Source organism: Pithys albifrons, chromosome 10 (genome assembly GCF_047495875.1).
Source record: "Pithys albifrons albifrons isolate INPA30051 chromosome 10, PitAlb_v1, whole genome shotgun sequence".
Taxonomy (NCBI): Eukaryota; Metazoa; Chordata; class Aves; order Passeriformes; family Thamnophilidae; genus Pithys; species Pithys albifrons.
The window spans coordinates 31968474-32109010 of NC_092467.1; the positions used below are offsets into that span (position 1 = coordinate 31968474).

Below are 140537 nucleotides of genomic sequence, written 5' to 3' on the forward strand. Positions count from 1 at the left end.
GTTGGTCTCTTCTCCCAGGCACTCAGCAATAGGACAAGGGGGCACGATGGGCTCAAGCTCTGCCAGGGGAGGTTTGGGTTGGATATCAGGAAGGAATTCTTTGCAGAGAGAGTGCTCAGGGATTGGAATGGGCTGCCCAGAGAGGGGGTGGATTCCCCATCCCTGGAGGTTTTTAACCTGAGCTTGGCCGTGGCACTGAGTGCCATGATCTGGTAAAGGGACTGGAGTTGGACCAAGGGTTGGACTTGATGATCTCGGAGGTCTTTTCCAACCCAATCCATTCTGTCATTCTGTGATCATGTCAAAAGCCACTTATCCTCAGAATGAAGGTAGAGCTGCAAGTTTTTCACATGCTGAGTGAAATGTTTGGTGGTGAATTTAATGAGGGGTCCAATCCTGTGCTCTCTGTCACCTGAGACATGTGATGTCAACAGCTGTTGGAGCCTCAGGAGGGTTCCTGTGGTTCCTCAGGGTCTCATTGACATCTGCTGCTGAGGGACAGTGTAGGACATGGAGGATGATACTGAACTTGAAAACAAAAAAAAAATAATAAGAAGCTGTTTGATGTTATTTTTGAAACATTTTTTTTCAGATTGTCCTAAAATCATAGAAAAAGTGCAAGAAGGACAAGCACTTGGACTTGAGCAATGATGTCCCTGGCAGTGTCCTCCTCACTGTGTTTGCTCTTCCCATTGGTTGTGTGTAGCTAAAATACAGCATGGAATGAGAAGAACCTTGGAAGAATGGAAAGATCAAGAAATGGGAGTTAGAAATGTCTATCCTTTGTCTCAGAGTGTGGGCATGTCCTTTCACCTTAATAATCCATATGGTCTTGATTCAGGAAAGAACCATGGGAAGTCCAAAGAATTCCTTCAACATGACTCAAGTGGAGTTGGCTTCTCATTCACACCTTGCTTGGCTTGCTCCCTGGTGGATCCTTTGGAACAATCTCCTTGGGGTGGTGGTGGATTCCCTGTGTTGGATGCTGGGCCATGTTGTCTACAAGGTTGGACCAGATGATGCTTGAGGTCCCTTCCAACCTGGTATCCTGTAATTCTGTGATAATGGAGCTCCCCCTGCACTGGCTGCTGTGCTGCTCAAAGAGGTTCTCCCAACCTTCATGTGGGCAAAGGAGACCTGCTGCAGGAAGGAGAGCTCAGCAGCAACCAGGATGAGGCTGTGAGCCTGTGGAACAATTGATGGAGGAGTCTCCATGTGGGAAAGCACAGCCAAACCCCTGGAGATGTTCAGGTGGGGGTATGGCAGGAACAGGATGAGCACTGAGATGTCTGCTCTGGCTGGTGGACCATCAACACCCAACAGGGTGTCCCTCTCACTGGTAATTATGAGATTATAGAAAGGCCAGGACTTATAAATTGCCATGAACTGGTTAAAGAACTGCCAAGACAACCACCATGGCACCTGCTTTGATGGTCATATTGACCTCCAGCTGGTGGGCTGCAGCTTTGCTGGATGTCTGGTCATCACTTCTCTACCCCTTGGAGAAGTTGTGTCTGTTGTACCAGCAGCTCCTGTTGTAGCACTGGGTTCCCAAAGTGGTTTTCCCAGGAGAAGTTGGATGTTCTGAGATGCTCCTGTGCCCCCAGACCCTGAGTAACCAACAGGTAAGAAAATGCTGTAATACCAGAAGGCTCTACAGGGGGAAAGTTCTGGATTTCTATCTTGGTTTCTTCCTCTGAGGATTTCAGGAGCAGCAAACCAAGATCCTCAGGCCCTTCCATGAGCTTCCAGCTCCCAACACAGCCCTTCCTCTGGCTCTACCTCTCCCCATGGTTAGAACTTTCTTTAAAATCTCAGCCCTGCAATGTTGGTAGTTTGAAGTTTAGTTTGTTTTCTTCCTGACATCATCAGTGGTGTATTTAGAGTAAAACTTGGTGTAAAATTAGGGAGCCCAGCAGGAAGTGTGTGCTCAGCTCTGCTGCTCCCACCAGGCCCTTCCTTCCAGCTGGGCTGTGCAGCTGGGCCCAAAGCTCACTCTGAAACCCCACACCACACACGTGATGGTTTTAATTAAAAATATTATCTGGTGCTGATGGGGCTGTGGAAAGAACTCCCTCAGAGGTGAGAACAGCCCTGGCTGGGCAGGGAGGGCCCCAGGAGTTTTTCCATTCTCATCCCTGCCTGTGATCTCTGGGGGAAGGATTGATTGAGTTGGCAGATGTTGCTCTGAGGATGAGGGAAAACCTGGATTTTAGAGGCTCACAGGTCTTAGCTCGTGATCCAGGTGAAAATGGGCACTTAGGAGGGGCACAGATCTAATCACAGGGTTCTACAAATGCTGTCCCAGCCAGGAGTTGAGGAAATCACAGAATCAGTTGGGTTGGAAAAGACCTGAGATCATCAAGTCCAACCATTGCAACCCCACTTTGATTACCAGATCACTGAGTGCCATGATCTGGTAATCACAGTGGGGTTGGATCAAGGGTTGGACTTGATGATCTCAGAGGTCTCTTCCAGCCCAGCTGATTCTGTGGCACTCAGTGCCACATCCAGTCTCCTCTTAAACACCTCCAGGGATGGAGAATCCACCCCCTCTCTGGGCAGCCCATTCCAATGCCTGGGCACTCTCTCTGCAAAGAATTTCTTCCTGATATCCAACCCAAACCTCCCCCTGGCAGAGCTTGAGCTGTGCCCTCTTGTCCTACTGTTGGTTGTCTGGGAGAAGAGACCAACCCCCACCTGGCCAGAACTTCCCTTCAGGGAGCTCCAGACAGTGCTGAGGTCCCCCCTGAACCTCCTCTTCTCCAGGCTGAACACCCCCAGCTCCCTCAGCCTCTCCCCACAGGGCTTGTGCTCCAGTCCCTTCTCCAGCCTCGTTGCTCTTCTCAGCTGAGTTGGAAGAGACCTCAGAGATCATCAAGTCCAACCCTTGATCCAACCCCACTGGGATCACTCTGTGCCCTGGGCTGGTGATTCTCACTCAGTGCCACATCCAGTCTCACCTTAAACACCTCCAGGGATGGGGAATCCACCCCCTCTCTGGGCAGCCCATTCCAATGCCTGAGCACTCTCTCTGCAAAGAATTTCTTCCTGATGTCCAACCCAAACCTCCCCTGGCAGAGCTTGAGCTGTGCCCTCTTGTCCTGAGAGAAGAGACCAATCCCCCCTGGGTCCAACATCCCTTCAGGGACTTCCAGACAGTGCTGAGGTCCCCCCTGAGCCTCCTCTTCTCCAGGCTGAACACCCCCAGCTCCCTTAGCCTCTCCCCACAGGGCTTGTGCTCCAGTCCCTTCTCCAGCCTCGTTGCTCTTCTCACTTGGGTTGGAAGAGACCTCTGAGATCATCAAGTCCAACCCTTGATCCAACCCCACTGTGATCACCAGCCCAGGGCACTGAGTGCCCTGGGCTGGTGATCACAGTGGGGTTGGATCAAGATGTGGTGGATTCTCACTCAGTGCCACATCCAGTGTCATCTTAAACACCTCCAGAGATGGAGAATCCACCCCCTCTCTGGGCAGCCCATTCCAATGCCTGAGCACTCTCTCTGCAAAGAATTTCTTCCTGATCTCCAACCCAAACCTCCCCTGGCAGAGCTTGAGCTGTGCCCTCTTGTCCTGAGAGAAGAGACCAACCCTCTCCCTGGGTCCAACATCCCTTCAGGGAGTTGTGGAGAGTGCTGAGGTCCTCCCTGAGCCTCCTCTTCTCCAGGCTGAACACCCCCAGCTCCCTCAGCCTCTCCTAAAAGAAAAAAAACAACTTGTTTTCCAGGGACTGTTATTCCTGCTGTCTGACACAGTTTACCATCTGCACACAAGAAAACAAGGTTTAGAGAAGCACTTTCCAGACACATCCATCAATTGCTGCTTGAACTATTGCCCATTAAATCATGGAATGGGAGGTTCTCCCCTTGGCTTGGTCCTCAAGTGTCAACGTGCAACTCCCAGGAGCGAGAGAAGATCAGACTTATTGTGAGAGCAGCAACTGGAGCCAAAACTAACACAGAGATGGAGCTTCCAGAGCAAACATTTGCAAGGCATAATGAGAGGATTGGGAAGCTCAACATGGGGAAATGAAGCCCTCAGACTTGGCCCGTGTGCTGATGACCACAATCTAATTAAGGCAGAGGGGTCAGATGAGAAAGCAAAACAAAGCACATGAACTGGGAGATACAGGAGGAGGGTTGGAGCAAAGCAGAACTTCCATTCTCATGCAAACTCTCATTTGCTCTATTTTTATTCTGGATTTATACCAAGGGATTAAATTTAGTCTTTGCTTTGAGGTTAGAGCTGAGAGCCACAACGAGTTTTTCACTTCCTTTCTTGCTGAGGGACTGGCTGTTGCTGGATATACAGTTTGCACAAGACCAGTTAGTGAAAGGCCACAAACTGGGGCAGAGGATCAGGCAGAAAGGATGAGGCTGCCAAACTACCTTACAATTTTTTTGGAGCATTTATTGTACTGCTGCAGGCTCAAGGCTTAGTGTTAGAGAAGTGCCACTTCCAAGGAGATTTTTTTCCAAGGGTCAGGGCATGGTTTTTTTCAGTGTTTGGTGCCCTGATTTGCTGGGAGAGCACAAGGATGTGCCACAGAATGAAGCGAGCACAGAAGAGACCTCTGTATTCACGTGGGTCTGTTTATACACTCAGATCAGTTTTCCAAATATAAATGAAATATTTATCTGCAAAGCAACTTTAGAAGAGCTCTCAATAATGTCCTGATCCCTGCAGAGGGAGATCCACCATTAATAAACCATGTTGAGTCACACCCTACAGAAACAGGGACTTCTCTGGGGCCATCACACGCACCAGCTATTCTGGAGACATCTCACTTGTTCTCTTCCCCAGCATTGCCATCTCCTGACCTGCCTGGCATCTCCATGTGCTGCTGTCAAAGCAACTTTACTCCCACCATGGTGCTGGGATTTATATCTGACATATGTTCCTCCTCTTCCCACCCTCCAGCACTTGAACTCCAGGTCCAGCCTTTCCATGCTCTGAAAAAAAATAATGGGATGTGTTTCCAGCCTGGCCATGTTTTAGCAAGTCTGAGAGGCTGCACTGTTGGTTTCTGAAGGGTGTTTGCAGAGCAGAACCTTCAGCTCTTCATCTGGCAGGTCCTTTCCTTCTCCAGCCTCCAACAGGTCCACACTCCACTTTTGGGGGTGCCACAACCCAAGCAAGGCTGACCCTCCTCTTCTCCAGGGCTTGTTCTACAGCAGAACAACAGGAGGAGGGGAAATGGCCTTGAGTTGTGCCAGGGGAGGTTTTGATTATTATTCATGGAAAGGGTGTCCAAGCCCTGGCACAGCTGCCCAGGGTGGAGTCACCATCCTTGAAAGAGTTCAAAAAGCTGTGGATTTGACACCTGAGAACATGGTTTAGTGGTGAACTGGGTTGATGGTTGGACTTGATGATCTTGAAGGTCTTTTCCAGCCTAAGCAATTCCCTGGTCCTCTGATAAGACAGACTCAATCCCCAGCTGTGTCAGCTCAGCATGGGAAAGACCAGAAGGTGATAAACATCATGTGTTGTTCAAAGTGGCAGCTTTGACTCATCTCCTGTGACTCTGAAGATCACAGAATCTGAACTTTGGGGTCTTTCTTTAAAAAAAAAAAACAAACCTCTCTTTTTTCATGGCATTTTGGAGGGAGATTTTTCCTCTCTTCTGCTTTGCCACGTGCAAGTGGAGCTTGTGCATGACTCGTTTAGAAACAGCCCCACTGGTGGTTATAGTAACTTTGCACCAGGTGTTCCCATGTCCCAGAGCAGCTCCTCCGGGGTGGAAGGAAGGAAGGGCTGCTCTGCTGCTCCTGCTGGAAGCTGCTTTCTCCTCTGGGAAGGCACAAAGCTGTGGGAACTCCACAAGGAGTCCGGGTTTGCCTGGAGGGCTGCAGAGTAAATGAGTTCAGGTTGTACATGACAATGTGAAACCTGCTCAGTGGGTTCCTGGAGCTTTGGAACCAGGAGGACAAGCATCTCATTCATTTCCTGAGGTTAGTTTGTTAAAAAAACAAACCAAAACAAGACTATTTGTAGTGTGAACTTTGGGATTTGGGGATGGGATGGCTGGGAAATCCTTGGAGCTGCTGATGCAATGGCTGTGACCTCGATGTGACAATCATGGAACAGTTTACAGGTAGGAATTTCTTTTTAATTTTTCAAACATGCAGCTACAATCAGAAATAAAAGACAATTTTTGAAAACTGTAGTTTAGCTAAGATATTGAAAAAAAAACATTCAACTTGTCACTATAATTTAAAACCTTTGTGTCCTACAATGATGAATGTAATAAAATACCATCAAATGTAATATGAAAATTACTGGTGCTAAGAGTGACTTTGGAACACTTTTGCTTCTCTCTCTCTCTCTCCCACTTAGACCCAAGGAAAATATTCCACCAGAAATCCAAAAGCTTCAGCATGATGGAAAGAACATTCCTTGTCTTTCAAGCAGCAAATGCTACTTTAGGTTTGGAAATAGAAGTTACCAATTAGGGCAGCTTTGAGAGGGATCATTTTGGTTTGGGTTGTTTTGGCTAAACCAGAAATCCTCCTCAGGAATAGTGCAGAAAAGTGAATTATATTAGACCCAGAAAATCACCTCAGTGAACAAAAGCCAAGGATAAACTGATACAGCTTTTGCATAGCTAGAAATGTACTTAATTTAATAAAATCAAATGAAAGAGAGTTTTGCTGATGTCCCTGGAAGATGCCAGGAGGACTTCAGGTCTCATCCTTGGCAACGTGGGATGGGCAATCACTGCTGGCACCAGTGCCTGGGAGAAGTCAACAAATCCCCCATTAAAGCAGAGAGAAACCACATTTCAAGCAAATTAGGATGTTATTATAGTAAACAATATGTTGTGCTCATGCTTGGGTAAGTTGTTAACTTAAGACTGCAGGACAAGAGTGACTCTGGCAGGACTCCTCAAATTTCAGTGAGAGAAGTGGGCATTGGATCCATCTTGTCTCTATGGGTCAGGTTTATTAAAAATTATATATATCTGACCTCAAATAGTGTTAATTAATGAAGAGTAAATTCAGAGGGTGTATATTTTGTATGGGCTGGTTGATTGCTGGGCAGGAACCCCTTCCAGGTGCCACATAGTGGGAATCCTGCTTTCATTTGGCAATTTTTATTCCTTCTGTGTGGTTTCCTAACAGCACCCAATGTGCAGGCAGGGCTTCTGTTCCCAACAGCGAGGAGGGAAGGCCTGAGGAAGACAAAGGACAGGCTGCCCAAAGTGATGGAATTACCACCCTGGAAGTGGGTAAAAGCATGTGGAGGTGGCACCTGGGACATGGGTTGGTGATGATTGTGGTGGTGCTGGGTTAGTGGTTGGACTCGATGATCTTGGAGGTCTTTTCCAACTTCATAATTCTGTGATTCTAAGCTCTGTGTGTCCCTGGTGCAGGGATTGCCATCTCCTTGCCCCCATGGAGCTCCTGGGGCCAACAGGGTTATGAGCAGAGGTCTGGGATGGGGTTTCTTTGAATCATCCGCAACGTGGCTTTGGACAAGGGATGGAGGGACAGGACACTGGGAATGTCAGAGGGCAAGGTTGGATGGGATATTGGGAAGGAATTCCTGACTATGAGGGTGGGCAGGCCCTGGTACAGCTGCCCAGAGAAGCTGTGGCTGCCCCATTCCTGGGAGTGTCCAAGGCCAGGTTGGACAGGGCTTGGAGCAACCTGGGACAGTGGGATGTGTCCCTGCCCATTGCAGGGGTGGCACTGGGTGGGCTTTGAGATCCCAAAGATGGCACTGGATGGGCTTTGAGATCCCTCCCAACCCAACCCAACCCATTCTGGGATTCTTTCATTGTCCTGCCCCAAGGGGGATGTTTCTTCAGGAGTCTTGGTTTGTTACCCCCTGAGTGCTGCCCTTCCCCGTGTGAACCTCTCTGTGGGTGCCGTTGGGTGGGCTGAGCTTTGCCTGCGTTCCTTTTAGTTATTTATTTACTGTCCCTGTCCGGAGATTGACAATCATTCCCTGGCTGCTCCTCCTGCCCGACACGAGGCTGTGCCGTGCGGGATCACCTGGGGATGGAACGAGCCCGAGAGATGGGGACATCCGACACCGACTTAAAACAAAAGCCAAAGAAACTAAATCTAAAACAAAACTCAAAGAAACTAAAACGTAAAAAAGGGGTAAAAAAAAGGTTTTAGAGAAAAAAATAAAATAAGAGAGAAAGAAAAAAAAGAAAAAAGGAAAAATAAAAAAGAAAGAAAAAATAAAGAAGAAAGAAGAAGAAAGAAAGAAAAAATAAAAAAGAAAGAAAAAAGAAAGCAAAAAGAGAGAAAAAATAAAAAAAGAAAAAAGAAAGCAAAAAGAAAAAATAAAAAAGAAAGAAAAATAAGAAAGAAAGCAAAAAGAAAGAAAAATAAAAAAGAAAGAAAAAAGAAAAAAGAAAGCAAAAAGAAAAAATAAAAAAGAAAAAAGAAAGCAAAAAGAAAAAATAAAAAAAGAAAAAAGAAAGCAAAAAGAAAAAATAAAAAAAAGAAAAAAGAAAGCAAAAAGAAAAAATAAAAAAAAGAAAAAAGAAAGCAAAAAGAAAAAATAAAAAAAAGAAAAAAGAAAGCAAAAAGAAAAAATAAAAAAAAAGAAAAAAGAAAGCAAAAAGAAAAAATAAAAAAAAGAAAAAAGAAAGCAAAAAGAAAAAATAAAAAAAGAAAAAAGAAAGCAAAAAGAAAAAATAAAAAAAAGAAAAAAGAAAGCAAAAAGAAAGAAAAAATAAAAAAAGAAAGCAAAAAGAAAAAAGAAAAAAGAAAGAAAAGATAAAAAAGAAAGAAAAAATAAAAAAGAAAGAAAAAGAATGAAAAAAGAAAAAAGAAAAAATAAAGAAAGAAAAAAGAAAGAAAAAAAGAAAAAAGAAAGAAAAAAAGAAAAAAGAAAGAAAAAAGAAAGAAAAAGAAAAAAGAAAGAAAAAAGAATGAAAAAAAAGAAAAAAGAAAAAATAAAGAATGAAAAAAGAAAAAAGAAAAAGAAAAATTAAAAATAGAAAAGAAAGAAAAAAATAAATAAAGAAAAAACGGTTTAAAGAAAGAGCAGGAGCAGGCAGTGCGCTACAGGTCAGTGCGGTCCGACACCGACCGGTCTCCGCCGCATCCCCGCCCGGCTCGGGGGCACCGCGGGCTCCGGGGCAGGCCTGGCGAGGGGGGCCCCTCCTGCAGCCCCCGACACCTCCTCCCACACCTCCTCCGCCCCTCCTTCCATCCATCCATCCCTCCCTCCCTCCCTCCCTCCCTCCCTCCCTCCTCCCTCCGCCCGCGGCGCCTCCGCTCCGGCCGCGCCGCTCCCGCTCCTCCTTCCCCGCTCCGCACTTTGCGTCTCTCCCGGGCCGGGGCCGCGGAGCGCGGGGTCCGCCCTGCCCTCCTCTGCTTTGCTCTCCTGCATGGCGGCCCCGCAGCGCTGAGCGAGCCGGGCCCGGCGCTCCCGCGGATCCCGCGGCTGTGCGGGCGGCATGGCGAGGGGCGGCGGGCGGCGTTCCCGCAGCAATCCCGGCGGCGGGCGGCATTCCCGCAGCAATCCCGGCGCCAGGAGGCTGTGCCCCGGTCCCCCCGGTTCCCCGGGAGGGAGGCTGCGGTGCGGCCCCGGCGCTGCCTGCCCTGCCCGGCGGCCGCTCGGCCTGCTGTGCCTGGCGCTGCTGGGCGCTCTGGGCGCCGCCGAGGCGGAGTTCTCCATCCTGGATGAGGCGCAAGTCCTGGCCAGCCAGATGAGGAAACTCGCCACCGAGGAGCTGCGGGTCGTCACCATGCAGGTACGCCCGGCCCGCGCCTCGCCTGGTTTTCCCTCCTGCCTTCCCTCCCTTCCTCCCTCCCTCCCTCCCTCCTTCCCTGCTGCACACGCTCTTCCCGATTCCTGCCTTGCCCTTTCTCTCTCCGATCCTTTCTTTCTTTCCTCGCCTCCCCCCCCATCACTCCCCCTGTTCTTTTCTTCTTCGCAAACTTTCCCTCCCCCCTGCGCGGGCTGTTCAGCTCCCCGAGCTCGGCTTCCACAGCCTCGGCTTCCCCCGGGGCTCGGCTTCCCCCGGGGCTCGGCTTCCCCGAGCCTAGCTACTCCCAGCCCCGTCTTCTCCGGGCTCTGTTTCTCCAGCCCCGGTTTCCTCGGGCTCGGTTTCTCCAGCCCCGGTTTCCCCGGGCTCTGTTTCTCCAGCCCCGGTTTCCTCGGGCTCGGTTTCTCCGGCCCCGGTTTCCTCGGGCTCGGTTTCTCCGGCCCCGGTTTCCTCGGGCTCGGTTTCCCCGGCCCCGGTTTCTTCGGGCTCGGTTTCTCCGGCCCCGGTTTCCTCGGGCTCGGTTTCCCCAGCCCCGGTTTCCTCGGACTCGGTTTCTCCGGCCCCGGTTTGCCCGGGCTCGGTTTCCCCAGCCCCGGCTCCCACAGCCTCTCCTTTCCCCGAGCCTGCTTTCCTTTCCCCAGCCCGCAGAGCCGCTCTAAGCGGAGCGGGGCACAGACAAGCTCCTGTTTTACTTGCAATGTGCACAATAGAAACGGCAAAACTCGCCCCCGCAGCCCCGGAGGGTCCGAGCCGCGCTCGGGCTGAGCCTCCTCCCGGCCGAGCATCCCGGGGGGACGCGCCGGGAGCGGGGGAAGCGCCTCTGCCCGGCCCGGGGGTACGGCCGGATGGGCTGGTTCGGATGCTGAGTTCGTGCCTGAGGCTGTTTGTGAGCTCGTGGTGTTCTGCAGGGGCTGTTTGTGAGCTCGTGGTGTTCTGCAGAGGCTGTTCCTGCGCTCGGGGTGTTCTGCAGAGGCTGTTCCTGCGCTCGAGGTGTTGGGCAGGGCTGTTGGTGAGCTCGGGGTGTTCCGCAGGGGCAGTTCCTGCGCTCGGGGTGTTCTGCAGAGGCTGTTCCTGAGCTCGGGGTGTTCTGCAGGGGCTGTTGCTTGAGCTCGGGGTGTTGGGCAGGGCTGTTCCTTGAGCTCGGGGTGTTCTGCAGAGGCTGTTCCTGCGCTCGAGGTGTTGGGCAGGGGCTGTTGGTGAGCTCGGGGTGTTCTGCAGGGGCAGTTCCTGCGCTCGGGGTGTTGGGCAGGGGCAGTTCCTGCGCTCGTGGTGTTCTGCAGAGGCTGTTCCTGCGCTCGGGGTGTTCTGCAGGGGCAGTTTGTGAGCTCGGGGTGTTCTGCAGGGGCAGTTTGTGAGCTCGGGGTGTTCTGCAGGGGCAGTTCCTGCGCTCGGGGTGTTCTGCAGAGGCTGTTCCTGCGCTCGGGGTGTTCTGCAGGGGCAGTTTGTGAGCTCGGGGTGTTCTGCAGGGGCAGTTTGTGAGCTCGGGGTGTTCTGCAGGGGCAGTTTGTGAGCTCGGGCTGTTCGGCAGGGGCTGTTGGTGAGCTCGAGGTGTTCTGCAGGGGCTGTTCCTGAGCTCTCGGTGTTCGGTAGGGTCTGTTGGCGCTGGTGGCGCCGGTGGCACTGGCAGGAGCGCTGGTGGCACTGGTGGCACTGGCAGGAACGCTGGTGGCGTTGGTGGCACTGGCAGGAGCGTTGGTGGCACTGGTGGCACTGGCAGGAACGCTGGTGGCGCCGGTGGCACTGGCAGGAGCGCTGGTGGCGTTGGTGGCACTGGTGGCACTGGCAGGAACGCTGGTGGCGTTGGTGGCACTGGCAGGAGCGCTGGTGGCATTGGTGGCACTGGTGGCACTGGCAGGAGCGCTGGTGGCACTGGTGGCACTGGCAGGAGCGCCGGTTGGTACCCGCGGCCCAGCGCAGTTTGCCCACGCTCTCCGGGGTGGGGGGAAAAGTGAAATTGGATCCCAGGCGGCTTTCAGGGGAAGGTCCGGTCAGTAGCAAATGCAGTTTTAAAAGCCTGGCCGATTGTAAAGGAGACACTTTCATAGGATCAGCGGGGGTCTCTGCCCAAATGGCCTTTTATCCTCTCTAAACTGGCTGCATTCTCCCACCTCTGGCCCAGCATTGTGCTGGGCGCCCTCCTAGGGCTCGTTTTGTCCGGACAAACACTGAGCTGTCTCTTGTCCTTGATGCTGAGGAGACGCGGATTTAAATAACTTCACTTAACAAGGTGCATTATTGATGTCCTGAATTCAAGGAAGTCACTTTCTTCCCCTCTGCCGTGCATGTGTTTCCCCTCAAAAGATACAAGCAGAATCCTTTGCTTTGATGGAGTCTCTGTTAATGCAAATTAAATCAGTATAATTGCACTGCTAAATCTGTTTCTGATGTTAAAAAAAAAATCATCTCAGCGCGTACTTGTCTTTAAAAAAGCAACTCATAAAATAAATGTTACAGTGCTTTGATACACGAGCTGGACTAAGGATGAGCTGGGCTTTCTTTCCTAGAATTGGAGCATTAATCTGGATGCCAGTGCACAGGGAGGCAAATAATGCTCAAACTGGGTTTGTTCGTTGGATATTTAAGGCCCTGAAGTAATTTAATGTGGTGGAGCTGGTAATTAAACTGCAACCCCTCTTCATCCTGAGCTCTATTTTTATATGCTTCATATTTTGGCTGTCTGAACTCCCATCACAGCCTGTCCTCTACTTCCCCCTGGGACATTATTCCAGCTGGTTAAGATTAAAACCCGGTGGGAAAAAAAACCTCCCCTGATTTTAGAAGCTTCTCTGCTGACCTCCTAGAGTGGAACAAAAGATGTTGTGACATGTGTCGCTGCAGCCTGTGCCTCTGGCTGGATTTGTAGGCAGGGATTTCCTGTGCCCCGGGTGTAGCTGGCAGAGAATTCCCCTTTTTTTTCCACTTGCTCAGGGCTGTTGGTGAGCTGTGGTGGCTTGGTGGGCACCTGGTGCCAGGTGGTGAGCTGTGGTGGCTTGGCGGGCACCTGGTGCCAGGTGGTGAGTTGTGGTGGCTTGGCGGGCACCTGGTGCCAGGTGGTGGGTCACCTGTGCTTGTTGGCACAGTGGGGATGCTCAGGGTGTCGTGATGGGGCCATGCCTGGCAGAATTTGGGATTTTGGAAGGAAAGCAAGTGCACTTTGGGACTTGGAAGTGGATATAAATCCCAGGGTGTTGTCCTGGGACACGGAGGGTGACACGGAGGCCCCAAAGGAGGACTCGGGGAGAGGAAGTTGTGGTAGAGAGAGGGAGGGTTTGGGATCCAGCCATTAGTGAGCTGTGGTTTTATTCCATTTCATGCAGTGCAGAGGAGGAAGCAGCAGGATTTAAAGCTTCCCTTGCGTGCTCTCTTCGTGCTTTGGGCCGTGCCAGTTGTGGCTGTCACATCTGCACATCCCGCTGATGGGCAGGAGGGGGTGTCTCCAACCCAACAGTGGGAAAGGGCTTGGCAGGAAGGAGAGCTCTGAGCTGGAGGTGGGCAGGGAGCATCCAATGAGGGCAGGAGGAGCAGGTGGAAATGCTTAAATAGAGGGAAGGTGAGAGGTTGGGTGGGCTGTGTTTGGAGGCTGGAAGAAGAGGTGAATGCAGACAGAGCCTCCACAAGTGAAGGAAGGGAGGACGAGGTGGAGTCTCCAGACAGTAGAGGAGCAAGTGGAAGAGGTAAGAGGAGAACCATTGAATTTGTGAGCCTTAAATGCCTGTGAGAAGGGGCAGGGAGCATCCAATGAGGGCAGGAGGAGCAGGTAGAAGGGCTTAAATAGAGGGAAGGTGAGAGGCTGGGTGGGCTGTGTTTGGAGGCTGGAAGAAGAGGTGAAGGCAGACAGAGCCTCCACAAGTGCAGAAGGGAGGATGAGGTGGAGTCTCCACACAGTAGAGGAGCAAGTGGAAGAGGTAAGAGGAGAACCATTGAATTTGTGAGCCTTAAATGCCTGTGAGAAGGGGCAGGGAGTAATGAATGTGGAGGTTTGAGCTGGAAAATAAAGGAGATTTCTGGGGGAGCAGCTCAGTCCCCTCTGTGCTGTGTCTCTCCCTGCACTGCACTCTCCCCTGACCATTAATTCTGTAATTAGTGCAATAAGGAGTTGTGTTGCTGCTAAAATCCCATTGTTTGGTGGTGTTGGGAGGAACGAGGTGCACGTGGGGCTGTGCTGGGCTGAGGATGAGAGGGATTTCTGGTGGCAGCATCGCTGTGACAACTGATTTCAGCACTCACACCTCTGCTTTTTATTTGTGGGGACTTGGTGAATGCTCTGACTGTCACCTTTAAGTAGTGCTTTGTTTTCTTGCCCATGCAAGTGCTCTGATTTCATTTATAAATTCATTCCTTGCGTGATCCTGCCCAGAACAGCTGAGGAAAATGCACTGGAGGTGACAACTCGTGAGTTGCATCATTTGCTGCTCGTGTTCCACAACAGCTTAACAGTTTCTTATTTAAATTCCCAAAGAGAATTTGTGTGTTTGTACCACCCCAAGCCTTCACTCAGCGAGGGCATGTCTTGAGTGCTGCAGTGCCTGTGGGTTCCTGGCTGTCTGTTGGGTTCCTATCTTGGCTGTTATTTCTCCAGGAGTGGTTAAATATGGGACATTCATCAGTAAATGTGGAAAGTTCATCAGTTGTCTGACTTCTTCTGTTGCACTAATTATTGTTCCTCATCACAATGTCCCACTCTTCCTATGAGAGCACAAGCCCTGTGGGGAGAGCCTGAGGGAGCTGGGGGTGTTCAGCCTGGAGAAGAGGAGGCTCAGGGGGGACCTCAGCACTGTCTGGAACTCCCTGAAGGGATGTTGGACCCAGGGGGGGGTTGGTCTCTTCTCTCAGGAAAAGGGGGCACAGCTCAAGCTCTGCCAGGGGAGGTTTGGGTTGGATATCAGGAAGAAATTCTTTGCAGAGAGAGTGCTCAGGATTGGAATGGGCTGCCCAGAGAGGGGGTGGATTCCCCATCCCTGGAGGTGTTTAAGATGACACTGGATGTGGCACTGAGAATCCACCACATCTTGATCCAACCCTACTGTGATTGCACTGATTAATTATCGTTCCTCACCACAATGTCCCACTTTTCCTATGAGAGCACAAGCCCTGTGGGGAGAGGCTGAGGAAGCTGGGGGTGTTCAGCCTGGAGAAGAGGAGGCTCAGGGGGGACCTCAGCACTGTCTGGAACTGCCTGAAGGGATGTTGGACCCAGGGGGGGTTGGTCTCTTCTCCCAGACAACCAACAGTAGAACAAGAGGGCACAGGAGAGGTTTAAGTTGGCTATTAGAGAGAAATTCTTTGCAGAGAGAGTGCCCAGGCATTGGAATGGCTGCCCAGAGAGGGGGGGGGATTCTCCATCCCTGGAGGTGTTTAAGGTGACACTGGATGTGGCACTGAGTGAGAATCCACCACGTCTTGATCCAACCCTACTGTGAGAATCCACCACATCTTGATCCAACCCCACTGTGAGAATCCACCACATCTTGATCCAACCCCACTGTGAGAGTCCACCACATCTTGATCCAACCCCACTGTGATCACCAGCCCAGGGCACTCAGTGCGATCACAGTGGGGTTGGATCAAGGGTTGGGTTTGATGATCTCTGAGGTCTCTTCCAACCCAACTGATTCTATGATTCCCTCTCCTTCCCATGGCACAGAAGGTGCTGGAGAAGCTGCTGGCTCTTGGCTTGTGCTGCACCTACACCTGTAACCACTGCCTTCTTTTTTTTTTTTTTTTTGGTAGCTGAAGCATCCCTATAATTCCAGGGCACACCTTGGCATCACACCTGCCCTTGCCAGCCTAAGCCTTGGCATTCCCAGCTTGGAATCTTAAAGCCACATCTTCAATAGCCCATGGAATGGTTTGCCAAGAGCTACAGCTTGGTCAGTGAGTGGCACTTCTGGTGTATATTCTTTTTCAGAGCTGACAGAATTCAAAGTTAAACGCCCTTTTATACTAAAATTGCAGCTAAAATTCCAACTAAATTGGTGGTTGTGGCATGACCTGCCCTGGTGTGGTGGAGTTTCACCATCTCTGGCATCTCTGACCTGCCTGGGATGACAGAGCAGGTGGGTTGGCTGAAACAGCTGCAAGTCTCTAGTTGGTCAGGGAGAGAATAAATCAGAATTTTAGGGAGCATTTTGGTTGGTTTTGGCAAGGTTTGACCCTCTCAATCTGCACGAGGCACCCAAAGTGAGGGTTATTTTCCCCCTCCGAAACAGGGATGAAATTCTTGCAAGCAGGAGTTGAAAGGATTAAGAAATGCTTTGAAGATGAGAAGCATGAAGTGCTTCTGGAACTTTCAAAATGCATGTTGTGGGTTTTTTTCAGCCAGATAATAACAAAAATTGTGGGCCCAGAGAGCCTGGGGTGGTTTTTTATTTTATTTATTTATTTTTTTGAAGGCAGCTCTGCCATCCTAATCCTTTATGGGAAAGAAACTCAGCCCTTTCCCATTGGCTTCTGCTGATCTTGGAGGTTGGAATTGCCAAAAAAAAAAAAAAAAGGCATTTTGAATCTGAAAACCAGCACTTTGCTGGCATTTTTTCCTGTTTTTTTTTTTTAATTTTTATTTTTGTGTCTGGATTTTTTAATATTAATGCTTTATATACTCGATGAAGAAAACGGCATCTCCATCCGATATGGTAGCGATGGAAGCCCGTTCAGCCTGAGGTGACTGAAGGTCCACACCAAGCCCCTGAATCACCTTGTCCTGAGCTGCTTTTTGCTGACAGTGCCGCCCTCGTTGCTCACACAGAAGCAGCTCTGCAGCTTCACATCCTGCTTTGCAGAGGCTGCTGAGCTTTTGGGGCTGGAAGTCAGCCTGAAGAAGACACAAGTTCTCTACCAACCTGCACCTCAAGAAGTCTTCCATCATCCTCACATCACCAGAGGCAATTCAGAGCTTAAGTCAGTCCAGCAGTTCACCTGTCTGGGAAGTATCATTTCCTCAGACGGTAAGATTGACAAAGAGACAGACAACAGGCTGGCAAAGGCATACAGAGCCTTTGGAAAACTCCATAAAAGGGTCTGGTCCAATAAACACCTGAAGAAAAGTACAATGATCAGTGTCTACAGAGCCATTGTACTGTCTGCTCTTTTCTATGGGTCTGAATCCTGGGTCATCTGCCACCACCTGCGGCTCCTCGAACGCTTCCATCAGCGCTGCCTCCGTTCAATCCTAAACATCCACTGGTCTGATTACGTGACCAATGTGTCTGTTCTGAACAGGCAGGGTCAGCAGTATGGAGGCCATGCTGGTGAGAACGCAGCTGGGCTGGGCAGGGCACGTCTCCAGGATGGAGGATCACCCACCGCCCAGGGCACGTCTCCAGGATGGAGGATCACCCACCCACTGCCCAGGGCACGTCTCCAGGATGGAGGATCACCCACCGCCCAGGGCACGTCTCCAGGATGGAGGATCACCCACGGCCCAGGGCACGTCTCCAGGATGGAGGATCACCCACTGCCCAGGGCACGTCTCCAGGATGGAGGATCACCCACTGCCCAGGGCATATCTCCAGGATGGAGGATCACCCACTGCCCAGGGCACGTCTCCAGGATGGAGGATCACCCACTGCCCAGGGCACGTCTCCAGGATGGAGGATCACCCACTGCCCAGGGCACATCTCCAGGATGGAGGATCACCCACTGCCTCCCAAAGATTGTGCTCTATGGTGAACTCGCCACCGGCTGCTGCAAGAGAGGAGCCCCAAAGAAGAGATACAAGGACTGCCTGAAACAACACCTCAGCCTTGGCCATATTGACTGCCACCAATGGTCCACTCTGGCCTCCAATTGGGCTTCATGGAGACACACCGTTCACGACGCTGCTGCTTCCTTTGGGAATGCACCAGAGTCAGTCTGGAGGAGAAAGGACACCGCAGACAGAACCGTTCCTTGCCAGTGTCACCCAGGGAGACGTTCCACTGTGCCTTCTGTGACCGGACCTGCTGTCTTGGTTTGAGATGAGCAACTGCCAACCCCCCCCAAGCACAGAGAGAAAAGCCTCCCTCCTAACACCAGGGAAAGGGAGGAAAAGAGAGGGGAAAGAAAAAAAACACTTCAAATGGCATTTATACTAAATCTACATATATTTTTCACAGAAAGAAAGAGACAATAACAATTAGAAGAGAGTACAAATATTCACTCACACAAGTCTGCAACAACAAGTTCCCCACCTCAACTTCTTAACGAACACACAAATTCTACTGTCCTAACTACACATTACTTAAGAAGAAGCTTATTCCCCAGGGAGACAAACCCAAGCAGAAAGGAGAGACCCAGAACAACACAATTTACTTTCCTGAGGTACCCTGTGAGCCAGTGGTGGGCCTGGTCCTCTCCATCCCCCCTGGGACAGCATCGTGTGTCCTCCCAAGAGGAGGCTGAGAAGAGACTGCCTTAACCACTCCCACACTGGTTCCTGCTTCCCTGGAGATGATGCCATAGTGTGGTATGGAATACAAAATTCCTGGCTAGAAGAGGTCAGCTGTTGGCTCAGCCCAGCTCAACTCAGCTGACAGCTTCAGCCTGGTCCAAACTCCAGAGCCCAAATCTAGGCCCACCTGGGTGAGCCCATGACACCTGCCTATCCCACATCAGCCTTTTTGGCCACCAGCAGCTCGCAGAGAGCGTGGGCAGTGCCCTCCTCAGATCTTCGTTCGCCAAGCCTGGCCATGATGATGATGATGATGATGATATTAATACAATATACAAATAACAACCAGCTCAGTCCAAGCTTCTGGTTGATTGGCAAGGATATTATTTATTTATTTCACTTCCTAATAGCTTGTCTGGCCATATGGTTTTCCAAAAGAACAGGTTGGGTGTCATGGGGAGATGTCCAGAGGTTTCCATAGGCTGAAAAATCCACATTTTTTGAAGGTTTCACGGAGATGGCAAAGAATTCCAGCCACCAGAACTCTCCATTTATTTAATGACCACTGATAAAATCCAGAATTATTTATTTTTAATAATGGGATGCTTTTCTGACTAATGGCAGTGGATTTAATAATCCCATTTGGGATAAATCCCACTGAAATTCCAGGACTGTGGATCTCCCTCTCTGAAATGAGAGGTGTCCCAAATTCCTTATATGGAAAATTATAAATTTATATGGATAATTATAAATTCTTTATATGGAAAATTATAAATTCCTTATATGGATAATTATAAATTCCTTATATGGATAATTATAAATTCCTTATATGGATAATTATAAATTCCTTATATGGATAATTATAAATTCCTTATATGGATAATTATAAATTTATATGAATAATTACAAATTCTTTATGTGGAAAATTATAAATTTATATGGATAATTATAAATTCCTTATATGGAAAATTATAAATTTATATGGATAATTACAAATTCTTTTTATGGATAATTACAAATTCTTTATATGGATAACTACAAATTCTTTATATGGATAACTACAAATTCTTTATATGGATAACTACAAATTCTTTATATGGAAAATTATAAATTTATATGGATAATTATGAATTCCTTATATGGAAAATTATGAATTTATATGGATAATTACAAATTCCTTATATGGATAATTATAAATTTATATGGAAAATTATAAATTCTTTATATAGATAATTATAAATAAATCTCTTGCTGACTGTGGGATACTTTCCCAACAGTGATTTGAACACCTTGCCTTGAAATATCTGAATTTTTGGCCACTCTCAGCCAAAGGACAGCACAAAAAACCATAAAATTCCATTTTCTTTTTTTTTTTCCTCTGTTATTTTTAGCTCATTCCCAGCCTGTGAAGCTGAAATACGATAGAAAAATAGAATTAAGGAGTGCTGATAAGTGTTTGGCTTTACCTTTTTGGCTTTTTTTAGGCATTACTTGGCAGCAGTTTGTGCTTTAGGAATAATTAGAGAGCAGAAAACAGCAGAGTGGAACCTCCTCGTGATTAAATCTTAATTTGGATGCAGCTCCAGCAGCTTTTTCCCCCCCAAAGGCTCTTTGAAAAACCCAAAACTGCAGCAGCTTTTCATCCTTTTCCACGTGGATTTTCCTTTTTTTTTTTTTTTTTCCTGCCTGGAAACATTTCAAAGAGATTCCTGGTGGAAGGAAAGTGGGAATGGCAGAGCCAAGGTGGATTTTTAATTAGGCTTTTGAGCTGTTCCTTCCAGGTTTGGGGACATCCTTCATCTTGGAGCAGCGGCAGAGCCTGGCATGGCACTGCCAACAGGGCAGAGGCAGCTGAGCTGGGCAGAGAAAAGTTGGGAGTGTGGGACAGCAAGGGGGGGATGGTTGTCCTCTGCTCTGCTGCTCCCAAGGATCACAGAACCATAGAATGGATTGGGTTGGGAGAGAGCTCCGAGATCATCAAGTCCAATCCTTGATCCAACCCCACTGTGATCACCAGCCCAGGGCACTGAGTGCCCTGGGCTGGTGATCACAGTAGGGTTGGATCAAGATGTGGTGGATTCTCACTCTGTGCCCTGGGCTGGTGATCACAGTGGGGTTGGATCAAGACATGGTGGATTCTCACAGTGGGGTTGGATCAAGATGTGGTGGATTCTCACAGTGGGGTTGGATCAAGATGTGGTGGATTCTCACAGTGGGGTTGGATCAAGATGTGGTGGATTCTCACAGTGGGGTTGGATCAAGATGTGGTGGATTCTCACAGTGGGGTTGGATCAAGATGTGGTGGATTCTCACAGTAGGGTTGGATCAAGATGTGGTGGATTCTCACAGTGGGGTTGGATCAAGATGTGGATTCTCACAGTGGGGTTGGATCAAGATGTGGTGGATTCTCACAGTAGGGTTGGATCAAGATGTGGATTCTCACAGTGGGGTTGGATCAAGATGTGTTGGATTCTCTCAGTAGGGTTGGATCAAGATGTGGTGGATTCTCACAGTGGGGTTGGATCAAGACGTGGTGGATTCTCACAGTGGGGTTGGATCAAGACGTGGTGGATTCTCACAGTGGGGTTGGATCAAGACGTGGTGGATTCTCACAGTGAGGTTGGATCAAGATGTGGTGGATTCTCACAGTGAGGTTGGATCAAGATGTGGTGGATTCTCACAGTGGGGTTGGATCGAGATGTGGTGGATTCTCACAGTGGGGTTGGATCAAGATGTTGTGGATTCTCACAGTAGGGTTGGATCAAGATGTGGTGGATTCTCACAGTAGGGTTGGATCAAGATGTGGTGGATTCTCACAGTAGGGTTGGATCAAGATGTGGTGGATTCTCACAGTGGGGTTGGATCAAGATGTGGTGGATTCTCACAGTGGGGTTGGATCAAGATGTGGATTCTCTCAGTGGGGTTGGATCAAGATGTGGTGGATTCTCACAGTAGGGTTGGATCAAGATGTGGTGGATTCTCACAGTGGGGTTGGATCAAGACGTGGTGGATTCTCACAGTGGGGTTGGATCAAGATGTGGTGGATTCTCACAGTGGGGTTGGATCAAGATGTGGTGGATTCTCACAGTGGGGTTGGATCAAGATGTGGTGGATTCTCACAGTGGGGTTGGATCAAGATGTGGATTCTCACTCAGTGCCACATCCATAGAATCACAGAATCCACTGAGTTGGAAAAGCCCTCCGAGATCATCGAGTCCAACCCTTAGTCCAACTCCAGTCCCTTTACCAGATCATGGCACTGAGTGCCACGGCCAAGCTCAGCTTAAACACCTCCAGGGATGAGGAATCCACCCCCTCTCTGGGCAGCCCATTCCAATCCCTGAGCACTCTCTCTGCAAAGAATTTTATCTGATCTCCAACTTCAATTTCCCCTGGCAGACCTTGAGCCCATCGTGCCCCCTTGTCCTATTGCTGAGTGCCTGGGAGAAGAGACCAACCCCCACCTGGCCAGAACTTCCCTTCAGGGAGTTCCAGACAGTGCTGAGGTCACCTCTGAGCCTCCTCTTCTCCAGGCTGAACACCCCCAGCTCCCTCAGCCTCTCCCCACAGGGCTTGTGCTCCAGTCCCTTCTCCAGCCTCGTTGCTCTTCTCGGTTGGGTTGGAAGAGACCTCTGAGATCATCAAGCCCAACCCTTGATCCAACCCCACTGTGATCACCAGCCCAGGGCACACAGTGGGGCACAGAGTGCCCTGGGCTGGTGATCACAGTGGGGTTGGATCAAGACATGTTGGATTCTCTGTCCCTGGAGGTGTTTCAGAGGACACTCAGTGCCACATCCAGTCCCTTCTCCAGCCTCGTTGCTCTTCTCTGGCCCCGCTCCAGCCCCTCAATGTCCTTCCTGAGCTGAGGGGCCCAGAACTGAACACAACACTCAAGGTGTGGCCTCCCCAAGGCAGAGTCCAGGGGAAGGGTCACTGCCCTGGCCCTGCTGGCCACGCTGATTTGGATCCAGGCCAGGATCCCCTTGGCCTTCTTGGCCACCTGGGCACACTGGTGGCTCCTGTTGAGCTTCCTGTCCCTCAGTCCCCCCAGGTCCCTCTGCCTGGCTGCTCTCCAGCCACTCTGTGCTCAGCCTGGAGCGCTGCAGGGCTTGGGGTGGCCAAAGGGCAGGACCTGCACTTGGCCTTGTTGAACTTCATCCCATTGGAATCAGCCCATCCCTCAGGTCTATCCAGATCCTGCCAGTCCTGGCATGGGCTGGAGGGCTTAGAACAGCCAGGAGTCCAAGGATGCTGGGCAGGGATTGGGAATGTGCCAGGGCTGATCACACACGTGCTAAGAAGGCATAAAAATAAATACAGCATTTTTTTTCTGGGTTTAATGGTCAGAGGGGATCTGAGCCCAGCAGAGAAGCTGCCACTGCCTGACAAGGGGAGAAAAACCCAATTCTTGTTGTCAAAAACCATCCAGAGCCTCATCTTCGTTCAGACAGAAAGGAAGGAGGTGTTTGAAATGGGAAGGAAAGTGAAGTAAAAGATCCGTGTGTGTTCCCCAGTTATTCTTTTATAGCAAGGAAGGACTAAGAATAAACAGATTTTTTGTCGTTGTTTAACAGTGGTTGGGTTTTGTTTGTCAATAATTGGTGAAAAATTGACCAAGAAGTGCTTGGAGCTTCATCACGTGTGGGAGTGCCCAGATCCAGGGAAATAGCCCAGATTTTTGTTTTTCCATGGATTGAATTGGGATACAGAATTCCCTGAGCGTGGGCTTGGCTCTCTGGGAAGCCTGGAATGGGTCAGGCTTTGCCAGGTAAGAAATAGCCCAGGAATGATTTATTTCTGCTACAAAAATACCAACTTTTTTTTTTCCTTTTTCTTCTTCTGCCCATATAGCTTAATAATTGCAATTCAGGGAACTTATTTGATGTCCCAACCTTTGGTTTGTGTGTCAGAATTTTCCCTGAGGTTTTGATTAATGGCTGTTGTGACATGATGGAACTACAGAGGGCCTGGACTCATCATTTCATCATTTTCCTGGACTTTATTGTTGTTCATGGAAAGTGTTAATGGGAGCACTTCCATCAGCTGCCTCTGGAGAGTCTCCCAAGTGACTTTGCCAAAGTATATTTGCACAATTAGAGTAATTAGTCAAAGCAAACTCTCCCATCTCCCTCTCCCAGCCTGAAGCAGCTGCTAAAAATCAGCTTTTTGTGGTGCTCTTGCCCTTGGAGCTCACGGAGTTGAGTCTGTGATTGGAACCAGGGGAGCAGAAAACCCCCAACACCTTTTTGATAAAAAGGATATTTTTCTTTTCAGCCTCTCTGCAGGACTGTCTGGCCCAGTCCTGACCTTCCTTTGCACAAATTCCTGCCATGCAGGAGGAATTTCTGGATCATCACAGCAGGGAATGAGGCCAACCCTTGATCCTTTGCTCATATTCCTGCCATGCAGGAGGAATTTCTGGATCATCCCAGGTGGGAATGAGGCCAACCCTTGATCCTTTGCTCAAATTCCTGCCATGCAGAAGGAATTTCTGGATCATCCCAGGTGGGAATGAGGCCAACCCTTGATCCTTTGCACAAATTCCTGCCATGCAGAAGGAATTTCTGGATCATCCCAGGTGGGAATGAGGCCAGGGAGGAAAAAAAGCTTTAAAATAGACACATGTGGAAGTTGCAATGAAAGTTTGTAGAAGGTGGAAGGGCTGAAACAGAATTTCTTGTGGGGTTTTATCAGAGTATTTTTGTGCTGGTTTTTTATGGATTTAAGATCAAATTGTACATGAAGGGAAGTTCAGGCTGACAGGGATGATGGGATGGTGTCACCCCAAAGGGCTGAGGTGTCCCCATGACCTCCCTGTCTCAGAGAGCATCGAGTCCAACCCTTGGTCCAAGCCCACTGTGATCCTTTGCAGCAATTCCTGCCATGCAGAAGGAATTTCTGGATCATCCCAGGTGGGAATGAGGCCAACCCTTGATCCTTTGCACAAATTCCTGCCATGCAGGAGGAATTTCTGGATCATCCCAGGTGGGAATGAGGCCAGGGAATAAAAAAAAGCTTTAAAACAGACACATCTGGAAGTTGCCATGAAAGTTTCTAGAAGGTGGAAGGGCTGAAACAGAATTTCTTGTAGGATTTTGTGAGAGTATTTTTGTGCTGCTTTTATGGATTTCAGACCAAATTGTACAGGAAGGGAAGTTCAGGCTGACAGGGATGATGGGATGGTGTCACCCCAAAGGGCTGAGGTGCCCCCATGACCTCCCTGTCAGCAGAGGCAGAATTAGAAACATCTCTTGGGTTGTGCTTTCACCTCAGAAACGATATCAGACAAACCCTGGGGAGGTGTTGGTGGTGATGGAGAGAAGGGAGAGACTCCAGAAATCACCATGGTGGGAGCCAGTTTCCCTGGAGCAAGACCAGACTCTGTGCCAAGGTTCCCAAGGGTTTACCAACCCCTTGGGGAGAGCCAGGAGGGCTTGGACTTGTTGGAAAATAGAGGAACTCAAGTTGTGTGGAGCAGGAGGGCAAGGGGAGGATGTGATGGTGAAGTGACTCATGGAATGAACTGGGTTGGGAGAGACCTCTGAGATCATCAAGTCCAACCCTTGATCCAACCCCACTGTGATCACTTGATGATCTCAGAGGTCTCTTCCAACCCAGCTGAGAAGAGCAACGAGGCTGGAGAAGGGACTGGAGCACAAGCCCTGTGGGGAGAGGCTGAGGGAGCTGGGGGTGTTTTCTTTTAAACTTAATTTTTTTTCTTTTAAACTTAATTTTTTTTTCTTTTAAACTGAAATTTTTTTTCTTCTAAACTTAATTTTTTTTCTTTTAAACTTAATTTTTTTTTCTTTTAAACTTAATTTTTTTTCTTTCAAACTTAATTTTTTTCTTTCAAACTTAATTTTTTTTCTTTTAAACTTAATTTTTTTCTTTTAAACTTATTTTTTTTTCTTTTAAACTTTTTTTTTCTTTTAAACTTTTTTCTTTTAAACTTATTTTTTTTCTTTTAAACTTAATTTTTTTTCTTTCAAACTTAATTTTTTTCTTTTAAACTTAATTTTTTTCTTTTAAAGTTAATTTTTTTCTTTAACTTAATTTTTTTTAACTTAATTTTTTTTCTTTTAAACTGAAATTTTTTTCTTTTAAACTTAATTTTTTTTTCTTTTAAACTTAATTTTTTTTTCTTTTAAACTTAATTTTTTTCTTTCAAACTTAATTTTTTTTTTCTTTTAAACTTAATTTTTTTTCTTTTAAACTGAAATTTTTTTCTTTTAAACTTAAACTTTCTCTTAAACTTTCCTCTTGCCCCCCTCCCCTGAGAGCTCTTTGGTGCAGGAACTCGAACCCCCCCCGAGGGCAGAGCGGGCACAGCCTGAGGTGCCCCCTTGGCACCAAAGAAATTAAACCCTTGTGAAATCCCCCCCCAGTTGTCGCTGTGTCTCCCCAGCCCTATGGGAAGGAAACATTCCCAACTCCCCCAGTTTTCCAGGGATGGTCTCACCCCCCTCCTTGGTGTGGTGGGATCGGTGACTCCACAATCCCTGAACATCCCAGGACGCGTTTCATGGGCAGGGAATGAAAAGGGGCTTTGTGGGTTGAGCCCTTTGTGCCCCTGCAGAGCCAATTCCTGCCGAGATTCCCAGAGGGAAAGCCCTTCCCATTCAGCTTCACTGGAGTGGGATAATCGGGAAGGGGATGGGAGAGGGGGAGGGACCTCCTGCTCTGGGCACACCAACCGATGACTTGCCATCGGTTTATTAGTTATTGTTTCTGAGAGCCAGAGCTGAGCTTGTCCATCATCTTTTATTTAATATTTTGGTGGTTCTTTTTCCTCTCTTAGTGATAAAAAAATTTTGGTGTTTTTTGTTTCTCTCTTCGTGATAAAAAAGGGATTTTTTTGAGTTTTTTTTCCCTCTCTCAGTGATAAAAAAGGGATTTTGGTGGTTTTTTTTTCCTCTCTTAGTGATAAAAAAGGGATTTTTTTGAGGTTTTTTTTCCTCTCTCAGTGATAAAAAAATTTTGGTGTTTTTTGTTTCTCTCTTCGTGATAAAAAAGGGATTTTTTTGAGTTTTCTTTTCCTCTCTTAGTGACAAAAAAGGGGTTTTGGTGGTTCTTTTTCCTTTCTTAGTGATAAAGGCATTTTGTTGAGGTTTTTTTTTTTCTCTCTTAGTGATAAAAAGGGATTTTGGTGGGTTTTTTCCCCTCTCTTAGTGATAAAAAAGGGATTTTTTTTAGTTTTTTTTTCCTCTCTTAGTGATAAAAAAGGATTTTGGTGGTTTTTTCTTTTTCTCTCTTAGTGATAAAAAAGGGATTTTTTTGGGTTTTTTTTCCCTCTTAGTGATAAAAAAGGGATTTTGGTGGGTTTTTTTTCCTCTTAGTGATAAAAAGGGATTTTTTTGAGGTTTTTTTTCTCTCTTAGTGATAAAAAAGGATTTTGGTGGTTTTTTCTTTTTCTCTCTTAGTGATAAAAAAGGGATTTTTTTGGGTTTTTTTTCCCTCTTAGTGATAAAAAAGGGATTTTGGTGGTTTTTTTTTCTCTCTTAGTGTTAAAAAAGGGATTTTTTTTGAGTTTTTTTTTCCTCTCTCAGTGATAAAGGAATTTTGGTGATTTTTTTTTTCTCTCTTCGTGATAAAAAAGGGATTTTTTTGAGTTTTTTTCCTCTCTTAGTGATAAAAAGGGATTTTGGTGGGTTTTTTTTCCTCTCTTAGTGATAAAAAAGGGATTTTTTTTGAGTTTTTTTTCCTCTCTTAGTGATAAAAAGGGATTTTGGTGGGTTTTTTTTCCTCTCTTAGTGATAAAAAAGGGATTTTTTTGAGGTTTTTTTCCTCTCTTAGTGATAAAAAAGGGATTTTTTTGAGTTTTTTTTCCCTCTCTCAGTGATAAAAAAGGGATTTTGGTGGTTCTTTTTCCTCTGTTAGTGATAAAAAAATTTTGGTGTTTTTTTTTTTCTCTCTTCGTGATAAAAAAGGGATTTTTTTGAGCTTTTTTCCTCTCTTAGTGACAAAAAAGGGATTTTGGTGGTTCTTTTTCCTCTGTTAGTGATAAAGGAATTTTGGTGAGTTTTTTTTTTTCCTCTCTTAGTGGTAAAAAGGGATTTTTTTGAGTTTTTTTTCTCTCTTAGTGATAAAAAGGAATTTTGGTGAGTTTTTTTTCCTCTCTTAGGGATAAAAAGGGGATTTTTTTGAGGTTTTTTTTCCTCTCTCAGTGATAAAAGAATTTTGGTGATTTTTTTTTTCTCTCTTAGTGATAAAAAAGGGATTTTTTTGAGGTTTTTTTCCTCTCTCAGTGATAAAAAAGGGATTTTGGTGTTTTTTGTTTCTCTCTTCGTGATAAAAAAGGGATTTTTTTGAGGTTTTTTTCCCTCTCTCAGTGATAAAAAAGGGATTTTGGTGGTTCTTTTTCCTCTCTCAGTGATAAAAAAATTTTGGTGTTTTTTGTTTCTCTCTTCGTGATAAAAAAGGGATTTTTTTGAGTTTTTTTTCCTCTCTTAGTGATAAAAAGGGATTTTGGTGGTTTTTTTTTCCTCTCTTAGTGATAAAAAAGGGATTTTTTTGAGGTTTTTTTCCTCAGTGATAAAAAAGGGATTTTTTTGAGGTTTTTTTGCTCTCCTAGTGATAAAAAAGGGATTTTTTTGTTTCTTTTTTCTCTCTTAGTGATAAAAAAGGGATTTTTTTGAGGTTTTTTTCCCTCTCTCAGTGATAAAAAGGGATTTTGGTGGTTCTTTTTCCTCTCTTAGTGATAAAAAGGGATTTTGGTGGTTCTTTTTCCTCTCTCAGTGATAAAGGAATTTTGGTGAGGTTTTTTTTTCTCTCTTAGTGATAAAAAGGGATTTTGGTGATTTTTTTTCCCTCTCTTAGTGACAAAAAAGGGATTTTGGTGGTTTTTTTTTCCTCTCTTACTGATAAAAAAGGGATTTTTTTGCGTTTTTTTTCCTCTCTTAGTGATAAAAAGGGATTTTGGTGGTTTTTTTTTCCTCTCTTAGTGATAAAAAAGGGATTTTTTTGAGTTTTTTTTCCTCTCTCAGTGATAAAAAGGAATTTTGGTGGGTTTTTTTTCCTCTCTTAGTGATAAAAAAGGGATTTTTTTTTTTCTCTCTTAGTGATAAAAAGGGATTTTGGTGGGTTTTTTTTCCTCTGTTAGTGTTAAAAAAGGGATTTTTTTGAGTTTTTTTTCCTCTCTCAGTGATAAAAAGGGATTTTGGTGGGTTTTTTTTCCTCTCTTAGTGTTAAAAAAGGGATTTTTTTGAGGCTTTTTTTTTGGGAAGGGGAAGATCAAGAGCAGCCCCTGCCAGGAGCACCCAGTTTAAACCTGGCATAAAACCTCTTTAAACCTGACCTGGCAGGTGCCAAGTCCAGGCAGGACACAAATGGTAACTTTCTCCACTGTTTGAATAATTAATAAAAATTATTCATAAAGATTACAATAATCCCCTGTTTGAATAATTAAAAGCTATTTATAAAGATTACAATAAGCTTCAAAATGTTCATGATGGCAAAAAGGGAGGGACAAATGAAATAAAATAAGATGTTGTTGGAAGTGCTGGTGGGGATGGAGGTGACTTTGGGGTGTTGGAAGTTCCCTCAACTTCAGCTCTGGTTTTTTTTTTTTTTAATATCACTTTTTAAGTTGGTGAAGTTGCTTCAATATAACAGGGAAGGTGTTTGTGGCTTTGGGTGTAAATCTGTGTTGGGATCGTGGAGGTGGGAGCAGAAATCCAGAGTGGATTTCCCTCTACCCACCCAGGGCTGAGCTCAGACCCCACTGGTGGAGTTTCCCTGTGTGGATTCTCAGTCCTTATTTCATTTTTCCTCTTGGTTTCTTCATTCCCTCCTGCTCTTCCTCCTCTCTACCAAATTATTTTCCATATTTTGTTCTCCAGGAACTGGTTTAATTCCCAAACAAGCCAAAATAGGTTAAAACCCCCAAGCCAGTGGCCAAATAAATTCCTGCTGGCCCCGTGGCTCTTCCAGGATGTTCTCTGGTGGAGGAAGGGTCAGCTGTGAGGACAGAAAGGTCCTTTCTCAGTGCCCTGACAGTGTTTCCTCCTCACTCCTTTTGATGTCTGCAGACTAAACTCTGCTTGGAGAGAGAAAAAAAAAACCCAAAAATTCAATTAATTTCCAACATTTTGCATCCAAATGACAGGATTTAATGTACCAGGGAAGGTGTTTGTGGCTTTGGGTGTAAATCTGTGATGGGGATGGTGGAGGTGGGAGCAGAAATCCAGAGTGGATTTCCCTCTACCCACCCAGGGCTGAGCTCAGACCCCACTGGTGGAGTTTCCCTGTGTGGATTCTCAGTCCTTGTTTCATTTTCCCTCTTGGTTTCTTCATTCCCTCCTGCTCTTCCTCCTCTCTGCCATGCAGGGGTGCTTTTAATTCTAATTATTTTCCATATTTTGTTCTCCAGGAATTGGTTTCATTCCAAATGAAGCAAAAATAAGTAAAAACCCCCAAGCCAGTGGCCAAATAAATTCCTGCTGGCCCCGTGGCTCTTCCAGGATGTTCTCTGGTGGAGGAAGGGTCAGCTGTGAGGACAGAAAGGTCCTTTCTCAGTGCCCTGACAGTGTTTCCTCCTCACTCCTTTTGATGTCTGCAGACTAAACTCTGCTTGGAGAGAGAAAAAAAACCCCAAAAATTCAATTAATTTGCAACATTTTGCATCAAAATGACATCCTTTAATGTCGTTGCTTCTGATGTTCAAATTATCTTTTCATCTCCTGAGGAGGGAGAGGGAGGGAAAAAAAAAAAGCCAAGATGTTTGTAGTTAATGTGCCCAAGCAGAACTTTAAGCAAAGGTCTGGATGAAGAGGAAATTCGATGTACAAAGGGTAGATGGGTTTTTTTTCCCCCTTCTGGGCTCTCTGAGACTTGTAAACTGAGAGATTTATTGCTGCCCTTCCAGAGGCTTCTTTGGAATTAAGAGCTGAGATTTTTGGAATTCCTCGAGGCCTCGGGGAGGAGGGGGGGGGGAGAGGGAGAAAAGGGAAATGATCCCGGGAAGGGGGAGCAGAGCACACACCGAAGGATGTGGCTGTTCAATGGGATGGTGTTGAAGAACCAGGATTGGTTTGCAGCGTCCTCTTCTCCCAAACCTCTCTGAAATTACCCGACCACCACAGGGAGTGTCCTGATGGCAAAGGGATAATTTAGGGACACTTCATTTTCCAGTGGGAATGGTCCCCTTGTCCCCAAGGAATATTTTAGGGACACTCTACAGTGGGAATGGCCCCCTTGTCCCTAAGGAATATTTTAGGGACAAGCTACAGTGGGAATGGCCCCCTTGTCCCTAAGGAATATTTTAGGGACACTCCACATTTTCCAATGGGAATGGTCCCCTTGTCCCCAAGGAATATTTTAGGGACACTCTACATTTTCCAGTGGGAATGGTCCCTTTTTCCCAAGGAATATTTTAGGGACAAGCTACAGTGGGAATGGCCCCCTTGTCCCCAAGGAATATTTTAGGGACACTCTACATTTTCCAGTGGGAATGGTCCCTTTTTCCCAAGGAATATTTTAGGGACACTCTACATTTTCCAGTGGGAATGGCCCCCTTTTTCCCAAGGAATATTTTAGGGACAAGCTACAGTGGGAATGGCCCCCTTGTCCCCAAGGAATATTTTAGGGACACTCTACATTTTCCAGTGGGAATGGTCCCTTTTTCCCCAAGGAATATTTTAGGGACACTCTACATTTTCCAGTGGGAATGGTCCCTTTTTCCCAAGGAATATTTTAGGGACACTCTACATTTTCCAGTGGGAATGGCCCCCTTTTTCCCAAGGAATATTTTAGGGACAAGCTACAGTGGGAATGGCCCCCTTGTCCCCAAGGAATATTTTAGGGACACTCTACATTTTCCAGTGGGAATGGTCCCTTTTTCCCCAAGGAATATTTTAGGGACACTCTACATTTTCCAGTGGGAATGGCCCCCTTTTTCCCCAAGGAATATTTTAGGGACACTCTACATTTTCCAGTGGGAATGGCCCCCTTTTTCCCAAGGAATATTTTAGGGACACTCTACATTTTCCAGTGGGAATGGCCCCCTTTTTCCCCAAGGAATATTTTAGGGACACTCTACATTTTCCAATGGGAATGGCCCCCTTGTCCCCAAGGAATATCTTAGGGACACTCCACATTTTCCAATGGGAATGGTCCCCTTGTCCCCAAGGAATATTTTAGGGACACTCTACATTTTCCAGTGGGAATGGTCCCTTTTTCCCTAAGGGGAAAGCTGCCCTTGGAAATGACAAATCTTCCAAGAGAAACTTTAGTGTATCAGGCAAACTTTTCAGGGATTCTAATCCTATTTTCCAGTCTGGAAGCTGAATATTACCAAGGTGGTGATGAGGGTTTTTCCCTCCCCAAGAAGCCAAAAAGGAAGGCAGAGTGACTGTCACCTGTTGAGATACTCCTGCCCCTCTGGGGACTCTTGGGAACCTTCTGTCTTCTCACCCATCTTTATTTTTTTGCCATTAGTGAGGTCAGTCTGGGTGAGTTCCAAAATTGAGCCTCAGTTTCCTCTTTTCCAGTCACCAAATAGCCACAGGATAAAATTAAAATATTCTGAGTTAAAAGGGACCCCCAAGGATCATCAAGTCCAGCCCTTCAGTGAATGGCCCTGCAGGGCTCAAACCTGCAATCTTGGCTTTAGTAAAAGCTTTAACCAGTTGTGGTAGTTTTCTTGGAGGGCAGGAGGGACCTGCAGAGGGATCTGGAGAGACCTGAGGGATGGGCTGATTCCAATGGGATGAGGTTCAACAAGGCCAAGTGCAGGTCCTGCCCTTTGGCCACCCCAAGCCCTGCAGCGCTCCAGGCTGGGCACAGAGTGGCTGGAGAGCAGCCAGGCAGAGGGACCTGGGGGGACTGAGGGACAGGAAGCTCAACAGGAGCCACCAGTGTGCCCAGGTGGCCAAGAAGGCCAATGGGATCCTGGCCTGGATCCAAACCAGCGTGGCCAGCAGGCCCAGGGCAGTGACCCTTCCCCTGGACTCTGCCTTGGGGAGGCCACACCTTGAGTGTTGTGTTCAGTTCTGGGCCCCTCAGCTCAGGAAGGACATTGAGGGGCTGGAGCGGGGCCAGAGAAGAGCAACGAGGCTGGAGAAGGGACTGGATGTGGCACTGAGTGTCCTCTGAAACACCTCCAGGGACAGAAAATCCAACATGTCTTGATCCAACCCCACTGTGATCACCAGCCCAGGGCACTGAGTGATCACAGTGGGGTTGGATCAAGGGTTGGGCTTGATGATCTCAGAGGTCTCTTCCAACCCAAGTGAGAAGAGCAACGAGGCTGGAGAAGGGACTGGAGCACAAGCCCTGTGGGGAGAGGCTGAGGGAGCTGGGGGTGTTCAGCCTGGAGAAGAGGAGGCTCAGGGGGGACCTCAGCACTCTCCACAACTCCCTGAAGGGATGTTAGACCCAGGGGAGTTGGTCTCTTCTCCCAGACAACCAACCGTAGGACAAGGGGGGCACGATGGGCTCAAGCTCTGCCAGGGGAGGTTTGGGTTGGATATCAGGAAGAAATTCTTTGCAGAGAGAGTGCTCAGGGATTGGAATGGGCTGCCCAGAGAGGGGGTGGATTCCCCATCCCTGGAGATATTTAAGCTGAGCTTGGCCGTGGCACTGAGTGCCATGATCTGGTAAAGGGACTGGAGTTGGACCAAGGGTTGGACTTGATGATCTTGGAGGTCTTTTCCAACCCAATCCATTCTGTGATTCTATGGATGTGGCACTGAGGGAGAATCCACCATGTCTTGATCCAACCCCACTGTGATCACCAGCCCAGGGCACTGAGTGAGAATCCACAATGTCTTGATCCAACCCTACTGTGATCACCAGCCCAGGGCACTGAGTGCCCTGGGCTGGTGATCACAGTGGGGTTGGATCAAGGGCTGGACTTGATGATCTCAGAGGTCTTTTCCAACCCAATCCATTCTATGATTCTGTGGTTCTAAGTACTTCCAGAAATAGTGATGTTGGGCAGATGTTTGGCAGGGGCAGGGGCACAGCTGGCACGGCAGCAGCTTCGTGGTGGAAACACTTTTCAGCACCTCATGTCAGTCTGATAAATCAAGAGATCACAGGCAGAATCCCAGACTATTCTGAGCTGGAAGGACCCACAAGGATCATCAAGTCCAACTCTCAAGTCAATGGCCCACACAAGGGATTGAACCCATGACCTTGGCATTGTTACAACCAAGTTCTAACCAACTGAACTGATCAGATGTGTTGAAAAACCCCTGGCATGGCCTTGCCCTCAAAAGCAGAAGGAGCCTGTCCATGCAGACCCACAGACACAGAGATGCTCCCCTTGGCTCATCCTGGCACTGGAGGCTCCCCAGGTCCTTCTCTGCCCTGATCTCCTCACCCCTTGGCATTTTGGAGCTGGTTTAAGGTGACATTTATGACAGAAATCTCTGACATGTCCTTTCTGCTTCTTCTTGCAGAGAATCTTCAACTCCTTCGTGTACACGGAGAAAATCTCGAATGGAGAGAGTGAAGTGCAACAGGTGAGTCCCAAAGCCCCTTCCCACCTTGTGACCAATCCCCACCTTGTTCCCAATCCCACCTTGGCACCAGGGCAGAGCCAGCTGAGGGGTGGCACTTGTGCCATCTCCCAACACCCAGGACATCACCCAGGACAGTGGGATAAATATAAATGGCCATGGGCTGGGTGGGGAGTTCTGCACTGCCTGGTGGGACTGTCCTTTGGAAACAAAGTCCTCCTGTAGGATCTCCCATCCATTGAGAGGTTTTCATGTTGGAAGTGTCTCCTCAAATTGATGTAATTTGAAGTAAATGGAATGTGGAAATGGTTGAGTTGTTTTGTGGGAATGTGGGGCAGCTCCAGCCTTGGGCACACCAGTTGTGGTTGAGGAGTTTCTCTAATTTTGGAGGAGCTTTTTGGGGACCCATTTGAGCATTTAACTCTTGAGTCCAACGTTGAGGTGATGCATCTCAACAGGGGGCAGTTTGCATTTAACACTCTGGTTTGATTTTAAAATTCATTCTGGATCCATTTTAAAACAGATCAGGTTTTATTCTTTAGGTAATTAAGGTGCTAATTAGGATCACAATTGCACCCTCATGGTGAAGGCCATGGGGTTTGGTCAGACAAGCAGCTGCTGCCCTGGATGGGCTTTTCCTTCCAGTCTAAGCCTGGACTCACTTGTAGAACCTTCAGTGAGTAACCCAGCAGTCCTGGACCTCTGTCCCACCAGTGGGAGTGGTCAGGAAAAACAGCAGTTCCCCCAGGGAAAAGGGAATTCCTGTTGCTGGTTTGCAGGAGCATGGCATGTCCATGGGCACCAAAACATGGCATGTCCATGGGCACTGAAACATGGCATGTCCATGGGCACTGAAACATGGCATGTCCATGGGCACTGAAACATGGCATGTCCATGGGCACTGAAACATGGCATGTCCATGGGCACCAAAATGTGGCATGTCCATGGGCACCGAAACATGGCATGTCCATGGGCACCGAAACATGGCATGTCCGTGGGCACCAAAACATGGGATGTCCGTGGGCACCGAAGTGTGGCATGTCCATGGGCACTGAAACATGGCATGTCCATGGGCACTGAAATATGGCATGTCCATGGGCACTAAAGTATGGCATGTCCATGGGCACCGAAACATGGCATGTCCATGGGCACTAAAGTATGGCATGTCCATGGGCACCGAAACATGGCATGTCCATGGGCACTAAAGTATGGCATGTCCATGGGCACCGAAACATGGCATGTCCATGGGCATCAAAACTGGTCAAGTCCATGGGCACCAAAACATGGGATGTCCATGGGCACTGAAACATGGCATGTCCGTGGGCACTGAAACATGGCATGTCCATGGGCACCGAAATATGGCATGTCCATGGGCACCAAAACATGGCATGTCCATGGACACCGAAACATGGCATGTCCATGGGCACCAAAACATGGCATGTCCATGGGCACCGAAACGTGGCATGCCCATGGGCACCAAAACATGGGATGTCCATGGGCACCAAAACATGGGATGTCCATGGGCACCGAAACATGGCATGTCCATGGGCACCGAAACATGGCATGTCCGTGGGCACCGAAACATGGGATGTCCATGGGGACCGAAACATGGGATGTCCATGGGCACCGAAATATGGCATGTCCATGGGCACCGAAACATGGCATGTCCGTGGGCACCGAAACATGGGATGTCCATGGGCACCGAAATATGGCATGTCCATGGGCACCGAAACATGGGATGTCCATGGACACCGAAACATGGCATGTCCATGGGCATGAGCTGGTTTCAGGGAGTTGTGTGTTCAACATCCTGCCACACATCTGCTTTGTGGGGTGTGGACAGAGGGACAGTGAGGACAGAGGGTGGAGAAACCATCTTGGGCTTTCCCAGCTGTGGAGAGACAAGCTGGAGCACAGCAGAGAGAGATTTGTGCTATTCCTTGGATTTTTGTGGGTCCCAACCAGCTGGAGGGTGCTCAGACCTGGTTGGTGTGTCTTGGGTTGGGTGGAATTTTAATTGGGTTGATTTTGGACTTGGCAAAGAGCTCTGGAAGTCTGTGGAGAGGAAATATATCCAAAAATCCTCCTTTTGGCTGCTGAGCACAACTTCTTGACCCTGAGATCAGCTCAGTTGGTTCAAACTTGGCTGTAACAATGCCAAGGTCATGGGTTCAATCCCCTGTGTGGGACATTTACTGAAGAGTTGGAGTTGATGATCCTTGTGGGTCCTTCCAGCTCAGAACAGTCTGGGATTCTTCCCTGGCTGTGAAAAGGGGGATGTTCCCACCATGTTGAACTTGCAGGTAGGAATTGTGAGCCTTGTGATAATTACCCAGAGTTGAATGTGCTTCCAGAAGGATCCAGGAGTTTGGCTTTCCCAGCTGTGGAGAGACAAGCTGGAGCACAGCAGAGAGAGATTTGTGCTGTTCCTTGGATTTTTGTGGGTCCCAACAAGCTGGAGGGTGCTCAGACCTGGTTGGTGTGTCTTGGGTTGGGTGGAATTTTAATTGGGTTGATTTTGGACTTGGCAAAGAGCTCTGGAAGTCTGTGGAGAGGAAATATATCCAGAAACCCTCTGTTTGGCTGCTGAGCACAACTTCTTGACCATGAGATCAGCTCAGTTGGTTCAAACTTGGCTGTAACAATGCCAAGGTCATGGGTTCAATCCCCTCTGTGGGCCATTGACTTGAGAGTTGGACTCGATGGTCCTGGTGGGTCCTTCCAGCTCAGAAGAGTCTGGGATTCTTCCCTGGCTGTGAAAAGGGGGATGTTCCCACCATGCTGAACTTCCCATGGATGAATTGATTGCCTTGTGATAAAGGCAATCACCCAGAGTTGAATGTCCTCCCAGAAGGATGCAGGAGTTTGGCTTTCCCAGCTTTGGAGAGACAAGTTGGAGCACAGCAGAGAGAGATTTGTGCTATTCCTTGTCTGTCCCAACCAGCTGGAGGGTGCTCAGACCTGGTTGGTGTGTCTTGGGTTGGGTGGAATTTTAATTGGGTTGATTTTGGACTTGGCAAAGAGCTCTGGAAGTCTGTGGAGAGGAAATATATCCAAAAAACCTCCATTTGGCTGCTGAGCACAACTTCTTCCCTGGCTGTGAAAAGGGGGATGTTCACACCATGTTGAACTTCCATGTAGGAATTGTGAGCCTTGTGATAAAGGCAATTTTCCAGAGTTGAATGTCCTCCCAGAAGGATTCAGGAATTTGGCCCTTTCTCCAGTTTCTCTTGTGCACTGGCTTTGACATCCTCCTTGGAGTAAGTCTGGGGGAGCTTTGCCAAAGTTCCTGGCCAGGAGAAAACCTCAAATGAGTGTTGGTCTCGTTGAGGAAATGCACATTGGGAAGAGGTTTCCTGGATCCTGACTGAGTGGATTTTCTGTGCCATCCAACAAGGGGGGGACTTCTCTGATGGGACAAGAGGGAATGGCTTCAAACTGGAAGAAGGCAGGTTTAGATTAGAGGAATTCCTGGTTGGGAGGGTGGGCAGGCCCTGGCACAGGTTGGGCAGAGAAGCTGTGGCTGCTCCATCCCTGGGAGTGTCCCAGGCCATGTTGGACAGGGCTTGGAGCAACCTGGGCTGGTGGGAGGTGTCCCTGCCCATGGCAGGGGTGGAACTGGATGATCTTTAGTGTCCATTCCAACCCAAACCATTTTAGGATTCTGTGAATGGTTTGAGCGTATTGGAGGTGTGGGGAGAAGCTGGAGGTGACTCTGTGATCCTTTGTTGGGTCCCATCCCTGCTGACCTCGGTGCTCTTCAGGGTTGGGACACAAGCAGTGCTTTCTCTCAAAGGCAGAGTAGGAATAAATACACTTATTTTTTTCTAGAACAGGCACGTGTGGTTGCACAGCTGTGAAACAGCAGGAGGGATCCTCAGGGATGCTGGAGAGAGGCATGTTCAGTTCTCTTCAGTTCTGGGCCCCTCAGCTCAGGAAGGACATTGAGGGGCTGGAGCGGGGCCAGAGAAGAGCAACGAGGCTGGAGAAGGGACTGGATGTGGCACTGAGTGTCCTCTGAAACACCTCCAAGGACAGAGAATCCACCATGTCTTGATCCAACCCCACTGTGATCACCAGCCCAGGGCACAGAGTGAGAATCCACCATGTCTTGATCCAACCCCACTGTGATCACCAGCCCAGGGCACAGAGTGAGAATCCACCATGTCTTGATCCAACCCCACTGTGATCACCAGCCCAGGGCACAGAGTGAGAATCCACCATGTCTTGATCCAACCCCACTGTGATCACCAGCCCAGGGCACAGAGTGAGAATCCACCATGTCTTGATCCAACCCCACTGTGATCACCAGCCCAGGGCACAGAGTGAGAATCCACCATGTCTTGATCCAACCCCACTGTGATCACCAGCCCAGGGCACAGAGTGAGAATTCACCATGTCTTGATCCAACCCCACTGTGATCACCAGCCCAGGGCACTGAGTGCCCTGGGCTGGTGATCACAGTGGGGTTGGATCAAGGGTTGGACTTGATGATCTCAGAGGTCTCTTCCAACCCAACTGAGAAGAGTAACGAGGCTGGAGAAGGGACTGGAGCACAAGCCCTGTGGGGAGAGGCTGAGGGAGCTGGGGGTGTTCAGCTGGAGAAGAGGAGGCTCAGGGGGGACACTGTCTGGAACTCCCTGAAGGGAAGTTCTGGCCAGGTGAGGGTTGGTCTCTTCTCCCAGGCACTCAGCAATAGGACAAGGGGGCACGATGGGCTCAAGCTCTGCCAGGGGAGGTTTGGGTTGGAGATCAGGAAGAAATTCTTTGCAGAGAGAGTGCTCAGGGATTGGAATGGGCTGCCCAGAGAGGGGGTGGATTCCCCATCCCTGGAGGTTTTTCAGCTGAGCTTGGCCGTGGCACTGAGTGCCATGATCTGGTAAAGGGACTGGAGTTGGCCCAAGGGTTGGACTTGATGATCTCGGAGGGCTTTTCCAACCCAATCCATTTTATCATTCTGTGTTTTTTCCTGATTTTTCAGGTTACTAGAAGGGATTTAAAGCCAAAAATGCTGCCTGGACTCTTGGATGTGTGAGCGGTGCTTTGTGAGGAGCCTGGCACTGTTGTCTGCTGTGCCATCCCTGCTGATGGCTGTGCCATCCCTGCCTGGCAGTGTGTCTGCTGTGCCATCCCTGCTGATGGCTGTGCCATCCCTGCCTGGCAGTGTGGCTGCTGTGCCATCCCTGCCTGGCACTGTGTCTGCTGTGCCATTCCTGCTGATGGCTGTGCCATCCCTGCCTGGCAGTGTGTCTGCTGTGCCATCCCTGCCTGGCACTGTGTCTGCTGTGCCATTCCTGCTGATGGCTGTGCCATCCCTGCCTGGCAGTGTGGCTGCTGTGCCATCCCTGCCTGGCACTGTGTCTGCTGTGCCATTCCTGCTGATGGCTGTGCCATCCCTGCCTGGCAGTGTGTCTGCTGTGCCATCCCTGCTTGTCAGTGTGGTTGCTGTGCCATCCCTGCCTGGCAGTGTGTCTGCTGTGCCATCCCTGCCTGGCAGTGTGTCCGCTGTGCCCCCCCTGCCTGTCAGTGTGGCTGCTGTGCCATCCCTGCTGATGGCTGTGCCCCCCCTGCCTGGCAGTGTGTCTGCTGTGCCCCCCCTGCCTGGCACTGCGTCTGCTGTGCCCCCCCTGCCTGGCAGTGTGTCCGCTGTGCCCCCCCTGCCTGTCAGTGTGGCTGCTGTGCCATCCCTGCCTGTCAGTGTGTCTGCTGTGCCATCCCTGCTGATGGCTGTGCCCCCCCTGCCTGGCAGTGTGTCTGCTGTGCCCCCCCTGCCTGGCACTGCGTCTGCTGTGCCCCCCCTGCCTGTCAGTGTGTCTGCTGTGCCCCCCCCTGCCTGGCACTGCATCTGCTGTGCCCCCCCTGCCTATCAGTGTGGCTGCTGTGCCCCCCCTGCCTGGCACTGCATCTGCTGTGCCCCCCCTGCCTGTCAGTGTGGCTGCTGTGCCATCCCTGCTGATGGCTGTGCCCCCCCTGCCTGGCAGTGTGTCTGCTGTGCCCCCCCTGCCTGTCAGTGTGGCTGCTGTGCCCCCCTGCCTGTCAGTGTGGCTGCTGTGCCCCCCTGCCTGTCAGTGTGTCTGCTGTGCCCCCCTGCCTGGCACTGCGTCTGCTGTGCCCCCCCTGCTTGTCAGTGTGGCTGCTGTGCCCCCCCTGCCTGGCACTGCATCTGCTGTGCCATCCCTGCCTGGCAGTGTGGCTGCTGTGCCCCCCCTGCCTGGCACTGTGTCTGCTGTGCCATCCCTGCCTGGCAGTGTGTCTGCTGTGCCCCCCCTGCCTGGCAGCCCCACTGATGAATATTTGACAGCCAGGCTTGAACACATGAAAAGCTCTTTGGCTTTCAAGCTGCAGAAACAAAACCCGCCCTTGGAGCTTCGCTTTGCCCTCCGAGGTGCCCACAAAGGGAAGAGACTTCAGAGCTGGGCAGATTCGAGGGGGGGAAGAAGCTTTCAAAAAAAGGGGGGAAAAAAAAGCCCGAGGGAATGATGCAAATGAGGTGAATGTGTGGGGGATAATGAGCTCGGTGATGAGGGGATGAAAGGCTGGCACTGGAGATGGTGACAATTGAAGAGCAACCCCCATGGGGGCTGCGGGAATAGGGACAGGTGTTGGCATCCAACCTGTGGGCAGAGCAAAGGGCTTGGGCTGCCTGCCGGCTGCCAGGGGCACTGCCAGGGCTGGGGCTGCCTAGGTTGGGGCCAGCACTCACTGGTCACTGCTCTGGGTGGGGAAATTAAGAAGGAAATACAGAAATCTGGGGGGAAAAAAAGGAAGAGGATTCCTCACACTGCAGTTTTTGGGTTGAGGTGAAGAGCGTTTGGGACATTTGATGCCAGTCTCAGGTTTATTCAGGCTCCTGTGAAATGGGTGAGTTGGAGCAGGGAATGTGCCACCCTTGGTGCCCAGAGAGGATTCCCCACACTGTGTTTTTTGAGTTGAGGTGAAGAACATTGTGAGATTCAATCAGAGGAGAACATTTGATGCCAGTCTCAGGTTCATTCAGTCTCCTGTCAAAGAGGGTGAGTTGGAGCAGGGAATGTGCCACCCTTGGTGCCCAGAGAGGATTCCTCACACTGTGGTTTTTGGGTGAGATGAAGAGTGTTTGGGACTCAGGGGAGAACATTTGATGCCAGTCTCAGGTTTATTCAGTCTCCTGTGAAATGGATGAGTTGGAGCAGGGAAGGTGCCACCCTTGGTGCCCAGCCAGGATTCCCCACACTGTGGTTTTTGAGTTGAGGTGAAGAGCATTGTGAGATTCAATCAGAGAACATTTGATGCCAGTCTCAGGTTTATTCAGTCTCCTGTGAAATGGGTGAGTTGGAGCAGGGAATGTGCCACCCTTGGTGCCCAGAGAGGATTCTTCACACTTCAGTTTTTGGGTGAGTGAAGGGCATTTTGGGACTCAAGGGAGAACAACATTTGATGCCAGTCTCAGGTTTATTCAGGCTCCTGTGAAATGGGTGAGTTGGAGCAGGGAATGTGCCACCCTTGGTGCCCAGCCAGGATTCCCCACACTGTGGTTTTTGGGTGAGGTGAAGAGCATTGTGAGATTCAATCAGAGGAGAACATTTGATGCCACTCTCAGGTTCATTCAGTCTCCCTTCAGATGGATGAATTGGAGCAGGGAATGTGCCACCCTTGGTGCCCAGCCAGGATTCCTCACACTGTGGTTTTTGGGTGAGTGAAGAGCATTTTGGGACTCAGGGAAGAACAACATTTGATGCCAGTCTCAGGTTCATTCAGTCTTCTGTCAAATGGATGAATTGGAGCAGGGAATGTGCCACCCTTGGTGCCCAGCCAGGATTCCCCACACTGTGGTTTTTGGGTGAGTGAAGGGCATTTTGGGACTCAGGGGAGAACATTTGATGCCAGTCTCAGGTTTATTCAGTCTCCTGTCAAAGAGGGTGAGTTGGAGCAGGGAATGTGCCACCCTTGGTGCCCAGCCAGGATTCCTCACACTGTGGTTTTTGAGTTGAGGTGAAGAGCATTGTGAGATTCAATCAGAGGAGAACATTTGATGCCAGTCTCAGGTTTATTCAGTCTCCTGTCAAATGGGTAAATTGGAGCAGGGAAGGTGCCACCCTTGGTGCCCAGCCAGGATTCCTCCCCACAAGCCCTGTGGGGAGAGGCTGAGGGAGCTGGGGGTGTTCAACCTGGAGAAGAGGAGGCTCAGGGGAGACCTCAGCACTGTCTGGAACTCCCTGAAGGGATGTTGGACCCAGGGGGAAGTTGGTCTCTTCTCCCAGACAACCAACAGTAGGACAAGAGGGCACAGCTCAAGCTCTGCCAGGGGAGGTTTGGGTTGGATATCAGGAAGAAATTCTTTGCAGAGAGAGTGCTCAGGCATTGGAATGGGCTGCCCAGAGAGGGGGTGGATTCTCCATCCCTGGAGGTGTTTAAGATGAGACTGGATGTGGCACTGAGTGAGAATCCACCACATCTTGATCCAACCCTACTGTGAGAATCCACCACATCTTGATCCAGCCCTACTGTGAGAATCCACCACATCTTGATCCAACCCCACTGTGATCACCAGCCCAGGGCACTCTGTGCCCTGGGCTGGTGATCACAGTGGGGTTGGATCAAGGGTTGGACTTGATGATCTCAAGGTCTCTTCCAACCCAGTTGGATCAAGGGTTGGACTTGATGATCTCAAGGTCTCTTCCAACCCAACTCATTCTATGATTCTTTGGGCTTACCTGGAGCTTCACTGAGTTGGTTTGGGGCTTCTTGGTCTCCTTGGCAGGACTTGAAGCCCTTCAATGCTCAGCCAGAGTCACCTCCAGGTGTCAGTTCTTTAATGAAAGGGAAGTTTAATGCAATGAAAATTCATGGCAAACTCTGTGTTCAAAACCCCATTGCTGGATGGTAAATGTGTTTTATTATTTTACCTTTTCTGCTGTCTGGGGCCAATGTTATTAATTGCTTGACTCAGAGTCCTTAAACCACCAAAAGAAAAGTGCAGGGAGCAAATCAGATAATTATTTAACAGACACAGGATTAATCAACATCACTGAATGGTTTTTATTAAATAAAAATGATTTTTTTATTGCAGGAGATGGATGTGAAACAAATACAGAAGGAACACCCCTTATTTTTTAGTGGTGAAAAAACCCCAATTTTTTTTTACATTTCTGGGTTGAGTTCTGACAGAAATGAAGGATTTTTTTAGGTTTTTTTGCTGTCCTGGCTCTACATTGAGAGGCTCAAATCCTTCCTTTGGCTTGAAAGGAAAAACTTCAAACAATGGCCCTGACAGGAAAGGGCAGCAAAGGAGAAGAGGGAATTGCAGGGAGAGGAAAAGCAGGGAAATATTTCAGGATTTCTTGTCAGCAGAGTCTCCTGGTAGAGAAACAGAAACTTTCCATTGAAGTTGCCTGTTCAGGAAATGGGGGACAATACAAAAAAACCAACAACTGACTTAATTTCAAGATCCCTTTTTGCTTCTCTTTGCAGTTGGCCAAAAAAATCCGGGAGAAATTCAACCGTTACTTGGACGTGGTGAATCGGAACAAGCAGGTGGTGGAGGCCTCGTACACTGCCCACCTCACCTCACCCCTGACTGCCATCCAGGACTGCTGCACCATCCCCCCATCCATGATGGAGTGAGTAGTAAGGCCTGAAATCCTTGGAAAAATGAGGGAAAATAGGATTTCTTGGCAAAACTCCCTGTGGTTTGTTGAGTCTGGGGAAGGGAGAGGGCAGAACCTCAGAGGTGCTCCTGGGGAAGGGGACAGGGGTAACCCAGGCTGTTGGCACTGAACTGGTGATGCCCTCAGGAGTTCCATCCTCTTGGCTTCCCTGGTGTCACCCAGGGGCACTGTTATCAGTTGGCACTGACCTGGTGATGCCTTCAAGGTTCCATCCTCTTGGCTTCCCTGGTGTCACCCAGGGGCACTTTATCAGTTGGCACTGACCTGGTGATGCCTTCAGGGTTCCAACCCTTTGGCTTCCCTGGTGTCACCCGTGGGCAGAGTTCACCTGTTGGCACTGACCTGGTGATGCCTTCAAGGTTCCATCCTCTTGGCTTCCCTGGTGTCACCCAGGGGCACTGTTATCAGTTGGCACTGACCTGGTGATGCCTTCAAGGTTCCATCCTCTTGGCTTCCCTGCTGTCACCCAGGGGCAGTTTATCAGTTGGCACTGACCTGGTGATGCCTTCAAGGTTCCATCCCCTTGGCTTCCCTGGTGTCACCCATGGGCACTTCAACTGTTGGCACCAAACTGGTGATGCCCTCAGGAGTTCCATCCTCTTGGCTTCCCTGGTGTCAACCATGGGCAGAGTTCACCTGTTGGCACTGAACTGGTGATGCCTTCAAGGTTCCATCCCTTTGTCTTCCCTGGTGTCACCCATGGGCAGAGTTCACCTGTTGGCACTGCACTGGTGATACCTTCAAGGTTCCATCCCTTTGGCTTCCCTGATGCCACCCAGGGGCACTTTATCGGTTGGCACTGACCTGGTGATGCCTTCAAGGTCTGCAGTTACAGAGTGACTGTTGTACCTGTCAGGTAAAACCTTCCTTGCTCTGAATGGGTTATTAAAAATCATGTGGTGAGTCCCAAAAAGAACTTGGATTCCTTTCCTGCACCATCCCCCCCTCCATGATGGAGTGAGTCTCAAAGCCTGAAATCCTTGGGCTGGCTTGGAAAAAATGAGGAAAAATAGGATTTCTTGGGAAAACTCCCTGTGGTTTGTTGAGTCTGGGGAAGGGAGAGGGCAGAACCTCAGAGGTGCTCCTGGGGAAGGGGACAGGGGTAACCCAGGGTGTTGGCACTGAACTGGTGATGTCTTCAAGATTCCACCCCTTTGGCTTCCCTGGTGTCACCCATGGGCAGAGTTCACCTGTTGGCACTGAACTGGTGATTTCTTCAAGGTTCCATCCCTTTGGCTTCCCTGGTGCCACGCAGGGGCAGAGTTCACCTGTTGGCTCTGAACTGGTGATTTCTTCAAGGTTCCATCCCTTTGGCTTCCCTGGTGCCACGCAGGGGCACTTTATCAGTTGGCACTGAACGGGTGATGCCTTCAAGGTTCCATCCCCTTGTCTTTCCTGGTTCCACACCAGGGGCACTTCAACTGTTAGCACCAAACTGGTGATGCCCTCAGGAGTTCCATCCTCTTGGCTTCCCTGGTGTCACCCATGGGCAGAGTTCACCTGTTGGCACTGCACTGGTGATGCCTTCAAGGTTCCATCCCTTTGGCTTCCCTGATGCCACCCATGGGCAGTTTATCAGTTGGCACTGACCTGGTGGTGCCTTCAAGGTTCCATCCCTTTGGCTTCCCTGGTGTCACCCATGGGCACTTCAACTGTTGGCACCAAACTGGTGATGCCCTCAGGAGTTCCATCCCCTTGGCTTCCCTGGTGTCACCCATGGGCAGAGTTCACCTGTTGGCACTGACCTGGTGGTGCCTTCAAGGTTCCATCCCTTTGGCTTCCCTGGTGCCACACCCAGGGGCAGTTTATCAGTTGGCACTGAGCTGGTGATGCCTTCAAGGTCTGCAGTTACAGAGTGACTGTTGTACCTGTCAGGTAAAACCTTCCTTGCTCTGAATGGGTTATTAAAAATCATGTGGTGAGTCCCAAAAAGAACTTGGATTCCTTTCCTGCACCATCCCCCCCCTCCATGATGGAGTGAGTCTCAAAGCCTGAAATCCTTGGGCTGGCTTGGAAAAAATGAGGAAAAATAGGATTTCTTGGCAAAACTCCCTGTGGTTTGTTGAGTCTGGGGAAGGGAGAAGGCAGAACCTCAGAGGAGCTGGGAAAGGGGACAGGGGTAACCCAGGGTGTTGGCACTGAACTGGTGATGCCCTCAGGTGTTCCATCCCCTTGGCTTCCCTGGGGCCACCCAGGGGCAGTTTATCAGTTGGCACTGACCTGGTGAGGCCTTCAAGGTTCCATCCCCTTGGCTTCCCTGGTGTCACCCATGGGCACTTCAACTGTTGGCACCAAACTGGTGATGCCTTCAAGGTTCCATCCCTTTGGCTTTCCTGGTGTCATCCATGGGCAGAGTTCACCTATTGGCACTGAACTGATGATGCCTTCAAGGTTCCATCCCTTTGGCTTCCCTGATGCCACCAGGGGCACTTTATCAGTTGGCACTGAGCTGGTGATGCCTTCAAGGTCTGCAGTTACAGAGTGACTGTTGTACCTGTCAGGTAAAACCTTCCTTGCTCTGAAGGGGTTATTAAAAATCATGTGGTGAGTCCCAAAAAGAACTTGGATTCCTTTCCTGCACCATCCCCCCCTCCATGATGGAGTGAGTCTCAAAGCCTGAAATCCTTTGGCTGGCTTGGAAAAAATGAGGAAAAATAGGATTTCTTGGCAAAACTCCCTGTGGTTTGCTGTTTCTGAGGAAGAACAAGGCAGAACTGCAGAGGTGCCTCTTGCCTTGTCCTCAGATTCTTCTACATTTCTAAATACATTTCTAACTACCTTTTACATTTCTCAACCCCTCTTCCATTTCTAAATACACTTTACAAAAAACATTTTATGGTTTTCCCATAAAGGAAAAAAGGGCTTTAAACAACAACTGGGAGTCAGCTGGAAGTAAAAAAAAAAAAAAAAAGGACCAAAGTTTATTCAACCCTTGATGGTCTTTTATCCAAAACAATTCTGTGGAGATCCAAGATACCATTTTTGCCCTGAATATTTCCTCTCTCAGGCTGGTCATGGGAGTGTTTTTTTTCTCCTTTGAAGGAACCAAAATCACGAGTTGCTGAGTCCATCACATGCTCCAAGAGCTGCTGAGCAGCTGAATCAGGTGGATGTGTTGCTGTCTGAGACAGAGTTTTCCAGAAATGGAGCACATTGCTTGGAAACTGGATTTGGTCATGTTTAATTTGCTTTATTGTTAAATAACAGGAGTTTTGGATGCTTTCAATCCAGGCAGTTGGTTGTCTTTAATTCTGTTTTTTTGTGCTGCCTCTTTGCAGAAATTTCTTTGTGTTTGTAGGAAGGTGGGATGTGATGGAAGGTCTGATTTTTCCAATAAAAGGGCAGGAATTTTTTTTTTTCAGCGTTCCAACATTTTAAACTTTTACTTCTTTATGTGCTTGAGTAGAACAAGAGTAATTTTCCATTTCATGGAATCATTTCCTGGGACCTCAAAGCCCACCCAGTGCCATGGACAGGGACACCTCCCACTGTCCCAGGTTGCTCCAATCTGGCCTTGGGCACTTCCAGGGATGGGGCAGCTTCTCAGTTCATGGAAAATTGATGCAAATCTTAATTACAGAGTTCTTAAAATTATGTCCCACCTGGATGTTGTGTTTATATTTTAAATATTTCCATGTTTAATTTGTGGACTGACTTAACTCTGGCCACGAGGTCTGCACGTGGGGGAGGTTCAGTTTGATGTCCTGTTACTGGTAAAAGCTTATCCTTGATGGTTCAAATGTGGGTTTTAGTGCATTGGAGCAACAATAATGGTCATATTTTGCTTGAATATTTGGCATTTATCAGCTGCTGCCACAGAGGAGCTCCCAGGGAGGTTTGTCGGTGTTCTCTGCTGTTTCCAGGAGCTTTAAGAATGTGTCCAGCTGCAAGTTTGGGTTCCTTTTGGAGACATTCCTTTGGGAAGGACATGCTGAACTATTCTGTAGAGAAAGGATTTGTTTTCTTTAGTTTTTTTTTTTTAATGACTTGTAATCTTCAGTTTGTATTTGTCGTTGCCATTAAGAAAATGATCCATGCCTGGCCTTGTGTTTGTTTGGCTTTAGCTTGAAAATCTGAGCCTTGGCTTTCAAGAGGGTTTGCCTGGAGATAAACTGTGAGACTTCCCACACCTGGTGACCGTAAAGAAATGCTACAAAACAGGACCTGGCAGAGCCCCAAGTGGGTCATGACTGAGCCTGGTTTTGGACTTGTTTAGTTGAGCAGTGAGATATGGCAGGGAAAGCAGATTTTATTTTATATATTTATATTTTATTTTTAGTATTTTAATTTAATTTATTTTAATTTATTTTTATTATTTTATTTTATTTTTAAATTTATTTTTATATTTTATTTTATTTTATTTTATTTTTAATATTTTATTTTAATTTAATTTATTTTTTATTATTTTATTTTATTTTTAAATTTATTTTTGTTACTTTATTTTAATTTATTTTTTATAATTTTATTTTTATTTATTTTTATTATTTTATTTTATTTATTTTTATTTATTTTTATTATTTTATTTTAACTTATTTTATTATTTTATTTTATTTTTTAAATTTATTTTTTCTTGTTTTATTTTAATTTAAATTTTTTCTTATTTTATTTTTAAATTTATTTTTGTTACTTTATTTTATTTTAATTTATTTTTTATAATTTTATTTTATTTATTTTTATTATTTTATTTTTTATTTTTATTTATTTTTATTATTTTATTTTAATTTATTTTATTATTTTATTTTATTTTAATTTAATTTTTTATTATTTTATTTTAATTTATTTTATTTTTTATTATTTTATTTTTAAATTTATTTTTATTATTTTATTTTTAAATTTATTTTTTTATTTTATTTTTAAATTTATTTTTGTTACTTTATTTTATTTTATTTTATTTTATTTTATTTTATTTTATTTTATTTTATTTTATTTTATTTTATTTTATTTTATGGTGCTGGATTTACAGTGGAGAGCCCAAAGCAGTGGTTGGTTGCAGCCCACAGGGATTTAGTTCTGGCTTAAAATCACCATCATGATGAAAATCGTGTGTTTTGGTGGCCGTGGTGTCCCCACCACCCACGGCTTGAACTGGTGGAAGTCCAGGAGTTGTGTTTGTTCCCCCACCAGGTCAGGTCTGTGCAGTGGAAAGTGGTGGGAAGAAGTGGATTAGAAGATGCAAAGCCAACCAGTGAGGCACTGCAGGTGGTGGCTCTGGGGTGGCTTTGGCAGGGCCTTCACCCACAAACAATACCACAGTTACCCTCATCTGCTTTACCCAAGAGTCTGAAGATGTGATGGGATGAAGGGAAATCCATCCCACAGCCCAGGGATGGTCCAGGAGGGCTGAGCATGTTCCTCTCCAGGTTGGCTCATCCTTCCCACAGATGGATCTGTTTGCACTTTCAGCTCAGGTTAATTGGGATTTGGGAGTGGCAAAGCCCTGGTGGGGCAGCAGAGCTTTGGGGCAGCTGTTGGTGGTGGGAGCAGAGATGTGGTCCCTGCCCCACCATCTGGGCTGTGTCTGTGGCCAGAACCTCCTCCCAGGTCCTTAATCAATCCCACCAACACTTAATCCCATAATTTTGCTCATCTGCTTTACCCAAGAGTCTGAAGATGTGATGGGATGAAGGGAAATCCATCCCACAGCCCAGGGATGGTCCAGGAGGGCTGAGCAGGTTCCTCTCCAGGTTTGGCTCATCCTTCCCACAGATGGATCTGTTGGTATTGTCAGCTCTGGTTTATTGGGGTTTGGGAGTGGCAAAGCCCTGGTGGGGCAGCAAGGCAGGCAGAAGGCAGAGCCTTGGGGCAGCTGCTGGTGGTGGGAGCAGACAGGTGGTCCCTGCCCCACCATCTGGGCTGTGTCTGTGGCCAGGACCTGCTCCTTTTCCCAGGGAAGTGCCCAGAGCAGCTGGAAGGAGTTAATGTGGATCAAGTGCTCTGAGCAAACCCATGGGAGATAAGGCAAGTGGGTGTCAAGTGACAGGAATCTCCTAATCCTCCAAGAAATCTCCTTGTGTCTCCTCACCATCAAAGGGAGCCGTGGGAAACACATTCCGTGCCGTCTCCAGACATTCCCTGCCCTGATTGATTTGGGTGCTCATTTACAAGACAACAATTTAATTACAGTGTCTTCCTCCTTAAGAGGATAAATCCCTTTGTGCTCCGGGTGGTGTCTCCTGGTTTTAATGCCTGAAAGCCCATCCAGGAAACCTTGGAAGTGAGATGGGCTGGACCTGAGTGTCAGCACGAGGGCAGGGAGGAGAATAAAGAGTATTTATTTCTCAGAAGTCCTGCAGCTTCCCTGGACCTGCAGTGGGAACTTCTGGGATCCACATCAGTGGTGAGAAGTGTCTAAGAAGGGATTCAAGACATGAGTTTTGGGAGCAGGTTTGTGTTGAGGTTGGAACTTGGCAGGCCATGGAGATGCTGGAAAAAAATGGAGAAAATGGTGGTAAAAATTGATGGAGATGCTGGAAGAAAATGGTGGTAAAAATTGATGGAGATGCTGGAAAAAAACTGGAGAAAATGGTGGCAAAAATTGATGGAGATGCTGGAAAAAATGGAGAAAATGGTGGTAAAAATTGATGGAGATACTGGAAAAAAATGGTGGTAAAAATTGATGGAGATGCTGGAAAAAATTGGAAGAGATGTTGGTGAGGGAGACAGTGGGAAAAATTCCAAGGTGGAGGTGCCACCTCCCCCAGCAGTGACCACACCTGGGGTGGCTTTCCCAGGGCTGTCACTCTGTCCTGCCCTCCCTGTTTTTCTCTGGGTTTTTTTTCTCTGTTTTTCTCTGGGGTTTTTTCCTCCGTTTTTTTTCCTCCGTTTTTTTTCCTCCGTTTTTTTTCCTCCGTTTTTTTTCCTCCGTTTTTTTTCCTCCGTTTTTTTTCCTCCGTTTTTTTTCCTCCGTTTTTTTTCCTCCGTTTTTTTTCCTCCGTTTTTTTTTCCTCCGTGTTTTTTTCCTCCGTTTTTTTCCTCCGTTTTTTTCCTCCGTTTTTTTTCCTCCGGTTTTTTTCCTCCGGTTTTTTTCCTCCGGTTTTTTTCCTCCGGTTTTCTCCTCCGTTTTTTTTTCTCCGTTTTTCTCCGGTTTTTTTTTCCTCCATTTTTCTCCGTTTTTTTCCCTCCGTTTTTCTCTGTTTTTATCCGTTTTTCTTCTCCGTTTTCCTCCGTTTTTTTTCTCCGTTTTTTTTCTCCTTTTTTTTCCTCCGTTTTTTTTCCTCCGTTTTTTTTTCTCCGTTTTTTTTTCCTCCGTTTTTTTTTCCTCCGTTTTTTTTTCCTCCGTTTTTTTTTCCTCCGTTTTTTTTCCTCCGTTTTTTTTCCTCCGTTTTTTTTCCTCCGTTTTTTTTCCTCCGTTTTTTTTCCTCCGTTTTTTTCCTCCGGTTTTTTTCCTCCATTTTTCTCCTCCGTTTTTCTCCGTTTTTTTTTCCTCCGTTTTTCTCCGGTTTTTTACCTCCGTTTTTCTCTGTTTTTCTCCGTTTTTCTTCTCCGTTTTCCTCCGTTTTTTTTCTCCGTTTTTTTTCTTCCGTTTTTTTTCTTCCGTTTTTTTTCTTCCGTTTTTTTTCCTCCGTTTTTTTTCCTCCGTTTTTTTTCCTCCGTTTTTTTTCCTCCGTTTTTTTTCCTCCGTTTTTTTTCCTCCGTTTTTTTTCCTCCGTTTTTTTTCCTCCGTTTTTTTTCCTCCGTTTTTTTTCCTCCGTTTTTTCCTCCTTTTTTTTCCGGTTTTTTTCTCTGTTTTTTTTTTCTCCGTTTTTCTCCATTTTTCTCCATTTTTCCCTGTTTTTCCCCATGCTGGTGAGAGCTCAGGGACTGCATTAAATCTCAATATGTGAAAGTAGCTGGAACGGGGGAATATTTATCAATAAAAAGGCTCCTTGGCAGGGTTGAAGTGCAAACATTAATTGAAGAAATGAGTTTCCAAACCTGTATTTGCCAATCATTTACTCCCTGTTTGCCTTCAGGAGTGCTCTGGTTTTTCCTTTTTATTTATTTTAATAAATGATTAAATATTTGCTAATGCTGTTGAGTTTTATCCCAGCTCTTTGTGTGTTTGTTCTCCCCCTTTGGACCAGTTAAGGGGGAGATAAAGGGAAATCCCATCCAGTTCCTGGAGTTGCTGCAATATCTGAAGAGCTGCTGCAATTCCAGAGGGAAGGGGGTGGAATTCAGGATGTATTTGCTGTGGGAATAGTCCTGGCAGGACCTTCTTTTATCCCTTAAACTTCAGCAGGAATTTAAGAAATTGCTTTTTGTTTCTAATGCAGCCAAATTTCCTCCTGGAAAAGTGGAGTTTGGAATAATTTGTGCCATTGGGGTGAATCCTCCTTCCAATAATACAGTTTTATACACCTGGGACCAGGAATGTGTTGAGTTCTTCAAGAACAGTGGGAGGAATTTTAGAGGAATTTCGGAAGAATTTTAGGGGAATTTTAGGGGAATTTCAGAGGGATTTTAGGGGAATTTCAGAGGGATTTTAGGGGAATTTCAGAGGGATTTTAGGGGAATTTCAGAGGGATTTTAGGGGAATTTCAGAGGGATTTTAGGGGAATTTCAGAGGGATTTTAGGGGAATTTCAGAGGGATTTTAGGGGAATTTCAGAGGGATTTTAGGGGAATTTCAGAGGGATTTCAGAGGGATTTCAGAGGGATTTCAGAGGGATTTCAGAGGGATTTCAGAGGGATTGTAGGGGAATTTTAGAGGCATTTTAGGGGAATTTTGGAAGAATTGGAGAAGAATTGGAGAGGAATGGAGGAAGAATTTGGGAAGAATTGGAGAGGAATTTTGGAGGAATTTTGGAGGAATTAATTGGGGAGGAATTAATTGGGGAGGAATTAATTGGGGAGGAATTAATTGGGGAGGAATTAATTGGGGAGGAATTAATTGGGGAGGAATTAATTGGGGAGGAATTAATTGGGGAGGAATTAATTGGGGAGGAATTAATTGGGGAGGAATTAATTGGAGAGGAATTAATTGGAGAGGAATTAATTGGAGAGGAATTAATTGGAGAGGAATTAATTGGAGAGGAATTAATTGGAGAGGAATTAATTGGAGAGGAATTAATTGGAGAGGAATTAATTGGAGAGGAATTGGTAAAAATTAGGGGAGATGGTGGGGAGATTTTAAGGAAAATAATGGTAAAAATTGGGAGAGATGGTGGGGAAAATTAAGGGAAGACAGTGGTAAAAATTAGGGGAGATGGTGGTAAAAATTTAGGGAAACACTGGAAAAAAAATGAGGGGAAATGCTGGGGAAAAATTAGGGGAAATGCTGGGGAAAAATTAGGGGAGATGGTGGTAAAAATTAGGGGAGATGGTGGTAAAAATTAAAGAAAATGTTGGTAAAAACTGGGGGAGATGCTGATAAAAAACCCTAAAAATACACTTTTTACTCAGTGTTTGTATATTAAAAATACTGACCAGGATTTTTTCTGTGTCATTTTGGAAGTGTGCAGAGGGCAGGTCATTATTGCCAAATATACAGGACTTAAATTTCTATTTTCCTTTTTCTTGGTTTGCCAAAGGGGTGAGAAAATGCTGATTTCTCAGTGACTGTTGATTGTAATTTTAATTATCTCCTTGATCAATAATGACACAATTAATTTGGGATTACAGTGTTGATGGTTAGAGATTAAACTCAGTTCCAAGTCCCTTTCTGGAGATCCTGTTTTTGGAGCTGGTTTTATGGGGCAGTGACAATATTAAAATGAAGGAGTTGGTAATAATTAATTATTTTGCTGCTTCACAAATTGAGATTGATGAGATTTTCTGACCTGGACTGAGAGGGAATATCTTGAATTAAGGGAGGGGTTGGTTGGCTTGGAAAAACTTCCTTCCTGTGGTCCCAACTTGAGTTTCCTCTTGGTAACCAGTCCCATCTGTCTGTGGTTTTGGGTCCTGCTAATTGTTGTTTCAAAGGGGGTGGTTTGGAAGGGAATTGTTTTGTTGTCTGGAACAGCACCAAGGGCAGAAAGGAGCAAATCTGTGTCTTCCCACCAGGGTTGAGTTGGTGCAACTTCTGGTTTGGTCTTGGGGGTGTTGAACAAACTCCTGCTCTGCCCTTTTTCCTCCTTGATTACAACTCCTGGCCTCAAACTGGACCTTGTGCCACGTCTTGGCAGAGATTTGATGAGAAATAAGGAGTGTGCTGGTTTGAAGGTGAACCAGCAGGGGAAATGAACTCACCACAGGAGAGATTATAAGTCAGACCTAAAATTTAATAATAATATTACAATAAAAACACTGACACACAAGGGAAATTGCTTTCAACTCACAAACCCCAGCAGTATAACCCAGTGTCCTGGGGCACAAACCCAAGGGGGTTTGTTTGCCCTTGTGCTGAGACCCCTGTGGTTCCCCCAAGTCCAGAGCAAAAGGAAAAGAAAAACCTGTTGGTGCAGGGGAGGGCTGTGGTCTGGGCGAGAGTGGTGATCTCCTGCTGTCGAGGTCCTGCTGCTGCTCTGGATCCAACAAGAGGTTCCCAAGGTCTTCTTACCCACCACTTCTGTACCCTCAGGGAGCACCCAGTCCCTCCCCCTGGGCGGGGACTCACCCAATGGGTGATTAACTCTGGGAGCCAGGGGGTGTTGAACTGTTGATGGCCCATTGGCAGCTCCGCCCCCCTCAGGCTGAGTGTGAAGGTGATAATGACTCCCTGGGCAGCTGCTGCCAATGGCCCATTGTCCTTGGGGAATGAATAGAGGGGGTGGAATACACAGCTTTGATCACCCCCACACAGGGTTAGCTGGTCCCTCCTGCTGAACTAGGACAAGGAGGTTTTGAAGTACAAAAATAACCAACCCACTCAATGTCTCCTCAACCTTCCAGCTCTGGAGTGTCAGATAAAACTTCTGTGTGAATGACACAAAACTGTATTTAAGTCCCCCCAAAAGCTTCAGGATTATTTCCAGTTATTTATGAACCTTTAAAATACTTTCTGTTTAAATTTTTTCAAGGCTTTGGTTTAGTGATGTTTAATTATTAGTGTTATTTTGTTATTAAAATCATGCACTGGAACAGTTTTTGCCTCGGAGTGAATCATCCTGAATTTATTTGAATTATTTCAGCAAAACTGAACTCGACTCTCAGGTTCTTTCTGCTGTTTGGAATGGAAATCCTCAAGTTGTTTGGACAGAAAAAACCCCACTTGTAGGATCATGGAATGGGTTGGGTTGGACCTTAAAGCCCATCTGGCACCTCCCCCTGTCCCAGGTTGCTCCATCCAACCTGTCCTTGGACACTTCAGGGGTGGCACAACCAGAGTTTTCCCTGAACCTTTTAAAAAAATATATGACCAACCTGATCTCCTTTTACAAAGATCAGGTGACCCACCTGGTGGATGAGGGGAAGGCTGAGGATGTGGTGGGTCTATCTGGACTTCAGCAAGGCCTTTGACACTGTCCCCCATAATTTACTCCTGGAAAAGCTGGTGGCCCTTGGCTTGGACAGGTGTCCCCTCTGCTGGGTCAGGAGCTGGCCCAGAGAGTGCTGGTGAGCGGGGCAGTGTCCAGCTGGTCACCAGTGGTGTCCCCAGGGGTCTGTGTTGGGGCCAGTCCTGTTTAATTAACATCTTTATTGATGATTTAGATGAGGGGATTGAGTCCATCAGCAGCAAATTTGCTGATGACACCAAGTTGGGAGGGAGTGTCGACCTGCTGGAGGGCAGGAGGGACCTGGAGAGGGATCTGGACAGGTTGGGAGGATCTGAGAAGGATCTGGACAGGCTGGAGAAGGATCTGGAGAGGGATCTGGACAGGTTGGGATGATCTGAGAAGGATCTGGACAGGCTGGAGAAGGATCTGGAGAAGGATCTGGACAGGCTGGAGGGCAGGAGGGCTCTGCAGAGGGATCTGGACAGGTTGGGATGATCTGAGAAGGATCTGGACAGGCAGGAGGGCTCTGCAGAGGGATCTGGATAGACTTGAGGGATGGGCTGATTCCAATGGGATGAAGTTCAACAAGGCCAAGTGCAGGTCCTGCCCTTTGGCCACCCCAACCCCTGCAGAGCTCCAGGCTGGGCACAGAGTGGCTGGAGAGCAGCCAGGCAGAGGGACCTGGGGGGACTGAGGGACAGGAAGCTCAACAGGAGCCACCAGTGTGCCCAGGTGGCCAAGAAGGCCAAGGGGATCCTGGCCTGGATCCAAAGTAGCGTGGCCAGCAGGCCCAGGGCAGTGACCCTTCCCCTGGACTCTGCCTTGGGGAGGCCACACCTTGAGTGTTGTGTTCAGTTCTGGGCCCCTCAGCTCAGGAAGGACATTGAGGGGCTGGAGCGGGGCCAGAGAAGAGCAACGAGGCTGGAGAAGGGACTGGCTGTGGCACTGAGTGTCCTCTGAAACACCTCCAGGGACAGAGAATCCACCATGTCTTGATCCAACCCCACTGTGATCACCAGCCCAGGGCACTCCGTGTTGGATCAAGGGTTGGGCTTGATGATCTCAGAGGTCTCTTCCAACCCAAGTGAGAAGAGCAACGAGGCTGGAGAAGGGACTGGAGCACAAGCCCTGTGGGGAGAGGCTGAGGGAGCTGGGGGTGTTCAGCCTGGAGAAGAGGAGGCTCAGAGGTGACCTCAGCACTGTCTGGAACTGCCTGAAGGGAAGTTGTGGCCAGGTGGGGGTTGGTCTCTTCTCCCAGGCACTCAGCAATAGGACAAGGGGGCACGATGGGCTCAAGCTCTGCCAGGGGAAATTGAAGCTGGAGATCAGAAGGAAATTCTTTGCAGAGAGAGTGCTCAGGGATTGGAATGGGCTGCCCAGAGAGGGGGTGGATTCCCCATCCCTGGAGGTTTTTCAGCTGAGCTTGGCCGTGGCACTGAGTGCCATGATCTGGTAAAGGGACTGGAGTTGGACCAAGGGTTGGACTCGATCTCAGAGGTCTTTTCCAACCCAATCCATTCTATGATTCTGTGATTCTATAAATTTAGAGTTTCTAAATGGACTATTTCCATTGAAATCCCCAAAAAGGAATATTCCCACTGGAAATGCTGGAGGGAAACTCCAATTAATAATCCCATTTTTATCCCCCCAGGTTTGATGGCAACTTCAACACCAACGTTTCCAGAACCATCAGCTGTGACAGACTCTCCACCACTGTCAACAGCAGAGCCTTCAACCCTGGCAGGGACTTGAATTCGGGTGAGTTGAGGCTTTTTTCCTTCTTTTCCAGGGTTTTTTTCCCCATTAGCCTGGACCATTTCCCGGGAATTTGCATGGGTTGCCATGGCAACCAGCTTTTCTTTCCCCTTCAAACTGTCCCTGGAGATTTCCTGATGCAAAAAGAGACTTCAGGTCTAAATTCTCCATGCAAATCTCATGAGGATTTGCTTTCCAGCCCACCTTGGGTGGTCTGGTTGGGATTGATGCACTATTTTTCCCCCTTTTTTCCCCTTTTTTCTTTTTTCCCCCTTTTTTCTTTTCCCCCCTTTTTTCTTTTCCCCCCTTTTTTCTTTTCCCCCCTTTTCCTTTTTTTTCCTATTTCTTTTTTCCCTTTTTTCCCTTTTTTCCCTTTTTTCCCTTTTTTTCCCTTTTTTCCCTTTTTTCCCTTTTTTCCCTTTTTTCCCTTTTTTCTCCCCCCCCCCCTTTTCCCCTTTTCCTTTTTTCTTTTTTCCCTTTTTTCTTTTTCCCCTTTTTTCTTTTTCCCCTTTTTTCTTTTTCCCCTTTTTTCTTTTTCCCCTTTTTTCCCTTTTTTCCCTTTTTTCCCTTTTTTCCCTTTTTTCCCTTTTTTCTCCCCCCCCCTTTTCCCCTTTTCCTTTTTTCTTTTTTCCCTTTTTCTTCTTTTCCTTTTTTCTTTTTCCCCTTTTTCTTTTTCCCCTTTTTCTTTTTCCCCTTTTTCTTTTTCCCCTTTTTCTTTTTCCCCTTTTTCTTTTTCCCCTTTTTCTTTTTCCCCTTTTTCTTTCCCCCCTTTTTCTTTTTTCCTTTTTCTTTTTTCCCTTTTTCTTTTTTCCCTTTTTCTTTTTTCCCTTTTTTCCCTTTTTTCCCTTTTTTCCCTTTTTTCCCTTTTTTCCCTTTTTTCCCTTTTTTCCCTTTTTTCCCTTTTTTCCCTTTTTCCCCTTTTTCCCCTTTTTCCCCTTTTTTCCCTTTTTTCTCCCCCCCCCCTTTTCCCCTTTTCCTTTTTTCTTTTTCCCCTTTTTCTTTTTCCCCTTTTTCTTTTTCCCCTTTTTCTTTTTTCTCCTTTTCCTTTTTTCTTTTTCTCCTTTTCCTTTTTTCTTTTTTCCCTTTTTCTTTTTCCCCTTTTCCTTTTTCCCTTCAGTTTTTGGGGCTTCTGGTGCAGCAAATTTTGCTTTTTTTTGCCTCCTGATCAGCCTGGATTAATCCAGGACTTTGAGCTGGTTTTAGTGCAGCTCTTCCATTGGGAGAAATACATTTATCAATTATCTGGGGGGAAAATAATGCAGGCTTGGGCTTTATTTTTTATTTTATGCAATAAAATCCTGCTTTATTTAATCCACCAGATTGCTGGAGTGGCAGAGCTGCCATTCCAAGCACAGAATCTTCCAACAAATAACCTGAAACCCCCTCAAATTTTTCTCTTCCCTCCCTGGGGTGTCTCTTTTTGTAGATTTACTTCCTGAATTTCTACTAAAATATAAAAAAAAAATTGAAAAGCAAAAGCAGAAGGAGCAGATTCTTTTCCAGCCCAGGCACATCTTGGCTCCAGGTTTTCCCTGACAGCTCAGCCCATGATTATTTATTTGCTGTTTCCCACCCTTTGTTCACTCCCTCTTGATTTCCTGGGCTTTGTTTCACTCATCTCTTCATTAAAAAAAAAAATACACCCCAACCCAAACAACTTATTAAAATAATGTTTCAATTAATCAGCAATTAATCAGAATAATATCTGAGAGCAGGCCCTGCTGTAAGAACAAGGCATTGCATTAATCCCTGGATGGTTTTTATTAAATAAAAATCATTTTCTACTGTAGATGGATGTAAAAATAGTATTAAAGAAACATTAATTTTTAGTGGTGGAAAAAACCCCAATTTTTTACAGATTTTTTTTTTTTTTACATTTCTGGTTTGAATTCTGACAGAAATGAAGGATTTTTTTTAGGGTTTTTTTTAAGGTTTTTTTTTTTCCTCTGGCTTTGAAAGGTTCCTGATAAAAGGAGAATCTTCAAACAATGGCCCTGACAGGAAAGGGCAGCAAAGGAAAAGAGGGAATTGCAGGGAGAGGAAAAGCAGGGAAATATTTCAGGATTTCATTGTCAGCAGAGTCTCCTGGTAGAGAAAAACAGCCCTGGGGGGAGATTTTATTAGTGAGAAAATGCCTGGCATGGAAAGGGGGGATTGATGGAGAAAAATGGGATGGAAATGAGTTGGGTTTTTTGGTTTGTTTTTGAGAAATACTTGGTGAAATGAGAAGTTTTCTGCTGCTGAGGAACAACAGGTTTGGTTCTCACCTCCCTTCTGGAGGGGTTTGAAGGTCTGGGAGAGCATCACACACCACGTTGGGTTGGGTTGGGTTGGGTTGGGTTGGGAGGGACCTTCAACTCCCCCAGTGCCACCCCTGCCATGGCACTGGTGCCCATTCCTGTGAAAATGGAGACTCCAAACCCAGTTCTGTTGCCCATTCCTGTGAAAATGGACATTCCAAACCCAGTTTTGTTGCCCATTCCTGTGAAAATGGACACTCCAAACCCAGTTTTCTTGCCCATTCCTGTGAAAATGGACACTCCAAACCCAGTTTTTTTGCCCATTCCTGTGAAAATGGACACTCCAAACCCAGTTTTCTTGCCCATTCCTGTGAAAATGGACACTCCAAACCCAGTTTTCTTGCCCATTCCTGTGAAAATGGACATTCCAAACCCAGTTTTGTTGCCCATTCCTGTAAAAACAGACACTCCAAACCCAGTTTTGTTGCCCATTCCTGTGGAAATGGACACTCCAAACCCAGTTCTGTTGCCCATTCCTGTGAAAATGGACACTCCAAACCAGTTTTGTTGCCCATTCCTGTGAAAATGGACATTCCAAACCAGTTTTAATGGAGAAAGAGGCCCAGGGGACCTTCATTAGAAGCTTCCAAGGTGCTCACCAGAAGATCTGCACACACCTGACCAGGAATGTCACAACTTTATAACCTCTCTAGTAATTTCCATATGAGATATCAACAACCAACCATGATCTTCATTTCCCTCTGTGCCCCACCCATGGGGGTCCTCAGAACTGCCCCTTGGAGATGTTCCAGGACCTCCAGGCCTTCTCCTTGTGTTTTGTCTTCTTGCTGTCTACAAGTGGCTCCTCACAAACACCCTGGCCCTGGCAGGGCATGACCAAGCTCACAATTTGTGGGAAAGAGCTTTAGGAACTCCCTGAAGGGATGTTGGACCCGGGGGGGGGGTTGGTCTCTTCTCCCAGACAACCAACAGTAGGACAAGAGGGCACAGGAAAGGTTTGGGTTGAATATCAGAAAAAAATTCTTTGCAGAGAGAGTGCTCAGGGATTGGAATGGGCTGCCCAGAGAGGGGGTGGATTCTCCACCCCTGGAGGTGTTTAAGGTGAGATTGGATGTGGCACTGAGTGCCATGATCTGGTAAAGGGAGTGGAGTTGGCCCAAGGGTTGGACTTGATGATCTCAGAGGGCTTTTCCAACCCAATCCATTCTGTGATTCTATGGATGTGGCACTGAGGGAGAATCCACCACTTCTTGATCCAACCCCTCAGTGCCCTGGGCTGGTGATCACAGTGGGGTTGGATCAAGGGTTGGACTTGATGATCTCAGAGGTCTCTTCCAACCCAACTGAGAAGGGCAACGAGGCTGGAGAAGGGACTGGAGCACAAGCCCTGTGGGGAGAGGCTGAGGGAGCTGGGGGTGTTCAGCCTGGAGAAGAGGAGGCTCAGAGGTGACCTCAGCACTGTCTGGAACTGCCTGAAGGGAAGTTCTGGCCAGGTGGGGGTTGGTCTCTTCTCCCAGGCACTCAGCAATAGGACAAGGGGGCACGATGGGCTCAAGCTCTGCCAGGGGAAATTGAAGTTGGAGATGAGAAAAATTCTTTGCAGAGAGAGTGCTCAGGGATTGGAATGGGCTGCCCAGAGAGGGGGTGGATTCCCCATCCCTGGAGGTTTTTCAGCTGAGCTTGGCCGTGGCACTGAGTGCCATGATCTGGTAAAGGGACTGGAGTTGGAGCAAGGGTTGGACTTGATGATCTCGGAGGGCTTTTCCAACTCAATCCATTCTGTGATTCTATTGCTGTGCTTTAAACTGATTTTTGGGGAGGTGTTTTGTCCCTTCCAGACCCTTTCAATCAAGGAATCTGCTCTCATTCCCTTGAACTAAAGAGGTTTTTTTACTCCTTTTCCCTTCCCAGAAGCTCCTGAGGGCTGAGCTGGGCTCTGTGCTGGCTCCTGCCATCAGCAGAATGTTAATTGTGTTGGAGCTGCAGAGCTTTTATTCCTGGGGTAAACACAGGAATTCAACTTGGAGAATCCTGCATGAGGTTTGTAGTTCTGGAGACTTAAAAAAATGTCTTTACTTGGGGAGTTCAAAAATGCCTTTACTTGTACAATTAAAGACATTTTCTAACTCCCCAAGAAAAAAAAAAAACCTTTCTAAGTCTCCAGAACATTTTTTTTCTGCTGCTCCTTCTGGGGAACACCAAAATATGTTCCCATTGATATTTTTTAGTGGAGATTCTGTCAGAGAAGAGCTGAAAATTCAACTTCCCTGGGTTTTTTTTGGGGATGAGAACTGAGGGGTCAGCAGCTCATCAGATGTGATGCTAAAGAGAAGGGCTCTAAGAAGCTCTTTTATAATGAGCAATTATGTTCAGTAGTTCCCTTTTTTTTTTTTTTTAATCCTGACTGGTTGTGCTGTTCTTTGAAGATTAATTAGTTAATGATTTGAGTGTGCTTTGAAGATGGAAAGTGGGATCTGGAAGTGCTAAGTGTTATCATATCTCACTCCCTTTGAAGTTTTATGAACTATCCCACAAGGGCTTTGCTTCCTGCAAGTCCTTTTTGCCTTCTGAGATATTTAGAATTAGACAGAGGGATCTTTGTTGTCATGGAAATGCTTTCCAGCTTTGCTTTGGGGTCTACTGCAGGTGGAGGGCACTGAGGGTTCTCAGGGACTTGGCAGTGCCAGCTCATGCCAGTCTGTGTCCAGAATTCAGGATTTCTGTGTTTGGAAGACTTGGGTTCTTGGCTTCCTTCTCCCAGGGCTGGGTGTGGATTTAGTGCTGATGCTCAATTTGGAACAGCAAAGTCATGACTTGATGATGCAGAATTGTGGAATCACAGCCAGAGGTTGGGTTGGGTTGGGTTGGGTTGGGAGGGACCTCAAAGCCCACCCAGTGCCACCCCTCCCATGGACAGGGACACCTCCCACTATCCCAAGTTGCTTCAACGTGGCCTTGGACACTCCCAGGGCTGGGACAGCCACAGCTTCTCTGGGCACCTGTGCCAGGGCCTGCCCACCCTCCCAGCCAGGAATTCCTTCCCAATATCCCACCTATCCCTGCCCTCTGGCAGTGGGAAGCCATTCCCTTTGTCCTGTCCCTCCATCCCTTGTCCCAAGTCCCAATCCAGCTCTCTTGGGCACTGGGAGGGGCTCTCAGGTCACAAATCATGGAATGAACTGGGTTGGAAGAGACCTCTGAGATCATCAAGTCCAACCCTTGATCCAACCCCACTGTGATCACCAGCCCAGGGCACCGAGTGGGGCACAGAGTGGGGCACTCTGTGCCCTGGGCTGGTGATCACAGTAGGGTTGGATCAAGACATGGTGGATTCTCACTCAGTGCCCTGGGCTGGTGATCACAGTGGGGTTGGATCAAGACATGGTGGATTCTCTGTCCCTGGAGGTGTTTCAGAGGACACTCAGTGCCACATCCAGTCCCTTCTCCAGCCTCGTTGCTCTTCTCTGGCCCCGCTCCAGCCCCTCAATGTCCTTCCTGAGCTGAGGGGCCCAGCCAGGAATTCCTTCCCACTCTCCCACCTATCCCTGCCCTCTGGCAGTGGGAAGCCATTCCCTGTGTCCTGTCCCTCCATCCCTTGTCCCCAGTCCCTCTCCAGCTCTCCTGGAGCCACTTCAGGCCCTGGAAAGGGCTCTCAGGTGTCCCTGGATCCTTGTCCTCTCCTGGTGACCCTCCAGCTCTCCCAGCCTGTCCCATCCCAGAGGGGCTCCAGCCCTGGAGCATCTCCAGGACCTCCCTGGAATTGTTCTAAGAGTTCCTCCACATCTGGTTTGCTTTGGGCTCCCCAGATGTGCTTTGAGTCAGAACAGGGAGGTGGGAACCTTCTTAACTTGCACAAATCACCCAAACCTGCCCAGAAAATGAACAATTAATTGACTTTTTGAGTTAAAAGCAGGGGAAGAAAAGGTTTTTCAGCCGTGGCTTGTGTGCTGTGGTCACAGGAAAAGGAGAAAAAGGGGGGAAAAATCAGATTTAGGATGAAATTGGTTGTCTCTGGAGAGGGTGTTTTGAACTGACTGAAGGAAACGTGAGGAGATGTTGTGAAAAGGGATATTTGTGTGCAGAGAGAGGCACTGAGGGCTGGGGAGAGTTGGAGTTTCAAGCCCAGTTGTTTTGTGGGCAAAATGAACACTTTAAAATCCAGATCCTCCCATGGGGCAAATAAAATACAAGTGGTGGCCTTGTGGGAAAAGAGAAGTTTATCTTTAATATAGTAAGGATTAAAAAAAAAAAAAAACAACAAACCAAACCCTTTAAATTGTAAACTCTTTTATTTCAGTGCTGTTGCTAAAATTAAACTGGACAAGTTATTTCATCCAGGCTTGAACTGAGTCGGGTTTGAAAATACATTTTTTAGGTTCTGTTGCTCTTGAGATAAACATAAATTCCTGAAATTCAGCCCCTTTTTTTATACAAAACAACTGCCAGGCTTCCCCCCCCACCCCCCAACTATGAAATCCTGATGGATGGAAATAAAAAAGGGGGATATAAATGGTTTAGAGTCTCATGGTCCTCCTGCCATGGTGTGGAGCAGCAGCTGGGAGGAAAACAGGAGGAGTGTTTGGAGATGAATCTCTGGTGGTTCTTGGGCCACCATGACATGAAATTCTTCAAAGCCACACTCAAGCCAAGCTGCATTTTTGCCCAGACCCCACCAGTGCCAACCCAGCCCTTCCACCCACAAAATCCTGTGGCAAAGAGGAGAAGGGAAACCCAAAGACAGAAGTTTTGTTTTCCTGGGGAATTCCTGGAGAGGATCTCGTGGTCACAGCCAGTCTGGGAAACCTGAGAAGGTGCTAAACCATGAGGGGGGTTGAGCTCAGACTGTGCTCACGGTGGGTGTGGTGGTGTAGAATGTCTGGCTGAGGTTTGAACTGTGCCCTGCAGGCATTTCCAACCCAAACATTGACATCTTTGAGAGTGCAGGAGATGAGAGTGGCCTGTTGGCAGTGCCCAGGGAATGCCCAAGGGAATTGCTCAGCAGAAGGTGAAGCCCTGGGTGGAAATCAGAGCCCTCTCTGGTTCTGCAACCAGAGAACATGAAGGGAGAAATGGCAAGGAGGTATTTTTTTAATGCACTTGAAGCTGATGGGAAGATGATCCACTTCAAAGTTCAAACTAAAGGATTCAAACCCTCAGGTTTGAAGCAGAGTTGGTGTCTTGCCCTGAGTGGACTCTAATCCTGTTCCTGCCCTGGTGGGAGGGGGTTTTGCCTCCCAGTCCCTCCCTCCTGGGAATGTTTCTCCTTCTGTTTGAATGGTCTCAGCTGCCTGGCATCACTGGTGTGGCATAGCTGGTGATGCCATGGGGTGAACACCCATCCCTTTGTCTCTCCAGGCTGGCAGGGACAGCAGACAAAGCTCCAGGTGGCAGGTGGGACATTCCTGCAGAAATCCCAGAGCCCATGGGATTTATTCCCTGAAAGTGGCAGGGGGGTGGAATGAGATGGCCTTGAAGGTCCTTGCCAAGCCAACCCATCCTGGCATTCTGTGCCACCTCTGCCTGGGGTGATTCCAACACAATTTCTGCAGGATCTCAGCACTCCATGGGCTTCCTCTGGTGTGTTAAAGACCTGCTGAAGTTCTCAGGGCAGGGGGTCCCACCCTGAGGGAGCTGCTTTGGTTGGGTCTTGGATTTGGTGCTGCTTTGTGGTTTCATTAATCCAACCAGTTCTGTCATGTGGAGTTCTTTAATTGCTGTTGTTGTTTGTGTTAATTGGTGGTTCCTCAGAGATTATTTTAATGAGAAAGGACATTTTAAGGATTATGAACATGGCCTATAAATACAGGAGGGTTTGAGATCTGCTCCAATCTTTGTGTTCTGACCTTGGTTTCTGCTTCACTGCCCGACTTGGGCACAGTCATTGAGTGTCTTCATTGCCACTTCTTGTCCTCGTGTTGAGTGACCAAAGTGCCACCTGAAAGGGCTCTGAGGGCCTGGAGGAGCATGGCAGGGTGGCTGCTGAGAGCTGCTGGTGGCCTTCTGACCTTCAGGAGCTTTGCAGGAGGAATTTCCTCCTGGAAAGGGTGGGCAGGCACTGGCAGGGGCTGCCCAGGGAGGGTTGGAGTGCCCAGCCCTGGAGGTGCCCAAGGCAGGACTGGCCGTGGCATTCAGTGCTCTGGGCTGGGGGACAAGGTGGGCATCGGGCACAGGGTGGGCTCCAGGGGCTGGGAGGGCTTTGCCAAGATGGGCATCAGGCACAGGGTGGGCTCCATGGGCTGGGAGGGCTTTGCCAAGGTGGGCATTGGGCACAGATTGGGCTCCAGGGGCTGGGAGGGCTTTGCCAAGGTGGGCATTGGGCACAGGTTGGGCTCCAGGGGCTGGGAGGGCTTTGCCAAGGTGGGCATCGGGCACAGGGTGGGCTCCAGGGGCTGGGAGGGCTTTGCCAAGATGGGCATCAGGCACAGGGTGGGCTCCATGGGCTGGGAGGGCTTTGCCAAGGTGGGCATCAAGCACAGGGTGGTCTTGATGGGCTGGGAGGGCTTTGCCAAGGTGGGCATCAAGCACAGGGTGGTCTTGATGGGCTGGGAGGGCTTTGCCAAGGTGGGCATCAAGCACAGGGTGGTCTTGATGGGCTGGGAGGGCTTTGCCAAGGTGGGCATCGGGCACAGGGTGGGCCGGGAGGGCTTTGCCAACCTCAAGGATTCTGGAATTCTGTGGTCTGGATAACATGAATGGAAAACTTGGAGAAATTCCCAAGTGCCAGGGGTGGGAGCTGTACCTGCCCATCTGGGAGCTGTACCTGCCCATCCTGACAGAGACAGGAGAGCAGAAGGAACAAAAGGGGGAAGATTCCCCCTATTTTTCTTACCCTTTTCACCTCTTTCTCTGCAGTGAGTTGTCCCTTGAGCTGCACTTGCAAAAAATTATTTTTTTATTAAATGTTCCCATAGACCTTTTAATCCCAGAATCCCAGACTGTTCTGGGTTGGAAGGACCCACAAGGATCATCAAGTCCAACTCTCAAGTCAATGTCCCACAGAGGGGATTGAACCCATGACCTTGGTGTTGTTACAACCAAGTTTGAACCAACTGAGAAGTCAGAACATGCAATGGCAGAGCTGGAAGCTGTTTAATTAATTTGGAGTTATTTCAGTGGAAAGAACACCTGATTTTTTTTTTAACAGTTGGGGTTTTTTCCTTCAGGGAAATGGTGTTTTTTAACAGTTGGGTTTGTGTCTTCAGGGCAATGTTGGCAGTGTGTTTATGATTCTATGTAGGTACAGATATGTAGAACCTCTGAAGTTTAACTGTTTTCCAAGAAGTCAAGGCCAGAGCAAGGCAGGAAGAGATTAAGGCCATTATATATAAAATGTAGGTTCAGGAACTGTCATCACATATTGACCACAATCTGTCCAACCCAGTGTTGTGTTTCCAGAAGATTCAGCTGTTGGCAAAGTGGCCATGAAGCTTTGTGAGTCCTCAGGTGGAGCAGGTTGTGGGATCCTGCTTCTTCTCCAGGAGAGCTTGGGAATAACCAGAGCCACCCCCCCAGCTCTGACCTGCCTCTCTGACTCTGCCTCACTTCTCCTTGTTCTTCTCCACCCTCCAGTTCTTGCTGACAACCTCAAGTCCAACCCAGGCATCAAGTGGCAGTATTTCAGCTCAGAAGAAGGCATTTTCACCGTGTTCCCAGCCCACAAGTTCCGCTGCAAGGGCAGCTACGAGCACCGCAGCAGGTACGCTCTGTCTGCTCCCATTTTCCTGGCAAAAGCATTCCCGCTGCGTTCCTCAGCTTTCCTTTCAGCCCTGGGCTCTGCCAAGCTGACAACATCCAGGAGGAACTCCTGGAGTCCCTCCTGATGGAGTGAGAGTCCCTCCTGTTGGAGTGAGTCCCTCCTGTTGGAGTGAGTCCCTCCTGATGGAGTGAGTCCCTCCTGATGGAGTTGAGTCCCTCCTGATGGAGTTGAGTCCCTCCTGATGGAGTTGAGTCCCTCCTGATGGAGTTGAGTCCCTCCTGTTGGAGTGGGAGTGAGTCCCTCCTGTTGGAGTGGGAGTTGAGTCCCTCCTGATGGAGTGAGAGTCCCTCCTGTTGGAGTTGAGAGTCCCTCCTGATGGAGTCGAGTCCCTCCTGATGGAGTGAGAGTCCCTCCTGATGGAGTGAGAGTCCCTCCTGATGGAGTGGAGTCCCTCCTGTTGGAGTGGGAGTCCCTCCTGATGGGGTGAGTCCCTCCTGATGGAGTGGGAGTCCCTCCTGATGGAGTTGAGTCCCTCCTGATGGGGTTGAGTCCCTCCTGATGGGGTGAGTCCCTCCTGATGGGGTTGAGTCCCTCCTGATGGAGAGTGAGTCCCTCCTCATGGAGTTGAGTCCCTCCTCATGGAGTTGAGTCCCTCCTCATGGAGAGTGAGTCCCTCCCCATGGAGCAACTCCTGAGTGCCCTGGGCTGGTGATCACAGTGGGGTTGGATCAAGGGTTGGACTTGATGATCTCAGAGGTCTCTTCCAACCCAGCTGATTCAATGATTCTGTGCTGCCAACAGTGGTCCCACACACTGCTGCTGCTTCAGCAAAGTTGTGCATTCCTGGCTCAAAGCACTTGCTGGGGCAGAGGGAGAAGCTCCTGATTTGGGTTAAAACATCAGCAAGAGGATGAGAGCGAGGGCCATTTCCAGATGTTCAGGTTCTCACTTGGTTTCCCAGCAGAAGTTTTCATGAAGGCAAAACCCCCTGCTCCAATTCCTGGTTTCCTTGTGGTTATCTGGGGTATTTTTGATGTTCCTGGCTGTTCTCAGGGTGTCTGGTGCCAATGGTTTGGGTTTTGTTCTTCCTCAGACCCGTCTACGTCTCGACTGTGCGCCCTCAGTCCAAGCACATCGTGGTCATCGTGGACCACGGGGCCTCTGTCACGGAGACTCAGCTGCAGATCGCCAAGGATGCTGCCCAGGTCATCCTCAGCTCCATAGATGAGCATGACAAGGTGAGGTGTCCCCAGGCCAGGAGCTCTCCTTGGTCCCAGCCGTGCTCGGGGTTGGTGTTTCCCATCCCGAGCGGTGGTTTGAACTTGGTGTTCATGCACTCCTTGTGTCCCTGCTGTGCCTCTGAGGGCTGGTGGGGACCTGAGGTCACCTCTGGCAGCCCTTCTGCTGCAGGGGAAACATGGAGTGGATCCACAGACTGGGAAACAGGTGAAAAGGGAAAAGATTTTCTTCCAAGGGAAAATGTTGTTTGTAATTCCTAAAGGCTCCTTCATCTCAGGAGACTTTGGGTGCTGGTCAGCTGTGGGATACAGGGAGGAGGACCATGCTCTGAGCCTGAGGACCTGGCAAGTTCTAAGTTGCTTTGAGCAACTCATTTTACCCCTAAGCCTGTCCTTTTCCTTTGAGAAAATGGAAATCAGTTGTTCTGCTGCCACAGTGGGGTGAGCTGAAATATTATTAGAGCCAGGAGGTTTGGAGTTTATTTCTTGCTCTGCCACAGACACTCAATGACAGGAATTAACAGGAAGCTCAACAGGAGCCACCAGTGTGCCCAGGTGGCCAAGAAGGCCAATGGGATCCTGGCCTGGATCCAAACTAGCGTGGCCAGCAGGGCCAGGGCAGTGACCCTTCCCCTGGACTCTGCCTTGGGGAGGCCACACCTTGAGTGTTGTGTTCAGTTCTGGGCCCCTCAGCTGAGGAAGGACATTGAGGGGCTGGAGCGGGGCCAGAGAAGAGCAACGAGGCTGGAGAAGGGACTGGATGTGGCACTGAGTGTCCTCTGAAACACCTCCAGGGACAGAGAATCCACCATGTCTTGATCCAACCCCACTGTGATCACCAGCCCAGGGCACAGAGTGATCACAGTGGGGTTGGATCAAGGGTTGGGCTTGATGATCTCAGAGGTCTCTTCCAACCCAACTGGGAAGAGCAACGAGGCTGGAGAAGGGACTGGAGCACAAGCCCTGTGGGGAGAGGCTGAGGGAGCTGGGGGTGTTCAGCCTGGAGAAGAGGAGGCTCAGAGGTGACCTCAGCACTGTCTGGAACTCCCTGAAGGGAAGTTCTGGCCAGGTGGGGGTTGGTCTCTTCTCCCAGGCACTCAGCAATAGGACAAGGGGGCACGATGGGCTCAAGCTCTGCCAGGGGAAATTGAAGTTGGAGAGCAGAAAGAAATTCTTTGCAGAGAGAGTGCTCAGGGATTGGAATGGGCTGCCCAGAGAGGGGGTGGATTCCCCATCCCTGGAGGTTTTTCAGCTGAGCTTGGCCGTGGCACTGAGTGCCATGATCTGGTAAAGGGACTGGAGTTGGCCCAAGGGTTGGACTTGATGATCTTGGAGGTCTTTTCCAACCCAATCCATTCTATGATTCTCTGATAATGGCAATGAGAAAGTCACTTAACCTGTACTTTTTTTGAGTACAAATTACAACCAGAGGCCCTTGAGGTGCTTCTGCAGGACCACCAGAAGTCTCCAGTTTGGTCTTTACTTTTAGTTCCTCTCTGCTGGTGGGACCTTGATCATCCTTTGGGTTTTCTCTTTGGAGCAGGAAGGGAGTTGCAGTCAAATCAAGCTGAAGAACAAGGGATGGTGATAATCTTTGCCTTAAGTCTTCTCATTAACGGCATGGGGAAAACCACTTGGAACTTGTGTGATTTCAGAGAGATGGGATAGTGTAAAATAACCCTTATGGTTCAGCAGGATCAGTGGCACTTAAATTGAAGTGTCCCAAGTGTTTGTCTTCATATTGAGGACACACTTAAGACTCATGTTCCTGGGTCAGCAGCTCAGGGGTTATGAAACCAGTTCCACAGGTGTGGAATTGCTGCTGAATTCTGGGCCTGCTTGGCATCAGTCATGGTTTAGAAGGAATTATTCCCCTCACTTAATAAGACTGGGGTGTTATGTGTGTATTAATGCAAGTGCTACCCCCACAGGCCTTGAATTATTTACAGGATACAAACTGATGGTGAAATTGGCTTTTTAGGACTGAAATGTTAAAACAACAGACTGTTACTTGGCCTGGGAAAAGTTCTTAGAGGGGTTGTTTGTTCTATTAGCTCAGTTGGTTCAAACCTGGTTGTAACAATGCCAAGGTCATGGGTTCAATCCCGTATATGGGCCATTGACTTAAGAGCTGGACTCGATGATCCTTGTGGGTCCTTCCAGCTCAGAATAGTCTGTGAGTCTGTGAATGGGTTGGGAAGGACCTTAAAGCTCATCCAGTACCACCTCCTGCCATGGACAGGGACACCTCAGTTGGTTAAAACTTGGTTGTAACAATGCCAAGGTCATGGGTTCAATCCCCTGTGTGGGCCTTTGACTTAAGAGTTGGACTCGATGATCCTTGTGGGTCCTTCCAGCTCAGAATAGTCTGGGATTCTGTGATGTCAAGCTTTTTCATTTTCTGCAGCACTCCACTTTTCTCCAGGCACTCCAGGCTGTCCTCAAAGTGCTTTCTGCTGCTTCTTCTCCCAGTCAGCCCTGGCTCTCTGGGGCTCCTGCCCAGCCCAGTGCATGACCCATGTGCAGCAGCAGAGTCAAACTGACTTCACCCCAGGAACAAAGAGCAAAAGTCTCTTTTCCTTGACTCCACCAGAAGCCTAATCCCTTTCAAATTCGATGGATTTATGCCTGGAGCATGTATTTCCCAACAATTGAGTTTTAAACCCATGAAATCCCTTCGGTTGGCTCAGCCTTGTGCTCTGTGTATCAGCCCTTTGAGAATCCTAAAAGATAATCCCATTGAGTCTCTTCTCCTTCCAGATCTCGGTGCTGACCGTGGCAGACACAGTGAGGACCTGCTCCCTGGACCAGTGCTACAAGACATTCCTGTCCCCTGCCACCAGTGAGACCAAGAGGAAGATGTCCACCTTCGTGGGCAGCATCAAGGCCTCAGACAGCCCCACTCAGCACTCTGGGGGCTTCCAGAAGGCCTTCCAGCTGCTGCGCAACACCAACAACGGCACCAGGCTCCAGGGAAGTAAGTTGGGGTGAAATCTTCTGGGGGTGCTCCTCTCACAGTGCCTTGGGGGGCATCTTCTGGGGGGGCTCCTCTCACAGTGCCTTGGGGGGCATCTTCTGGGGCTCCTCTCACAGTGCCTTGAGGAGCATCTTCTGGGGCTCCTCTCACAGTGCCTTGAGGAGCATCTTCTGGGGCTCCTCTCACAGTGCCTTGAGGAGCATCTTCTGGGGCTCCTCTCACAGTGCCTTGAGGAGCATCTTCTGGGGGTGCTGCTCTCATAGTGCCTTGGGGTGAAATCTTCTGGGGCTCCTCTCACAGTGCCTTGGGGGGCATCTTCTGGGGCTCCTCTCACAGTGCCTTGGGGGGCATCTTCTGGGGCTCCTCTCACAGTGCCTTGGGGGGCATCTTCTGGGGCTCCTCTCACAGTGCCTTGAGGAGCATCTTCTGGGGGTGCTGCTCTCATAGTGCCTTGGGGTGAAATCTTCTGGGGCTGCTCCTCTCACAGTGCCTTGGGGGGCATCTTCTGGGGCTCCTCTCACAGTGCCTTGAGGAGCATCTTCTGGGGGTGCTGCTCTCATAGTGCCTTGGGGAGCATCCTCTGGGGCTGCTCCTCTCACAGTGCCTTGAGGAGCATCTTCTGGGGCTGCTCCTCTCACAGTGCCTTGGGGGGCATCTTCTGGGGGTGCTGCTCTCACAGTGCCTTGGGGGGCATCTTCTGGGGCTGCTCCTCTTATAGTGCCTTGGGGGGCATCTTCTGGGGGTGCTCCTCTCACAGTGCCCTGGGGGGCATCTTCTGGGGCTGCTCCTCTCACAGTGCCTTGGGGGGCATCTTCTGGGGGTGCTCCTCTCACAGTGCCTTGGGGGGCATCTTCTGGGGCTGCTCCTCTCACAGTCCTGTGCTGGTTTAAAGTCTGGGCCCTACGAGCAGCTGCCCACATTGTCCAGTGTCTCTCAGGACCACCCTCTGTGCTGGTTAAAGGTGAACCTGCAGGAGAAATGAACCCAACACAAAAGAGATTCTAAGTCAGAGTTACAGTTTAATAACAATATTCCAATAAATGCAATGGCACAAAGAGAAATTGGGTTTAACCCCCAAGCCCAGCAGTGTAACCCACCCCCTGGGGCACAAACACAGGGGGGTTTGGTGGCCCCTGTGCTGAGCCCCACATGGTGCCCCCAAGTCCAAAGGCAAAGGAAGGGACAAACCTGTTGGTGCAGATGATGGCACAGTCTGGTGGAGAGTGGTGGGCTCCTCCTGTCCAGGGTCTGCTGCTCCTCTGGATCCAATGAGTGGTCCCAGAAGTCCCCATACCCCAAGATTGTGTCCCCTGAGGTTTGGGTGGGAGCCCCCAGTGCCTCCCCCAGGGCAGGGAGTTCCACCCTGGGGGATCTGACTCTGGCACTCAGGGGGGATTTTGGACTCGTTGCTGGCCCATGGGCAGAGCTGAGCCCTCAGGTGGGTGTGGAGGTGCCAAGGAGTCCCTGCAGGGCAGTTCTCCCAGCTCCTCTGCCAGGCTTCTTTCCCAGCCAGCTCCCAGCCTGAGGGCTCAGCTGTGCCCTGGGCAGCTGCTGCCAATGGGCCATTGGGAACAGTTGCTGGGCAATGGCCCAGAGGGTTTGGAATGCCCAGCTTTGGTCACACCCACACAGGGACAGACTGGGCCCAGTTTGCTGGACTGGGACAATTCCCACTCTGGCAGAGGCCAGAGGAGTGCAGTGTGCTGGCCAATGAGATGAAAAGGGGAGGGGAGCACGTGGGTTTGTTGAGTGGCATTTCCTTGGTCTGGAATCCTCATGGCCATTCCCTTTTAATTTGTGTCCTTTGCTGACTTGCCTTTCCTTTGATCTCAAGTGTGGAAATGCAGGATTGAGCTGTCTGAGAGCTGAATTATTTCCCAAATGTCTATGTGGGGGGCCAGGGGGGTCCTTCCAAGGAAACTTCCTGCTCCTGCAGGTTCATTTCATTACTGCTGGACCATATGTCTGTAGGGAATGTGCCTCTGGGATCCTATGGAAGTGGCCCTTGCTTGTCAGGGAAATGGGATTTTTGGAGAAATCATGGGAGATATTTTACAGAATACCAAGTTGTCCTGGCTTAATTTTCCTTCATCTCACAGTACCCTCCTGCACTTTGCATTCTCAGCATGATCTTCTTCCTTCCCACCCCCAAGACTGGTGTTATTTCTGTGCATTTTTTATAATGAGAATGTGGGAAAAGGTGTGGAAAAGGTGGATGTGGAATTGAGTATCATGTTTGATAGCCAGGAAGGTGTGGAAGGCAAAGCCTGTGCTCTGAGTGCTCCTTGGAGCTGGGTGGTATTGGCACCAATCTCCACCAGGATGGTCCCTTTGGGTAACCCCCATCCCACCCTTTGGTCCTCTGCCTGCTCCAGTGGGTGCAGATCCTTCAGTGTCCCAAAGGGGGACCAGCCCAGATGCTGCACAGACCAGGGGAGAGAGGAAAAGTCCAAAAACTCTGAACTGCTTTGGGTTTCCCTTCTGTTGGTGAAATGGAGCTTCTGCTACCAAAGGTTCAGCCAACTCATGAACTTCAGGCCCTTGGCACAGTGAGACCTTTCTTTGACTGGGCCCTGCTTTGAGCTGAAGGGCAGGGCTGCCAAGGGCAGGGTTGTACCATCCTCTGGCAAGGGGAGCAACTCTGGCAACAAAAAATAAGCCAGCCCAGAGGTGCTGCAGCTGCCTGGGGTAGGAGGCTTTGGGCAGCAGGAGTTACTCTGAGAACATCAGCTGTGGAGTCTTGCAGCATCCTCCTACATATCTCCATATCTCCTGCATGTTCCCCAGCTCTGGAAGTTCTGCCCCATCCCTGGGAGTGTCCCAGGCCAGGTTGGAGCACCCTGGGACAGTGGGAGGTGTCCCTGCCCGTGGCAGGGGTGGCACTGGGTGACCTTTAAGGTCCCTCCAAGCCCACTCTATGATTCCATGTTTGGCACTGTTTGTATATCCTGAATTGAAGGTTTTGACATGTCCTTCATTAATGAAAACATCAAGTTTCACACCAAACTATCCTGGGACACAAGGACAGAAAGTTAAAACCCAAATACTTAAATTTAGGCTTTCTCTACATAGGAGAGATTGTGTAGACAGCAAATTTCAGAGTTCCTGGGGTGAGGCACAGCAGCTTTGAGAAGAGGATGTTTATAAAACATACCTCGTTTCTTGTAAATAGTATTTTCATCTTAAAAAAAAAGAAAAATAAACCCAGGGGGGAAAAAATCCCATTCCTTTGCCTGTTCATTTTCTAACATCCTGTTCCTGGAGAACAATGTGTGGGTGTGTCAGGGAAGCTGCTGAGATACAGCCCCAATCCCAAAGTCCCACTGGGAAAGGTAAAGTCCCACTGGGAAAGGTAAATTCCCACTGGGAAAGGTAAATTTCCACTGGGAAAGTTAAATTCCCACTGGGAAAGGTAAAGTCCCACTGGGAAAGTTAAATTCCCACTGGGAAAGGTAAAGTCCCACTGGGAAAGGTAAAGTCCCACTGGGAAAGTCCAAGTCCCACTGGGAAAGTCCAAGTCCCACTGGGAAAGTTAAATTCCCACTGGGAAAGTTAAATTCCCACTGGGAAAGTCCAAGTCCCACTGGGAAAGGTAAATTTCCACTGGGAAAGTCCAAGTCCCACTGGGAAAGTCCAAGTCCCACTGGGAAAGTCCAAGTCCCACTGGGAAAGATAAATTCCCACTGGGAAAGTTAAATTCCCACTGGGAAAGTCCAAGTCCCACTGGGAAAGTCCAAGTCCCACTGGGAAAGTTAAATTCCCACTGGGAAAGTTAAATTCCCACTGGGAAAGTTGGGAGGGAGCTGCTGGGGTGGGATGGGAGGGTTGGGCTCTTGGGCACCTGTGGATGTGGGGCCTTGGTGCAGTTCCTGTTGCAGTTCCTGCCCATCAGACACCAATCCCAAGGTGTGGGAAGCAGCTGTGCCAGGAGGACCAACATTCCCTGAAAACTCTTAGGAAATAGGATGTGTGTCTGTTGCATATATGTAATTTTTTTTGAATTGCAATATCCACCTATAGATATAAATATATAAAATACAATATATAAATCTATATATATCTATATAGATAAATATATATATTATATATATTATTTTTATATATATATATAAATATATATATCTATCTCATGCATAGATAGCTGAGTTCAGTAAAGGTGCACTGAACATAAAGGCCTTTCCCAGCTCTCAGCAGTGGGTCAGATGGAATGGGATGATCAGCTGTGGAATGGGATGATCAGCTGTGGAATGGGATGATCAGCTGTGGAATGGGATGATCAGCTGTGGAATGAGATGCCCTGTTGACTCTGGTCCCTAAAGCAGATTTAGGACTGGTTTATGTTACTCCTCCTAGCAGAGCTTTGAGGCTGCAGCATCATCCTTGGCTGAAGGTACAGGATGAGTGTTGTAGCCCAGGAAATGCAGTAAAAGTTTGCCTTAAACTCCACCAGGTTTAATACCTGGCTTAGATTTTTTTCCCCCTTCAAACAAATCAGGTGGAAATTCCCCCAAATTAACAGCACCTCTTGTTTGTGTCAAAATCCAGTTCTGGCTGAAATTCTTTTGGGGTCACGATGACAAAATGTGCAAGTCAAAGTGTTCTTGGTTGTTTAAAACCCAACCCAACCAACCCACAGAAACCCCAGTGAGACATCAGAGCTGGGCTCTGATCAACCAACCCCAGTGCTCTGCTCTGTGTGTGCTGCATGATCCCTTCCAGTGCCTTAATGACATGCACAAACCACCTCTAATCCCGAGATGGAGGTGATGAAACAGGTTGGGGTGTAAGCAGAGCTCTGAATTGACATGTTCAAAGGCTTTGAGGGAGGCAGGACTTTGGCCAAGAACCATCCTCAGCCTGAAAAACGTGTTCCAGTTCATGGGCAAGGTCACATTCCCAAACCTTCCACTCCAAGCTGCTCCATGGGAAGGCACCAAGGAGCAGCTCCAGCCTTTGGGGTTGCAGGAGGGGAGAACAGGGAGGCAGGAGATGAAATTTGGTGGGTTTTGGCTTTTGTGAAGCTGGACTTGCCCACTCCTGCCTGGTGGCAGCCAAGCTGTCCAGACTGAGGAAGAGAAGGCTCCAGGGAGATCTGAGAGCCCTTTCCAGTGCCCAAAGGGGCTCCAAGAGAGCTGGAGAGGGACTGGGGACAAGGGATGGAGGGACAGGACACAGGGAATGGCTTCCCACTACCAGAGGGCAGGGCTGGGTGGGATATTGGGAAGGAATTATTGGCTGTGAGGGTGGGAAGGGGCTGGGATAGAATTTCCAGAGAAGCTGTGGCTGTCCCATCCCTGGGAGTGTCCCAGGCCATGTTGGACAGGGCTTGGAGCACCCTGGGCTGGTGGGAGGTGTCCCTGCCCATGACAGGGGTGGCACTGGATGAATTACCTTTAAGGTCCCTCCCAACCCAGAGCAATCCATGACTCTAAGCCAGCAGGTACCTTTGGGGTCAGCCCAGGAGAAACAACCCCCAGTGCTCCCTGGGGGGCTGGAAGGCACCAAAGCAGGCAGATGTTTGGTGGGTGCTGAGAATGCCAGTTTGATAATGAATGTTGTCACTCAGAGAGCTGCTGGGGGTGTCCCCACTGGAGCTGTGACTGTCACATCTGGGAGCAGATTAAAGGCTCTCCCCACGTTTCTTGCCTGAGTTAAAAACCTAATTCCCCCCTCTGCTGTATCTGTGATTCCCTTCTAGATACTGATATGGTCATCATTTATCTCTCAGCTGGGATTACATCAAAAGACTCCTCTGAAGATGATAAAAAGGCCACCCTACGTGTCATCAACGAGGAGAACAGTTTCCTCAATAACTCAGTGATGATTCTTACTTATGCTCTTATGAATGGTGAGAAATGGTTGTGACTGCCAGTGGGGGAACATTCCCTGGGTTAGGAAACTCACTGAAATGCAATTCCAGGCCTTCCTGGGAGCAGTTGATGAAGGATTTTGGTATTTATCATCCATAGGTTGCATCCAGATGTTCCTACTTTGGTGTGTGTGTATTTAACTGTGTCCCAATATGCTTATGGATCCCAGTGCAGCTGCTCAGGATGAAAAATATTGTTGCCTGAATTGTCTGCTGGCAACCAGACTGAGTTAAATTTGATAATTATTGCAACTGGAATCCTTCCTGACGCTGTCTGTGGTTCCTGGAGCAGCAAAATGGGAATATGGGTGTGATTTCTGTGTCAGTCCTTAGTCAGGGAGCATCAATGTGACATCAGTCTGAGGTGCTTTAATAACCTGAGACCCAACTTAGGAGGGAAGTTAAATATGAGAATCACATACCCAATAGTTTGGCATCTTGTGCTTCTTCCAGCAAAGCATTTTCAGCCCTTGTTTGTTGTGTCACTGAAAACTGCACATGGGCTCAACAACTGAAGCTTGAGCTGATGTGTGATGTGACTGTAAATTCGAATAATACTCATTTGAGCCTCCTGTGTGTGCAAAGCCTCTGGTTGTCTGCAGGAGCTGAGCCTGGGGCTTGTGTAAAACGTGAGGCTTTTGCTGTTTAAGCTGAAGAACAAAGGCCGGGATCTCCAAGGGGGTGATTTGCTCCTGGTCCTTTCTTGTGGACGAGCCACCTGTGGAGAACAAAGAGCTGTCCTGGGGATTTATGGGGCACAGAAGTCTGTGGCAGAAGGTCTTTGTTTAAAGTGGCCAATGTGAACAGCATAGTAAATTTTTTCACTGTGCAGCAGCATGTGAGAGGCAAATCTTAATTAATTTGGTGCCAGCTATTTGCTTTTCCTAAAATCAGTCTTTAAACATTATCACTTAAATAGTAATTATATTTTCAGTCCTGCAGGTTGAATCATTTTGCTTTTATTTAGAGTTTTTTGGAGTAAGACTGATGGCAATTAAGCTGCTTTTCTCTGCTTCCTCCTCTTCCCTGCCCAGAGGGGGTGACAGGGCTGAAGGAATTGGCCTTCCTGCGGGACCTGGCAGAGCAGAACTCTGTGAAATATGGAGTGCCTGATAGAACAGCCCTCCCTGTGACCAAGGGCAGCATGATGGTCCTCAACCAGCTGAGCAACCTGGAGACCACGGTGGGGAGGTTCTACACCAACCTGCCCAACCGCATGATCGACGAGGCCGTGTTCAGCCTGCCCTTCTCCGACGAGATGGGCGATGGTGAGGCTGCCCTGGGAGCTGGGGGGGTGGGTTAGAGGGAAACCAGCACAGGAGGAACCAGCACAGGAGGAACCAGCACAGGAGAAAGGAGCACAGGAGGAACCAGCACAGGAGAAACCAGCACAGGAGGAACCAGCACAGGAGGAACCAGCACAGGAGAAAGGAGCCCAACACAAAAGAGATTCTAAGTCAGAGTTACAATTTAATAACAATATTACAGTAAATGCAATAGCACAAAGAGAAATTGGGTTTAACCCCCAAGCCCAGCAGTGGAACCCACCCCCTGGGGCACAAACACAGGGGGGTTTGGTGGCCCCTGTGCTGAGCCCCACGTGGTGCCTCCGAGTCCAAAGGCAAAGGAAGGGACAAACCTGTTGGTGAAGATGATGGCACAGTCTGGTGGAGAGTGGTGGGCTCCTCCTGTCCAGGGTCTGCTCCTCCTCTGGATCCAGTGAGTGGTCCCCAAGTCCCCAACCCCCAAGATTGTGTCCCCTGAGGTTTGGGTGGGAGCCCCCAATGCCTCCCTCAGGGCGGGGAGTTCCACCCTGGGGGATCTGACTCTGGCACTCAGGGGGGATTTTGGACTCGTTGCTGGCCCATGGGCAGAGCTGAGCCCTCAGGTGGGTGTGGAGGTGCCAAGGAGTCCCTGCAGGGCAGTTCTCCCAGCTCCTCTGCCAGGCTTCTTTCCCAGCCAGCTCCCAGCCTGAGGGCTCAGCTGTGCCCTGGGCAGCTGCTGCCAATGGGCCCTTGGGAACAGTTGCTGGGCAATGGCCCAGAGGGTTTAGAATGCCCAGCTTTGGGCACACCCACACAGGGACAGACTGGGCCCACCTGCCGAACTGGGACAGGGGGCAACAGCAGGGGCAGCTTCCCTCTGTTGGCACATTCCCAAATGTCACAAGGACATGGGGGCAGGTTTTTCTCCCAAGCCTTTTTGCCAGCAAAGTTTTTGTCTGCAGAAGGTATAATTGTGAAAGAAGGGTTAATGAGACATGGAATGGGGAGGTTTAGTTTGGGGTCTCAGGGCTCAGGAGGAGGGGAGTGGGCTTAGGCTGCTCCCACAGTGCTGGCAGAGCTCCCTTGGCTGGACAAACACCTGAGGTAGGACCTGCTGAGTTGCCCTCCCTTCCCCTTGGGATGTTGTGTCCTTCCTGTGTGACCTTCCACTGACCTTCCACTGGAGCTCAATGGAAAGGCTCACTTGGGGGGTTTACCCCTTGGGCATCTCACCTGGCCCTTCTCCAGCACTGCTCCAGTGCTCTGGGAAGAGATGGGACATCACAGGGCTGTCTGGAGATACATCAGTGGTTTTGTACTGCTTGGACATCTGAGAAAATCCTGTATTTCTTCATTCAGGACTTGGTGTGTTCTTCGTCTCAGCTTGTACTCAGGAGGAGTTGAGGGTTATGCTGAGTAATTCCCAAGGGCTGCTGAGTTTAGGTTGTGTTGAGTCCCAAACCAGACTTAAGACCATTTCTGAGCAAACCTGAGTCAGAACTGCTGCTCCTTCCTGCATTTCCCACCCTTGGTGACTCAGCTGTGTTGTTGCCCTCTCACAAAGCCTCATCCAAGCACGATGGGAAGTTGGAGCAACCAGAGGATTAGAAATGGTGCAACAGAGAAGGTTCATCTTGCAAAGATTTCCAACTTAAAAGCTTATCCATGCAAATGGATTTTACATGGGGTTAAGTGAAGAGCTGCTGAGTTTCCAAACAGCAGTGAGGGGTAGAAAATAAGAGCACTGAGGTATTGCAGAGTCCTCACCTCAGGCAGGAGATACATCCCAAACCACTGTGTGATGGTTCCCAGTACAGTGGGATTTAGTCAAGCAGAGGGGGTTTAATATTCTCAATGTGGAATTAGAAGAGCAATCATTCATCCCTGTTGTTGTTTGACAAGCACAAATTCTCTTCCTTCCTCCTCTCCCTGTGTTTTAAATTAAAAGATATTAAAGGAACAAAATACTGCCTTAGCTTTGCATGCAAATGCAATTTATCTGTGAGGAATCCACTTGTAATCCACTGTTAAACCTCCCCAAACATTAATTGTGGTGTGTGTTGTAATAAATTGATTAAATGTACTTCAGGTCACTACCAGAAACACAGAAATTAAGTAATTAGGGAGAGTGGTTATCAACAGCCAGAGATGACAGACAACCTGCTGAGCTTCCCTGTCCATATTCCAGCAAGGAAAATTATCTGTCCAATTTAATTGTGTAGCACTTGGAAGTGATAAAGCTCCCTCTCTGTTCCCTCTACAGATAATTAATTAGATAATGCTGCTGCTGATTTGATGATGTTTCTCTCATTCCCAGGGCTGATAATGACTGTCAGCAAACCATGTTACTTTGGAAACCTTCTGCTGGGCATTGTTGGAGTGGATGTCAATCTGGCCTACATCTTGGAAGATGTCACCTACTACCAGGACTCCTTGGGTTCCTACACCTTCCTCATTGATAACAAAGGTATTTGGGCTCCCATGACCCCTTCCTTGGCCTCCAGAAGGACACTCTGAAGCCTCATGTCTCCAAATAGTCCATAAAAAATAAATTGAAATATTTATTACCATTGCTTGGATGTTGTTGGTTAGTTTTGCCTGAGAGTTGCTGGAAACTTCAGGTGATTTCACGACCTGTAATTTCTGTCCTGGAGTTTGGTGTGGAGCTTTTGGAGATTTTCTACACGTGTGACATCCATGTTTTTCCGTGGGTAAAAGCTGGTGGGTGTGTGTGTATCCAGCTCATTTCCACTTGTCCAACCTCATTTTATTTCTGAGTTCTTTGAGCTGTTTTCCATTTGCAACACTTTGATGATAACTTTGAAGAACCTCAGTGTAATTACTGCACCTTCTTTCCCCGCCACAAATCCCCATCCTGGGCTCAGTTGTTTGGCTGCATCCAACCTTTGGGGCTGTCCCTTTGTTTTCCAGGTTACACCCTGATGCACCCCTCCCTGACCAGGCCCTACCTGCTGTCTGAGCCCCCCCTGCACACAGACATCATCCACTATGAGAACATCCCCAAGTTCGAGCTGGTGCGTCAGAACATCCTCAGGTGAGGAGGAACTGGGAGGCAAAGTGTGTTGGGTTAGAGGTGAACCTGCAGGAGAAACCAACCCAACCCAAGAGAGATTCTAAGTCAGAGTTACAATTAATAACAATATTACAATGGATGCAATGGCACAAAGAGAAATTGGGTTTAACCCCCAAGCCCAGCAGTGTAACCCACCCCCTGGGGCACAAACACAGGGGGGTTTGGTGGCCCCTGTGCTGAGCCCCACGTGGTGCCCTCGAGTCCAAAGGAAAAGGAAGGGACAAACCTGTTGGTGAAGATGATGGCACAGTCTGGTGGAGAGTGGGGGGCTCCTCCTGGCCAGGGTCTGCTCCTCCTCTGGATCCCTTGAGTGGTCCCAGAAGTCCCCAACCCCAAGATTGTGTCCCCTGAGGTTTGGGTGGGAGCCCCCAGTGCCTCCCCCAGGGCAGGGAGTTCCACCCTGGGGGATCTGACTCTGGCACTCAGGGGGGATTTTGGACTCGTTGCTGGCCCCTGAGCAGAGCTGAGCCCTCAGGTGGGTGTGGAGGTGCCAAGGAGTCCCTGCAGGGCAGTTCTCCCAGCTCCTCTGCCAGGCTTCTTTCCCAGCCAGCTCCCAGCCTGAGGGCTCAGCTGTGCCCTGGGCAGCTGCTGCCAATGGGCCCTTGGGAACAGTTGCTGGGCAATGGCCCAGAGGGTTTGGAATGCCCAGCTTTGGTCACCCCCACACAGGGACAGACTGGGCCCACCTGCTGAACTGGGACACAAAGCCACACAGAAGCAGTGCCCACAAGTGTTTCCAGAGGAATTTGAAAAGAATGTGTTCCTTTTTCCTGCAATATCTGCATATTTGGATGGGATTCTTTTCTGTCCTCCAATAGTTCTGGTTTGGTTTTTGCTTTGACTTTCTTCATTTATCATTTGGTGTCCAGGCTGTGATTTCCACAGCTGATCTGGGGGATATTCCTCCTAATCTCTCTCTTCCATGTCAGGAAGATTTTCCACTGCTTGATCTGGGGTTTTCTTTATTCTTTGCCTACTCTGAGTATGTGTGAGCTCGAAATGGTGCATTTTCAGCACACACTTTCCTTCCCCAGAGGCAAATATCACTTAATTCCTTCGATTCTTAACAATATTTTTATAAATATACAGCTGTGCTGGTTTAAAGGTGAACCAGCAGGGGAAATGAACTCACCACGAGAGAGATTATAAGTCAGACCTAAAATTTAATAATAATATTACTATAAAAACACTGACACACAAGGGAAATTGCTTTCAACTCACAAAACCCCAGCAGTATAACCCAGTGTCCTGGGGCACAAACCCAAAGGGGTTTGTTTGCCCTTGTGCTGAGACCCCTGTGGTTCCCCCAAGTCCAGAGCAAAAGGAAATGAAAAACCTGTTGGTGCAGGGGAGGGCTGTGGTCTGGGTGAGAGCGGTGATCTCCTCCTGTCGAGGTCCTGCTGCTCCTCTGGATCCGAGGAGAAGTTACCAAAGTCTTCTTACCCACCACTTCTGTACCCTCAGGGAGCACCCAGTTCCTCCCCCTGGGCAGGGACTCACCCAATGGGTGATTAACTCTGGGAGCCAGGGGGTGTTGAACTGTTGATGGCCCATTGGCAGCTCCGCCCCCCTCAGGCTGGGTGTGAAGGTGATAATGACTCCCTGGGCAGCTGCTGCTGATGGCCCATTGTCCTTGGGGAATGAATAGAGGGGGTGGAATACACAGCTTTGATCACCCCCACACAGGGTTAGCTGGTCCCTCCTGCTGAACTAGGACAACAGCAGAAGTTTTTTGCTTAAGCTGTAACCATTTTGCTCAGTGTTTCATCATAAAATGCTGGCTGCTTTATCCCCCACTGCAGCATTCCCCTGGGCAGCCAGATCATCACAGTGCCTGTGAACTCCTCACTGTCTTGGCACGTGAACAAACTGAGGGAGATTGGAAAAGAAGCCTACAATGTCAGCTATGCCTGGAAAATGGTAAGGAATAAAGTCTAAGGTGGCACAGAGCAAGTTCAGAGCTCTGTTACCAGTTGTAAGAGCTTTGGGAGAGCTCCTGGGCTTCCTTTCTTCAATTTGGAACTCATCTGAGCACTGATCTCGACCCAGGGATTAAAAAAGGTTAAATATAATCCAGGTGAGGTTCCCTGATGCCAGAAATAATTGGCTGTTTCTCTGTGCCAACAAACTCAAGAGGGCACATGTGGATCATTTCACAGCATTAAGTTAAATCCGACCCCTAAAGGATTAGGCTGAGCAGTTTGAAGAGATTAAATCTGTCATTGTTTAACAGCAATTCACACAGGAGGGTGTCTGGAGCTAATTTTCTGATATTGTAATGCTGCATTTAATATCAAAACACCCTTTGCAGAGCAGCTGGGACACCCCAAGCTTTGCTGGTCTGGTTATCACAGGCTCCTTCAAAGATGCAAACCAGTCAAACATGTGGAACTGATAAAAAGCCTATTTTTTGAGAGCTCATTTGTGTGTCCTCTCCAGAAAGGGAATACCAGAGTGTGTTTGTGAAGCTGCAGCCTCTCCTCTGTTCACAGCCCTTCAAAAAATAGACATAAAACAGTGTTAAAAAGTAGCCACTGAGCAACAAAAGGAGGGTCTTGTTTAGTTTTTCTGGAGAAAAAATGACAGTGTTTTTATTTTGTATGTTAACTGTGGAAAAGTGGGACCAGAACACACAAGCTCTGCCCATCCTGCACGTTCTGTTCCTGTCTGGTGACTTGCTGGTGTTTTGCAGGTGCAGGACACCTCCTTTATCCTGTGTGTGGTGGTGATCCAGCCAGAAATCCCTGTCAAGCAGCTGAAGAACCTCAACACTGTCCCCAGCAGCAAACTGCTCTACCACCGCCTGGACCTGCTGGGCCAGCCCAACGCCTGCCTGCACTTCAAGCAGCTGGCCACGCTAGGTGAGACCCTCCAGGTGGTCCTGGCCAGCCTAGGTGTCCTCCAGGTGGTCCTGGCCACCCTGGGTGAGATCCTCCAGGTGGTCCTGGCCAGCCTAGGTGTCTTCCAGGTGGTCCTGGACACCCTAGGTGTCCTCCTCCAGGTGGTCCTGCCCACCCTGGGTGAGATCCTCCAGGTGGTCCTGGCCACCCTAGTGAGACCTTCCAGATGGTCCTGGCCACCCTAGTGAGACCCTCCAAGTGGTCCTGGCCACCCTAGGTGAGGCTCTCCAGGTGGTCCTGGCCGCCCTATGTGTCCTCCAGGTGGTCCTGGCCACCCTAGGTGTCCTCCAAGTGGTCCTGGCCTAGGTGAGGCCCTCCAGGTGGTCCTGGCCACCCTAGGTGAGGTCCTGGCCACCCTAGTGAGATCCTCCAGATGGTCCTGGCCAGCCTACGTGAGGCCCTCCAGGTGGTCCTGGCCACCCTACGTGAGGCCCTCCAGGTGGTCCTGGCCACCCTACGTGAGGCCCTCCAGGTGGTCCTGGCCACCCTAGTGAGACCCTCCAGGTGGTCCTGGCCACCCTAGTGAGATCCTCCAGATGGTCCTGGCCAGCCTAGGTGAGGCTCTCCAGGTTGTCCTGGCCACCCTAGTGAGATCCTCCAGATGGTCCTGGCCAGCCTAGGTGAGGCCCTCCAGGTGGTCCTGGCCACCCTAGTGAGACCCTCCTTGCTCACATCTGTGGTAGTTTTGGGTTGGCCTCAACTTAGCAGGCTCAGAGAATCTGTGTAGATCAGGACAGACAGGGGTCACCTGACTTAAGCAACCAAAGAAATATTTCATACCAGGTGGTGCAAACCTGAGATATGAACGCAGGAGTGGGAGGTGTTCCCTCAGTTCCATCATGGCTGAAGTAGAGTCAGGACATGGTGCTGCTGCCCTGCAGTCTGGGCCCTGCTGCTGCTGCTGCCACTGGCATTTTGTTTGAACTCAGAGAAGCAGAAACATTTTGTTGTTGTATTTTCTGTTTCTTGCTGGGTGTCTTTTGGGGTGCTTATGGAGAAATCTGGAGTGATGGAATCTGGTGGGAGGTGGAAAATTGTTGTTATATCTGACTTGTATAACTGTGTGTTATGTTGTGGTTTGCTTTTAATTTTTTCTGTATAAATATATATAGTTAGTTTAAGTATAAACTGCTTCGAGTTTCCAGGTTTTTTTTCCTTTCTCCCTTTTCTCAGTGGGAGGGAGAAGGAGTCTGACTCTGTGTTGGGCAGTTTGCATTTTGCCAGCTCAGCCCAAGACAGACCCCACGTCAGGCACCACGTCCTGGCTGTGCAGCAGGTGCAGTTCCCCCTCCTGACCCCCCTCCTGTTTGGTGTTTGCAGAAAGCCCCACGGTGATGCTCTCAGCAGGCAGCTTCTCCTCGCCCTACGAGCACCTGAGCCAGCCCGAGACCAAGCGCATGGTGGAGCACTACACGGCCTACCTGAGCGACAACACGCGGCTCATCGCCAACCCGGGCCTCAAGGTGGGCCTGGGGGCACCTGCCCCTCCTGCTGCCCATGCCACACTGGTATAGCCCAGGAGTCCACAATGGGCTCCCTCCTGCTGCCCATGCCACACCTGGTATAGCCCAGGAGTCCACAATGGGCTCCCTCCTGCTGGCCATGCTACAATAACTACAGGAGCCCACAATGGGCTCCCTCCTGCTGGCCATGCTACAATAACTACAGGAGCCCACAATGGGCTCCCTCCTGCTGGCCATGCCACACCTGGAATAGCCACAGGAGCTCCCTCCTGCTGGCCATGCCACACCTGGTATAAACACAGGAACCCACAATGGGCTCCCTCCTGCTGGCCATGCCACACCTGGTATAGCCCAGGAGTCCACAGTGGGCTCCCTCCTGCTGCCCATGCCACACCTGGTATAGCCCAGGAGTCCACAATGGGCTCCCTCCTGCTGCCCATGCCACAGCTGGAATAGCCACAGGAGCTCCCTCCTGCTGCCCATGCCACACCTGGTATAAACACAGGAACCCACAATGGGCTCCCTCCTGCTGCCCATGCCACACCTGGTATAAACACAGGAGCCCACGGTGGGCTCCCTCCTGCTGCCCATGCCACACCTGTACAGCCATGTCCACACCTGGAATAACCACAGGAGCCCACACTGGGCTCCCTCCTGCTGGCCATGCCACATCTGGAATAGCCACAGGAGCTCCCTCCTGCTGCCCATGTCACACCTGGTATAGCCCAGGAGTCCATAATGGGCTCCCTCCTACTGGCCATACCACACCTGGTATAGCCCAGGAGTCCACAATGGGCTCCCTCCTGCTGGCCATGCTACAATAACCACAGGAGCCCACAGTGGGCTCCCTCCTGCTGGCCATGCCACACCTGGAATAGCCACAGGAGCTCCCTCCTGCTGCCCATGTCACACCTGGTATAGCCCAGGAGTCCATAATGGGCTCCCTCCTGCTGGCCATGCCACACCTGGTACAGCCCAGGAGTCCACAGTGGGCTCCCTCCTGCTGACCATGCCACAATAACCACAGGAGCCCACAGTGGGCTCCCTCCTGTTGCCCATGCCACACCTGTATAGCCACAGGAGCCCCCAGTGGGCTCCCTCCTGCTGCCCATGCCACACCTGGAATAACCACAGGAGCCCACAGTGGGCTCCCTCCTGTTGCCCATGCCACACCTGGTACAGCCACAGGAGTCCACAGTGGGCTCTCTCATGTTGCCCATGCCACAATAACCACAGGAGCCCTCCATGGGCTCCCTCCTGATGCCCATGCCACAATAACCACAGGAGCCTACAATGGGCTCCCTCCTGTTGCCCATGTCACACTGGGTACAGGCACAGCAGCCCACAGTGGGCTCCCTTCTGCTGGTCATGCCACAATAACCACCGGAGCCCACAATGGGCTCCCTCTTGCTGGCCATGCCACACCTGGAATAGCCACAGGAGCTCCCTCCTGCTGCCCATGCCACACTTGGTATAGCCACAGGAGCCCACAGTGGTTGGCTTGGAAAGGACCTGAAAGCCCATCTTGCTCCAAACCCTTTGTGATGGGCAGGGTCACCTCCCACCAGCCCAGGTTGCTCCAAGCCCTGTCCAGGCTGGCCTGGGACACTTCCAGGGATGGGGCAGCCACAGCTTCTCTGGGCACCTCTGCCAGGGCCTGCCCACCCTCACAGTCAGGAATTCCTTTTCAATATCCCACCTAACCCTGCCCTGTTCGTGTCAGGGAGGAATTTCTTCCCAACAGTTCATCTGAGAGAGGAGGGAGAGGGTTTATCCCCCAGCAGAGGAGGGAAATCTGCTGAGCAGCTCTCAAAACAAACCCTGGTAAAACTAAAGCCACAGTCAATCTTTAGCAGAAAACCCTTTATGTTCTTCCTTCCTATTTTCTGTGTGAGCAGAGCATTGTTTATATTGTCCTGAAGTGAAAACACAAACTAAAAGCCGCGGAGATAACAACAATAATATTTCATTGTGAGTGCAACGTGAGTCGTTGAGTTCAGACGCTCCCTGATGGCTCTTGGGGCAGCTTGTTCCCCTTTTCCTGCCAGCCTTGGAGGAGCCCTGGCATCCCTGCCCTGCCTTTGTCTTGGCAGTTCTCTGTGAGGAACGAGGTGATGGCCACGAGCCACGGCACGGACGAGTGGATGACGCAGATGGAGATGAGCGGCCTCAACAGCTACATCGTGCGCCGCTACATCGCGACGCCCAACGGGGTGCTGCGCATCTACCCCGGCTCCCTCATGGACAAAGCCTTTGACCCCACCAGGAGGCAGTGGTGGGTCTTAAGGGTCCCTTTAGCAATGAAAATATTGGGGTGGGTTTGTAGCCTGAGGGTTGTTGGCTGGTTGTTGCCTTCGTTGAGCTCAAAAGTGTCGCGGCACCGATGGGCTGGTTAAAGGTGAACCTGCAGGAGGAACGAACCCAACCCAGGAGAGATTCTAAGTCAGAGTTACAATTTAATAACAATATTCCAAGAAATGCAATGGCACAAAGAGAAATTGGGTTTAACCCCCAAGCCCAGCAGTGTAACCCACCCCCTGGGCACAAACACAGGGGGGTTTGGTGGCCCCTGTGCTGAGCCCCACGTGGTGCCCTCGAGTCCAAAGGCAAAGGAAGGGACAAACCTGTTGGTGCAGATGATGGCACAGTCTGGTGGAGAGTGGTGGGCTCCTCCTGGCCAGGGGCTGCTCCTCCTCTGGATCCCTTGAGTGGTCCCAGAAGTCCCCAACCCCCAAGATTGTGTCCCCTGAGTTTTGGGTGGGAGCCCCCAGTGCCTCCCCCAGGGCAGGGAGTTCCAGCCTGGGGGATCTGACTCTGGCAGTCAGGGGGGATTTTGGACTCGTTGGTGGCCCCTGAGCAGAGCTGAGCCCTCAGGTGGGTGTGGAGGTGCCAAGGAGTCCCTGCAGGGCAGTTCTCCCAGCTCCTCTGCCAGGCTTCTTTCCCAGCCAGCTCCCAGCCTGAGGGCTCAGCTGTGCCCTGGGCAGCTGCTGCCAGTGGGCCCTTGGGAACAGTTGCTGGGCAATGGCCCAGAGGGTTTGGAATGCCCAGCTTTGGTCACACCCAAACTGGGATAAACTGGGCCCACCTGCTGAACTGGGACAACCAACCACATCAAACATTCGTGGCTTCTGATTCCACCCTTTGGATTTGAGGGGGATGTTGGTGTTTCCCACCCCAATTAGGAGCATAAATACCCAGCAAATGGGCAGCCCCTTCAGGGATTGGCTGATTCAGGAGCGTTTGGGGCTCCTCAGGATGGTTTTGTTGTGAATATTTCAGCCTTTTTTTGTTTGTTTGCAGCTGATTTAAAGGAGGGGTTTTCTGTGTTAATTATGCACCAGCATCTGATTTGGGCCAAGAGTTGTGTGTGTGGGGCTGGGAATGTGAGAGCAGAGAGGGCTTGGAGAGCATTCCAGCCTGTGGGATTGGTGGGCAGGAGCTGCCACACTGTGGGCACACAGCCAGCACCAGGTCCCAGCCCTCTGGCAGCTCTCCTGACCCAGATTTCCTCTGAAATAATCATGCCTAGAGATCCTGATGAGCTTTTCTTCAGCTTATTTACCTTTGCAATCCCATTGTAAGAGCTCCCAATTTTTTTTTTTTTCATTTTTGATTTCCAATTTGGTTTAAGTTGGATTGTTTGTCTTTTACTTTCTCCATCCATGGTTTGACAAAGCTCCATCCACAGCATGAAATGAGGTCTTGGGTTTTAGATAAAGCCAAATTTGGAGTGTTTTGGACAGAAGATACGAATGAAAAACTGGGAATGAAGTAGAAGGGGGTTAAGCTGCTCATGGGGTGGTGCACTGGGGGTAGAGAAAAGCAAAGGAATCACTTTCTCTTACACAGAAGTTTTTCCAACATTTTCATCAACTTTCTTAGGGCAGTAGGAAGATATTTGTCGAGTAGGAAGATACTTGTCATGATTGTGGCTTATTTTATGCTGCCAGGGAGTTTTCAAAAGTGCTTGCAAGTTGTAATCACTGTCTGACCTATTTCTGCATTTTCTTGCATCAATTCTGCCCTTTCTCCTCAGTTTGCAATGTAATAATTATAATTATTTCACCAGAGTTGGAGACTCCTGGCACCAAGTCAGATCTTCTGGGGGAAAATGTCTAAAATTGCATTAAATGTGTTCTATGCATTTTTAGTGCACTTGGATGTTCTTGAGGAACTATTTAGGTACTAATTGTGCTTAAATACTTACATTGTTCACAGTGTGAAGAATTCAATGTCTGTATATTTGGGGAAAATAAAAGATGCCACCTTAAAGTTACAGAACTCACTAATTATGAAGGTTAATTATTTATTCTTTTGGCTTCCTTCAGGTATTTGCATGCAGTGGCCAATCCAGGTCTCATCACCTTCACTGGGCCCTACTTGGATGTTGGAGGGGCTGGTTATGTGGTCACCATCAGCCACACAGTCCATTCCTCCAGGTAAGTCCTGCTGGGAGGGTTTGGGGAGATAAAAAGACTCTCAGTTATCAAGGTTTCACTTGGGTAGGAGAGAAGAATTCTGAGGGACTCTTGTGGGTGCAAGGACTGAAAAGCAAACTGGGCTGAAAGGGCTTTGGGTGAAATGTTGTCTGAATTTGTCCTTGGTGCAACAGGATATTGAAATATTATGGAAAATCCATCCTATAGGAATGTATAAATTCTTTATTGATAGAAATATGCAGCATAATACAGAATAAAAACAGCATGTAGAAAAAAGGGTTGGTGGTGAGAATGTTCTCCAGGATGAATATGAGATGAGATTCCATGTGGGCAAGACCAGGAATGGGGAGGAGGAGAGGAATTGCTTTCCCTGGACACTGTGGGATGTTCTCCCTCTCTGCTTGTACTCAAATCCTTCTCCACCAAGAGTGTTAATCTCTAAATTTCCTGAAGTTCCTCACACTTACACTTCTGAAGTTGTGAATCCCAGGGGGGATGTTTGGAAAGGAAGAAGAAGTGAAAGCAGATCCAAGGGCAGAGAGAGGTCAGGCCACCAATGGGGTTGATTAAAGACCTGTCCAAACTCCAGGAATTGGGGAGGTCCCTGCCTGGGCTGCTTAAATCCAGCTTTGGGCAGGGGCTGGCAGGAGGAAGGAGGTCTTGGGGACCTGGAGCTGCCCCTGCAGGGAACAGAGCAGGCTGAGAGCACCCATGGGTGCCTTTGGGTCAAACCCCACCTCCAGCTGAAGGACCATCTCAGCCAGATGGTGAGAAGTTAATTGTGCCAGGAGTTGGTCTGGATGATCCTTGTGGGTCCTTTCCAGCTCAGGACACCCCATGACCTTTTCTTGGAGGACCAGACTGGTTCTGTTCCAGCTCCCTCTGGCCCTGGGGCTGAGATTTGGGATGTTTAAAGCAGTCCCAAACTTTTCTATCCTAAGCTCTCCCAAGTTTCAGGCCTGGAAGATAATTTTGATTTTTAACATGGAGGTTCTTCCAAAGCTTTCACTGAACCTTCTGCCCCCACCCACCAGGAACCTTCTGATGTTCCCCTGGCAAACACAGCCCCCAAAGCCAGCAGAGGATGGGCCACGCCCCCTCTGCTCTTCCCAGGAATTCCTCTGCTCCCGGTGGGATTTCCCACCACAGGACATCAGCCTGTGTGTTTTGGCAGGAGCTTTATCAGCCCCTCGTGGTGCTTCTCCCAGAGGAATTTACTTGGGGGTGGGGAATAAGCACTTTGGTAAGGAGAGAAGTGCAATTAATCAAAATTCTGATTTTTATCTACCAAGGGATGGTTTACTTGGCTTTGAGAACTTCAAGCTGGGGGTGGGTTATTAGGAGATGATTAAAGAGAGGTTAAACAAAGTTTGGCAGATGGGAGTGTGAGCCCTGGGTAAATAAAACCTCTGAAGCTTTTAGTCCCATCAGCTCTAATCCCCAAAGAGGCCCGAGTTGAAAATCCAGAGGGTTGGGGGAGGAATCCATGGAGTTAACAGGAATTGTGGAGTTGGAGCCTTCTGGGAGGGTTTAAATCCCCAAATCTGTTGGAGCCTTCTGGGAGGGTTTAAATCCCCAAATCTGTGTCAGCACCTTCAGGGTGGACAAGGGATCAGACCCAGCCAGGAGGGGTTTAGGAGGGGCAGGTCCTGTCTGACCAACCTGATCTCTTTCTACGATCAGGTGACCCACCTGGTGGATGAGGGGAAGGCTGTGGGTGTGTCTGTCTGGACTTCAGCAAGGCCTTTGACACTGTCTCCCATAATATACTCCTGGAAAAGCTGGTAGCCCATGGCCTGGACAAGTGTCCCCTCTGCTGGGTCAGGAGCTGGCTGGAGGGTCGGGCCCAGAGAGTGCTGGTGAATGGAGCTGCATCCAGCTGGTCACCAGTGGTGTCCTCAGGGATCTGTGTTGGGGCCAGTCCTGTTTAATTAACATCTTTATTGATGATTTAGATGAGGGGATTGAGTCCATCATCAGCAAATGTGCTGATGACACCAAGTTGGGAGGGAGTGTCGACCTGCTGGAAGCCAGGAGGGCTCTGCAGAGGGATCTGGAGAGACTTGAGGGATGGGCTGATTCCAATGGGATGAGGTTCACCAAGGCCAAGTGCAGGTCCTGCCCTTTGGCCACCCCAAGCCCTGCAGCGCTCCAGGCTGGGCACAGAGTGGCTGGAGAGCAGCCAGGCAGAGGGACCTGGGGGGACTGAGGGACAGGAAGCTCAACAGGAGCCACCAGTGTGCCCAGGTGGCCAAGAAGGCCAAGGGGATCCTGGCCTGGATCCAAACTAGCGTGGCCAGCAGGCCCAGGGCAGTGACCCTTCCCCTGGACTCTGCCTTGGGGAGGCCACACCTTGAGTGTTGTGTTCAGTTCTGGGCCCCTCAGCTGAGGAAGGACATTGAGGGGCTGGAGCGGGGCCAGAGAAGAGCAACGAGGCTGGAGAAGGGACTGGAGCACAAGCCCTGTGGGGAGAGGCTGAGGGAGCTGGGGGTGTTCAGCCTGGAGAAGAGGAGGCTCAGAGGTGACCTCAGCACTGTCTGGAACTGCCTGAAGGGAAGTTCTGGCCAGGTGGGGGTTGGTCTCTTCTCCCAGGCACTCAGCAATAGGACAAGGGGGCACGATGGGCTCAAGCTCTGCCAGGGGAAATTGAAGTTGGAGATCAGAAAGAAATTCTTTGCAGAGAGAGTGCTCAGGGATTGGAATGGGCTGCCCAGAGAGGGGGTGGATTCCCCATCCCTGGAGGTTTTTCAGCTGAGCTTGGCCGTGGCACTGAGTGCCATGATCTGGTAAAGGGACTGGAGTTGGACTCGATGATCTTGGAGGTCTTTTCCAACCCAATCCATTCTGTGATTCTATGGAGCTGACCCCTTTCCCTGCCATTTCATGGATCTCGGTGCTTTTTTTTGGAGGTTGGGAAATGGAGGGATTTATGCAAGAAGTTGTTTCATGCAGCAAACCAGAAGGGTTTAATGCTTAAAAAGATATTTATAGTGACATTTCTCTGTGTGTTGGGGCAGAAAAGGAACTTCAGATCTTGGTGCTGGTTTAGAGCCGGTTTAGGGCCGGTTTAGGGCCGGTTTAGAGCTGGCTTAGAGCTGGTTTAGGGCCGGTTTAGGGCCGGTTTAGGGCCGGTTTAGGGCCGGTTTAGGGCCGGTTTAGGGCCAGTTTAGGGCTGGTTTAGTGCTGGCTTAGGGCCGGTTTAGGGCTGGTTTAGAGCTCGTTTAGGGCTGGTTTGGATTGGAGTTGATTTCCAGTGCACCTCTTGGACAGAAAACCCACCCCAGTGCAGGGAGAGCAGAGCTGGGTGAGGAAAAAGTGGAAAAAAATGGAGAAAAATAAAAAAAAATTGGGGAAATTTGAGGAGTTTGGGAATTGGGGAAAATTGGGAGAAAAAGTTGGGAAAAAGTAGGAAAAAAATTGGGGGAAATTGGGAAAACTTTGGGTGAAAAAGATGAAAAAATTGGGGAAAATGCGGGGAAATTTTTAAAAATTTGGAGAAGTGAATGTAAAATGGGAGAAATTCGTAAGATTTTTAAAAATTTGGAGAAAAGTGGGGAGAAAAAAGAGGGAAAATTGGGGAGAAAAAAGAGGGAAAATTGGGGGGAAGAATGAGGCAAAAAAAGCAAATTTTTAGACGTTTGGTGAATTGAGGAAAAAATTGAGGAAATAAGGAAAAAATTGGAAAAAATGGGGGAAATTTGGGGAAAAACTGAGAAAAATTGAGGGGAAAAAAGGAAAAATTTCAGGAAAATATGCGGAAAAAATCAGAAAAATGAGGAAAAATTTGGAAAATTAGAGAAAAAATCCACAAAATTTTTGGAAAAAAGGAGGAAAACTGGTAAAAACTTGCTGGTTTTAGTCCTGGTATAGGGCTGGTTTAGAGCTGGTTTAGGGCCGGTTTAGGGCTGGCTTAGAGCTGGTTTAGGACTGGTTTAGGGCCAGTTTAAAGCCAGTTTAGGGCCGGTTTAGGGCTGGTTTAGAGCTGGTATAGGGCCGGTTTAGAGCTGGTTTAGAGCCGGTTTAGGACCGGTTTAGGGCCGGCTTAGAGCCGGTTTAGGACCAGTTTAGGGCCAGTTTAGAGCTGGTTTAGGGCCGGTTTAGAGCTCGTTTAGGGCTGGTTTGGAGTTTAGGGCTGGTTTGGATTGGAGTTAATTTCCAGTGCACCTCTTGGACAGCAAACCCACCCCAGTGCAGTGAGCAGAGGTTTGTGTGGAACTGCTAGAACTCTGCTCTGTGCAGCCCAGCTGTGCCTTTCAGCATCTGCTGAACGTTTCTGCTCCTCCATTCAGAGATAAAATGAAGTGGGAAAAGACATTTTGAGGAGTAGCCAAGTCAATATTGTGGCCTGTGCTTTGAGGGTGAGATGGTCACCCTGTGTCCCTCGGGGCTGAGAGGGGACTTGGGGTGGCTGTGCCCTCCCTGTCCTTCAGGGGAAAACTGGGGTGTTGGGAGTGGAAGAGGGAATTCCCTCATCCCTGAGGCTGCTGCACATCCCCCCTGACCGGATCCTTCTCACAACCAGCCCTAATAGTTATTATTTCCCTTTCTTTTCTGCCTCCTGCACTTGGGAACTGTAGGGATGGAGCACCATGTCCATGGCAGCTCCACGTTCAGGGCCTCCTGTGGGGCAGCAGGGAGGGGGTTGCAGGTGGTGGTGGGGATTTGGGAGCTGGGAATGCAGGAACTGGGAATGCAGGAGCTGTACCTGGTCTGGGAGCTGGGAATGCAGGAGCTGGGAATGCAAGAGCTGGGAATGCAGGAGCTGTACCTGGTCTGGGAGCTGGGAATGCAGGAGCTGGGAATGCAGGAGCTGTACCTGGTCTGGGAGCTGGGAATGCAGGAGCTGTACCTGGTCTGGGAGCTGGGAATGCAGGAGCTGGGAATGCAGGAGTTGTGCCCTGAGCTGTGAATGCAGGAGCTGGGAATGCAGGAGCTGTTCCCTGACCTGGGAATGCAGGAGCTGGGAATGCAGGAGCTGGGAATGCAGGAGCTGTGCCCTGAGCTGGGAATGCAGGAGTTGTGCCCTGATCTGGGAATGCAGGAGCTGTGCCCTGAGCTGGGAACTGGGAATGCAGGAGCTGTGCCCTGATCTGGGAATGCAGGAGCTGGGAATGCAGGAGCTGGGAATGCAGGAGCTGTGCCCTGAGCTGGGAATGCAAGAGCTGGGAATGCAAGAGCTGGGAATGCAAGAGCTGGGAATGCAGGAGCTGTGCCCTGAGCTGGGAATGCAGGAGCTGGGAATACAGGAGCTGTGCCCTGGTCTGGGAATGCAGGAGCTGTGCCCTGAGCTGGGAATGCAGGAGCTGTGCCCTGAGCTGGGAATGCAGGAACTGGGAATGCAGGAGTTGTGCCCTGGTCTGGGAATGCAGGAGCTGTGCCCTGAGCTGGGAATGCAGGAGCTGTGCCCTGGTCTGGGAATGCAGGAGCTGTGCCCTGAGCTGGGAACTGGGAATGCAGGAGTTGTGCCCTGGTCTGGGAATGCAGGAGCTGTGCCCTGGTCTGGGAATGCAGGAGCTGGGAATGCAGGAGTTGTGCCCTGAGCTGGGAATGCAGGAGCTGTACCTGGTCTGGGAGCTGGGAATGCAGGATTTTTAATCCTAATTTATATTGCTAAACATTAAGTATCTGTAGGTGGGAGGGGGGTTTGTAGGAGGAGGGAGAGCAGCCCATGGGGAGGGAGGCAGTGAGGGGGTGATCCAGCCCTGGCCTCTCTCCTGCCTCCCTCACCTGCTGCTGGGAGAAGGGGGAGTTTCTCTGGAGAATCCTGAGGATGTGCAGCCAATTCCCAGATTCTCACTGTTGCCTCCATGCACAGCTGCCCATTCCAGCAGGAGCAGGGGGAGCTGAGCTGTGGCTGTGCCAGGGAAGCCAGTGCCCCTTTCAGGCAGTGAGCTAATTAATTCAAAGAGTAATTAACCCCCCCCTTTGCCTCCCTCTCTGCAGTGCCCAGATGTCCTCAGGACACTCGGTGGCAGTGATGGGCATTGACTTCACCCTGAGGTACTTCTACAAAGTTCTCATGGACCTGCTGCCTGTTTGTAACCAGGATGGGGGCAACAAAATCAGGTAAAGCTGAAATATCTAAAGGATTTATTTTTTATCTCTAACCAGAGCTTCTTGCCAGCTTGATTTATCCAAGGATTCTGTTCCTCTCAGTGGGTGTTCTCTGATTTGGAGTAAAACCTGGGCTTGTCCTTCTCAGGAAGATTATGTGGATGTTTTTGTTCCTCCAAATCAAACTGCCATCAGCTGAGTCAACAGTCTGCAGGATTACAAAAGCAGAGAACTGATTTTTGGGGGTTTTTTTTGGTTATATTTAGACTTCATTGAAATTCTGGGGGGGAAAAAAATCATTCTTAAATGAACACACATCCCAGTTCTTTCTGTTTGTTTTAATTTTGCCTATTTAGTGACTGTGAGTGTGTAATTGTGATCCAGCATCTCTGGTTGTTTTAACCAGGATTATTAAAATACACTGTTGCTACATTTTTCTCAGAAATGCACAGCAAAAGTCTGATTTTATGGGGAGGATCTGCTTTCACTCAGATCTCTGTGTGTCTGAACTGCTCCTCTCCTTTATTGAAAAATCACTTGGGTTGGGGAGGGCTCTGCTTTGGCTCTGGAGTGACTCAATAACTTGCTTTGGGCATTGTTGGTTCTTTGTTTGCTTTTAAACCTTCCATGTGGGAAGGGAAGTGATTTGCTCTCACCCTCCCAGTTCTTTTCTGCTTTGCCTGGATTTTATATCCATTTTATGGTGTGTAAGGCAAAAAAACCTCAGGATTTCTGGCTTGGCATTTTTCCCTCCCAGTGAAAAACAACTGCTAGTTCTGAGGTCAGAGGCTTCACTCTGTTTCCACATTCCCTAAGTGAGGAATTCTGAGCATGTTGTTCAGTCTTAGACCATCCTAAGGTGGCTCTGATGCTTCCAGCCTCTGTCAATGCAGGTCTTTGGGGGTTTTAAGGTATCTCTGCTCAGCTTTTTCTCTGGGATCATCATGAGCCTGGTCATCCTCCTGTTCCCTCCAGCATCTTCCAGGAAAAAAATGGAAAACACACCATCCCTTTGTGCATTTCCATTGCAAAACCCCCCAGAAAAACCCAACTCCAAGTTCTCCCAACTCCTTTTACACCTCAAGGGTCCAGATGGCTTTCAGTGCTCCCTGCAATCCCTCTGGCTGTAGGATCTGCCCCACACCTTGGGAATCTCAGCCTGGGAAGTCTCAGGGGCAGGATCCAGCCACATTCCCACTGTGCTGCCACCACAGGAGTTTTGGGAGCATCCAGTGGGACACAACCCTCCCCTTGGCCCTGCTGTGGCCACCAAGTGTCCTGATGTGGGTGCTGTCACCATAGGAGTTTTGGGAGCATCCAGTGGGACACAACCCTCCCCTTGGCCCTGCTGTGGCCACCAAGTGTCCTGATGTGGGTGCTGTCACCACAGGAGTTTTGGGAGCATCCAGTGGGACACAACCCTCCCCTTGGCCCTGCTGTGGCCACCAAGTGTCCTGATGTGGGTGCTGTCACCATAGGAGTTTTGGGAGCATCCAGTGGGACACAACCCTCCCCTTGGCCCTGCTGTGGCCACCAAGTGTCCTGATGTGGGTGCTGTCACCACAGGAGTTTTGGGAGCATCCAGTGGGACACAACCCTCCCCTTGGCCCTCCTGTGGCCACCAAGTGTCCTGATGTGGGTGCTGTCACCACAGGAGTTTTGGGAGCATCCAATAGGACACAACCCTCCCCTTGGCCCTGCTGTGGCCACCAAGTGTCCTGATGTTGGTGCTGTCCTGGTGCTGTGGCTGTGGAAGTGGGAGAGGGGGATCCAGGCTGGATCCAAGTTCCCAGCACGGTGGTTTCTGGAGAAGGACACGCTCCCAGCATCCCTTCCCTGACATCACACAGGACTCTCATGGGAAGAGTGAGAATGGAGAGGAAAACTGGGGAGGCTTGGAGTGATTTATCTCCCCCTTGAACTGAATTCTGAACTGGGAGGTCATTAGAGGAGAGTGTGAAAGCTGTTTAATTAATCTCACAGTAGATGAATAAACTCCTGAAGCTTTCCAAGCCCATCAGGCTTTGTTTCCTTCTGGATCTTCCCCAATCAGACAATGCACTGGTGGCTTTTTCTCTCTGGTTTTAGTCAGCCCCATTTCCAAGTGTGATGGTCCAGGATCACTGGAACAGCAAGAGATGGAAAAGCTTCAGGGAAATACATTTTTGAGAGACACTTTGCAGTGAATCTGGTTGATGTCCCCATTCTTCTTGTCAATGGAAGCCTTTCCAAGACTCTCCTCCAGCTGGAAATTCAGGCTGAGGTTTCTCTGAAGGTCTGATGGGTGTGTTTGTTGGGGACAGGTGCTTCATCATGGAGGACAGAGGGTACCTGGTGGCACATCCCACCCTCATCGACCCCAAGGGACACGCGCCCGTGGAGCAGCAGCACATCACTCACAAGGTCTGCCTCCTTTTCCCTGCCTTTATTCCCACCATTTCCAGTTTCTGTCGCTCTTTGTGTGCGATTCCAAAGGCTTGAACTCCTGCCTTTCCCCTTCAGGAGCCTCTGGTGGCAAATGACATCCTGAACCACCCCAACTTTGTGAAGAAGAACCTCTGCAACAGCTTCAGCGACAGGACAGTTCAGCGCTTCTACAAGTTCAACACCAGCCTGGTGGTGAGGGGGGTTTCCTGTTCCATTTGGCTGTTGGGTGTGCTTGGGTTGGATTGGATTGGGTTAGGTTGGGTTGGATTGGGGTGGGGTGGGTGTGCTTGGGTTGGGTTGGGTTGGATTGGGTTAGGGTGGGGTGGGGTGGGGTGGGGTGGGTTGGGGTGGAGTGGGTTGGGTTGGGTGTGCTTTGGGTGCGTTGGGTTGGGTGTGCTTGGGATGGGTTGGGGTGGATTGGGTTGGGTTGGGTTGGATTGGGTTGAGTTGGGTTGGGTGTGCTTGGGGTGGGTTGGGTTGGGTTGGGGTGGATTGGGTTAGGGTGGGGTGGGGTGGGGTGGGGTGGGTGTGCTTGGGGTGGGTTGGGTTGGGTGTGCTTTGGGTGCGTTGGGTTGGGTGTGCTTGGGATGGGTTGGGGTGGATTGGGTTGGGTTGGGTTGGATTGGGTTGAGTTGGGTTGGGTGTGCTTGGGGTGGGTTGGGTTGGGTTGGATTGGGTTGAGTTGGGTTGAGTGTGCTTGGGGTGGGTTGGGTTGGGTTGAGTGTGCTTGGGGTGGGTTGGGGTGGGGTGGATTGGGTTGGGTTGGGTGTGCTTGGGGTGGGGTGGATTGGGTTGGGTTGGATGTGCTTGGGTTGGGCTGGGTTGAGTTGGGTTGGGTGTGCTTGGGGTGGGTTGGGTTGAGTTGGGTTGGGTGTGCTTGGGGTGGGTTGGGATGGGTTGAGTGTGCTTGGGTTGGGCTGGGTTGAGTTGGGTTGGGTGTGCTTGGGGTGGGTTGGGTTGGGTGTGCTTGGGATGGGTTGGGGTGGATTGGGTTGGGTTAGATTGGGTTGAGTTGGGTTGGGTGTGCTTGGGGTGGGTTGGGTTGGGTTGAGTGTGCTTGGGGTGGGTTGGGTTGGGTTGGGTGTGCTTGGGGTGGGTTGGGTTGGGTTGAGTGTGCTTGGGGTGGGTTGGGGTGGATGTGCTTGGGTTGGGTTGGGGTGGGGTGGATTGGGTTGGGTTGGGTGTGCTTGGGGTGGGGTGGATTGGGTTGGGTTGGATGTGCTTGGGTTGGGCTGGGTTGAGTTGGGTTGGGTGTGCTTGGGGTGGGTTGGGTTGAGTTGGGTTGGGTGTGCTTGGGGTGGGTTGGGGTGGGTTGAGTGTGCTTGGGTTGGGCTGGGTTGAGTTGGGTTGGGTGTGCTTGGGATGGGTTGGGGTGGATTGGGTTGGGTTGGATTGGGTTGAGTTGGGTTGGGTGTGCTTGGGGCGGGTTGAGAGTGTGCTTGGGTTGGATTGGGTTGGGTTGGATGTGCTTGGGTTGGGTTGGGTTGAGTTGGGTTGGGTGTGCTTGGGGTGGGTTGGGGTGTGCTTGGGTTGGGTGTGCTTGGGTTGGGTTGTGCTGGGTTGAGTTGGGTTCAGGTAGGCTTAAATATTTTCTTGTAGGCTTAAATATTTTCAGATAGGCTTAAATATTTTCTGGTAGGCTTAAATATTGTCAGGTAAGCCTAAACACTTTCAGGTAGGCTTAAACATTTTCTTCTAGGCTTAAACATTTTCAGGTAGGCTTAAACATTTTCTTCTAGGCTTAAACATTTTCTTCTAGGCTTAAACATATTCAAATAGGCTTAAATATTTTCAGGTAGGCTTAAATATTTTCAGGTAGGATTAAAAATATTCACATAGGCTTAAATATTTTCTTGTAGGCTTAAATATTTTCAGGTAAGCCTAAACACTTTCAGGTAGGCTTAAACACTTTCAGGTAGGCCTAAACATTTTCAGGTAGGCTTAAACATTTTCCCCACACTTGAAATGCAAAGTAGGGGGTGTGTTTCTGTGAAGGAAATTGTGGAGGACGGAGCAAAAGCTCCAGACTGTGGAAAGAGGAGTCAGGGATGAGTCTGCCCCAGGCCAGGATGGTGCTGGGGGGCACTTTTTAAGGCACATGTGCCAGGAGGTTTTCAGCACGTGGTGGTGATGGTGGTGCCTCCCTGTCCAAGCAGAACCTCTGTGGAGGTCACTGGTGGTGCGAGGTCAGGTCAGAGCGATGGGAGGAAGGGAGAACTCACCTTCTCTTGCCACATCTTGGAATCTTTACCAAGTCTCCAGCTCCCTGTGCCAATGTTTTCCAGCAGTGCCACTCTCTTGTTTGTCCCCAGGGTGACCTGACCAACCTTGTGCATGGCAGCCACTGCTCCAAGTACCGGCTGACGAGGATCCCGGGCACCAACGCCTTCGTGGGCATCGTCAACGAGACGTGTGACTCGCTGGCTTTCTGTGCCTGCAGCATGGTGGACAGGCTGTGCCTCAACTGCCACAGGTGGGCAGGGCCTGGCCCAGCAGAGCCTGGTCCAGCAGATCCTGGCCCAGCAGAGCCTGGCCCAGGACTTTCCTCCTTTCTTCTGCTTTGAGGCAAAATGTATAAAAACACGGTTATTTTGATGAGCTAAATCAGTTCAAAACTGAAGTGAAGATGAAATGGTTGGTTTGCTCATGCCCTGTGTAAGAGGCATGAGGGCTTGGGGTGGGTACCATCTTCTGCCAGCTTGTCAGAATATTGAAACCAGGGGGCTTTGTTCTTGAGGTCACAGAATCCCAGAATCAGAGAAACAGTTGGGTTGGAAGAGACCTCTGAGATCATCAAGTCCAACCCTTGATCCAACCCTACTGTGATCACCAGCCCAGGGCACTGAGTGCCCTGGGCTGGTGATCACAGTGGGGTTGGATCAAGATGTGGTGGATTCTCACAGTAGGGTTGGATCAAGATGTGGTAGATTCTCACAGTAGGGTTGGATCAAGATGTGGTGGATTCTCACTCAGTGCCACATCCAGTCTCAGCTCAGGATGTGCAGAACTGGAGGGACCCACCAGGACCACCCAGTCCAACCCTCAGCCCTGCCTAGGCCCATCCCCAGGAGTCACTCCCTGTGCCCCAGAGCAGCATCCAAACCCTCCTGGAGCTCTGGCAGCCTTGGGGCTGTGCCCACTGCCCTGGGGAGCCTGGTCAGTGCCCACCACCCTCTGGGGGAAGGACCTTTCCCTGAGATCCAACCTGACCCTGTCCTGGCACAGCTCCAGCCATTCCCTGTGCCCTGTCCCTGTCCTGGCACAGCTCCAGCCATTCCCTGTGCCCTGTCCCTGCCCTGGCACAGCTCCAGCCATTCCCTGTGCCCTGTCCCTGCCCTGGCACAGCTCCAGCCATTCCCTGTGCCCTGTCCCTGCCCTGGCACAGCTCCAGCCATTCCCTGTGCCCTGTCCCTGCCCTGGCACAGCTCCAGCCATTCCCTGGGTGCTGTCCCTGCCCTGGCACAGCTCCAGCCATTCCCTGGGTGCTGTCCCTGCCCTGGCACAGCTCCAGCCATTCCCTGGGTGCTGTTGCTGCCCTGGCCCAGCTCCAGCCATTCCCTGTGCCCTGTCCCTGCCCTGGCACAGCTCCAGCCATTCCCTGGGTGCTGTCCCTGCCCTGGCACAGCTCCAGCCATTCCCTGTGCCCTGTCCCTGCCCTGGCACAGCTCCAGCCATTCCCTGGGTGCTGTCCCTGCCCTGCCACAGCTCCAGCCATTCCCTGGGTGCTGTTGCTGCCCTGGCCCAGCTCCAGCCATTCCCTGTGCCCTGTCCCTGCCCTGGCACAGCTCCAGCCATTCCCTGTGCCCTGTCCCTGCCCTGGCACAGTTCCAGCCATTCCCTGAGTGCTGTCCCTGCCCTGGCACAGCTCCAGCCATTCCCTGGGTGCTGTCCCTGCCCTGGCACAGCTCCAGCCATTCCCTGGGTGCTGTCCCTGCCCTGCCACAGCTCCAGCCATTCCCTGGGTGCTGTCCCTATTCCCACAGGGCAGAGCTCAGTGCCTGCCTCTCCTGAGGAAGTTGAGATGTTTGGGTAGATACTGTTAAAAGACCTGGAGACATTCAGTGTTCCAGGGGCCAGGTCCTTTCTTCTGGCATATCAATGCCCATGATTTTATGTGGACTGACATCCTTTTTCACTGAGGGGATCCAGGAGATTTTCCCTGTGCCATCAGCATGGCAGAAGCCCATCACAAGCCCAACAAGTTTGTTGGGCTGTCAAGAGAGGGATCTTTCCAGCCAGATCTCAGGCTTGGCCAGGGATGGCCTCCTTTTGGGATTCCAGGGGATGGGTGACACATCAGAGCCTCTCATGCCATTGTCCTCAGTCCCAGTGCAGGACAGAGCAATCTCTGTTCCTGGGGGAGGGTTTGGAACAGCCTTCTCTGTGGGAACTGCTGTTGGAGCTGAACAGTTGAGCTGATGGTGCAGCATCTGATGGGTGTTCTGTGTTTCCTGCCCCTGAAGGATGGAACAGAACGAGTGTGAGTGTCCCTGTGAGTGCCCACTGGAGGTCAATGAGTGCACTGGCAACCTGACCAACGCTGAGAGCAGGTGAGACCCTCATGAGCACCTCCTGCCTTGTCCTGCCTTGTCTTGCCTCGTCCTGCCTCGTCCTGCCTCGTCCTGCCTCGTCCTGCCTTGTCCTGCCTTGTCCTGCCTCGTCCTGCCTCGTCCTGCCTCGTCCTGCCTCGTCCTGCCCTGTCCTGCCTCGTCCTGCCTCGTCCTGCCTCGTCCTGCCTTGTCCTGCCTTGTCCTGCCTCGTCCTGCCTCGTCCTGCCTCGTCCTGCCTCGTCCTGCCCTGTCCTGCCTCGTCCTGCCTCGTCCTGCCTCGTCCTGCCCTGTCCTGCCTCGTCCTGCCCTGTCCTGCCCCGTCCTGCCTCGTCCTGCCTCGTCCTGCCTCGTCCTGCCTCGTCCTGCCTCGTCCTGCCCTGTCCTGCCTTGTCCTGCCTTGTCCTGCCTTGTCCTGCCTCGTCTTGCCTCGTCCTGCCCTGTCCTGCCCTGTCCTGCCCTGTCCTGCCCTGTCCTGCCTTGTCCTGCCTTGTCCTGCCTCGTCCTGCCCTGTCCTGCCCTGTCCTGCCCTGTCCTGCCCTGTCCTGCCCTGTCCTGCCTCGTCCTGCCCTGTCCTGCCTCGTCCTGCCCTGTCCTGCCTCGTCCTGCCCTGTCCTGCCCTGTCCTGCCCTGTCCTGCCTCGTCCTGCCCTGTCCTGCCTCGTCTTGCCTCGTCTTGCCTCATCTTGCCTCGTCCTGCCCTGTCCTGCCCTGTCCTGCCCTGTCCTGCCCTGTCCTGCCCTGTCCTGCCTCGTCCTGCCCTGTCCTGCCTCGTCTTGCCTCGTCTTGCCTCATCTTGCCTCGTCCTGCCCTGTCCTGCCCTGTCCTGCCCTGTCCTGCCCTGTCCTGCCCTGTCCTGCCTCGTCCTGCCTCGTCCTGCCTCGTCTTGTCTTGTCCTGCCCTGTCCTGCCTTGTCCTGCCTTGTCCTGCCCTGTCCTGCCTTGTCCTGCCTTGTCCTGCCCTGTCCTGCCCTGTCCTGCCTTGTCCTGCCCTGTCCTGCCCTGTCCTGCCTTGTCCTGCCTTGTCCTGCCTTGTCCTGCCTTGTCCTGCCTTGTTCTGCCTTGTTCTGCCTTGTCCTGCCTTGTTCTGCCTTGTTCTGCCTTGTCCTGCCTTGTCCTGCCCTGTCGTGCCTCATCCTGCCTCGTCTTGCCTTGTCCTGCCCTGTCCTGCCCTGTCCTGCCCTGTCCTGCCTCCTCTTGCCTCGTCCTGCCTTGTCCTGCCTCGTCCTGCCCTGTCGTGCCTCATCCTGCCTCGTCCTGCCTTGTCCTGCTGACCTGCAGGTGACACAGCCTGGAAGAGGCACCATTCTGGGTGTAACGAAGCTCATGAGAAGCAATAGCTGAAGGAGATGTTTTGAACTGATGGTGCTCTTGTGTGATGCAAAGTCTGGCTCTTGCCCCACTGCAGGAACCCGAGCTGTGAGGTCCATCAGGAGCCCATGACGTTCACAGCCATCGACCCCAGCCTGCAGGATGCCCTCCCCCAGTGCATCAACACCCAGTGCAACCAGAGGACAGAGAGTGGGTAAGGTGGATCTGCCCATCCTTCAGACACCCTGCTGTGCAAATAACCCAGTGGCAACAGCTCCTCCTTACGTGTTGCAAAGAAAACAGAGAAGGTGGCCTGGTTTGGGCTGGGTAGAGTTAATTTTTTCTCACTAGCTGTGAGGATTTGGGATGAGAACAGTGCTGATAACACACTGATGGGCTGGGCTTTGCTAAGTCAGGTTTATCCTTTTTTTTCCTTTGTCCTTGTCCATGCCCTGCCAGTGGGAGGGGACGTGGCTGGGACAGGTGACCTGAGCTGAGCACAGGGATGTTCCCCACCATGGAATGTCATGGCTGGGCTACAAACCAGGAGGAGTTCCCTGGAAGGGGCTGAGCTGAGTTGGGAAAAGAGAGTCTGGGGTCAGTGCTGTGCCCCACTTGTTTCCTTTTTGTTATCATTATTATTATTCACCATAATTACTGCATTTGACTTTATTTTCAATTAGTAAACTGCTCTTATCTCCACATACAAGTTTTACTTTGATTCTCCTCCCCTTCCACCGGGGTGGGGGGTGTTGAGGAAGCACTTGGGTGGGCTTTATTTTCCTTCTGAGCTTAAATCACAGCAGCAGGGAAAGAAAAGTGTGATGCCAGGATGAGGTTCTGCTCCTGGCACTGCATGGAGAAGCTCAAGGGCTTGTTTTTGCTAATTATGAGCAGGGACCTGAGATGGCCAGAACATGTCCTGCCCTCACCAGACTTCCCAAATCCTTTCTTCCACCTTCCAAAGGCTGCAGAGAAAGTGTGGGGCCATAGCCAGACTCCCCCACACTGAGAAATGTCTTCCTGGAGGAGTTACAAGGAGTTCTCCCTTTGCTCAGGCTGAGTGATGGAGGGAAAAATCCAAAGCAGACGGACTTGGAAGATGCATGTTGGGATGCAGCTTCCCTGTGTAACTTCCCCTGTGGTCCTTGAACATTTCCATGGAAGATTTTCCTGGCTAAATGTTCTCTCTGTGGAGATTTAGAGATGCTTTTGGCTTCCCTCTGTCTGGTGATTCTTGAACAGACTGAGCTTTGCGAACAAGAGGTGTTGACCTGGAAGGTGACTGTGCCTTCTTTGGTGCTTCATGCCCAGGGATTGCTTTGGAAGGTGACTGTGCCTTCTTTGGTGCTTCATGCCCAGGGAGTGCTTTGGAGTGTTGGACTGGAAGGTGACTGTGCCTTCTTTGGGTTTTCATGCCCAGGGAGTGCTTTGGAGTGTTGAACTGGAAGGTGACTGTGCCTTCTTTGGTGCTTCATGCCCAGGAAGTGCTTTGGAAGGTGACTGTGCCTTCTTTGGGTTTTCATGCCCAGGAAGTGCTTTGGAGTGTTGACCTGGAAGGTGACTGTGCCTTCTTTGGGTTTTCATGCCCAGGAAGTGCTTTGGAGTGTTGGACTGGAAGGTGACTGTGCCTTCTTCGGTGCTTCATGCCCAGGGAGTGCTTTGGAAGGTGACTGTGCCTTCTTTGCTTTTTCATGCCCAGTGATGCCATGAATGACCCTTCCCCCCAAAAACAGGACTCTGAGCACGTTAGTGCAGGGTAAGATAAAAAGTAAAGGTCCTTTAATAACACAGGGCCTACAGCCCACAGGAATACAGGATGACATCCATGTGCCTCAGTTCTTGTTTCCATGGCTTTTATAATAAGATCCCTTCAATCATTGCTTTACACATTTCCCAGTCCAGCCCTGGTCCCACTCTTGGTCCAACCCCCTGGAATTGGGTCTGGGGTCATCAAGACCCTCTGTCTTCATCAGCTCCTCTTCCTCGGGCACACAAAGGTCTCTTGGAGTTCATCCAGTTCTGGCTTTTGGGTCACTCTGACCTGTGTTTATGTTTCATTCTGTGGGCCTTCTGATATCCTTCAGCTCTACCTTGGAAAGGAGTCTAAACAAGATTAATTAACTAAAGGAATTTGAGCTCCCTGTTCTGGGACAGGGGTAGTGATAGAAAGGCATTAAACTGAAACTGTTAGAAATATTAACCCTCTAAAAATCTACAACTACTGTGCTCCTAAACTCTACAAAATGTGAAAATCAGAACAAAAACCCTTTCGGCATCACCAGGGATTGCTCTGGAGTGTTGACCTGGAAGGTGACTGTGCCTTTTTGCTTTTTCATGCCCAGGGATTGCTTTGGAAGGTGACTGTGCCTTTTTGCTTTTTCATGCCCAGGGATTGCTTTGGAGTGTTGGACTGTGAGTGGTGTATGGTGGACAGCGATGGGAAGACCCATCTGGACAAGTCCTACTGTGCTCCTCAAAAGGAATGTTTTGGTGGCATCGTGGGAGCCAAGAGCCCATATGTGGATGATTTGGGAGCAATAGGTAAGTCAACCCTGCTGAGCAATTTGGAGTCCATGCCATGCTCTGCCACTGCCAGAAGATGTTTCACGTGACATTTATCACTCAGGGTAGTGACAGATGCATCAAGCAGTAAAGAAGTAGCATCAGGTCTGCTGTGGGTATTACATTTTTGAAAATACTGGTGTGTAGCTGTAGGTTTCTGTCTTTGGGACAACCCCTGGTGGGGGTTGGTGTCTTCTCCCAGGCAAGTAAAACAAGAGGCAATGGGCTTAAGCTCTGCCAGGGGAGGTTTGGGTTGGATATCAGAAGGAAATTCTTCACAGAGAGAGTGCTCAGGCTTTGGAATGGGCTGCCCAGAGAGGGGGTGGATTCTCCATCCCTGGAGGTGTTTAAGGTGAGACTGGATGTGGCACTGAGTGCCATGATCTGGTGATCCCACTGGAGTTGGATCAAGGGTTGGACTTGATGATCTCGAAGGGCTTTTCCAACCCAATCCATTCTACGATTCTGTGATTTTATGGATGTGGCACTGAGTGAGAATCCATCACATCTTGATCCAACCCCACTGTGATCACCAGCCCAGGGCACTGAGTGAGAATCCATCACATCTTGATCCAACCCCACTGTGATCACCAGCCCAGGGCACTCAGTGCCCTGGGCTGGTGATCACAGTGGGATTGGATCAAGGGTTGGACTTGATGATCTCAGAGGTCTTTCCCAACCCAGTTCATTCTGTGATTCCTTTAAGATGTGCCTTTTCTGGATTTCTTCTCCTACTCCAAGTGTGTCCAGACAGGCCACCTAGAAAACCTTTGAGAGCTCCTCTCATCTTCCATGCTGCTGATTTCAGCCTGTGTGCAGAGCACTCATGGTGGGCTTTTCTCTCTGTTTGCTCCAGGAGATGAAGTCATCACCCTGAACATGATCAAGAGCGCCCCGGTGGGCCCCGTGGCCGGAGGCATCATGGGCTGCATCATGGTGCTGGTGCTGGCCGTGTACGCGTATCGGCACCAGATCCACCGCCGCAGCCACCAGCACATGTCCCCGCTGGCTGCCCAGGGTGAGTGCCCAGGGGGCACCCCCAGAGTGCTGGGGGGCACGGAGAGCCCAGCACGACCAAAACCAACCCCAGAAGGCAACGGGATGAGGTTCACCAAGGCCAAGTGTAGGTCCTGCCCTTTGGCCACCCCAAGCCCTGCAGAGCTCCAGGCTGGGCACAGAGTGGCTGGAGAGCAGCCAGGCAGAGGGACCTGGGGGGATTGAGGGACAGGAAGCTCAACAGGAGCCACCAGTGTGCCCAGGTGGCCAAGAAGGCCAATGGGATCCTGGCCTGGATCCAAACTAGCGTGGCCAGCAGGGCCAGGGCAGTGACCCTTCCCCTGGACTCTGCCTTGGGGAGGCCACACCTTGAGTGTTGTGTTCAGTTCTGGGCCCCTCAGCTCAGGAAGGACATTGAGGGGCTGGAGCGGGGCCAGAGAAGAGCAACGAGGCTGGAGAAGGGACTGGAGGTGGCACTGAGTGTCCTCTTAAACATCTCCAGGGACAGAGAATCCACCATGTCTTGATCCAACCCTACTGTGATCACCAGCCCAGGGCACTGAGTACCCCACTCTGTGCCCTGGTCTGGTGATCACAGTGGGGTTGGATCGAGGGTTGGAGTTGATGATCTCAGAGGTCTCTTCCAACCCAACTGAGAAGAGCAACGAGGCTGGAGAAGGGACTGGAGCACAAGCCCTGTGGGGAGAGGCTGAGGGAGCTGGGGGTGTTCAGCCTGGAGAAGAGGAGGCTCAGGGGGGACCTCAGCACTGTCTGGAACTCCCTGAAGGGATGTTGGACCCAGGGGTGGGTTGGTCTCTTCTCCCAGACAACCAACAGTAGGACAAGAGGGCACAGCTCAAGCTCTGCCAGGGGAGGTTTGGGTTGGATATCAGACAGAAATTCTTTGCAGAGAGAGTGCTCAGGGATTGGAATGGCTGCCCAGAGAGGGAGTGGATTCTCCATCCCTGGAGGTGTTTAAGAGGAGACTGGATGTGGCACCGAGTGAGAATCCACCACGTCTTGATCCAACCCCACTGTGGTCACCAGCCCAGGGCACAGAGTGGGGTTGGATCAAGGTTTGGTCTTGCTGATCTCAGAGGTCTCTTCCAACCCAACTGATTCTGTGATTCTGAGGCAGTCCCGGAGCTCTTTGCTTGGCTTTGTGTGGATGTTTCCCATAGAGAAGCCGTGCTGTGTTGCTGCCCTCTCCTGGGTGCAGCCAGACCTGCTGCTGCCCAAGAGGTCTGCCCAAAGCCTTCAACACACATCACTGCTCAGAGCCACGAAGTTCAGCTTCTTGCAGAGCTCAAAGGCTGGTGCAGCTCCCCAGCCCTCTGTCCCTTGGCCCAGCAGAGCCATTGCACACGTTTATTTGGCTGTCTTGGGTTGAGCAGCTCAGACACTGCTAAACACTGAGCTTGGCCGTGGCACTGAGTGCCATGATCTGGTAAATGGGCTGGAGTTGGACCAAGGGTTGGACTTGATGATCTCAGAGGGCTTTTCCAACCCAATCCATTCTATGATTCTGTGATAAAACTAACACATTGGCCCAGCAGTGCTGCTTTGGGGTGTGCTGAAGTTCTCACACCCCTTTGCTTGAGATGTGTCTGTTTTTAACTTGTGTTTCCTGCTTCTGGTCCATGTGATGCTCATGGAATGTCTGTGCATAGTTGGGGAAAAGCATTGAGGTCTGAGAGACAAAACTGTGTTGGGAGAAAGGAATGCTGGTGGAGAGATAAAGATACAGAGGGAAAAACACCTCCCTGGAAGTGTCCAAGGGCAGGTTAGATGGGGCTTGGAGCACTCTGGGCTAGTGGGAGGTGTCCCAGCCCATGGCAGGGAGTGGAATGAGGTGATCTTAAAGGTCCCTCCCACCCCAGACTATCCTGTGATTCTATGTGTGATCAGGGCTAGTTACCTCAATATTTTAAACGAGATCACCTTCTCCAGATCTCCAGAGCTGGTCCCTCTCAGGGGGACTGTGGGCTGTGGCACTTCCCTGCTATTCCCAGCCCCTTCTGTGGTGGAAGAAGAGCCTCCCAGCTCAGACCATCCCTTCCCACAACGTGCTCCCACTCTTGCTGGGGTCAGAGCTGGCAGTGAGATGGTGCCAAGTCCTCCTCTCACTGTTGCATTTCTGTGTTTGTGACGCTGTGCAGAGATGTCGGTGCGGATGTCGAACCTGGACAATGACAGGGACGAGAGGGACGATGACAGCCATGAAGACAGAGGAATCAGTGAGTACCACCCCCCAACTGTGCTGCAACCAACTGTTCCATCCAGTCAGCCATTTCCTTGGGAGTGCTCTGCAGTTAAAAGTTGAGTGAGGAGAACCCTGTGCTGAGCCAGAACTCGGACTGGAACATCCAGTGCACCTTTAGCCTCGTGCTCAAAAATGACATTTTTCACTTTTAAAAGAGGTTTTTAATCCTCCTCTGTTATGTGTGGAGGATAAAACTTGTAATAATGCCAAGGTCATGGGTTCAATCCCCTCTGTGGGCCATTAACTTAAGAGTTGGACTCAGTGGTTCTTGTGGGTCCCTTCCAGCTCAGAATAGTCTGGAATTCTGTGAGGAGTTTTTCCCCTTACACCCCCAGGGCATGATCACTTCCAGAAATTCCTCTGGTCAGCTTAAAAATTGCCCCTGGGACTGCACAGGGCATGGAAAACTCCTCCCCTTCTTCAGCCTTGGAAAGCAGAGCCAAGACTGGCCAACAAACGTGGCAGTAAATCTTCTCTGCGTTGCTTTGGGGTGCCCAAAGCTCTGTGCCATTCAGCCAGAATGGCACTTGGCATGATCCTGGTGTGCTGTAAGATGAGCTGGGGCACTAAAACTCCAGGAGAGCTCCAGGCCCCTGTCTCTGGGCCCTCAGTAAAACAATACTCAAGACTTGAAACTGTGTCAACACTCAGAGATGGAAAAACAAGCCTATCTGAGCTTCATGGCTTCCATCCACTGCTTCTCCATGTCCTTCTCAGTTTTGTTCTGAGTCAGCTTTCAGTGCTGCCCCAGGTCTTTCAGCACTGGCACAATAATTCTGAATTCTCTTAATCCAAGGTGGATGAGCTTTCAGTGCTGCCCCAGGTTCTTCAGCACTGGCACAATAATTCTGAATTCTCTTAATCCAAGGTGGGTGAGTTTGATTGGATCTTGAGTATTCCCCGTTTAAACAGCACCTCTTTACTCCTCCTCTGTCAGTGACTGGGGACAGCACCCGGGGAATGGCTGGAGCTGTGCCAGGGCATGGACAGGGCACAGGGAATGTTTGGAGCTGTGGCAGGGCATGGACAGGGCACAGGGAATGGCTGGAGCTGTGCCAGGGCAGGGACAGGGCACAGGGAATGGCTGGAGCTGTACCAGGGCAGGGACAGCACCCAGGGCATGGCTGGAGCTGTGGCAGGGCAGGGACAGCCCCCAGGGCATGGCTGGAGCTGTGGCAGGGCAGGGACAGGGCACAGGGAATGGCTGGAGCTGTGTCAGGGCAGGGACAGCACCCAGGGAATGGCTGGAGCTGTGCCAGGGCAGGGACAGCACCCAGGGAATGGCTGGAGCTGTGCCAGGACAGGGACAGGGCACAGGGAATGGCTGGAGCTGTGCCAGGACAGGGACAGGGCACAGGGAATGGCTGGAGCTGTGCCAGGACAGGGACAGGGCACAGGGAATGGCTGGAGCTGTGCCAGGGGAGGGACAGGTTGGATCTCAGGGAAAGGTCCTTCCCCCAGAGGGTGGTGGGCACTGCCCAGGCTCCCCAGGGCAGTGGGCACAGCCCCAAGGCTGCCAGAGCTCCAGGAGGGTTTGGATGATGCTCTGGGGCACAGGGTGGGATTGTGGGCACAGCCCCAAGGCTGCCAGAGCTCCAGGAGGGTTTGGATGATCCTCTGGGGCACAGGGTGGGATTGTGGGCACAGCCCCAAGGCTGCCAGAGCTCCAGGAGGGTTTGGATGATGCTCTGGGGCACAGGGTGGGATTGTGGGCACAGCCCCAAGGCTGCCAGAGCTCCAGGAGGGTTTGGATGATCCTCTGGGGCACAGGGAGTGACTCCTGGGGACGGGACTGAATGATCCCTCTGTGTCCTTCCAGCTCAGCATGTTCTGTGTTTCTTCTAACAAGTCCTGGAGAAGGACCAGCTGCAGGCAGCCTGTTCCCTGCCCTGCTGTGCCCTGCAGTGGGTGGGTGGGTGGGTGTGTGGGTGGATCCCTGTGCTGACCCCCCTGTTTGTGTCTCCCCAGTCAGCAACACGCGGTTCATCGCGGCCGTGATCGAGCGCCACGCCCACAGCCCCGAGCGCCGCCGCCGCTACTGGGGCCGCTCGGGCACCGAGAGCGACCACGGTGAGTGCCTGCAGCCCCTCCGCCCTCCCTGGGGGCACCTGGGGCCCTTCGGGGCTCTGCCACGTGGCACCAGAATTCCAGCCAAAGGAGAAGCTTTGCGCCCTTGGTGGTTCGTGGTTGAGCGGTTGGGGGTTGTTCAGGCTGGAGAAGAGGGGACTGAGGGGGAGCTCACTGGGGGCTTCAGCATCCTCAGGAGGGGCAGCAGAGGGGCTGGCACTGATCTCTTCACTTTCCTGACAGGACTGGAGCTGTGCCAGGGCAGGGACAGGGCACAGGGAATGGCTGGAGCTGTGCCAGGGCAGGGACAGGGCACAGGGAATGGCTGGAGCTGTGCCAGGGCAGGGACAGGGCACAGGGAATGGCTGGAGCTGTGCCAGGGCAGGGACAGGGCACAGGGAATGGCTGGAGCTGTACCAGGGCAGGGACAGGGCACAGGGAATGGCTGGAGCTGTGCCAGGGCAGGGACAGGGCACAGGGAATGGCTGGAGCTGTGCCAGGGCAGGGACAGCACCCAGGGAATGGCTGGAGCTGTGCCAGGGCAGGGACAGGGCACAGGGAATGGCTGGAGCTGTGCCAGGGCAGGGACAGCACCCAGGGAATGGCTGGAGCTGTGTCAGGGCAGGGACAGCACCCAGGGAATGGCTGGAGCTGTGCCAGGGCAGGGACAGGGCACAGGGCATGGCTGGAGCTGTGTCAGGGCAGGGACAGCACCCAGGGAATGGCTGGAGCTGTGACAGGGCAGGGACAGGGCACAGGGAATGGCTGGAGCTGTGCCAGGGCAGGGACAGGGCACAGGGAATGGCTGGAGCTGTGCCAGGACAGGGTCAGGTTGGATCTCAGGGAAAGGTCCTTCCCCCAGAGGGTGGTGGGCACTGCCCAGGCCCCCCAGGGCAGTGGGCACAGCCCCAAGGCTGCCAGAGCTCCAGGAGGGTTTGGATGCTGCTCTGGGGCACAGGGAGTGACTCCTGGGGATGGGCCTGGGCAGGGCTGAGGGTTGGACTGATGGTCCTGATGGGTCCCTTCCAACTCAGCACATTCTGGATTCTGTGACACCCAGTGGCAGATGATCCTGCCCAGTGAGGGACTGGCAGAGGTTCTGGCAGTGAGTGGTGGCACAGCAGCAGCTAAACATGCTCCTCATCTGGTGTTGGGTCTCCCAGGTGCACTGGGTGAATTCACTGACAGGTACCACACTCCTTCCATCACCAGCCCTCACCACATGAACATCCTGTTGAGAAAAGGGACCTCTCCTGCTTCACAGGAGAAAGCAAACCCCTTGCAATGAAGTCAGGATCCTCCAGCTCTTCCCTGACTTGCCATGTCCATCTTCCACAGCAGCAGCACGTGCTGGGTACCTGCATCTCCTGGGCTGGACTAAGTGTGGATTTAGGCCAAGTGCCAGGTGCCTCCTCAGCCTGTCACACGTTCAGTCTGTGCCATCACAGACAACACCAGCACAAGGAGGGCATGGAACTGTTGGGGCAAGTCCAGAGGAGGCCACGAAGTTGCTGAGGGGACTGGAGCACTTCCCGTATGGAGACAGGCTGGGAGAGTTGGGGCTGCTCAGGCTGGAGATGAGAAGGTTGTGTGGAGACCTCAGAGCACCTTTCAGTGTCTGAAGGGGCTCCAGGGAACTGCAGAGAGGACCTTCATCAGGGACTGGAGTGACAGGACAAGGGGAATGGCTTCAAACTGACTGAGGGGAGGTTTAGATTAGATGTCAGGAAGAAATTCTTCCCTGTGAGGGTGGGCAGGCCCTGGCACAGGTTGCCCAGAGAAGCTGTGGCTGCCCCATCCCTGCAAGTGTCCCAGGCCAGGTGTGACAGGGCTTGGAGCAACCTGGGCTGGTGGGAGGTGTCCGTGCCCATGGCAGGGGGTGGCACTGAGTGGGCTTTAATGTCCCTCCCAACCCAGACCATTCCATGGTTCTAAGATCTTCCAGGACCTTTAAGCAAATACTGCTCACCATGAGGTTCAGGCAGTTTGAGGACATCTCTGATGCCCTAATGAGGCTCAGGCAGTTTGAGGACATCTCTCATGCCCTGAGTCTCCTTAAATGTGCAAAGCTCTTGGAAGGTGCAATGCTGGTGACTCATGAGGAGGCTTAACAGAAGTTAAGAGGAGGGTTAGCCAAGTCTGCCCAGCTGTCACCTCAAGCTGGGAGCCACAGGGGCTGGCTCTGCTACAACAGACCTTCTGCCAGTATTAACCAGTGGCTGCACTAATGGAATTGCTGAGGGACAGGAAATCCAAAGGCCAAAGCCTTGGAATGTGGAGGAACAGATGTCTGCGAGACAATCTTGCTGCAGGAGGAATTACCCTGGATTTGGGGGCAGCTTACCTGGGCTGAGGCAGATCTGCCAGATTAATGCTCCCTCTGCTCTGTCTCCTGCAGCCCTGGGAAGTTCTTCCCATCCTTTGGTGCTCCTCTCAGGGTCAGCAGGGGAATTGTCCACCTCCAGCTGAAATGGGCACCCCTATTTTTAGCCTCTGTAATTCCATCTTCCTTCCAAGGGCTGCCCAGTCTCCTTGCCCAGTTCCTCCCTGCCCCTCAGAAGCCCTGACTCACTCAGAGGGCCAGCTCTGGGTGCTCAGCTTGCTATTTTTAACACCCTTGGAGGTGTCTCCAGCTGAAAACCTCCCTGGGATGCTCAGCAGCACCAGGGGGGGTGTTCCTCAGCCTTCAGCCCAAGTTTTGGAGAAGGGTTATTTTCTTAATTAAAGCAAGATGTATTTTTTTTTAATTGCATTTCAGGAGACTGAGGTGGGTTTGTTTGGACTGCAGGCTGGGTCTGGGTGGGAATACTGGTTTTGGTGATAAACCCACATCCCCCTGGAACTGGGAGCACCTTCTTCAAAGGGAAGGGACAGAACCTCTCCAGGGGCCAGGGTTAACTGTTAGCTGCTTTCCCAGTGGCATCTTTTCCTTAGGATATCCCAGGGAATGTGATGTCTCTTCACTCCTGATCTGGCTTTTGAACTTCTCAGACTCAGTGAGAGATATTTGAGCCAGAAGAGAGCCCTGAGTTAATTGCAGCACGTGCAGGAGTTCACCTGGAAGTGTCAGTTCAGTCTGGCTTAGTGTGTGTAACCCTTCCCAGGAGGATTCCAGAGATTTCCTGAAGTATGGAAAGCTCAGCAGCATTAAAAACACGTGCTTGGTTCTTGCAAACAGACCCTCTCACAGGTGAAAGGTGCTCTCACCCTTTGAAAAATTAAATACTCAGATTATAAAATGTGACAAAGTGGAGAAATTTTGCTGCTTCCAAACAGAATAACTGGTGATCCTTCCCAGGAAAGATGGAGATGGAAGGAGTAGAGGCATGTGGGAGTGGATCCCACCTATCCTTGTTTCTTTAAAAAACCAAGGAGCAGCTTAACAGATTCTCTTTGGGTGGTATCTTATGTTTTGGATTTAAGATCAGTGCCAGCAATTCTGCTGTACCAAACTGCTGAACTCGGGGTTCCTGTTCCTCTTTGGGGTGGTTGGTGCAGACCCCAGTTTATAACCAAAGGTGGTGGGAGGGAAAGAGATCCCTTATGGTCTTATGGGACAGGACAAGTTTCTTGGGGGTTTCCCTTTTCCTGTTGTGCTGGTTTAAAGGTAAACAGGAGAAACAAACCCAGCACAAAAGAGATTCTAAGAGTTATAATTTAATAACAATATTCCAAGAAATGCCATGGCACAAAGAGAAATTGGGTTTAACCCCCAAGCCCAGCAGTGTAACCCACCCCCTGGGGCACAAACACAGGGGGGTTTGGTGGCCCCTGTGCTGAGCCCCACGTGGTGCCCTCGAGTCCAAAGGAAAAGGAAGGGACAAACCTGTTAGTGCAGATGATGGCACAGTCTGGTGGAGAGTGGTGGGCTCCTCCTGGCCAGGGTCTGCTCCTCTGGATCCAATGAGTGGTCCCAGAGGTCCCCAAAGCCCAAGATTGTGTCCCCTCAGGTTTGGGTGGGAGCCCCCAGTGCCTCCCCCAGGGCAGGGAGTTCCACCCTGGGGGATCTGACTCTGGCAGTCAGGGGGGATTTTGGACTCGTTGCTGGCCCATGGGCAGAGCTGAGCCCTCAGGTGGGTGTGGAGGTGCCAAGGAGTCCCTGCAGGGCAGTTCTCCCAGCTCCTCTGCCAGGCTTCTTTCCCAGCCAGCTCCCAGCCTGAGGGCTCAGCTGTGCCCTGGGCAGCTGCTGCCAATGGGCCCTTGGGAACAGTTGCTGGGCAATGGCCCAGAGGGTTTGGAATGCCCAGCTTTGGTCACACCCAAACTGGGATAAACTGGGCCCACCTGCTGAACTGGGACAACCAACCACATCAAACACTTGTGGCTTCTGATTCCACCCTTTGGATTTGAGGGGGATGTTGGTGTTTCCCACCCCAACTGGGAGCATAAATCCCCAGCAAATGGGCAGCCCCTTCAGGGATTGGCTGATTCAGGAGCGTTTGGGGCTCCTCAGGATGGTTTTGTTGTGAATATTTCAGCCTTTTTTTGTTTGTTTGCAGCTGATTTAAAGGAGGGGTTTTCTGTGTTAATTATGCACCAGCATCTGATTTGGGCCAAGAGTTGTGTGTGTGGGGCTGGGAATGTGAGAGCAGAGAGGGCTTGGAGAGCATTCCAGCCTGTGGGATTGGTGGGCAGGAGCTGCCCCACTGTGGGCACACAGCCAGCACCAGGTCCCAGCCCTCGGGCCAATTAAAGAAAATCACTTTATTCTCTCTGTAAAACACTCTGTGCCTGACTCCTCCCATCAGCCTGGAGGATTTCCCCCCTGAGCCCTCCTGTCTCTCCCCAGGGTACAGCACCATGAGCCCTCAGGAGGACAGCGAGAACCCGCCGGGCACCAACGAGCCGCTGGCGGCCGGAGTGGACGTTGGTGCCCACGACGAGGAGCTGGAGCTGGACACCCCCCCCCAAACTGCTGCCCTGCTGAGCCACAAGTTCCAGCACTACCGTCTGCACCACCCAGCCCTGGGCCAGCACAGCCACCACCTGCAGGCCGCCGTCACCGTGCACAGCGCCGACGCCGAGTGCTGACGGCCGCCCTGGCACCGCCTCGTGCCCGTCCCGGGGGCTGAGCCAGCAGAGCCTTACGGGGTTGGCAATGTGAGCTTGGCTCGGAGCTGGAGACACCTCTTGATGGATGGACCTGCCCCAGCGTTGGGTGGGGTGGAATGGATGGAGCAGGAGGAGCGTTGGGTCTCCCTCCCTCCCTGCAGGAGTGAGTTTGTACAGCAGCTGGAGCTCGTGCCGAGCCAAGAGGAGACAGAGGGAGAGACAGGGCTGAAAAGAGCCAGAGATGATTCAGTTTCCTTAACTGGAAGAGCAGAGATGTGATGCTGAAGGCTGCAGAAGTGCCAGGCAGAGCAGGGAGGGGGCAAAGCTGCTGGTTCCTCTCCCCCTGGCAAGGTCCCTGCTCCCACTTTGCTGGATGGAACCTGGGACAGACAATGCATCTCAAGATTTTTAAGTAAAGGATTATTTTTCTACTATTTATTGAACTTGGAAAACTTCAGGGGGAGGGAGGGAGGGGAGAAGGAAACCCGTTGGCAATTCTCCAGGAGCACCACGTGCATCCTGTGCTGGTGAGGTGGCTCTTCAAGGGAGGCACATCTGGTCCTTGTTAGCTGATGGTCACCCAGTGCCCCACTCTGCAAAGGGAAAATGAAGAAGTCCTTTCTGCCTCGCTGTTTACATTGGGAATGCTTTCTTTTCCACAGTGGTTTTCTGGAAATATCCCAACCTGATCTGTCTTACAGTATTGTCTTCCCATTGGCAGGGGAGAAATCCTGCCCTCTGTTATGGAAATGCTGAGGGTTCTACCCAGAAACCTCTCCAGCTTTACCTCTCTGATCATCCTGAAAGGATTCCCGTGTGGAAGTGATAAAGAATTTAGTTACCAGATAATCCCAGCTGGAATCTGTGCCATTCCCCTCTTTCTTTAGGACACTGTGGAGAACCAGGAGTAGGGACAAACCAGTGTTTTGTTTTTTTTAAAACTGGGCTTTACTGTGGAAGAAACCTTGAAATCATCCTGAGAAGCTGCTGCTGTTTGTCTGGGAATTCAGGCCCAGATTTCTGAGTGTCTGCAACACAGGGCATCATAACCATGGGTTAGTCTGAACTCACAGTGTTGTATTTGAGATTCACATGTTGTGATTACGAGGATAGAAACCCATTCTTGCACTGTGCATTATGATAAACATCCAGTTATATGTAGGGGTTTTTTTTAAAAAAAAAAAAAAAGGAAATCACTTGTTTTAATGAATATGGTACTTCATACTGTATTATGTAAAAAAATTGGTTCTTAAACAGTACAGTAAAATAACTATATGTGTGATACCAGGATAGCCCTTTATACTATGTATAAAATTAAAAATCTCTAGTGAAATAAACTGTATATAAATAGAGATCTGTGGATAAGTGGAAATGATTCTGGCCCAGTTACCTTTTGTGGCTGCAAAAATGCTGTAACAGGACTGAAAATCCACTCAGGTTCTTCTACTTTTAGCAACAGCCTTGAGAGATCTAAACTTTACATATAAATGACAATATTCATCTAAGTTTTAGAGCCTTTTTTTTTTTTGTTAGCCTGTTGGTCATTTATTTGGGACATGAACCTTTCTGGAAGTGCTCAGCCACCAAAGCCAAGAATTTCAGGGTTTTCTTTGCTCCTGCAAACTGTGGGTTTGCCTTTTGTGCTGTGTTTGGGGGGGGATTTGGGACAGGCTTTGTGCTGCAGGGATTTGTTGAGCTCTGCTTTGTTGAGCTCTGCTTTGTTGAGCTCTGCTTTGTTGAGCTCTGCTTTGTTCTCCCAGAGCTCTGCATCCCATGCCCTGGGTGTCCATCTCTGGCTGGAATTCCTCCTGTTGTGTCCAGGATCAGGCTGGATGGTGGAGAACAGACCAAGTGGCTGTTCCATCAGCTTTGCCTTCAGGAGAAAAGGCAGGATTTGGATCTTGCTGCTACACAAAGAACAACAAGCACAGCCAGGGTGCAGAAAGAATCTTTAGGCATGAAGGGGAGTTGTTTTCAGCATGGAAACTGTTCACCAGTTTGTGAGTTTTTATAAGAGTTTGAATGAAGTTTGGCCGTGGCACTGAGTGCCATGATCTGGTAAAGGGACTGGAGTTGGACCAAGGGTTGGACTTGATGATCTTGGAGGTCTTTTCCAACCCAATTGATTCTCTGATTCTCTGATTCTAATCCTGTGTCAGTGGAGATGGTTTTTGGTGGTTCTTCCATTCCAGGCCAGCAGAAGGTGCTTGCAGGGGCTCTGAAAGCAGCAGGTTGCAGAACCTCTGGGACTCACAGCAATCAAACCCCTCTTGTTTTTGCCTTCAGAGCTTTTCTAGAGCTGCTGCTTGGCCACTTCTCCTCTGGGCCACACCAGCTGAGGGGTCTGGACAGCCCTGGTGGCACCTGGAGGGCTGAGAGGAGCCAAAGCTCTTGCTGGTAAGGAGGAATTACTGAGGTGTGGCAGCTCCCAGTTCCCAATGCCCACAGCTGACCTTGTCCCAGCAGGAAGAGATGGAATGCTGGGAGAGACAGGATTGCTCATTTAAAGCCTCACCAGATAATGGCTGTAATTAAGGTTTGTAAGAAGCTGCATGAAGCTCTCCATGGTTATTGCCCGTGTTGCTGCCATGGCCTTCCCTCCCCATCATTGTTTTACTGTGCTGACCATAAACCAGGCAATTAAACCCCATCTCCTCCTTCCCTGGAACCATTAAGATTTTATAACCACTCATTTTCCACTTACTCCATTTCTGCCCCAGAGTTGCATTCGTTTCCTGCAGGTTTTCTTTCATTCTTCTAGAAAAAAAAACCAAACCAGAGTTCTTTAGAATCGAGGACAAACTTTGGTTTGTCTTCACTAAAGGCACCCAAAGCTTTCAGTCTGTTGGTTTTTCCCATATCCAAGTGCTGCCTGTCCACTGTTTCCATGGCCAGAATTATTGCTTGGGAAGGGGTTGAGGGGGTTTGATCACTTGGGATCATTTTTTATTTGTTTATGTCATGGCCTGGATCAAAAGTGTGGTTTGGAAAGACAAGTCTGTTCCAATTTTCCTTGTGAACATTTTATAAGGCCACTTAAGCCATGAAATATTCTCTTTATCCTTGGCCTTGGCAAGGAGGGAGAGGATGGGTGAGGATTCTTGAGAGGTTCAGGAGCTGTGACTATAACTGGGCAAAAGGAGATCTCCAGCTGTCCAAGGCTTTGTTCTCTAAAGTGACCCAGAAATGGGGATGAGGAGAGAGTGAATTAATCAGAGCACAAAATATGGGAGTAAACTGGCAGCAAATATGGAAAAGGGAGGAAAAAAAAGAGGCTGCAGAAGTCCTGGATGAAATAAAGAGAATTCAGGTAATCCAAAAGGCTGTTTGCAAGTGCAGAGATTAATTTGCAGCAGTCACAGCTCTTGGTTACCCATTTCATTTCTTTATAAAAGAGAATTCCAGCTCTGGCTGGGATTTTCCAAGGAGCTCTCGGTGATGTTTGGAATATTAATCCCCACAGCAGTTAATTGGGTGACCAGTTTGTTGTGCTGCACAAACCCCCTTTGCCAGGCCCCCAGACTGGGGGGAAGGAGCCCAAGTGCCATGGAATGTTTCACAAGTCCTTTTTTTGCAGCTTCTGGTGCGATGAGAGGTCGTGATTTTCTCAGCTTTGTGCTCCAAAGTGAGTCCCAGGAGGACCTTGGCCCAGAAGGGCTGGTGTTCCTGCAGCCAAGGCTGTGGAATTTCAACACTCAGGTCCAAGAGTGGAGTCCTCCAAGCGCTGCCTCCTCAGGGAGGTGCCAACCACGACTGCTGGGGGTGCCAGAGCCTATGCAGGGCACTGCCAGCTCCACCTGGGGAGAAGAGCCCGTGGAGCAGCGGACACCACTGTGGAACAGGAATGGCTTGAGAAGGAATTTGATGGCAGAGGTGGAAGGTCTTAAATCTGGAAGTTCCCCCTTCAGCTCACGGAGTGGCCCCTTCTGAATGCTGTGGAAAAATTCAGTGTAACCCCTGGGGTGGTTTGCTTGGTGGATGGATGGATGGATGGATGGATGGATGGAGGGAGGGAAGGATGGATGGATGGATGGATGGATGGATGGATGGATGGAGGGAAGGATGGATGGATGGATGGATGGATGGATGGATGGATGGATGGATGGATGGATGGATGGATGGATGGATGGAGAGAGGGAGGGAGGGAAGGATGGATGGATGGATGGATGGAAGGAAGGGTGGATGGGTGGATGGATGGATGGAAGGAAGGGTGGATGGATGGACGGATGGATGGATGGACAGATGGATGGGTGGGTGGATGGAAGGATGGATGGGTGGAGGGAGGGATGGATGGATGGATGGATGGATGGATGGATGGATGGATGGATGGATGGATGGATGGGTGGAGGGAGGGACGGAGGGATGGATGGATGGAAGGATGGATGGATGGATGGATGGGTGGAGGGAGGGATGGAGGGACGGAGGGATGGATGGAAGGAAGGATGGATGGATGGATGGATGGATGGATGGATGGATGGATGGATGGATGGATGGATGGATGGGAGCACTCTGTGGAGCTGGAGCCAGCAGGGACAATCCAGGTCTGTTGGGCATGCTTGGAGCTGGCACTGGCAATCCCACCAGGTTCCTGCAGCAAGTGATCTCTGCTGTGATTGATCCCATGGGACAACAGGAGGGAGAGAAGGGAGGGGAAACTTGGCCAAAAAGCCAGTGCAGGGACCTTCCACCCCATCCCTGACCTGGCAGGAGCACAACAGCTGCTCCAAGGACAAAGAGAACAACCTGGGCCTCCAGAACTGGCAAGAGGGCACTTTGCACAAGGGGTTTGAGTGAGAAAAGGTACAGAGTCCCAGGACATGCTGAGCTGGAAGGGACCCACCAGGACCATCCAGTCCAACCCTCAGCCCTGCCCAGGCCCATCCCCAGGAGTCACTCCCTGTGCCCCAGAGCAGCATCCAAACCCTCCTGGAGCTCTGGCAGCCTTGGGGCTGTGCCCACTGCCCTGGGGAGCCTGGTCAGTGCCCACCACCCTCTGGGGGAAGGACCTTTCCCTGAGATCCAACCTGTCCCTGCCCTGGCACAGCTCCAGCCATTCCCTGTGCCCTGTCCCTGCCCTGGCACAGCTCCAGCCATTCCCTGTGCCCTGTCCCTGCCCTGGCACAGCTCCAGCCATTCCCTGGGTGCTGTCCCTGCCCTGTCACAGCTCCAGCCATTCCCTGTGCCCTGTCCCTGCCCTGGCACAGCTCCAGCCATTCCCTGGGTGCTGTCCCTGCACTGGCACAGCTCCAGCCATTCCCTGTGCCCTGTCCCTACCCTGGCACAGCTCCAGCCCTTCCCTGGGTGCTGTCCCTGGTCCCACAAAGGACCCAGAGGTGTGTCCACATTCTTACAAAACTGGTGTCTGTCCCTCCTCTCAATCCTGGCACTGCCACCCCAGTTCAACCACCAGCTCCCACTGCCAAGTATTTCCAGTTGGGCCAACACTGATGGATTTTTGGAATTTTAAAGCTGTTCCAGTGCACTCAGAGGTGATGAAATGGGGCAGGACCCCCCCAATGGGCCACTTTTCCAAAATTTAATGAGTTTTTCCATATTTTACCGGCTTTTTCCATAGTTAATAATTTTTTTCCATATTTAACAAGTTTTTCCATATTCAAGTTTTTTCCATATTTAAAAAGGTTTTTTGCATATTTAACCATTTTTATTCCCATATTTAACAAGGTTTTTTCCCCATATTTAACAATTTTTTTCCATGTTTAACAATTTTTCCATATTTAACAACTTTTTTTCCACATTCAACAAGTTTTTTTTCCATATTTAACCAGGTTTTTCTCATATTTAACAAGGTTTTTTCCATATTTAACAAGGTTTTTTCCATATTTATCAAGTTTTTTTCCATATTTAAGAAGGGCTTTTTTTTCCTTGATCCTGGCCTGGATCAAGAACAGTTTGCTCAGCTCTGGTGAGGCCACACCTTGAGTGTTGTGTTCAGTTCTGGGCCCCTCAGCTCAGGAAGGACATTGAGGGGCTGGAGCGGGGCCAGAGAAGAGCAACGAGGCTGGAGAAGGGACTGGATGTGGCACTGAGTGTCCTCTGAAACACCTCCAGGGACAGAGAATCCACCATGTCTTGATCCAACCCCACTGTGATCACCAGCCCAGGGCACTCTGTGCCCCACTCTGTGCCACACTCTGTGCCCTGGGCTGGTGATCACAGTAGGGTTGGATCAAGGGTTGGGCTTGATGATCTCAGAGGTCTCTTCCAACCCAATCCATTCTGTGATTCTGTGGATGTGGCACTGAGTGAGAATCCACCATGTCTTGATCCAACCCTACTGTGATCACCAGCCCAGGGCACTCAGTGATCACAGTGGGGTTGGATCAAGGGTTGGGCTTGATGATCTCCGAGGTCTCTTCCAACCCAAGTGAGAAGAGCAACGAGGCTGGAGAAGGGACTGGAGCACAAGCCCTGTGGGGAGAGGCTGAGGGAGCTGGGGGTGTTCAGCCTGGAGAAGAGGAGGCTCAGAGGTGACCTCAGCACTGTCTGGAACTGCCTGAAGGGAAGTTCTGGCCAGGTGGGGGTTGGTCTCTTCTCCCAGGCACTCAGCAATAGGACAAGGGGGCACGATGGGCTCAAGCTCTGCCAGGGGAAATTGAAGTTGGAGATCAGAAAGAAATTCTTTGCAGAGAGAGTGCTCAGGGATTGGAATGGGCTGCCCAGAGAGGGGGTGGATTCTCCATCCCTGGAGGTTTTTCAGCTGAGCTTGGCCGTGGCACTGAGTGCCATGATCTGGTAAAGGGACTGGAGTTGGACCAAGGGTTGGACTTGATGATCTCAGAGGGCTTTTCCAACCCAATCCATTCTGTGATTCTATGGATGTGGCACTGAGGGAGAATCCACATCTTGATTCAACCCTACTGTGAGAATCCACCACATCTTGATCCAACCCCACTGTGATCACCAGCCCAGGGCACTCAGTGCCCTGGGCTGGTGATCACAGTGGGGTTGGATCAAGGGTTGGACTTGATGATCTGGGAGGGCTTTTCCAACCTAATCCATTCTATGATTCTTTAATCCATGAGTAGCTTCAAACAGGTTTGAGGAGACACTTTGTCCCATCCCAACTTCCATTTCATCCCTTGGTTAGAAATCAATTTCTGCAGTTCCCAGCAGGCTTTTCCCTCACAGTCTTTTGTCTTTTCCAAGGATAATTTTATTGGCATCACTTTGTAAATCCTCAGGACTCAAGAAGCCCTCACAGCTTGTGCTGGCAAAGGTGTTTCAGAGTTTTAAACTTAAAATCTTCACCTGAATTTGAAAAAAAAAAATTGAGTATATAGTTATTTTTCAGTCCCATTCTCAAAGAACAGTGACTTGTGAAAATCTGATTTTCTCAGAATACAAAATTCTCTTTATATCAGATCTCACACTAATAATTTGTGATGATTTTTCCTGGTTTTTCTTTAAGTGGGAAGGTGGAGCTGATGTTGTTCAGGACAAGCTGCATTTGGCAGTTCTCAAATTCTCCTGGGACAAACACAGGAATTATTTCCAAGTGTCCTTCACTCTCCTGATTTCCAAAAGTTCATTAAAATAATGCAGATAATGAGGGAGGAGGAACATAACCTGTTAAAAAAAAATCAGGGAAAAGGAAGCCCTTGAATAGAAGTTCATCAGCCGAGCATTTTTTAAATAATAAACCAAAAAACACCTCGATTATTCTTTGCTCAATAATTTTAAAATTCATTTTAGAAGCAATGAAGGTCCAAGATACTTCCAAGATACTTTGGAGTCTTAACTTTGATGAAAGCAATTTCTAAAAACATTTATTTGGTGGAGTTTTTTAATCTGTAACCGATAATCCTGTCTTTGGAAAGGCACTTTAAAGAATTATCCCTCAGAATTAGATTTTCTTGATAAGGACTTCGTCACATAACCCCAATTTAACTCTGATTTTTTTTTTTTCCCCCATTTCCTTTTTAAGACTTGCTGGTTTTCAGGTCTGGATTCCCTTTTGCTTGTCCTTTGTGGTCTAAAAATGGAGGCAAATATTTGAATTACTCTTCCTCCCTTTATAGCAACGCTGACAAGGCTGAGCTAAATTTGCTGTGTTGGAAATGCCGTTGCAAAGGAGCTTTGCTGAAGGAGAAAGGGATTTTTTTTTTCCCAAGGCAACAACCTCTTATTTTTTTAAAGGCAGTGCTGACCAACAGAGTGGAATGTGTTGACAGACATGGACAGGAGAACTGGGGTCATTCCCAGAAATGTTGTCCTCCTCTGGGACCACTGGGCTCCTTTTCGTCAGTCACAACCCCAGGACGTGGTGCCTGTGCCACACCAGGGGCACTTTGGCCACCAGGATTACCAATTTGGAGGGATTTTAATTAGTTTGGTGGGTTTCTGATGAAGAGAAAATTAGAACAAGGTCACCTTGAGCCGTTGTGCCTACTGAGCTCTGATGGAGCACTGGGGTTCTCTTGGGACTTGAGGCTGGACTGGAGGACCTCAGAGGTCTTCTCCAACCCAACTGATTTACAGTTTTGCTGTACATCCCTATTTTTCAGGTTCTCTGGGATCATCAGTGCCCATGGAAGGGGACAATGGGGATTTGGGGAACTCCTCCTGGGTGAGGTGACCCATGTTGAGCCTCATGAGGGACAGGGACAGTGCCCTGGCTTTGGCCTCCAGCAGGATGGGTCTTGGGCAATTCCCCTCATAACAGAGTCCCAACACTCCTCCAGAACACTCAAGTTGCTCCCTAAAATCCACCTGGAGATGTATTACCATGGGGTTGGAATGCAGAGAAGGTCCTGGTGGACAACCAGCTGTCCCTGACCAGCAGTGTGTCCTGGGGGCCAAGGAGGCCAGCAGAGTCCTGGAGGGCACTGGGAAGGGCAGTGCCAGCAGGGCAGGGAGCAGATCCTGCCCCTCTGCCCAGCCCCTGGAGGCACATCTGCAGTGCTGGGTCCAGCTCTGGGCTCCTCAGGACAGCAGGGACATGGAGATCCTGCAGCGGGTCCGGCGGAGGCTGTGGAGATTATGGAGGGACTGGAGGTGAAGGAGGGAATGGAGATGATGGAGCAATTGGAGGTGATGGAGGGACTGGAGGTGATGGAGCAATTGGAGGTGATGGAGGGACTGAGGATGCCAAGGAGACTGGAGGTGATGGAGGGACTGGAGATGATGGAGGGACTGGAGATGATGGAGCAATTGGAGGTGATGGAGTGATTGGTGGTGATGGAGGGACTGAGGATGCCAAGGAGACTGGAGGTGATGGAGGGACTGGAGATGATGGAGGTGATGGAGGGACTGGAGGTGATGGAGAGACTGGAGATGATGGAGCAATTGGAGGTGATGGAGCAATTAGAGGTGATGGAGGGACTGAGGATGCCAAGGAGCCTGGAGATTCTGAACGGACTGGAGGTGATGGAGGGACTGGAAATCCTGGAGGTGATGGAGGGACTGGAAATCCTGGAGGTGATGGAGGGACTGGAAATGCTGGAGGTGATGGAGGGATTGGAGATGATGGAGAGACTGGAGATTCTGAAGGGACTGGAGGTGATGGAGGGACTGGAGCCTCTCCATGACCAGAAAAGGCTGAGGGAGCTGGGACTGTTCGGCCTCCAGAAGACACACTGAGAGGGGACCCCATTAACGTGAGTAAATATCTGAGGGGAGGGGGTGTGTCGGTCACTCTGTGTGTCTGTGTGTCTGTCGGTCGGTCGGTCGGTCGGTGTGTTGGTCGGTCCGGACACTGCCCCGAGCGGGGGTGTGTCGGTCACTCTGTGTGTCTGTCTGTCCGTCTGTGTGTGTGTGTCTGTCTGTCTGTCGGTCGGTGCGGGGGCCGGGGGTGGGTCGGTCACTCTGTGTGTCTGTCGGTCGGTCAGTGCGGCGGGCCGGGGGTGGGTCGGTCACTCTGTCCGTCTGTCGGTCGGTCGGTGCGGGGGCCGGGGGTGGGTCGGTCACTCCGTCTGTCTGTCGGTCAGTCGGTCAGTACGGCGGGCCGGGGGTGTGTCGGTCACTCTGTGTGTCTGTCTGTCGGTCGGTCGGTCGGTCCGGGCATTGCCCCGAGCGGGGGTGTGTCGGTCACTCTATCTGTTTGTCCGTCTGTGTGTGTGTGTCTGTCGGTCGGTCGGTCGGTGCGGGGGGCCGGGGGTGGGTCGGTCACTCCGTCTGTCTGTCGGTCGGTCGGTCGGTGCCGGGTCTCCCAAGGCCGGGGGTGTGTCGGTCTCTCTGTCTGTCCGTCTGTCGGTCTTTGCCGGGGGTGTGTCCGTCTGTCTGTCAGTCTGTCGGTCGCTGCCGGGGGCCGGGGGTGTGTCGGTCGGTGCCGGGTCTCCCAAGGCCGGGGGTGTGTCGGTCTCTCTGTCTGTCCGTCTGTCGGTCTTTGCCGGGGGTGTGTCCGTCTGTCTGTCTGTCCGCCGGTGCCGCCCCGTTCCCCCCGCGCCGCCGCTCGCTCAAGATGGCGGCGGGCAGCGGCTCCGGCTCGGGCTGTGGCAGCGGCTCCGGCTCGGGCTGTGGCTCGGGCTCGGTGCCGGTGCCGGTGCCGGGCCCGGGCGCGGCCCTGCCCGCGGAGCCGCCGCCGCTGAGCCCCGCGGAGGTGGCCGAGAGGCTGCTCCGCACCCGCCGCCAGCTCGGCAACCGCCGCAAGATCCTGGTGCGGAACCTGCCGCCCGACAGCAGCACCCAGGTACGGCCCGGGGGGCGCGGGGGGCGCGGGGGGCGCGGGGCTTTGTTGGCAGCGGGGAGCAGCCCCGCCGCCCCGGCCGGGGGCAGTGCCAGGGCACTGCTGGGGGCCATGCGGGGGCCATGCCGGGGCGATGCCGGGGCAATGCCGGGGTGATGCCTCCCCGGCCGGGAGCAGTGCCAGGGCAGTGCCGGGGGCCATGCCGGGGCCGGTCGGGGCTCTGCTGGCGTGATGCCGGGGTGATGCCGGGGTGATGCCGGGGTGATGCCGCCCCGGCCGGGAGCAGTGCCAGGGCAGTGCCGGGGGCGATGCGGGGGCCATGCCGGGGCAATGCCGGGGTGATGCCGGGGTGATGCCACCCCGGCCGGGAGCAGTGCCGGGGGCGATGCCGGAGCTGGCCGGGGGCGATGTCGTGGGTGATGCCGGAGTGATGCCGCCCTGGTCGGGGGCAATGCCAGGGCAATGCCGATGGCAGTGCCGGGGTGATGCCGGGGTGAAGCGGCCTTGGCCGGGTAGATACCCGGGGCGATGCCGAAGCCGCAGGAGACGATGCCGGGACTGGCCGGGGGCGATGCCCGGAGCTGGCCGGGGACGGTGCCAGGGCAATGCCGGTGGCAATGCCGGGGTACAGCTGCCTTGGCCGGGGCCATGCCGGGGGCGATGCCGAAGCCGCAGAGGGCGATGCCGAAGCCGCAGGGGACGAAGGTTTGGGCGGGCCTGGTAACGGGAGCACTTGCGGCCGCCCGGTGCGGCATTGCCAGGTATGGCACCGACAGGTGCATCCCTGCCAGGTACGGCATGGCCAGGTATGGCACCAGCAAGTATGGCACGGGGAGGCAGGCCACGGGCAGGTATGGCATTGCCAGGGAGGGCATTTCCAGGTATGGCATTGCCAGGGAGGGCACTGCCAGGGAAGGAGAGCACCAGCAGGTAGGCACTGCCAAGTGGAGTAGCGCCAGGTATTGCAGTGCTGCTCACAGTGTGCCAGCGATGCTGGGCACCCTCCAGCCCTGCCTTTTACTCTGTTTCACTGCGAGGTGAGCCACGTGCAGTCGGGAAAAGCAGCTTCCCGCAGGCTGCTGGTGGTTTGGGACAATTCCTGAGCTCCTCAGTCCAGTGCCCTGAGTGTGCAGATGGTGAGGGCATTCAGCTTTGCCAACCCCAAGTACACAGCTCGATGCACAAGTGCAGAGAAGAGCTGGAAGTGCAGCTTTGGTTCTGCTCTGCTCGTGTCTGCCCTGGCCCCAGCACAGGTGGTGGTGCCCCACCTGTGTGCCCTGGCCCCTGCACAGGTGGTGGTGCCCTACCTGTGTGCCCTGGCCCCAGCACAGCTGGTGGTGCCCTACCTGTGTGCCCTGGCCCCTGCACAGGTGGTGCCCTACCTGTGTGCCCTGGCCCCTGCACAGGTGGTGGTGCCCCACCTGTGTGCCCTGACCCCAGCACGGGTGGTGGTGCCCTACCTGTGTGCCCTACCTGTGTGCCCTGGCCCCAGCACAGGTGGTGGTGCCCCACCTGCACTCCAAACAGCACGTGCAGACCATCCAGACTTGGGCAGAAAGGGGCTGTTCATGTCTTTGGGCAGTCAGTGTAACCCAACCCACAGCTGGCACTCACTCAGGTTTGGTTCCCCTACACCAACCCACAGCTGGCACTGACTTTGGTTCCCTTACACTGACCCACAGCTGGCACTGACTTTGGTTCCCTTACACTGACCCACAGCTGGCACTCACTCAGCTTTGGTTCTCCTACACCAACAGCTGGCACTCACTCATTTTGGTTCCCCTACACCGACCCACAGCTGGCACTCACTCATTTTGGTTCCCCTACACCGACCCACAGCTGGCACTCACTCATTTTGGTTCCCCTACACCGACCCACAGCTGGCACTCACTCACTTTGGTTCCCCTACACCAAACCACAGTTGGCACTGACTTTGGTTCCCCTACATGACCCACAGCTGGCACTCACTCACTTTGGTTCCCCTACATGACCCACAGCTGGCACTCACTCAGGTTTGGTTCTCCTACACCGACCCACAGCTGGCACTCACTCACTTTGGTTCCCCTACACCAAACCACAGTTGGCACTGACTTTGGTTCCCCTACATGACCCACAGCTGGCACTCACTCACTTTGGTTCTCCTACACCAACAGCTGGCACTCACTCACTTTGGTTCCCCTACACCAACAGCTGGCACTCACTCACTTTGGTTCTCCTACACCAAGAGCTGGCACTCACTCAGGTTTGGTTCTGCTACACCAACCCACAGCTGGCACTCACTCAGCTTTGGTTCTCCTGCACCAACAGCTGGCCCTCACTCAGCTTTGGTTCTCCTGCACCAACAGCTGGCCCTCACTCAGGTTTGGTTCCGCTACACCAACCCACAGCTGGCACTCACTCAGCTTTGGTTCTCCTGCACCAACAGCTGGCCCTCACTCAGGTTTGGTTCCGCTACACCAACCCACAGCTGGCACTCACTCAGCTTTGGTTCTCCTGCACCAACAGCTGGCCCTCACTCAGCTTTGGTTCTCCTGCACCAACAGCTGGCCCTCACTCAGCTTTGGTTCTCCTGCACCAACAGCTGGCACTCACTCAGGTTTGGTTCCTCTGCACTCACTCAGGTTTGGTTCCTCTGCACTCACTCAGGTTTGGTTCCCCTACACCAACCCACAGCTGGCACTCACTCACTTTGGTTCCCCTACACCGACCCACAGCTGGCACTCAGGTTTGGTTCCCCTGCACCAACCCACAGCTGGCACTCACTCACTTTGGTTCTCCTGCACCAACAGCTGGCACTCACTCAGGTTTGCTTCCTCTGCACTCACTCAGGTTTGGTTCCCCTACACCAACCCACAGGTGTCACTCACTCACTTTGGTTCCCCTACACCGACCCACAGCTGGCACTGACTTTGGTTCCCCTACACCAACCCACAGCTGGCACTCACTCAGGTTTGGTTCCCCTACACCAACTCACAGCTGGCACTGACTTTGGTTCCCCTACACCGACCCACAGCTGGCACTGACTTTGGTTCCCCTACACCAACCCACAGCTGGCACTCACTCACTTTGGTTCCCCTACATCAACCCACAGCTGGCACTCACTCACTTTGGTTCCCCTACATCAACCCACAGCTGGCACTCACTCACTTTGGTTCCCCTACATCAACCCACAGCTGGCACTCAGGTTTGGTTCCCCTGCACCAACAGCTGGCACTCACTCAGGTTTGGTTCTCCCACACCAACAGCTGGCACTCACTCACTTTGGTTCCCCTACATGACCCACAGCTGGCACTGACTTTGGTTCCCCTACACCAACCCACAGCTGGCACTCACTCACTTTGGTTCCCCTACACCAACCCACAGCTGGCACTCACTCACTTTGGTTCCCCTACACCGACCCACAGCTGGCACTGACTCACTTTGGTTCCCTGGTGCTTTTCAGCCTGTTGGGCCGTGCCAGGAGGCACTGAGAGCTTCGGGGCTGGCACCTTGGTTGGGATGTTTTAGCCACCTCTATTTATAGCAGCCTGATGGAACTCATCAGTGTTGACCTCACAGTGTGATAATCTCCCCGAGCTCTGTGAGAAGCTGTGGGGTGGTGGGTGTTGACAGAGGGGACTTTGCTGTGTCACCAGGTGCTTACTGGGGATGCCCAGCACAGGATGGCTCTGTGCCACTCCACGAGTTGTGTTACTCACTCCCATTGCACTCAGAAGGTGCCTCAGGGGTTGATTAAAAGCACATCTCACTCGGGGTTGGCATTGTGGGTTTGGCAACCACAGGGTTTTAGAATCATAGAACTAGTTGGGTTGGAAGAGACCTCTGAGATCAGCAAGTCCAACCCTTGATCCAACCCCACTGTGATCACCAGCCCAGGGCACTGAGTGCCCTGGGCTGGTGATCACAGTGGGGTTGGATCAAGACATGGTGGATCAAGACGTGGTGGATTCTCACTCAGTGCCACATCCAGTCTCACCTTAAACACCTCCAGGGATGGAGAATCCACCCCCTCTCTGGGCAGCCATTCCAATCCCTGAGCACTCTCTGTAAAGAATTTCTTCCTGATATCCAACCCAAATCTCCCCTGGCAGAGCTTGAGCTGTGCCCCCTTGTCCTACTGTTGCTTGTCTGGGAGAAGAGACCAACCCGCCCTGGGTCCAACATCCCTTCAGGCAGTTCCAGACAGTGCTGAGGTCCCCCCTGAGCCTCCTCTTCTCCAGGCTGAACACCCCCAGCTCCCTCAGCCTCTCCCCACAGGGCTTGTGCTCCAGTCCCTTCTCCAGCCTCGTTGCTCTTCTCAGTTGGGTTGGAAGAGACCTCTGAGATCATCAAGCCCAACCCTTGATCCAACCCCACTGTGATCACCAGCCCAGGGCACGGAGTGCCCTGGGCTGGTGATCACAGTAGGGTTGGATCAAGACATGGTGGATTCTCACATGGACTCACATCCAGTCCCTTCTCCAGCCTCGTTGCTCTTCTCTGGAAGTTTCCCACTTTGTTTTGGTGCTGTGGGGTTCTAAGGTTGCCCTTTAGAGCAGCACTATCCCCATGTGCAGATCCTGAATTACAGCTTAAAATATGTTATTTTAATTTTTACCATTGTTGAGGGATTGGTGTTGGCACATAAAGGCAGAATTGCTGGGCTGTAGAAGGTTTGTGTCCTGGAGCAGTTCTGGAAATGAGCTGCATGTTTGTGGTCAGGCACGTTGAGTCTACCTGTGGTTTTGGCTGTCATGGATTTCCAAAAATTACCATGAAATTTAACATTTCTTATTGCAAATTAACACCCTTGGTAAACACTTTTGTCTTCTGTTTTGTTCTGGAAATGATTGGTGAGCCAAAGTACAATCAGATAAACTCTTTCTGACCTGGCCAGTTGATTCACAGTCAAGAGGGAGATGAACATGGTTGAAATGCAGCCAAGGCTCCCAGAATAGGATTTCAGAAGTGGAACTGTTCATCTCTAGTCGTTGGGGTGTTGGCTTTGTTGTTGTGGGAACAGCCAGGCCAAGATTGACCAAAACAGACTTCAAGTGAGAAATGAGTGTTCTGCTGATAGAGGTTGGTGGAGATACTCAGTTTTGTCAGAAAAATACTAATTAAAAACCCCCCCTCCTTTTTATCACATGAAATTATATAACAATCCCTCTGCCAGTTGTAGCTACATATTAACTTTATTTTATTATTCTGCTTGTGCTCTTCCATTTACCTTTGGAGTTCCACCTGTGTTAAATGGAATTAAAAAAAAAAAAGTCTTAAGGCCACAGAAGAAATGGACTTTTAGCAGTGAAGTTTCCAAACCAGAAACAGGTTTGTAGTCTTAGAAACCAAACAAACAGAGAGGTCTTGAAGTGTGTCAAGTGTTCAGTGGCCACTGTTAAGGGGCAAAGGTTGCCCATGGTTGAGTCTTGGCAAGTGGCATTTCTCCTTTTGGCAACCTGGGGGTTCCTGAGGAAATCCTGAGCCCGTTTGGGGACAAAGGACAGGCTGAAGAAATCCCTTTGCAGGCTGTCCCCACTCAGCTTTCCCTTTTCATGGAGTGTCAGGATGGAGCAAATCCAAAGGGAGAACAAATGAAACCAAAACTATGTCAAGAAGATCCTTCATTTACAGCTCAAACTTTGCAGGGTTGGTGTTTCTTGGGGAATTTCTCCTCCCACAACCACGGGAAGGGTTTTTTTGTGACAGGTCCTTGGTTGACATTCCTACACCTTCCCTGTTCTGGAAGGCAAAGTCTCCCTTTGCTGTTTGGTTGGCAAGTTGGTGGATTTTGGTGCTGAGCTGTCACAGTGGAGCCTTCAGAGCTGCCAAACTCACCCTGGGTGGTTGTTCCACCTGGGCTGGGTGATGTGACCATGACCTGCAAAGGGACACAGGCCCTGCTGGCCTCTCCAAATCTTGAGCTGGAGCCCCACTGGTGTCTGTAACAGTGACCACTGTCTGAAAACCAGAGCTCAGTCCTGAGTGGGATGGGGAGTGTCACAACAGGCTCTTGATTCAGGGACCCCTCAAAAAACAACAAAAAAAGGATTTTATCCCTTCTCCATAAAATCATATTTTTATTTTTAGTAATTTTCAATCAGACCTGCACTAACTTTGTAATTTATATTAATTTTTGATTCTAGCTTGAACCTCAGTCTGTCAGTTCTCTTAAGCTTTAGACAAAGAGGAATTTAACCCTGGAGCTGTAAAATGAACTTGAAGAAATAAACCAAAGCCTTGTTTAGATTAAAGGCTGAGCTGTAAGAAATAAATCAGAAAACCTGTCTGGGTTGAGGCTTGAAGCTGGAACATGGTTTAGTTAAAAAGAAATACAGAGCTGCAGAATTAAGCTGTTAAAAGTCACCCAAAATATTAACTTGGGGAGGGGGTTTCAGTTGTAACTAAGAATATAAACCTGGGAACACAAAAGTCTCCTGGAACATCTTTGGTGGAATTATCCCCCATGTTCCCAGAGCTGAATAAAAGGAAGAATTTTGTTCTATTCTCTTGGATTTGATTGGTTTTTATCTCACAGTGTGCAGTTCTTGTGGCAAGGCTGGGAGGGAGTGTCGACCTGCTGGAAGGCAGGAGGGCTCTGCACAGGGGTCTGGAGAGACCTGGAGAAGGATCTGGACGGGCTGGAGATGGATCTGGAGAAGGATCTGGATAGACTTGAGGGATGGGCTGATTCCAATGGGATGAGGTTCAACAAGGCCAAGTGCAGGTCCTGCCCTTTGGCCACCCCAAGCCCTGCAGCGCTCCAGGCTGGGCACAGAGTGGCTGGAGAGCAGCCAGGCAGAGGGACCTGGGGGGACTGAGGGACAGGAAGCTCAACAGGAGCCACCAGTGTGCCCAGGTGGCCAAGAAGGCCAAGGGGATCCTGGCCTGGATCCAAACTAGCGTGGCCAGCAGGGCCAGGGCAGTGACCCTTCCCCTGGACTCTGCCTTGGGGAGGCCACACCTTGAGTGTTGTGTTCAGTTCTGGGCCCCTCAGTTCAGGAAGGACATTGAGGGGCTGGAGCGGGGCCAGAGAAGAGCAACGAGGCTGGAGAAGGGACTGGATGTGGCACTGAGTGTCCTCTGAAACACCTCCAGGGACAGAGAATCCAACATGTCTTGATCCAACCCCAGTGTGATCACCAGCCCAGGACACTCTGTGCCCCACTCTGTGCCCTGGGCTGGTGATCACAGTGGGGTTGGGTCAAGGGTTGGGCTTGATGATCTCAGAGGTCTCTTCCAACCGAAGTGAGAAGAGCAACGAGGCTGGAGAAGGGACTGGAGCACAAGCCCTGTGGGGAGAGGCTGAGGGAGCTGGGGGTGTTCAGCCTGGAGAAGAGGAGGCTCAGAGGTGACCTCAGCACTGTCTGGAACTGCCTGAAGGGAAGTTGTGGCCAGGTGGGGGTTGGTCTCTTCTCCCAGGCACTCAGCAATAGGACAAGGGGGCACGATGGGCTCAAGCTCTGCCAGGGGAAATTGAAGTTGGAGATGAGAAAGAAATTCTTTGCAGAGAGAGTGCTCAGGGATTGGAATGGGCTGCCCAGAGAGGGGGTGGATTCCCCATCTGTCTCGGTTTGAGGGGAAAAACCAAAATGTTTTACCCACAAGCAGGGGAGGGGCCTCCTCCTCAATAATCACACCACTCTTTATCAAATTTAAGAAAAGGAATTTTAATACAAGAAGGATAACTGCTATATATATATATATATATATATGTAAACAGACTAGTGCAACCCACTTCCCCAACACCATAAGAGGAAAAAAAAAACAACAACAACAAAAACCCAGCAGGTTTTCCTCCGGGAGAAAAGGTTATACTTAAGTGTCCTTGTCACAGCCCGCTGGCTGCAGAGTGAGTTTCAGTCCCTCTCCAGCGAAACAGACGAGCAGTGAGCTTTCAGATGGACTCAGTCTCTTCCCCCTGTGTTCCCCGTCCAAGAAGCCGAAAGGTACGAGCAACCAGCAGCAAATCCAAGGCAGGTAGCAGCACGGCAGGAAAAGGTAATCCGAAGTAGGCAGCGGCAAGACAGCCAGGGAAAACCCCAGCAGTAACCAGCAGGGCAGCCTGCCTCCTTGGAGCCCCCACTCCCCCCTTCCGCCGAGCCAAGACTGAGGAGAATATCCAAAAAAAAACCAAAAGAGACAAACCTGCCCCCACCCCAGTGATCACAGTTAACTACTTCTTTTGTTAACCGCTGGCCCGGGCAGTTAAGTGGCAGGGGAGAGAATTTACATAATAATCCCAAACTACAACATTATCCACCCCTAAATTCTCTTCCATGCCGATACTCTACATTAAACTTAAATTTTCTTTCAAATAATTAAGTGTTTACAAATACAGTAATATGAGTCGTTTACCCAGAGATAAGTTCCCCTTGAGGTACACATCGTGTCTCTCCATCTTCCTGCATCACCCACCAGGTGGAACCAGATCCTTGAGCAAAGACAACCCCACGAATGGGTTTGCCTTTGCCTGAGGCAGGGTTGATCCAGACTGTTTTCCCTAGCATACCTCTCAGGTGTATTACAGGGACTTTGTCTCCATCTACAGTGTGAAGGGGTTCTGATTGGGCAGGGCCGGCTCGATTGACAGAGCCTCTAGTGTTGACTAGCCATGTAGCCTTTGCTAAGTGTTGATCCCAGTGTTTGAAAGTCCCTCCACCCAACGCCTTCAAAGTGGTTTTCAACAGTCCATTACACCGCTCAACTTTCCCGGCAGCCGGTGCATGGTAGGGGATATGATACACCCACTCAATGCCATGTTCTCTCGCCCAGGTAGCAACTAAGCTGTTTTTGAAATGAGTTCCATTATCTGACTCAATTCGTTCTGGGGTGCCATGTCGCCACAGCACTTGTTTTTCCAGGCCTAGGATGGTGTTCCGAGCAGTGGCGTGAGGCACTGGGTGTGTCTCCAGCCACCCTGTGGTTGCTTCCACCATGGTGAGCACATAGCGCTTGCCTTGGCGGGTCTGTGGCAGTGTGATGTAGTCAACCTGCCAGGCCTCCCCGTACTTATACTTATCCCAGCGTCCACCATACCACAGGGGCTTCACTCTCTTAGCCTGCTTAATGGCAGCACATGTCTCACAGTCGTGGATAACCTGAGAGATAATGTCCATGGTTAAATCCACCCCTCGGTCTCGTGCCCATTTATAAGTGGCATCTCTGCCCTGATGGCCCGAGGCATCATGGGCCCATCGAGCCAAGAACAGCTCTCCCTTGTGCTGCCAGTCCAGATCTGTCTGTGATACTTTCACTTGCGCAGCTCGGTCTGCCTGTTGGTTGTTGAGATGTTCCTCATTGGCCCGATTTTTGGGCACGTGTGCGTCTACGTGGCGGACTCTCACAATCAGCTTCTCTACTCGGGTGGCAATATCTTGCCATATATCGGCAGCCCAGATGGGTTTCCCTCTGCGTTTCCAATTGGTTTTCTTCCATCGGTCTAACCATCCCCAGAGAGCATTGGCCACCATCCATGAGTCGGTGTAGAGGTAAAGCTTTGGCCATTTCTCTCGTTCAGCAATGTCCAGGGCCAACTGCACGGCTTTAAGCTCTGCAAACTGACTCGACCCACCTTCTCCTTCAGTAGCTTCTGCAACTTGTCGTGTGGGACTCCATACAGCTGCTTTCCATTTGCGATTAGTCCCTACAATGCGACAGGAGCCATCGGTGAAGAGGGCGTAGCGTATTTCCTCTTTTGGCAATTGATTGTATGGTGGAGCTTCTTCCGCACGTGTCACCTGCTCTTCCTCTTCATCTGCTAGACCAAAATTTTCACCTTCAGGCCAGTTTGTGATGATTTCCAGGATCCCAGGGCGATTTGATTTTCCTATACGGGCGCGCTGCGTAATCAGGGCAATCCACTTGCTCCAGGTAGCATCAGTGGCGTGATGTGTAGAGGCAGCCTGTCCTGACAACATCCACTTCAGCACTGGTAGTCGAGGTGCCAGAAACAGCTGTGCTTCTGTGCCAATCACCTCTGAGGCGGCTTGGACTCCTTCATAGGCGGCTAGGATCTCTTTCTCTGTGGGGGTATAGTTGGCTTCAGATCCTCTGTAGCCTCGGCTCCAGAATCCAAGTGGTCGGCCTCGAGTCTCACCAGGCACCTTCTGCCAAAGGCTCCAAGACAGGCCATTATTCCCGGCGGCGGAGTAGAGCATGTTCTGTACGTCTGGTCCTGTCCTGACTGGTCCAAGGGCTACAGCCTGAGCAATCTCATGCTTGATCTGGTCAAAGGCTTGTTGCTGCTCAGGGCCCCAGTGGAAATCATTCTTCTTACGGGTTACCAAGTAGAGAGGGCTTACGATCTGACTGTATGCTGGGATATGCATCCTCCAGAACCCTATGGCACCCAGGAAGGCTTGTGTTTCCTTTTTGCTGGTAGGTGGAGACATTGCTGTGATCTTATTGATGACTTCTGTTGGAATCTGACGGCGTCCATCCTGCCACTTCACTCCCAGGAACTGGATCTCTTGGGCTGGTCCCTTAACCTTACTCCGTTTGATGGCAAAGCCAGCTCCCAAAAGGATCTGGATGATTTTCTCTCCTTTCTGAAAAACCTCTTCTGCTGTGTCCCCCCACACAATGATGTCATCAATGTATTGCAGGTGTTCTGGAGCCTCACCCTTCTCCAGTGCAGTCTGGATCAGTCCATGACAGATGGTGGGACTGTGTTTCCACCCCTGGGGTAGTCGGTTCCAGGTGTACTGCACGCCCCTCCAGGTGAAAGCAAACTGTGGCCTGCACTCTGGTGCCAGAGGAATGGAGAAGAACGCATTAGCAATGTCAATAGTGGCATACCACTTTGCTGCCCTGGACTCCAGTTCATACTGGAGCTCCAGCATGTCCGGCACAGCGGCACTCAGCGGTGGGGTAACTTCATTCAAGCCACGATAGTCCACAGTCAATCTCCATTCTCCATCAGACTTATGCACAGGCCAGATGGGGCTGTTGAAGGGTGAGTGGGTTTTGCTGACCACCCCTTGGCTCTCCAGTTCACGGATCATCTTATGGATGGGGATCACAGCATCACGGTTCGTTCGGTATTGCCGACGGTGCACTGTCGTGGTGGCAATTGGCACTTGCTGTTCCTCAACTTTCAACAGTCCAACAGCAGAAGGACTTTCTGAGAGACCTGGCAATGAGTTCAATTGTTCAATCCCTTCTGTCTGTACAGTGGCTATTCCAAAAGCCCATCTATGCCCCTTTGGGTCCTTAAAATATCCATTCCTGAGGTAGTCAATGCCCAGGATACATGGGGCGGCTGGACCAGTCACAATGGGGTGTTTCTGCCAATCTCTCCCTGTCAAGCTCACTTCAGCTTCTAGCACAGTCAACTCTTGAGATCCCCCTGTCACCCCAGAAATAGAAATAGTTTCTGAGCCCACATGTCCTGATGGCATTAATGTGCATTGAGCGCCAGTATCAACCAAAGCCTTATACTTTTGTGGGTCTGATGTACCAGGCCATCGAATCCACACAGTCCAATAGACACGGTTGTCCCGTGCCTCTACCTGGCTAGAGGCAGGGCCCCTCTAACACTGATCCTGGTCATAGCGGTCAGAACCTTTTCTCGATGAGTACACCTGGGAGGTGCCCTCCTGTGGGTCAGATTCTTGCCCGTGGGAAACTGGGACTGCACTTACTCTCACTGACCTTCTTCCATTCTCCTTCAGTTCTTGTACTCGGGCTGCAAGGGCACGGGTGGGTTTCCCATCCCACCGTCCCATGTCTTCTCCATGTTTGGCCAGGAAGTACCACATCTCAGTTCGTGAGGTCTGTCCACTTCCTCTGGCTGGGGGGCGTCTGGCTCTGACTTCAGAGGTTCTCATTCGCACTGGTGCCACTTGGAGACTTTCCCTAATTTCCTCTCTGATCGCTTTTACCTCTGCAGGCAGCGTCTTGAGACTCTCAACCAATGTCTCTACAGCAGAAATACGGGCCTGCGTTGGGCTGTGGGTCATGCTTTCATATATCCGGAGCTTATTTGCTACTGCGCCCACTGTTTCATGGTTCTCTTCCCTATACATGGATGCCAGGAAATCGGTGTATTCAGCTGGCCCCGAGCGTGAAAGGTCCCACCACATATGTGGTGTGCATCTGACCTTGTCAGGGTCATTATTGGCTTGCCCACCTCTTCCAAAAAGCACGTCCATCATTGCCATCTCCCTCAGACGTAAAATTCCTTCTTCCATCGTCTTCCAAGTCTTCCTAATATGATGTTCCTGCAGGATTTCTCTATAAACAAACTTCTCTCTTACACTCGTTAGAAGTCGTGCCCAGAGTGAAAGGGGCTTTGATTCCCTCACGAACACCTGTTCAATAGCCACGTCCTGGGCCAGAGCCCCCAAAAACCTGGCTTCAGCACCATCCAGTTGTAAGGTTTCACCCATAAGGTCCCAAACTCGGATCAACCAAGTCAGGATGGGCTCACCCGGGTGTCGAGCAATGTCTTTCCGCAAACTACGGAGATTATCAAATGACAATGACTCAGTGATAATCTCAGGCTCTGGGTCTGCTTGCTGTGGAGGTGCAGCAGCCCCCTCATCGTCTGCTGGATGGTCTAATTTGGTCTTATATTTCCTTTTCTGAATAGGGGCAACTTCCATAGGCTTGGCCTGTCCTCCTGGTTTAGCCTCATCCTTTTCTCCCTTCACTGTGGCATCAGGGGTTTTATTCTCTCGCTTTTCCCCCTTCACTGGGCTAGGTTTCTGAATGCATTCTGGAAAAACCCTGGCCCTACCTTCAAACATTCTGTAAGCTGCAGGGATACAACCCTGCAGAAAAACCATAAAGAGCAAGATATCTCTGGCATCCAGGGAGAATTTAAACATCTCAAAAGCTGTTGTAGCAGACTTGAATGGGGAATGGACAAAGGGTTGGGAGAAGAGATTCCCCTTTGTTCCTTCCCAAGGGTCCGTACTATTATCACTGAATCCCCAGAGGTAGCAGCTTAGGTTGCGGCAGGAAAACAGCCTGGAGAGCACCACCCACATGACATCCAAAGGCATCGAATTCATGGCACCATAAATCCAGAGTAAGAACTCAATAATAATTGCGGCTATTTGAGTTTTGCTCATTGATTTTGTTGATAAGACTTAAAC

At 50.4% G+C, this 140537-nt stretch overlaps 2 protein-coding genes across 5 annotated transcripts in view; both read left to right on the forward strand.

The window, feature by feature from the left end:
• Positions 1 to 9254: 9254 nt before the first annotated feature.
• Positions 9255 to 118162, forward strand: CACHD1 (cache domain containing 1). 2 transcript variants are annotated; one of them, XM_071565504.1, is made up of 27 exons: positions 9255 to 9720; positions 33508 to 33570; positions 43018 to 43166; positions 56225 to 56331; positions 66159 to 66285; positions 67379 to 67523; positions 70284 to 70500; positions 76199 to 76348; positions 77404 to 77637; positions 79952 to 80101; positions 80566 to 80689; positions 82531 to 82648; positions 83421 to 83589; positions 84949 to 85091; positions 87185 to 87366; positions 89420 to 89530; positions 95474 to 95596; positions 97888 to 97987; positions 98087 to 98203; positions 100324 to 100484; positions 102475 to 102561; positions 103965 to 104081; positions 106260 to 106411; positions 107289 to 107450; positions 109588 to 109665; positions 111660 to 111761; positions 116548 to 118162. In XM_071565504.1, exons 1-27 carry the CDS (start codon positions 9424 to 9426, stop codon positions 116787 to 116789), a joined length of 3927 nt encoding a protein of 1308 aa, XP_071421605.1. In that variant the 5' UTR covers positions 9255 to 9423; the 3' UTR covers positions 116790 to 118162. The 2 variants fall into 2 exon arrangements, with proteins under 2 accessions (XP_071421605.1, XP_071421606.1); XM_071565505.1 differs by lacking the exons at positions 9255 to 9720; positions 33508 to 33570; positions 43018 to 43166 and adding an exon at positions 45812 to 45816.
• A 9062-nt stretch (positions 118163 to 127224) lies between these two features.
• RAVER2 (ribonucleoprotein, PTB binding 2) overlaps positions 127225 to 140537 on the forward strand; it is a 49212-nt gene continuing 35899 nt past the window's right edge. For all 3 annotated transcript variants that reach the window (XM_071565626.1, XM_071565628.1, XM_071565629.1), the window contains exon 1: positions 127225 to 127458. In XM_071565626.1, coding sequence (XP_071421727.1) covers positions 127231 to 127458 — 228 coding nt within the window. In that variant the 5' untranslated portion in view covers positions 127225 to 127230. The remainder of the gene's footprint in view (positions 127459 to 140537) is intronic.

Bases quoted from the DNA above. Each gene is read 5' to 3' on its own strand.
- CACHD1 (XM_071565504.1), top strand. From the start codon at position 9,424: ATGGCGAGGGGCGGCGGGCGGCGTTCCCGCAGCAATCCCGGCGGCGGG. The intron at 89,531-95,473 runs GTAAGTCCTGCT...CCCTCTCTGCAG, and splicing joins CACACAGTCCATTCCTCCAG to TGCCCAGATGTCCTCAGGAC. The intron at 109,666-111,659 runs GTGAGTACCACC...GTGTCTCCCCAG, and splicing joins CCATGAAGACAGAGGAATCA to TCAGCAACACGCGGTTCATC.